General features: G+C 32.6%; 1 protein-coding gene across 1 annotated transcript; it reads left to right on the top strand.

The window, feature by feature from the left end:
* Positions 1 to 50,863: 50,863 nt before the first annotated feature.
* ADAMTS5 (ADAM metallopeptidase with thrombospondin type 1 motif 5) lies at positions 50,864 to 131,977 on the top strand. Its single transcript, XM_051984843.1, has 8 exons — positions 50,864 to 53,016; positions 63,856 to 63,988; positions 87,049 to 87,216; positions 113,245 to 113,528; positions 116,323 to 116,506; positions 117,003 to 117,178; positions 120,096 to 120,271; positions 128,099 to 131,977. The coding sequence occupies exons 1-8, from the start codon at positions 51,880 to 51,882 to the stop codon at positions 128,664 to 128,666; spliced, it is 2,826 nt and encodes a 941-aa protein (XP_051840803.1). The 5' UTR covers positions 50,864 to 51,879; the 3' UTR covers positions 128,667 to 131,977.
* The last annotated feature ends 862 nt before the right edge of the window (positions 131,978 to 132,839 follow it).

Here is a 132,839-nt window from a genome sequence, read left to right as displayed (position 1 = left end):
TATTAGGAGTACCTCAAACTTCCAAACTCCCCAGACTAGCATAGAAAACAGTAGTGTGTAAAAGCTTGGAGTGGGACATGGGGAATCTTGGGAAGATAGCAGAGGAGCTCAGAAAATCCCAAGTGCTCTATATTTCCCTCACAAACAAAACAAAATTGAGTCTCAGGGTGAATGTAGATGCATGAAAAACAAACAGGACAGGGAAGAACATGGGTTCTCTTGGGATGACCTAAGAAGATCCCAAGAAAGACCCCAGGATGGAGGTTTAATTTGTGTGAAATGTGACCCCCTGAAGACTAGCTCTGCTGAAATAGCCAGTGGGAAGCTCTGGAGCTCTACAAAAAGATGGAGTTTTTGGTTTGGCACCAGACAGGAGAACTGATGTGAAGCTATAGGCACCATCCCTTTCTTCCCTTTTTGAAAACTCCCAAATCAGAGAAAATTTTTACAAGAAACAAACAAAAAAAATTGAAATGTGCTGGAGCTACAATTAGAATTATATTTATCAGCAGCTATAACTAAAGACTACAGGTCCAAGAATATTATATATCATTAATCAAAAGAATTAGCATTTCAGCAATATTATATTGAATATTATATTCAACAAAATTAAATATAATATTGAACAAAAAAATGGACATTCAATGAACTCTCAGATTTTCAAGATTGTGTATCAGACCTGAACTCAATGATTTAACATATAGAAGCCAACACCAAAGACTAGTTTCAAGGGACTCAATAAGTACAAATTGCTTTATTATGTAGAAATGTAAACCATATGTCTAAGATTGATATCAGCAATTAGATAGTCCAAAAGAAAAATTAGGGCAGAGCTGAGTATGATTTGATTCTAACAAGCAAAACCATGTAGGAAAAGGTAAGAATAGTAATTATGTTATACAAATAAGATGCAGAAGAAGAATCAACATAGAGGAATTAGGGGAGGAGGGTGATAGTTCTGAAAACCTACTCACATCAGGAATGGTTTAAATAGAGAACAATATATACATACAGACACACACACACACACACACACTAAGAAGAATATAACATAAAGTCTGTAAAGAAATGAGGAAGAAGAGAATAGGATAAGGTGAGGGCTTGGTAGAGTGTGTAGATCTATATCATTGGGACAAGGTACAAAAAGAGGTACAAAAGCTCACTGGAGAAAATAATTTCTTAAAATTAGAATGAGGCAACTGGAAACTAATAACATTATGAGACATTAAGGAACAATAAAACAAAGTAAAAAGGATGAAAAAATAGAAAAAATATCCCATGAAGAAAAACACCTGACCTGGAAAAGAGACTGAGGAGAGGTAATTTAAGAATTAAATTCAGGCAGTTAGGTGGCATACTAGGCAGAGCTCTGGTCAGACTTGGAGTGAGGAAGACATCTTCCTGAATTCAAATCTAACCTAGAAAACCTGGTCAAGTTACACGATCCTGTTTGCCTCAGTTTTCATCTATAAAATGATTTGGAAAAGGAAATGGCAAATTGATCTAGTATCTTTGCCAAGAAAATAACAAAGGAGGCTATTTACAGATGTGACTGAAAAAAAATGACTGAATATAATGAAGTGTCTTGCACCTAGTAGGCATTACATATGTGCTTATTCACTTCTTTTAATTCTGCAGCACAGTTTATGCTAATATTTATTTTTTTAAAAAGCTTGTTATTTTCAAAACATATGCATGGATAATTTAACAACATTGACCCTTGCATAGTTTGTGTTTCAGATTTTCTCCTCTTTCCCCCCAACTCCTTCTCCTGGATGGCAAGAAATCAAACATATGTTAAACATGTTAAAATATATGTTAAATACAATATGTATAAACATTATACAATTCTCTTGCTGCACAAGAAAAATCAGATCAAAAAAAGAAAGTAAATGAGTAAGAAAATAAAATGCAAGTGAACAACAACAAAAAGAATGAGAATGTTATGTTGTGATCCACATTCAGTTCCCACAGTCCTCTCTCTGGATGTAGATGGCTCTCTTCATCACAAGATCATTGGAACTGGCATCAATCATCTCATTGTTGGAATGAGTGATATTCATCAGAATTGTGTTTGTGTCAAAGACACAAAACTGGTCCCTTACATCAATAATGTTGATGACAGCATCAAGAGGTTCTAAAGAAGAGAACTAGACTTGTCCACATAGTGCAGGACTCTTGTAGATATTCCATTTACCAGAAGTAATATAGATGGATTGAGAGAACCCTAAAACATAAAAGGTTGTTATGTGACAATGATATTGAATAACAATGAGTTTTTTTTCCATTTTGATCTGATTTTATTTGTGCAGTATGATAATTGTGGAAATATGTGTAAAAGAATTGCACATGTTTAACAAATATTGTTTTATTTGCTGTCTAAGGGAGGGAGTGGGAGTTAGGAAGGGAGAACAAATCTAGAACACAAGGTTTTACAATGATGAATGTTGAAAACTATCTATGCATATATTTTGAAAATAAAAAGCTAAAACCAAACAAGTGACAAGGGGCATTAGAGAACGTACAGTCAGTATAGTGAAGTACATCCAGAGATACACTATCTTTTTTGGGTTTCTTTGACTCCAAAATTTGCCCTCTGCCTCTCTCAACACACAGGAGGAATATGAATAAAAGAGATCTCATATAAAAAGGAAGTTTAATTTCTTTTCATAAATAGAGATTCTATAGGGAAGGAAAGAGAAAAGAATGATAAGAACCCAAAATGAATAAGGCTGTTAGTTCAAGCTAAGGAAGATAGAGTAGTAAGTAGTAGGGCAAGGGAATTTACATTTGGGTGGTCCATAATTGAAATAACAGGAACATGAAAGGGGTTAGGGATAGTCATGTTTTGGTTTGTGCTCTCTCTCTTTTTTGGAAGCAATGGCCTAAATATATACAGGAGAGAAATATTGATTTCCTTCATGAAATAAGAAAGTTATGACTAGCCTCTCCCTTTCTGACTGAAAGAGAAATCAATTCTTTCCTAAAGAATTCACTCTATGATAACTGAGAATGCATGCCCAAAAAGGGCCTAGCAGGGACTGCTAGAGAAGAAAAAAATTCATATATGCAAGCAAAGTGGATGGCAGAAATGAAAAAAAAATCCATAGAGAACAGAGATTACTTCTGAAAGACTGGTGGGAAAAGTATCTGAGACAAGCCAGAAATGCAAAATAAGTGATAGTAGTAGCAGTGACAGCTTCAAACAGATTAGAACTAAATAAAGACAGCTTGCACTAGAGTAAAAGTAGTATTGACTGCAGGAGAAAAATGGAGAACAGATGACACTGAATTGACCTTTGTTTCTACATTGAGAATATAAGAACTTCTCTAATTGGTTTTGTGAAATTTTTTTGTGAAAATTTTGACCTGGACTGCAAGAGGAGGTAATATGTAGAAAGCTAAGTATAATTTATAACCTTTCACTTCTCTATTTTTTATATATACTGAAATGATCCAATTTATATTGATATCTGATTTAGCCTCTCCTGCTTAAAAGAAGAAAATGTTTTCTTTAGGAAATAATTAAATAAGCCAAATAATGAAGTTCCCAGACATAAACCTTAGCATGTCTAAAATTGAACTTAGGCCAATGAATAACCAGAATATATAAATAGACATAATAAGAATTGGATCTTTAAGCTAGAGGTGGTATAGTACATAGAGAATTGGACTCATTCAGGAGGACTTAGGTTCAAATTTAGCCTCAGATACTTAATAATTATATGCCCTGGTGCAAGTAACAATAGCTGTTGCCTCCACATTTGAGAAAAAGGGATAACAATAGCACCTCTCTGTGAGGATTGGTTGTGAAGATAAAATGAAATATTTCTAAACTGCTTAGGTCTTAAACTGCTATGTAAATAGTAGATAAGAATATTATTCGTACTTGATGTAAATAAAAAGCAAGAATTTAAATGAAAAAAATTAGCCATTACAAAAAAGTGTTCACAACTTTTAATTGTAATTTACGAATTAGGGTTAACTGGCAGATTTACCTATTTTGTGTGTGTGGTACCCGTGATTTCACTAGAGTAAAAAAATCTCTTGGTATAAAAACTTCCTCAATTGATTCAGGAAAGTTCATCTATAACTTAAAATCTTAGTATGTTATCTAGACTGAGAGGTTAAGTGACTTGCTCGTGGTAATATATCTAGTTTGGTCAAAGGCACTATTGGAACACGAAATCAAAGCAATTAAATCATTGTTCCTCTCTCATTATTATCATTAGTTTACCACTTACCAAATATTAAGAGAGTTCCTATCTCTACTCAACTTGCTTCTTCATAAAGAGTTAACCTCTGCTTTTGAGAAAAAGAATTTAAACTACAATAAACCTATTTCAGATAAGAATAAATAATCAGAAGTGGTGAAGCAATGGAGCTAGCTTTGTGGGCGTGTCATTAATCATGTGAATTGAAACAACTGATTCAAACTGAAAGGGAGATCCAAAGAGCCAAAGTATGCTCTGCCAAGTTTTCCCCAAACACTTACAGCAGCCAAGTCATATTTATCCAATTCTAAGTACTAGACATACTGTGGCTGTAAAAACTTTGTTAGGACATGGAGTTAAATGCAGAATTACTACCCTCCCTAGCCTCAGCCTTATTCTATTTCATGAAGTACCAACCCAATCTTTGATGAATTACTAGAAATCATAATTAAAATAACAAATCCTGTATACTGACTGTAGTACTATAGTTTATCATTATTTGTGGTGGTTGTTTTGTTGGGAAATGTTCTGTTATTCTTATAACTGTATGTTTAGGCATTTCTTTAGTGACATATCAGGATTCTAAAAACAACTCCCTTGGACAAGAGCCATTACTCAGAAATCTAATGCAAGGAGATGGTTACAGCCAAAAATCAGGCCAAGAGAAAGTATTAAATGTTTATTGTCTCTGGGTGTGTCTGTTAGATCAGCTTTGTCAATGAACTTGAAGAAGTCCACTCAAGGGCATAGGGTACAAAAAAGAAAGGCATTTCAATCTGAAAGTGTAGCCTAAACTAGAATCATCATGGGGAATTAAGGCTTGGAGTAAGATGAATATTCAAGACTTATCTTCTGGACTCAGGCTACATGGCTTCCAGAGAGGTTAATATAGGATGATGGATAAGGTAATTTTGTTTCAGATGGCAAAATCAGCCATCACTATTAAACTTAACTTTGGGGAAAGGAGCTAAGATAGAAAGTTTGGAGAGGATTGAAAGAGAAGTAAATTTTTAAAAAATTCTATTCCTTTGGTCAGAGGAGGATATTTGAGCTTTTGGAGGGTTCAATTTGGTCGGATACGCTAAATGATTTCTATCAAGAAACTTAACAGCAGTCTTTTTCTCCCTAGACTAAGCCAGCTACTTCCAACTTGCTGGATAAGAAATAACCTTCTTCATCTATTTGTTCAAACAGCGCATCATTACAATTTGGCACTTATTTCTCTTAACTTCCTAGACATTTTGAGCCTCTGACTTTCAGAAGATTTTCCCAGGCTGTACCTTATATTTGGAGCATAAAAAAATAGAAGCATGGCAGAAGGGGGAATGGTTCATTAACCAAGAAAACTTGAGTCATTGAAGTGAATTGACTAAGGCGAGGAAAGTCTGGTAGTCTGGACAGATTTACTCAATGACTTCAAAGCTATTTTAAACTTTACCACTTTTAAGTTGTGGTAGATGGAGGGAAAGGGGATTTTTTTTAGTGTCATAAAGATTCTTCCCACCCCCTTTCCACCTAACTATTCTTGAATTTCATGTTGCCTTTAGAGTCCAATTCTCCAGGGTAATAACTTCTTATTTTTTGATTAAGAAGGGTTAATTATTCCCAGAGAAAATGAAGTGAAAGATAACTGGTTAGAAACTGGAGTGCTAAGTTTCTAAAGAGAATAACTATATCAGATTTTGAAATTATTGTATCTGAACCTGATGGGAGATTAGAAAGTTGGTTCCTCATCTCAGGGATTAACTACTGGAAGCATGGAGAATTTTGTAAACTTGAGCTCAAATGATGATCTGTTTTTCTGGAAGTTACTAGCATAGTAACCCAGGGAGAACTGTGTCCCCTGGCAAAATTGGGAAATTCTGGAGCATTCCTCTTTGCAATACTGGCATAGAGCCCCCAGGAGTGAAAGGATCTCACTGACAAAGGGCTAGCAACACCTAATGAGCTACATAAATACCAGAGCAACCACAATTGAGTGGTAGGACCAGCAACACAGGATAAGTTATGATGGGGAAGTAGTATTGATGCCATCTACTGGGAGCTGCCCAAACCACAGAAGAAACCATCGTGGAGGAATTAGGAGACTATGCTGGCTGTGGATTCCTATGTAGTATTTGAATGTCACTTTACTGAGCCTATATGTTTCTCATTGGCAGATGATGTTATTTGCCCATGGGCACTGTTTAAGTTTAATTTGTTTTCATTGACCTGTAAATAAAACTTTGCTTCCTTAAGTTTTGTGAATACTTGAAAGGAAGTTGGTGAAAGTTTATACTAGATGATGCCATATAACAAATTTGCCAGACTTTCTGTGAAGGGGCAGTAACAATATGATGCAGTGTACCAGGGTCCTTCATGTAATGTGACAGCTGATGACACAAAGGTTACACCGTATAAAAGCATCCAAACTGAAGTTGAGACTTTTGGAGAAGATAGATATACAATTGTAAAAGTTTTTATATTTAAGAAAAACAACCAGATACCTTTAAGCCCAAAGTTCCTTTTGTGTGTGATGGGGAGGGCAGTGTTTATGTATTAATGTAGATATATCTAGCATACAAAAGGAAGTCAATCATATTTGTGTTTGTGCACTTTAGGATATTTCACATAAATGAGAATGCTGAGAATGCATTATAAAAGGCAAACCAACACAGCTGTAAGTAATAAGTGGATTCCATGGAATTTAGGACTTTGGCCAGAATTGCCTGTCTAGCACATTTTTTAAAGTACAACTCAACATTTTTAGTCAGCTGCTTTACTTCATGTTACTCAGGGATCTTTGCAGGAAAAACAAAAACAGACCAAGCCCTTGATATCCACTGAGATGGGGTCATAGTAAAATATTTGACTATTTTGTAATCACAATATTGTATAAATTAATAAACTATTGGAGTTCTGAAATATGGTCATAGTAGAATGAATAAGAAAAAAATAAAGTTCCTCATCCCTTTTTCCCTCCTCTTTAATAGTCTAAATTCTATTTTTAAGATTCAGTTCAAAATTCATCTTGTCTTTAAAGCCTTTTCCGTTCAAACCACATGGCACTCTTTCTTTGTTCTAATTTTGGCATATTGTATTACTTAATGACATGAATTTGTTAGATTTATGAATATGTTTTTTTTCCCTTCCTTTGAGGCTGTAGGCTGCTTGGGACAGGGACAATTTTTAAGGATGTTTTACTTTTAAAATTCCATGATTAATGACCTGTGTTTTGCATTTCCCAAAAAATTGGGCAAGAAGTGGGCAGGAAACAGATTAGCATCATGGAAAGAGCCTTATTTGGATTCAGATCCTTGGTTTGATATTTACTAGCTATGTAGCCACATGGAAGTCAAAACTTAACCTTAGTTTCTCTAAAGTTTCTCTAAAATCAGCATTGCTTACTTTACAGAATTATTCTGAGGACAATACTATAAACTCTAACATTCTATGAATATATGCACTGTTTATTATTATATTATTATTTATTATTCCATTTTCATATCCCCAGCATATTACTTGGAAAATTTCTTGCTGAGACTTAAATGGAAAGTTTAAATGGTAAATCCTATAAAAGAGATAAAATATAGAAAAAGTTTCTTCAATTGCTTTTCTGTCTCATTCCTCCTCTGTTGTCTGGTACCGGAGTGTTGCTGTATTGATTATATGTGTCTCTTTTTATTAAATGATAATTTATACTCTGAAAAAACCATATAGCATAATGGATTAGGAATTGATCTGAGAGTCAACAAGACCTTGAATTTAAATCCTATGCATGACATGCATGGGTTGTACGACTTTGGACAACTAACTTCTCAATGCCCCAAGCAATTTTCTAAGATTATATGTTCCTGAGCAGTTTGTGGTCTTCAGTTTAAGAAAGTTTCCTAATCAAGGCTCTTTTATATTCGGTATACTCTAATTTGTATATGCATATTTGATTAACTTTGATTTATTCAGAGCTCTCTTTCTGTAATCTTTTTCTCTCTTAGTAATATTCTTGGCATCTATCTCAGGTGCTTTTTTTCATTGTTATCTAGTGGAAAGAATAGCATCTGGTTAACAAGACGAGTTGAGACTGAGGAATTAGAGGAAGCATTTTTGCCTAGTTTGCCTAGCCCACTTCTTCCACAACAATCTAGAATATGCCAATCTGAATTCTGATTGAGAATGCCAAGAAAATGTTACAGTGAGTCATTTTCAAGCCCAAGTAAGCTTAAGGAGAAAAAGAGATGTACTGACCCTGAGGCAAAGATTGGGCAGGAGTGTGTGGTGGTGACAGGGAACATTCCAACAATCAGGGACGGAAAGAGGGCCAAGAAAGAGCACTAGGGCAAAAAGCAGTGGGCAGAAGGATTGCAGGAGTTCAATGAGCAAGCCCTGGGTACAGGAGTGGGTGCAGTCTGGCAACTCTTATTATCCATTGCCTAATTTTGAATCATAGATCCAAAAGGAAGTGGAGGATGGGTCCTGAGTACTGAGTACAAAACAAGCACCAGAAATATCAAAATGACTCTGAGCACAGTGGTTAAGCATAAAGGACTCAGTTCTAATCTTTAGCCTTGCACATAATCCTGCAGTAGAACAACCAGGTAAGGAGTTTTAGACTAAAGGAGAAAGAACTATAAAGAACAGAGAAATGATGTCCAGTTGCTCTGAACTTGTAGAACCTCCCAGGGGCTAACAATGACTAAATCCAGCAACAATCTACAGAAATTCAATCACACAAAATTCAACAGATACAAATCTGGAGCAGGGCCTTGCAAAGCTCTAATGAGGAGGGCAAAGAACAGATCTCTTCTTGAATAAAACCACTTTGGGAGCAATGAAAGCATGCAGAAGTACAAAGGGCCGCTTGGTAACACAGCAGGTAGTGTATCAGGCCTGAAATCAAGATGACTAATGTTCCTAAATTTAAATCTGGCCAGAGATATTTACTAGTTCTATGATCCCCAGGCAAGTCACTTAATTCTGTTTGCCTCAGTTCCTCAGCTATAAAATAGGTTGGAGAAGGAAATGGCAAACCTCTCTAGTATCTTTTCCAAGAAAACTCCAAATGGGGAGAATATTGAGAAGTTGGCAGAGTGTCCCAAAAAATTCCAAGCTTTCCAGCAGTCCCAAACAAGACAAAATTGCATCTTAGGGTGAACTTAGACTGATGAAAAATAAATAAGTCTTCGGGCAGAACAAGAGTTCTCCTGAGACCATTTGAGAAGATAGGATGTAATCACCAAAGAAACAGCAAGCAGGAGTTCTGGCCTAGCCAAGATTGGAGGCAGCTCCAGTCAAAATATGAACTTTCACTTCTTGGATAGTAGGAGAATTAGGGGTGGGGTGGGGTCTGAGTCTGAGAAACTGAGGGAGCCACAGCTGATAAAGAACATCAGGCCCAGCTGTGCTGCTGAGACAGGGTTCTTGGGTGAGAAGAAACCAGCACACCCTGTGAGTTCAGAAACAGTGGGACAAGGATGTTGCTCGCTGTGGGCACTTACAGGAGAGTAGAGCTTTTGGTTTAGGTTTCTAGGTTAAAGGAGGGAGCTAATATGAAACAAGGCACTATCACCACTCTCCTTGTCCCCAATAAAAGGTGCTTACACTGATAATTGTCATTTTTTAAAAAGGTGAACAGATGAAGAAAAAACTCAACCATAGAAACTTACTATGGGAATAAGGAAGACCAGAGTTCATCTTTAGAGAAGGATAATGAAGTTAAAAAAGTCTATTTTATCCCAAAGAGTAATGTATAATGGTTATCTGCACAGAAAGAATGTACAGAAGAATTTTAAAAAGACTTTAAACATAAAATGAGAGAGATTGGGGGAAAAAAACAAAAACAAAGATCATCTAAGAAAACCAAAAACATTATGAAAAAAAATTAACCAAGTAGAAAAGGAGATACTTTCATTTTTCTTAAAGTTATAAGTTTATTGAATAATTAAATAATATAATTATATTTCTTTTACTTACATAAACTGCATACTTCTTTTTTTTTAGATCTTGAAAGAATTTTTATTTTTTTTATTTTTATTTTTTATTGAAGTTTTTATTTTAAAAACATATGCAAGGATAATTTTTTTCAACATTGGCCCTTGTAAAAACCTTGTGTTCCAATTTTTCCCCTCCTCCTAGATGGTATGTAATACAATATATGTTAAAAATAGTACAATCAATATAGGCATACATATTTATACAATTATCTTACTGTACAAGAAAAATAAGATCAAAAAGTTAAAAAAATTAGAAAAATAAAATTCAAGCAAATCACACCAAAAAGAGTGAAAATGCTATGTTGTAATCCACCGTCAGTTCTCACAGTCTTCTCTTTGGTGTTGGTGGCTCTCATCATCACAAGATCATTGGAACAGGCCTGAATCAAGGAAGAAGATTCTTTTAAAGAAGAAAATAAATCTTTCAAGTTTAGAATTGGTCTGGGGAAGCCAATGAACCTATAAGAGACTAGAAAATAATAAAATATAAAGAATGAAAAAATAGAGGAGAAGGAAATATCTTATAAGAAAAAAAAACTCCAACAGATTTAGAGAATAGATCAAGAAAAAAAAAACATAAGAATAATTGGACTACCTGATAGCTATGATCAAAAAAAGAACCTTAATACAATAGTACAAAAAATAATTCAAGAAAATTGTCCTAGAGTGATAGAATAAGAATGGAAAATAGAAATTAAAAAATCCCAATCACCATCTCAAAGAAATTCTCCAAGGAAAACACATAAGAATATTATTGCTAAATTTTGAAACTCTCAGTTCAAAAATAAAATTCTACAAGAAACAAACAAACAAAACAAAACAAATATGCTGGAGCAACAAATAAAATTATAAAGGGTCTATTAGCAGCTACATTAAAAGACCACAGATCTTGGAATAATACATAAAGACAATCTAAAGAACTAGGTCTATGACCAAAAATATCACATCCAGAAAAATTAACCATAATATTGAATGAAAAAAGAAAATCCCAAATGGGGTCACAAAAGCCTAATATGACTGAAAACACCTCAACAACAACATCAACAAAAGAGGTCCAAAATCACACCGATATGTATAATTTATTTAAATATAAATCTATATTATATGCAATATGTTACATAAATAGCTTATTTAAAATTAGAATTGGCCAAATGAATTAATGACTCCCTGAAACATCATGGAATCATAAAGTCAAAGCTTGACAAAAAGAAGAAAATGTGAAATATGTCATAGGAAAAACATTTGATGTAGAAAATAGATTGAGGAGACATAATTCAAGGACAAAAAAAGCTTAGATTAAATATTTTAGAAATCAGAAAATAAATTGCCAAGATATCTTAAAATCAGAAAGCAAAATAGAAATAGAAAAAATCCACCAATTACCTTCTAATAAAGATCCCATAATTAAAAATTCCAGTGATATTATAGACAAATTCCAGAGCTCCTAGGTCAAGGAGAAAATATTGAAAGCAGCCAAAAAGAAACAATTTAAATACCATAATGCTATAATCAGGCTCTCACAAGTTTTAACTGTAAATCATGAGCAGAGGGCTTAGAATATGCAAAGGAGCTAAGAGTATGACCAGGAAAAACCCATCAAGGAAACAATATATTCCTTTAAAAGAAAAAATGGATATTTTGATATTGAAACACAGGGCTCAAGAGAAGCATAAAAAGATAAGCATGATTGAACAATTGTAAGACACTACTAAAGGCTAAATTGTTTACATTCTTTTATGAAGAAATCATGTATATACCCCTCAGGAGTCTTGGAGAGAACCTGATTAGTTAGAAGGTTTAGATGTGCTCCTGTTATGTTTAGATGAACTCAAAAGAAGACTAATTGTGTAAAAGAAAATGATAATGATGAAACAATAAACCAAAATGTCTAGGATGCAATTGATGCAGTCCTTTTGGGGTGGAGGCAGGGAATTATATCCTTAAAATCATACATTAACAAAATTGAAACATCAATTTGAAACAATCAAATCATCTATGTTGGAATGAATGAATAAGCTATTTTTAAAAATTAAAAGGACATTTGCAAAGAGATATTAAATAATCTAAACTCATGAAAATTTAATAGATGGAACTATAAAAGGAAAAAAAGTTCTTGTAACAGATGGATTCACATATGAATTATATAAAACTTTTAAAGGACCACTTACACCCATACTTAACAAATTGAAAAAGATGGAGAAAAGACAGAGTTTTGCCTGAGATTTTCTAAATTCACCCCCAAACAATTCTAGACAACACCTCAAAATAAATTCTGGAGCAGCAAAGCCAACAAAAAATGAGGTGAAAGTTGGCCTAAGACAACCTGAGGGCAACTGAATTAGCAGCAGAGGCTTCCAGAGCTCTCAGCCCTCAGAAAGGAAGGGAATCTGAAAACTGATCAGAGGTTACAGGAATCTCTTTGTTGACACAGGGTGTAGGATTCTTTTGCATTATTCATTCTTGGATCTGAGTTGCAGTCCCAGGCTGAGAAGGATCACTAGCACTTAAGAGTGATGGCACCAAAGTATCAGGAAATCTAATCACAATTCCAGGGCAGAAAAAATAATTGTGATCATTCATAGGCCAGGAGAATAACAAAGACACCTCTCTTTAGATGTTTATCTTAAAGAAGAACTGAAAATTTATAGACCACAGAACTATCTCTGAAGAAAGCTGCACAAAACACTGGGAGCTTGGAAAAGTGCATCCTTCATCCTAAGAGCAGAGCCCAATTTTAATGTAAAATTAAAAATCAAGAAAAAGACTAGGAAAATGAGGAAATACCAAAAAACAAAAAAACAAAAAACAAAACAAACAAACCTAATTTCCTCCTTAAAAAAAAAACAACCTAAACAAAAAATTTTACTATGGTGACAAGGAAGATCAAATTGCAAACTCAGAAAACAACAAAATCAAAACTGTTATATTCAAAGCTTCAAAAAATAGTAATTGGTCTCAGGCCCAAAAATAATTCCTGGAAGAGACCAAAAAAGCTTTAGAAAATAGAAGGAAGATAGAGGAAAAGTTGGGAAAAAATAAGAGTGATGCAAAAAAAAAAATCAAAGTAGAGTCGAGTTTGGTAAAGGAGGCACAAAAGATACTTAAGGAAATAATACTTTAAAAAACAGAATAGGCCAAATGGTAAAAGAGTCTTGAAAATCCCTTGAAGAGAATTCTTTAAAAAGCAGAATTGATTAAATAGAAAAAAGATGTACAAAAATCCACTGAAGAAAGGAGTTCAAAAATAGAATTAGACAAATGGAAACATGAGTAATAAAAGCTCACTGAAGAAAATAATTCCTTAAAAACTAGAAGTTCAAAGCGGAAGCTAATGATTCCATGTGACAAGAAGAAACAATAAAGTAAAATCAAAAGAATTAAAAAAATAAGAAAAAGATGAGAATTATTTCACTGGAAAAACAAAAATGAATTGAGGAGAGATAATTTAAGAATTATTGGACTACCTGAAAGCCATGATTTAAAAAAATCTTAGACATACTATTTCAAGAAATCACAAAGGAATACTCCCCTTATATATTAGATCTAGAGGGCAAAATAAAAATTGAAATGATTCATTCATCATCTCCTAATAGAGATGCAAAAAAATATTAAGTATTGTGGAGCCACAGTCAGCATAACACAAGATTTTGCTACACTAAAAGATTGGTGGGCTTGACATATGATATTCTGCAGGAAAATAGGAACTAGGGTTACAATTAAGAATCACTTTCCTAGCAAAACTGAGTATGGGGAGGGGGGCTGCAGTGTGAGAAAATGGACATTCAAAAAATAAAGGAGCATTCCTGATGAAAAGAACAAAACTGAATAGAAATTTGTCTTTCAAATATAACGCTCACGAGAAGCATCCAGGCAAAAAAGAGAAAAGATAAAGAACTCAATAAACTGTTTACATTCCAGTGTGATATCTGCAACTTTTAAGAACTTTATAATTATTTGGGCACTTAGGAGTATACATAGACATAGGGCATGGGGAGGGAGAGATTGAGTTGAAGATGATGGGATGATAATAGCTAAAAAAAAAAATACAGGGTGAGAAACAGTAATGCACTGGGAGAAGGGGAAAGTGAGAAGTAGAATGGGACAAATTATATCATACAAAAGACATGAAAGAGATTTTACAGTGAAGGAGAAAATGGGAGAAGTGAAAAGGAGGAGTGCTTGAACTTTACTCTTGTCAGAATTGCCTCAAAAAATGAATAACATATATACTCAGCTAGATGTAGAAATCTATCTTAGCCTACAGAGAATTAGGAGGGGAAGACAATAATAGAAACAAAGAGGTTGATAAAAGAGAAAGTGGATTGGGAAAAGCAAAATATTTTAGAGAATAAATAGGGTATATTTAGAGTATAAAGGGTAAAAGGAAAGAGAGTAGAATAAATGGGTGAAATGGGATGAAGAGAAGTACACAATCATAATTGTAAAAAAAAATTGTAGCAAGTTTCTCTAATAAAGGCCTCATTTCTAAAATATAAAGAGGATTGAATTGAATTTATAAAAATAAGAACCATTGCCCAATTGTTAAATGGTGAAAAAAGATGATCAGGTAGTTTTCAGATGAAGTAATCAAAACTATCTATAGTCATATAAAAAGAGTTCTAAATCACTATTGATTAGAGAAATGCAAATTAAAACAGGTCTGAGATACTCCCCCCCCACACACCCATCATATTGACTAATATGGAATAAAAGGAAAATGAAAATAATGGAGTGGATGTGGGAAAATTGAAATACTAAGTACCGTTGGTGGAGTTGTAAACTGATTCAATCATTTTGGAGAGTAATTTGGAACTATAGTCTAAAAGGTTAAAAAGCCATGTATTCTCTTTGACTCGGTAATACCACTATGAAGTCTGTATTTCAACTAGATGTGATATATATTGTAATAGAATACTATTGTAGCATAAGAAATGATGAATAGGAATCTTTTAGAAAAACCTGGAAAGACTTAAATTAATGCAAAATGAAATCCATAGAATCAGGAGAAATTGTACATTTAAAATAACAATATCATTTTTGCAAGTAATTGAGAAAAATAAATTATTAAATAAATATAAAAAATAACAGATACTTTCATCACATACTTTTAATTGGATGGTTGAGAATATGAAGTGTTTTAAAGTATTGCCAGAGAGCTAAGATATATTAACTTGGAATAAATTATCAATCTCATTTTTTTAAATTAGGAAAAAATAGTATTTTATCAGAATTCTTCTTTGAAACTCCTAATACCTTAATCAAAAAAAGATGTAACATAGAAAAAAAATTATAGGCCAATATTATTGAGGAACACTGACTCAAGAATTTTGGACAAAAATGTATCAGACTATGATATTTATCCAAGAAATCATTCACTATGATCAAATAGGATTGTATTAGAAATGTAAGCATGGTTTGACATTAGGAAAACAATATAATTAATCTTATTAAAAACCAAGTAATTCTAAACGTCATAATCATCTCAATAGAAGAAAATACCTTTGACAAAGTACATCAGTCTTTTATTCTAAAAACCCTAAAAATATAGGCATAGAGAAACATTTTAATATCATAAAAACATCTGTTTATAACCAAAGCAAGCATCATATACAATAAAGATACAATAGAACCGTTTCCAATAAATAAAGAAGTCAAGCAAGGATGCCCACTATTATTTAATATAGTTCTGGAAATGCTAGCCAAGGCAATAAGACAAAAGAAAAGAAAGAAAAAGAGCAGAGAAAGCTATCCTTATCTGTTGATGAATTCATGGTTTACTTGGAAAATCCCAGATAATTAGTCAAGATATTAATGAGGCAATTGATAGCTTCAGCCAACTTTTAGATTATGAAATTAACTTTAAAAATCAATCGCATTTCTCTATAATAATAACAAAACACAAGATTATAAAAATAGAAAGGAAAATCCCATTCCAAATTACTACAAAATGCATAAAAATATCTGGGAATCAACCTTTCATATAACCACACAAAATAATTGTTTACATTCAGTTTCAAAGCAATAGTCTATAAAAAGAAAACCTAAAAGCACTGAAAGACTATTCAGTGCTTGTGGTGAGGCCATGCAAACAGAATAAAATGACAATGCTACAAAAATTATTTTGCATTTTTATTGCTATACCAATCAAATTACTAGGAGGATATTTTACAACATTTGATCAAAAAAATTAGCAAATTTCAGATCTAGAGTATCAAGGGGAATGATAAAAAAATAAGAAGAATGGAGGATTATAGTCCTTTCAGATCTTAAACTACATTTTAAACCAGCAGTCATCAAATCTTTTGGTATTGGTTAAAGAATCCAGAATTAGATCAGTCTAGGCAAAGGAGATTCAGGATTAATAGAATTCAGCTCATTTTTTGATAAAGTAGAAAACAAATGTGTTGGAATCCTTACTAACTGCTAACTAATTAGAGTTGATCTAATCTTACAAGAAGATGTTTTGGGCAGAACCTGAAACAAGGTACTAAGTAGAACTAAGTTCAATGAGTTCACACCTCCCTTGAAGCTCGTTGGGCCAGAGAGCACTATGGGAGAAAACCCATAATCCCTCTCTCTCGTATCCCACAATTCCTCCCTCTTGGATAAAAGAAATGGACAGAAGCTCTCGGTCAGATTTCAGTAGAGTTACGCCAGAAGCCCTCTCTCCGAGGCAAGGCAGAATATTTTCCACTTGGCTGGCTGGTGGCAGAAGTGTTCTTCAGAGAGGAAGACGCTACAAGTCGAGATTTCACTGGAATGACATGAAGACTGGAGCTGGCTGGAGGCTGAAGAAAGCAGAGGCAGAGGCTAAAGGACCAGACCTTTGGATTTAAAGACATTTGGAGAGAGCTCTTGGAACCAAGCAGAGAGATAGGCCTCTAAGCTAACCGGGCTATATTGGAAATAATAAAAGATCTGAACTTTTATCACCTGGCTGCGTTTTGAGAAGAAAAAGCTCAATACATTTTGGCGCCCGAACAGGGACAAACAGACTCCTCAGTGGATTTCAGTGGAAAAGCTCCGATCCTGATTCAAGTGGAAAAGCCTCTGATCCTGATCCAGTGGAAAAAACTTCAACCCAGAAATTAGGGTGAGTGCAACAAAGAAATTTTGTTAGAAGAGTTAAAGTAGAATTTCAGCTAAGATGGGACAGATATTTAGAAAACAGTCTGTTTCTGTTCAAGGAAAATGTTTAGAGAGCATTGTCAAAATTATGGAAAGCCAAGGTTTAATTATAAGTTTACAGCAAATCACTGAACTTTTACAAACTGTAAAGGACATATGTCCTTGTTTCTCTCTTGATAAGGAATTAGATCTAAATGAATGGAAATTGGTTGGAAAGGATCTTTGTCAATTCTATGATAAAAATGGGCCTAACTCAATAATTAATACATATAATGTAATACAATTGGCTATAAGAAGTTATTTAAGTGATAGAATGATGAAAAGGAAAGTACAGGAGGAAGAAATGCCAACTTTACTAGGTGAAAAGGAGGACGAATCAGATGAGAATGGAGTTAATTACAATTCTGAGTATGATACTTCACAGCAGGAGGAATTAGGTGATTCTACATCTCATGACCCTCCCCCCGCAATTAACCCTTCATGGGTGGAACAAGGGGGAGGGAGAGAGACAGAAACACAGTCAGCTTCTCCTGTAAAGCAGAATTTGACGAGATTAGAAAAAGCATTAATTAAAGCAAAAAATGAAGGAGAAGATATATCTGATTTTATAAATGCATATCCTGTGATTGAAGAGCTCAACTCCTCAGGTCAAAAAGAGAGAAAATACACTCCTTTTAATTTGGGAAAAATTAAAGATTTGAAAAAGGGTTGCACTCTTTATGGGGCTACATCATCTTATGTGAAGATGTTACTGGATAATTTGTCTAATGAAATCCTAACCCCGAATGACTGGAAATCCATAACGAAAACTTGTCTAGAACCGGGACAAAATTTATTGTGGCTTTCGGAGTTTCAAGAATTATGTAGGATTCAAGCCCAACGCAATAGGCAAAAAGGAGCTGTTGTACAAATCACTTTTGACCAACTAGCTGGTGAAGGTCAGTATGCAGAGAGTTCAGAACAGATTTATTATCCCATAACAGTCTATGAGCAAATTTCTAAGGCTGCAATAAAAGCTTGGAATTCTCTCCCTGGACAGAAAGATGGAAATAATGCTTTCACAAAAATAGAGCAAGGTCCCAATGAACCTTTTGCAGATTTTGTGGGACTTTTACAAACAGCTGTAATAAGAACCATTGGAGACAATGCAGCAACAGAAATAATGACTAAACATTTGGCTAAGGAAAATGCCAATGAGGTTTGCAAAAGAATTATATGGGGGCTAGACAAAGATGCTCCTTTAGAAGAAATCATAAGACGCTGTGCCACAGTGGGCACAAATGCTTATTATGCCCAGACTATGATGAACATGGAAAGACAAGGTCCTTCTTGGCAGAGGAATTCTAGAGAAACTCGTCGATGTTTTCATTGTGGAAAAGTTGGACATTTGAGAGCTCAATGTAGATATGGAGATAGAGTGAGAAGACAGGGTGAGAGAAAACCCAAAACCCCATGTCCAAAATGTAACCGAGGCTTTCACTGGGCCTCTAAATGTATATTGACCCAGAGGAATGAGAGGCAGGGCCCAGCTCTAAAGTATCAATCAAAGGACAGGTGGGGCATGATAGCAGCTGAGGTTACACCCAGAGAGACTTTAGAAATTCAGAACTCTGATGTCATCAACCAACAGAAAAGCAATCAGGATTACAGTTGGGAAGAATACAGGCCTTTTAAGACAACAAGACAATATCCAATGCAAACAGCTCCAATGTAATTACCAGATGATGAGGAGAAATCCCAAAAGTGGTAAATAGAAGAGAATTAGATAGGTTAACTGCTTGGGGAAGAGGATCTGCTTATATTTCCACAGATGAAGAAAGAATCAGATGGCTGACAATGAGACTGTCAAAAGAACTTTAAAATCTTCAGCTTTCAGTTCCTGAAAAACCAGCAAGAATCACTGGATTCCCTGAGATGAAAAATTGTTGATGAGACTTTTTACAGTACTTCAGAGCTTACAGGAATTATTAGATTCCTGGCGCATGAACTAATGGACAATGGATTCCTTATGGACTATTTCTAGGACTTATGGACATTTGTAAATTTTCAGGTCGATTTATGTTGTTACATTACTACTAGCCTGTGTTATATTACTATGTGCTTATGTATTTTAAGCAATTGCAAGAATCATTGGATTTCTTGAGATGAAAGATTGTTGATGAGACTTTTGCAGTAGTTAAATTTTCAGATTGATTCATGTTATTTGTTACATTACTACTAGCCTGTGTTATATTGCTATGTGCTTATGTAAATTATGTATAATGCCTCCCATATTGATGGATTTATGTATACCATGTATATCTGTTACAAAGTTCTGGCCCATATTGATGGATTTATGTGTACCCCTTCAGAAACCCCCTATGTTTTAAAACAAAAGAAAGGGGGAGATGTTGGAATCCTTACTAACTGCTAACTAATTAGAGTTGATCTAATCTTACAAGAAGATGTTTTGGGCAGAACCTGAAACAAGGTACTAAGTAGAACTAAGTTCAATGAGTTCACACCTCCCTTGAAGCTCGTTGGGCCAGAGAGCACTATGGGAGAAAACCCATAATCCCTCTCTCTCGTATCCCACAATTCCTCCCTCTTGGATAAAAGAAATGGACAGAAGCTCTCGGTCAGATTTCAGTAGAGTTACGCCAGAAGCCCTCTCTCCGAGGCAAGGCAGAATATTTTCCACTTGGCTGGCTGGTGGCAGAAGTGTTCTTCAGAGAGGAAGACGCTACAAGTCGAGATTTCACTGGAATGACATGAAGACTGGAGCTGGCTGGAGGCTGAAGAAAGCAGAGGCAGAGGCTAAAGGACCAGACCTTTGGATTTAAAGACATTTGGAGAGAGCTCTTGGAACCAAGCAGAGAGATAGGCCTCTAAGCTAACCGGGCTAGAAGAAAAAGCTCACCACACAAATGAATGATCAAGGGAAAAACACCTTATTTGATTAAAAAAAAACCTTTTGGGAAAACTGGAAAGTTGTTTGGGAGATATTAGGCTTAAACTAACATTTTACGTCACATTCCACAGTATATTCTAAATTTATAGGGAACTTTAATATCCAAGATCACACTATAAAATATTAGAAGAGAAAAAATTATATACTTTTCTCATTTATGGACAGGAGATATACCCTTTACCAAACAAAAAATAGCAGCAATTATAAAAGATAAAATAGATAACATTGAGTACTTGAAACTAAAAATACTTCTGCACAAGCAACATTAGTATAAGGGAAGTAGTGAAATGAAAAAATTTTCTTGTCAAATTTCTCTGTTAAGTGTTTGATAGCCAAGATATATAAATAATTTATACATATGTATGTAAGTGTGGTATAAATGTGTGTATGTATATGTGCATATATAACACACACATACTATATGTGCATACTAGCTAATAGAGTGGTCAGAAGGATCTGTGTTCAAATATGACTTCAAGCATTCAAACACTGGCTTTGTAACCCTGGACAATTCCCTTACCCTATATGATTTGGTTTCCTTATCTGTAAAAAGAACTGGAGAAGGAAATGGAAAACAATTCCAATATCTTTGCCAAGAAAATCCCAAATGGGGGTCATGAAGAGTCAGACATGACTGAAACAACTGAACAACAACATGCACATAATACATACATGCACATTACATATTTATGTATATGCATATATGACTAATAGCTATTGCTCAATACATAGTCAAAGGAAATGAACAGTTTTCAAAGGAATTACTACAAAGTTTTCAAAACCACATGAAAAATGTACCAAATCCCTAGTAATAAGGAATTACAAATCAAAATAACCCTGACATTTCATTTCATGTCTTGCAAATGCGCAAAAATGACCAAGAATAGCAAAAGGCAAGATTGGAGGAGTTGTGGAAAGATAGGTATACTAATACATCATTCATGGAGCTATAATGATAAAACCATTTTGGAAAGTAATTTAAAATTATGTCAATAAAAGGACTAAAATATCCAAAACTTTTGAATCAGAGAGTCCATTATTGGACTAATACCCCAAGGGAGTTACCAATAAGAAGAAAGTCTTACATATTCCAAAATGTTTTATTAATATTTATTTTGATAACTAAGAATTGGAAATTAAGCAGATACTCATAAATTAGGGAATGGCTGAACAAATTGTGGGACATGAATTCAATGGAATATTATTGTGCTATAAGAAATAATGTGTGATGAATATAATGAATCATGTAAAAATCTATATGAACTGATGTAGATTGACATAAACTGAACTAAGAAAACAATATACATAATAACTATGATGTAAGCTTAAATAACAATGACACATCAAAAAAAAGTAAGTGTAACAAAACTATAAAGATTAGGTAGTTTGAATGAAGATATATGAAAAGACATCCTCAACCTATTCCTTTGTAGAAGTAGAAAGTGTACAGGGGTTATACATTGCCTGTTATATTGATCAGTTGTGCTGATTTATTTTTTCCTCTAAACATATTTACCATATGTGATGCATATCTCTAGAAGAAGGAGAAAAGAGATGTGTAGGATACTATGATGGTATAAGAAACAGAAATATTCATAAAATTTTATCAAAATAAATAGTGATTTTGAGATTTTTTTATATGGCTGACAATAAATAACCTGGTGTTTTCCCTTAAAAATAGAATGGTTGTTTAATATCCTCAGATAATTTATCAATTAAAGAAAGGATCTTTTTCTTATATATTTGAGTTAATTATTGTATCTTGGACATGAGAGCTTAAACTTATTCCAAATATTTTCTCCAGTTAATTATTTCCCTCTTAATCTTAGCTTTTTGGATTTTTTTGGGGGGAGGTAATAAAATCTTTGAAAATTTCATGTAAACATTATAATCTATTTTATCTTCTATGACCTTATCTTACATTCTAGTTGTGAATTCTTCTCCTATCCAAAGATTTGTAAGTATTTTTTTCTCTAATTTATTTAGGATGTGACCTTTTCTGTTTAGGGCACTTATATTTATATAAGATATGAGGTATTGTTACAAAACTCATTTTTTTTCATACTGCTGTCCAATTTTCCCAGTAGATTTTGTGAGAGAGTGAGCTCTTAATCCATTAGCTGGGACCTTTGCATTTATTGAATGCAAGGGTATTAGATATATTTGTTTCATATGCTGCATACTTAGTCTGTTCTACAAATTGATCTATTTCTTACTCAGTATGAAATTATTTAAAGAATAGCTGCTATGTAATAGACTTTGATAGCTAGAACTGGTAGTTCTTTGTTCACATTTCTTTTTAATTTCTCTAGATTCTTGACAATGCTTTTCTCCATATGAAGTTCAATATTATTTTTTCTAATTCTAAAAAGTAATTCTTTAGTAGTCCAATTGTCATGGCACTGAATAAGTAAATTAATTAAATAAATGTCATTTTAATTATATTGACTCATCTTATCCATAAACAATCCTTTTTCAATTATTTAAGTCTGTCTTTGGGTCTTACTTTAAACAGTTGTTAGTAATTGTACTTATATTATTCTTGTGTGTGTATTGAAAAGTAGATGCCCAAATATTTCCATTTTGTGTGGTAATTTTAAATGGATTTCTCTTTCTGTTATATCTTGCTGGTATTTGTATTATATAAAAATGCCAATGTTTTGTTTAGTTACATTTCATATCCTGCAAATTTATTAAAGTCATTGATTGTTATATTAATTTTAGTATTCATTTGGGTTCTTTTAAATTCACTATTACATCATATGCGAGTGTTAAATTTGTTTCCTCTTTATGCTTATTCCCATAATTTCTTTTACTTATCTCATCATGACAATGGACATTCTTGTTTCAGCCATCATTGTTTTGGAAAAGATTCTAATTTATTTATATTATATGTAATAATAGTTCTTATACTGTTTATCAATATAAATGTGTTTTATATATACAAATGTAATAATAAGTATGCTATCTATCATCTTAAAGAAATATCTATTATTTCCTTGTTGTGTTTTCTTTATAAAAATGTTATTTCTGCATCTATTGATATAGCAATATTATTTTTTCTTATCAATATGTTTAAGTCTATAATTTTCTTAATATTAAGCCAAACTTGCATTTGTGGTATAAATCCAATCTTGTCATAGTGTATAATCTTTGTGATATTTTGTTTCAGCCTCTTTGTTAACATTGCACTCAAAATTTACTCAAATTTATTGGGAATATTGGTCTATAGTTTTCTTTTTCTGTTTTTATTCTCCTTGGTTTATATATCAAGACCATATTTATATTATGGAAAGAATTTTATATGATATTTTCTATCATTTTTATAATTTATGTCACATTGGAATTAATTGTTTTTTGAATGTTTCCATCTGGTCCTAGACTTTTTTTTTCCTTTAAAAGCTAATTTTCAATTAATTTTCAATTTCCTTGTGGTATTTGGGAGTTTTACAAAAGTTAAACATGTTTTAGAACCTATAAAGCTCACAATGGCAAAAAATATTTTATTCATAATGTAATAATGTTAATTATTATATATGTTAATTTTAATAGTAATGTTCATAGTAAGATTATGAATAAAAAGAATTAAAAGTCAATTGGAGATTAAATAATTTAATCCTTTTTTTCCCCCTGAGGCAATTGGGTCAAGTGAGTTGCTCAGGATCACACAACAAGTATTAAGTGTCTAAGACCAGAATTGAACTCAGGTCCTCCTGATTTCAGGGCAGGTGCTCTATCCACTGCACCACCTAGCTGCCCCTAAATAACTTAATCCTAAAGAATCATTAGATCAGAGAACATATCCTAGAAACAGTTATTAAAGATAATGACAAAAAGAAGACAATACTCCAAAATTTTGAGATGGCAATTAAAGCAAGTCTCTGAGGGAAATTTTATTAGCTCTAAAGACAATTATTTAACAACAACAAAAGAAACATGACAATCAATGAATTGAGAATGTAACTACATAATAGAAAAATCATGCAATTAAAAGTTCTAAATGAAATATCAAAATAGAAATCGTGAAAACTATAGACACAATTAATTAAATTAAAAAGGGGAGAAGCAGTTGAATTGGTAAGCAAAACTAAAAGTTAAGTTTTTAAAATAAAGAATTAGTTAATTTGATTGAAAGGAAAAGAGAAGAAAATTGCTAGTAATAAAAATTTTAAAAGAGAATTCATAACACAAGAGAAAATACATAGCATTAATCAAAACTATTTTGCCTCTCAAATTGCCTTGTATTTGTAACTTTTATACATTATTAGTCTTCCCCATTATAATGTAAGCTCCTTGTAAGAAAGTAATTCTTTCATTTTTTGTATTTGTATCTTTAGAACCTAGCAGAGTTTCTGACACATACAAGGCATATAATAAATACTTGTTAATTAATTTCATCACACTACCCCATTTTTACTTTTATTATTTGTCAATGATCTTACAGAATTTTCATCTTTTTCCTGCTTCTTGAGAGTATATGCTTCCATGTGCTATCCTTTGTCATTTTTCTCTAGATTCACTCAATGACTTGATCAGCTTATATTGATTTAATTTTCATCACTATGCTAGTTTTCCTTAAAAAATGTCATAAGAGAAAAAAAACATGCTGAATGAAAAACACTAAACAAAAAATAAAATATAGAGATATATCGATATGCTTGCCAAAGGTATTTGATACTGTAATGGGGAGAAGACTCAGTGTAAAGGTTCAAATGGAAGACAGAAGACCTATTGATAGTGAAGTCTTCCAGATTCTCAAGATTGTGATTGAAATGATGATTGCATCAGCCCCCCAGGATATAATAGAATCCCCTAAAAGAAATGCTTTATTAATTAAAGGAGTTTGATTTATCCATCCTCATTGAAAATAGTGAATAGATGAAGAATGTATATTGCCCAGATTTCAATATCAATGTTGTTGAACACACATAGAACTTTTCCAACAATATGGATAATTAGGACAGACAGCACAGATAGACAATAATTGAGTCCCCCGATTTGTAAAAGAGAAGTGGACTGCATTGATTTTGAGAAATAGAAAAATTATTTTGCTAAATTCAAGTTCCTTATGAAAGCAAAGGTTTATTTTTATAATGTTAGTATTTTACTAACTTCTTTTATATAGCAGAAAGAAGTAAAACATTATTGCTTCTGAAAAACTAGATATAAGTGTCACTAAAAAAACCAACAGAAGGCAACAGAAAGTTTGTGGGTGTGAACAGGCTACAACATATAACACATACTCTAAAGATGTATAAGTAAAAAATGTAAAGAAATATTCTGAAGAAGAATAAGAGTAAAAGATATCATCATATAATTAGCTAACAGGAAGATGAGAGATACTAATAATTTGTCAAGAGCAAGAGATAACAAGTGGACATCCAGAGTGCCCCACTTGTATTTTCCTGATATTGGGGATAAGTAAGGAATTCTTATAGTGTGTTGGGTGGGCTCCTTATGGTGAACTATCATTGTGAGCATATGTGTAAGAATTGTACAGAAAAGATAGACATGAATGTGTTACAATCTTATCACTGTAGAAAAATACTGAATTGTTGAGATCATAGATTCATTTGAATATTAGTTTTAGATCTATTTATCATCTCAAATCTCTGTTGAATTCCAGTACTACCTTCTAAACCACCTATTAAAACTTTGAATTGCATATCTCACAGACTGTAGTGTCCTACCTCAATAAGATAGTATGAGTAAATGTCAATTTAATATAATTGTAAACATAATGAGAATAAAATCTTAGTAAGATTATTTGCCAATTTAGCATAACAATATATTTTTTTTAAACCTCCATTTTGTGTTCCAGGTCTTAGCACAATACCTGGCATATTAAGCACTTACTAATGTTTATTGACTGAGTTATCTTGAATAAGTTATTTTTTCAAAAATAAGAAAAACATCGTGTGGTATGCTGTTATAATAATGTGTATTATTAAAAACAACTGATAAAAATGTGTATACCTCAAGATAAAACAGATCGCCTAGGAGAAAAAAATTATAGATAGCTTTATCAGAAATTTTGAAGTAAATTAGTCAAATTATGTGCTAAACATTTTAGTTAAAAGCATAACAACCCACCTGAGATCCTAGATATAAGCCTGTTCCTAGCTAGGCCTGGCTTTAATGTTCCCCACACTTGATATTCCAGCAAATCCATGTGGCTTGAGGGCAGTGCTGATTGGTTGATGGAAATTTGCAGATTTTATAGAAGACCATCTCTGAAGACTACTCAGCTTTTCACTGGAGCAGAGAGGGAAATATTTAGTTCAGTAGAAATAAAAACTGTAGAAACCTCTAAAAGATCATGGTGGTTTGTTTTAATAATGCTTTGATTAATAAAGTTTATCAGATGCATTGAATAGTGTAAAACTAATCAGTGTTTCCATTGTACTAATTAGTATATATAACAGTAAATCACATAGAAATATATCATATGTTACACAAGCATTTCAAATTTAACATGTCCAGAACAGAACTCATTATTTTTATTCCAAAACCTTCCTATTTCCTAATTTTGATGAGGGCATCAAAATTTTTATGTCTGATATATGATCAATCTTTGTGAATCTTTATGTTTTAATTGCTTACTTTTAAACAGAATATTTTGCTTTTTAATACATTCTAGTATCCTCTTCTGTCCTGATATGACTGGATTATATAATAAACATATTACTGAAAGCATGGACTGATTAAGGTACTTCTAGGGAGATTATTAAAGGCTTGATTGAAGATAGTCATATAGAGCATCATGTGTTTTTGAGGAGTATAAAACCCTAATTGCTATTCTTTAGCTCCTCAGACTTGAGAGTCTCCTGCCTCCAAGTGTTTAATTATGATAGATTTGATTTATACTTGCAACAATAACTTTTCTCACTCTTCTTCAAGTACACCATCTCTTTTAACAAAGAATAAAAAAGAAATAGAACAAAATAACTGAAATAATGAAGGACTGTCAAGAGTTTTCCTAAGCCAGATTCTACCTGCTTATGAGAATTAATTATTAAAATGTTAATGTGTATTTATAGCTTAGAAATCATCAAACACTACAAATTACTTCTAAATTTATTGTTTTATTGATTGTATAGATTCAAGAAACTGATGGAAAATATTGCTATTTCATGTTAAATTTTTAATGTGTCATGAATATTTGTCTCTCCTCCTGCTGCCCCTGAAACTGGTTGGTAAAAAAAAAAATCCTGACTAGACACTATCTCTGATCTTCACAATCTCTCAAAACTCTAAAATAAGAACTATGTGCAAAAGATAAAGCATTTTCCACTATCTTCATAGTTTGACACCTAGAACTCTAATGAAGCAACAAATCAGGGAAATAATAGCAGAGAAAGTTAATCTCTAATCTGTAACTTAATCTCTCAGCAACTTTTCAACCCTTTTCAAACCCTTCATAGCTCTTCTAATTCTTTACTCTTTCAGCTGAGAATCTTGCCTCTTACTTCACTGAAAAAAATGAAGCTATTCACCAAGACCACCTCTTCTATCCTCATCTCACACCAGTCAGATCCTTCTGGAACAATTTCCTGCTTACTTCTCTCTCACATGCAGAAAGGACTTTTCTCCTTACCAAGGAAAACTCCTGTTCGTGCACATGTGATCTCATTACCTCTTGTTTTCTTCAACAGATTTCCTCCTCTATCAACTCCTCTCACTTATCTGCAATCTCTCACTGATGGCTGGCTGCTTCATTACTGTCTACAAACATGCCTATGTCTCTCCCTCCCCTCCTCCCCCCCCAGTCCTCAAAGAATTCTCATGATTCATCCATTCTGAATGGCTATGACTTTATATATCTCCTTCTTTTACCCAAACTTCTTTAGAAGGTGATCTACACTCAATATTTCTAATTCTTTTCTTCACTTTTTAACTCTATAATCTTGCTTCCAACTTTATTATTTAATTGAAATTATTCTCTTTAAAGTTATCAATGATCTCTTCATCATCAGATTGAATGTCCTTTTTTTAATCTTCCATCCTCCTTGACTTCTCAGTAGCTTTTCACATGGTAGATACCCCAATCTATTTGACATTCTTTCCAGTTTTTTTTGAAACATCTTTGATTTTCCTCCTTCAATCATCTCCAAGATCAAATAAAAATCATGGTTGGCATTCAAAGCCCTTAATAACCTGCCCCCTTCTTCCAGTCTTCTTTTGTACCTCCTTATGTACTCTGTTATCTGGTGACATTGGCTTCCACACCATTCCTTAAACAAGATATTTTATTACCCCACTTCAGGTATTTTAATTGGCTGTGCCCTATCCTTAGAATTCTCTTCTTCCTCATTTCTACCTTTTGGCTTCCCTGGATTTCTTTGACTCATAACTAAAATTTCATATTTTATTGAAAGTTTTTCCCAATCCTTTTAATTCTAATGCTTTATTTCTGTTGATTACTTCCAATTTATCCTAGAAAAGGCTTATTTGTAGATGGTTGTTTGCATTTTCTTTTCCTTATTACACTGTTTTCTTCAACAGATTGTCTTCTCTATCAACTCCTCTTACTTATCTGCAATATTTCCCTATTTATTGTTAGAGACAATATATACAGTCAATAACATACAAATTGTGTGCAATACAAAACTTTTAAGATAGCATAGTAGCAGGAAGAAGTATAGTCAATTTCACATCACATTTATACTCTACAAAGATCTAAAACTGGACAAAATTAAAATGTTAATGGCCAAATTTTAACTCAGGAAAAATGAATATTTCTGACTTCAGGCTTGGCACCCTAACAATTGTATCATGTAGCTGTCCACAAAATTAGAATTGGCCAAATAGAAAGTAACTATTCCATAAGAAATCATGAAATACTAAGACACACTTAAAAGTCTGAAAAATGGAAGATGTAAGGTATTTCATAGCAAAATTGACTGACTTGAAAACATAAATGAAAGATAAGTTAAGAATCATTGGGCTCCCTAAAATCCATAAACATAAAAGAGCCTGCACATCATATTTCAAAAAATCACTAAAATAACTTCCCAGATTTCTTAGAATGAAGAGGCAAAGTTGGAATTGATGAAAACTACCAGTCATCTCCTGAAAGAAAGCAACAACAAAAAAGAAACTCCCAAATGAAAATTCCCAGGGATTTTCTGGGAAAGCTCTGGAAAAAGTGATGTAAGCAGCCAGAAAAAAATAATTCAGGTAGCAAGAAGTTATTATCAGAAACATATGAAATATAGCAACCTCTGCTATAAAAAAGTGGAGATCTTTATTAGTGATTCCCAAATCAGTGTATGGAGTTCAGTATTCCAACATGATCAATCAGCTAAGAAGCAACCTGATGTGGGAAAGGGACTGCAATTAAGGAGATTAGAGCTGTATGCCACTAAGACTACTGAGATATCCCCTGGAGAGGTGAAATCTGTCCCTGTCTGGTCTATAGGTCCCTTGCCTCTAGGTATAGTAAGCTTGACCATTTCACCTCCTGAAATGTACTTACAAAACAGTGTCTGTCCATACACTGATTTGGGAAACTAGGGAATGTGTAGCTAATATTTCAGTCACTAATACAGGTAGACAATGTGTGATCTATCACCCAGGAGAAGTAGTAGCATTAGGCTTACTGATACACACTCCTGATAGGCAATTTGGTGATATTTCCCCAGATTTTGAATCCCAGCAACAGAATCCAGGAATATTCTGGACTGCAGCTGTTACAGCTGACCATCCTATGCTAACTATCTATGTAAATGGCATATCATTAGAAGAGTTTGTAGACAAGGATACAGATCGAACAGTCATTAGAGGTGCCAGTTCGCCCAGTCATTGGCCAAAGATTATAGCAGACACCCATATGTCTGGCATAGGAAGATCAATAACAGCTGAAATTAGTGCTACCCACTTGAGATGCAAATTTGAAGATAAAACAGGAGTTTTTAATCCTTTTATAATTAAAAAAATCCCCATAAATCTGTGGGGAAGACACATCTTACAATAGTTAGGCTTACAATTGAATACTTTGGCTTTTTAGGTAAGGCTGCTATTGAAGATCTGCCAGCATTCTCACCTGTTCCCATTCAATGGAAAACTAATATACCAGTGTGGGTGGAAGAGTGGCTCTTGACAAGTGAAAAAATTCAGGCCTTATTAGATATTGTACAGGAGCAACTTGATCAAGGACACTTACAACCTTCTCTAAGTCCTTGGAATTCCCCTATATTTGTTATAAAAAAAAGAAATCTGAAAGATGGAGGATGTTGATTGATTTGAGAAAAGTAAATGAACAGATGGAAACTATGGGAACTCTTCAGTCTGGACTTCCATCTCCTACTCAGTTGCCTAGGGAAATGGCCTCTTTGGATTATAGACATTAAGGATTGTTTCTATTCTACCCCTCCAGATAATGAGGATATGAAAAGATTTGCCTTTTCATGTGATGACTGCTTATTTAAAATCAGCTGGAGTCAGGAATTCAGGTTAAGGGAAAAATCTTCAATCTTTATTCTTTTTGAGGTGAAGGGGGATTGTGATAGCAATATGGGCAGCTGCAACAGGAAGCCAACCAGCAGAGGTGAAGGGGGATTGCAGGTGAAAGGGGGATCAGAGGTGAAGGGGGGGTCACAATAGCAATGTGAGCAGCTGTGTCAAGACGCCAGCCAGAAGTCTCTCTTTTCCGCTTCCTTTTCCACTCCCCTGCCTCCACCCACCAAAATCGTCATTTCCTATACAACACATTAGGACTTGCACAAAGAATGGGCATGGGCCATTCTTTCTCCAAGCATATATACTAATAGAGTATGGTCCAATTACTATTTAGCCTCATGTGCTTGGGATCTCAGTGCATCAACTCAAGCCTCAGCCCATTACATTTTCAGTGCCCAGTGTTAATTTAGCTGAGCCTTATAAAAGATTTTAATGGACAGTTTTGCCACAGGGAATGAAAAATAGCCCTACTATGTGTCAAATGTATGTGGCTTCTGCTCTTACTCCTGTAAGAAAAGCATTTCCAAAAATTATGTTATTACATTACATGGATAATATCTTGGGGGGGTGCACATGAGGAGCAAATGTTAGAAGCATATCTACAAAAGACCGTAGAAACACTAAGGAAATACCAATTGTATATATCCCCACAAAGGCATGTTCCTTTTCAATATTTATTGAATATTATCAATGTTTTCAATATTCAATATTATCCTAAGGTGCTTAAAGTGCAAAAACTTTCTTTAAGAACAGAGAAATTGAACACCTTAAATAACTTTTAAAAATTGATAGGAAATATCCAATAGGTATGTCCAGTGTTAGGCTTAGCTACCTATCAATTACAAACATTATATGACATTTTAAGGGGAGACAGTGCTTTAAACTTACACGCCAGCTTACAAAAGAAGCTCAAGAGACTTTGAGAGAAGTTGAACTGGCTTTATACAATGTGGTTGAAAGAGTCACTCAAAAACCTTTGGAAATATCCATTTTTGCTACAAAAGAGACATTCACAGCAGTCCTTCATCAAGGAGATAGTGTGATTGAGTGGGTGAACCTCCCGGCACAACCAGAACAAAACTTTATTCCTTACCCAGTGCTTGTGGCTAGAATCTTATTAAATGCCATTAAGTGAGCAGTACAATTATCTGAGATAAGACCTGACAATATATACACCTTTTATACTAATGCACAAATTAATATATGCTGTGAAACCATCCCAGAATTGCAAATTTTATTGGCCATGGCTCCAAATCTTGCACATGGGTCTCCATTAAAGATAACCCAGCTGTCATATAATTGGCAATGGATTCTTGAAGAATAGGTTTCTAAGGTTCCTCTTAAAGGACCAACTATCTTTACAGATGCAACCAAATATAATATTTGTGCTGTATACTCTCGTGACTTAACTATAAAGAAAGTACTCAGAACTCCTTTTCAGTCCACTCAGCAGAACGAATTATATGCGATCATGCTAGCTCTCACTTATTACCCAGGAGACATAAATATAATATCTGATTCAGCCTATTCAGTAGGTGTGGTACAAAGAATTGCCACAGCCCAAATAAAATTTGCAGCTTTTTAAGGAACTTCAGGAGCAAGTGAGAAAGCATCCAGGAAAGATTTATATCTTGTATGTCCACTCACATAGTGGACTTCCAGGTCCTATTTTTGATGGAAATTCAAAGGCAGATAGCCTTTTAACTATGTTAACCAGTACACCTTTACTTCAGGAGGCCCAGGAATCCCATTCTAAATACCATCAGGCTGCTCGAGCTTTGCATTTACAATTTGAGATAACAAAAGAGGAAGCTAGGAGCAGAGTAAAAGCCTGTACAGCTTGCCTTCCTTTCTATATTCCTATGTTCCCTCTAGGGAAGAACCCTCATGATTGGAGAGCCAATGAAATTTGGCAAGTGGATGTTACATTATAAATCTTTTGATCATCTGTCTTTTATCCATGTTGTAGTAGACACCTTTTCAGGATTTACTTTTGCAATACCAGCAGCAAAAGAAACTGCCCAAGTGGTCATTGACTAAAATAAGAATTAAGTCTATCTTTCTATCTCAAACGTATTTCTTGTAAACAACATATTTTAGGAATATGGTTTATAATCCATTCTGTTATTCTCTTTTATTTGTATAGTGAATTAATCCCATTTATACTCACAGTTATGATTTTTGCATGTAGACCCCCATCCTGTTTGTTCTTTATTTTTCTCTCACCTTCTTTAAAAGTTTGTTTTGATTATGATTAATTTCTTTCTTAATCTAATCTCCCTCCTGTTTCTTCCTTTCCTGTAGCCCCCTTTCCTCCTCTAGGCTTAGGGTTAAAATAAGGAGCTTGAACTCTTAATATAGATATCAAAATCTATAATATTTTAGCTGAAGAAAAAAAAAAGCAGTGGCAGTAAATCAGATAAAATAATAGCAAAAATATACCTAGTTAAAAATAATAGGGAAATATTTTAGAAACAGACAAAAAAAATCCTGACCAAAAAATAACAGGGAAACTATATTTAGAATTAATATGAAAACTAAACATATATGTCAAAAAGTGGTATGACATCTAAATTCTTAAAGGGAAAGATAAATGAATCACAGGGACAAAGAGACTAAAACTTCAATGGTGATGAACCTCAGTGAGCAAATAACATTTTCAAACCTAGTTTAATTTAACAGAAAAAAAATAAAGAACCTGAATAGAATTTTAGAAATGTTAAGTATAACTAACATGTGGAAATTATTAAATAGAAACAGAAACGAGTAGACTATTTTTCAGATAGCTAACTTTCATTAAAAAGTTGACCATGAATTAGGGTACTAAAAGTATAAACAAATACAAACAAGCAGAAACATTAAATGCATATTTTACTGACAATGATATAATAATATTAAATTCAATGAAGAACTTTTGAAACAAAGATAAAACAAATAACCATAAATGAGTAACCAGAAAAAAAATCCAGGACCAGATCAATTTATAAGCAAATTCTATCAAACATTTCAAGAATAATGAATTCCAATCTGACACAAACTGACAAAATGGGGGGAAAGATCATATTAAATTGTTTCTACATAAATATGATTTTAATACCAAAATCAGTCAAAGTTAAAACAAAGAAGTTAAAACCAAAATCCCTAACAAATATTGATTCAAAATGTTAAATCGAATCAATCAATCAATAAACGTTTAATAAGCGTCTTCTATATGCCAGGAATTGTACTAAATGTGGGGATATAAAAAGAGATAAAATATAGTCTGTATTCTCAAAGAACTAACACTTCAAAGAGGTGGGGAAGGGAAGATGCCATGGAGAAACAATGTGCAAATAAATATATACAAAATAAGATATATAAAGGATAGGAAATAGTAAAAGGAAAGTGCAGGAATTAACAAGGGTTAGAGAAGGCTTCCTGTAGAAGTTGAAGTCAAATGGAGTAGAATTGAGATTTATTTGGGATTAAAGAAAACTGGGGAAGTCAACAGAGTGAAAGATGGAGTCCATTCTGGGAATGGGATCTGGAGCCAAGATATGGACAGTGTGAATGATGATCTATTAGAGTTCAAAGTCACAAGGATGTGAAGTGTATAGTATAACCATAGGAGACTATGGCAATATATCACAAAGATCATACATTGTGACTAACTTGAATTAATTCAAGGAATGCAGTACTGGCTCAACATTAGGAAAAGTATAAACAATTGACCATATTAATAACCAAAAATCCCTACAAATCATATGCTTATATTAGTAGATGCAAAAAAAATTTTTTTTATAAGATACACCACCCATTACTGTTAAAATCATTAAAACTCATGAATAAATAAAATTCTAATTAATCTGGTAAATAGTACCTGTGTAAACTAAGAACTTCCATTAGATGTAATAGGAATAAGCTATGGGTCTTTCCAATAAAATCAGAGATAAAGGAAGGATAGCCACTATCACTATTACTTTTCAATATATTACTAGAAATTCTAAATATAGCAATAACACAATAAAAAAACTAAAAAAGTATGCTTAGGCAAAGAAGAAATAAAATGATTACTCCCCTCCTCTCCCAAGATGGTATGATTGTTTACTTAATCCTAGAGAATTAAGCTAAAAACCTAATTAAAACAATTTACAACCTCAGGAAAATTTCAGGGTTTAAAAGAAGTTCATCCAAAGCATTGTCATTTATGTATATTGTCTTCCTTATATCTTTTAATTAGGTCTATTTTTTTTTTTTTGCTTTATCTGAGATCAGAATCTCTACTCCTACTTTTTTAGCTTCAGCTGAAGTATAATAAATTCTGCACTAGCCTTTTACCCTTACTCTGTATGTATCTCTCTGTGTCAAATGTGTTTCTTGTAAACAACATATTGTAGGATTCCATTCTGCTATTCACTTCCATTTTATAGGAGAATTCATCCCATTTACATTCACAGTTATGATTGATTACTAGTTGTTTATTTCCCTCCATCCTATTTTCTCCTCTGTATACTTTTGTTTTCTCTTTCCATTCTGTCACTCCTTAATTGTGTTTTATTTCTAACTCACCCTGCCCTCAACCTGCCCAACCTTCTATCACTTCCTCCTCCCTTCTCTTACCCTTTCTCCTCCTTCAATCTAGCCCTTCTCTTTTCTTTCCCCCTTCTCCTACTTTTTTTATAGGGTAAGATAAATTTCTATACCCAACCACCTGAAAATGTTATTCCCTCTTTTAGCTAAAATTAATGAGAGTAAGTTTCAGACAATGCTCTTCTCCTTCCTTTCTTTCCTTCTATTGTAATAGGTCTTTTGTGCCTCTTAATGTGATCTAATTTGTCCCATTTTACTTTCCCTTTTCTCTTCTCCAAATACAATCTTTTTTCTACCTTTGAATGTCTTTTTCTTTCATATCATCACATTCATATTCACACCCTCCATCTATATATGTCCCCTATAATTGCCCCTCAGTTCTTAAGAGCTACAAATATCATTTTTCCATCTAGGGATGTAAACCGTTTAAGCTTTAAATGATATATATATTTCCCCCTGCTTATCTTTTTATGCTTCTTTTGAGTACTGTGTTTAGAGATCAAATTTTCTGTTCAGTTCTGTTTTTTTCAATAGAAATTGTTGAAAGTCTCTTACTTCATTGAAGATTCATCTCCTCACCTGAAAGATGATGCTTAGTCTCATTGGGTAGTTAATTCTTGGTTGTAACCCTAGGTCCTTTGCCCTCCGGAATATAGTATTCCAGGTCTTCCTATCTTTTATTATAGAAACTGCAGATCCTGGAGAATTCTGACTGTTAGTTCTTTATACTTGAATTGTTTTTGTCTAGCAACTTGAAGTATTATTTCCTTGAAATTATGGTTCTGGAGTTTTGCAGCAATGTTCCTTGAGTCTTTCATTGGAGGTGGTTAATGGATTCTTTCAATGACTATTTTGCCCTCCGGATTAACCATATCAGAGCAGTTTTCCTTGATGATCTCTTGAAGAATGTTATCTAGGCTCCTTTTTTGGGTCATGGTTTTCAAGTAGACCAAAAAATTTTAAATTGTCTCTCCTGGTTTTATGTTCCAAATTGGCTGTTTTTCCAATGAAGTGTTTTATATTTTTTCCATTTTTAAAAATTCTTTTTAGTTTGTTTCATTGATTCTTGATGTCTCAGTAGGTTCCATTTACTGGGTTCTAATTTTTTTTGTGTGGTTTTCTTCAGTTAGTTTTTGCATCTCTTTTTCATTTGATTAATTTAACTTTTCAAGGTATTGTTTTCTTCAGTGGATTTTTTTTTTTTTTTTGCATTTGGTCAATTATATTTTTTAAGAAATTGTTTTCTTCAGTAATTTTTTGTCCTTCCTTTTCCAAGCTATTGACTCCCTCTTGCATACTTCTCTTCTCTTTTCCCACTTTTTTCTCTCTCTTATTTAAAAAAAAATCTTTTATGAGTGCTTCCAAGAAATCTCTTTGGGCTTGAGACCAATTCATATTACTCTTTGAGAGTTTCACTGTGGGCATTTTATCCTTGGTTGTTTTGGTCTCCTCTATCACCATGGTAGCTTCCTATGGTTAAAGTTCTTTTCAGTTTCTTGCCCATTTTCTTCCCCCCCCCCCCCCATTTTGTGACTTAAAGACCGATCTCTGCTCCTGGGTCACAGAGGGTGCTGTCCCAAGCTTCTTGTGTAGATCTGAGCCTTGACTTTGAGTAAGGGGTTTCTTATAATCTGTGTATTGCTCCCAGCAGGGGATAGCCCTACTTGCTCTCTGTAGGAAACAACTTGTTTTCAGAGGCTGGCAGTCTGCTGCCCTTCTGGTCTTCTCTACTATTGGGCCAGGATTGAAGGTCTCACTTGCTGATTTGCTGTGATTACAGACACCATCTGAGCAGGGCTGAAAATCCCTTTCACCCCAGAGAAAGTGACCTTTCTTGAAGTCCTTCCAATCTATCTTGAATTGGAGAGTGGTTTCATTCCATCAGATTCTGTTCAGAAACTCAGTTTCATGTGGCTATTTGATGGAAACTGGGAAAGGTGGAGCAGCTTCCTGGCTTCACTCCACCATTTTGGCTCCCCTTCATTTCTATATATTATCAACAAAATGAAAGCAAGGAAATAGAAATTCTATTTAAAATAACTACAAATATCATAAAATACTTGGATGTCTATTTGCCAAGATAGCCACAAGAATTATAAGAACTCTCATAAAACACTCTACACAAAGATGAATCTAAATAATGGAACAAATATTAATTATTATTGTGTAGGCCAAGCACATATAAGATTAAAAATAACAATGTAAGACACCCACCAATGTCTTTCTTTTAATTTATGGAAATACATCAGATAAATAAATAAAAGTGAAGCTACATAATTAAACAAATTACTGAAAAAACTAGGCTAAAAACTTATTTTTAAATTGATATCCTAAAGAATATGTAAACTTCACAATACCACACGGACCTTAAAAAATTAAGGTATAAGATATAATGCATAATGAAATTGATTTTGTGTCTGACATCTCAGATGCATCTTTCATAGACCATAACACAATAAAATGATAATCAGTTCAGGGAACATAAAAAACTTCCAAACAGAGACAATAATGAAATCCCAAATAAATGAACTAAAAATTTTGGGGGGGTGAGAAAATAAAAATAATTAATAATTATGTGAAAGAAAATGATTCTAGTAAAGGAATATACTAAAGTTTCTTGGAAGCAGTGAAAGTAGTTCTCATGGGAATAGCATTACCCCCCCCCCCAAATAGTCATTAGCAAAATTGCAAAAAAAAATTAATGAACTAAATAAAAATTTTCAAGAATTTGAAAACTAACAAAGAAATTTAAAATGTACAAAAGAAGAGACATTAAAATTAGAGGAGAAATTAACTTAAAAAAAATTCCTCACACTAATGATAAATAAAATTCAAAGGTGGTTTCAACCACTAAAATTTATAACCATTTAGTTAGTCTGATTGAAAAAAAAATTCACATTTAAAATTTAAAAAATCCAAGATGAAATAACAATACATCTAGATGAAGTAAAAACAAAAATTTAGAATCTATCATGAATATAGAGAGGAATACATTTAAAATATTCAAACTACCCACCAAAAAAGAAAAAATAACTAATCTAGTTTCAGAAAACAAAATCTAGCGTTGAAATGGGAATACCAAAGGGTGTGAAATTAGGAAACTTCTGCTCTTAATTGATTCATAGATAATTTCTAGCAAGCTTTTAAAATTAGTGTTAGGCATCACACAATTTTTATGAGACATGGTTCTAAAATCTAAATCATGAAAAGATGATCCATTAAGAAAGAGCAATAATCTAATCTCTTTCGTGAAGATCTATTTAAACATTTAAATAAAATAAAATCATGTCACATATACTATAACAATTCATTATTTATATTAGGGATGCAATTCAACAATCAGGAAATAATCAACATTATTAATCACACAAAACCCAAAAATATCTGAAATCACTTGATTATTTCAATAGATGCAGAAGAAGCCTTGGACAAGATACTTTGATTGATGCTAAAAAAAAAAAAAAAAAAAAACAACAAAGAAAGTATAAACATAGAGGTACATTTTTATACAAATATACAAAAAATATCTATCTAAAACAAAATGAAAATATATCCTATGAAGTTATGCTAGAATATTCTCCTGTAAATCCAGTAGTGGAATAAGAATGCCCACCCTCTTTGTTGCCTTTATTTAAGAAAAAATTACATAGCATTTTCTTTTCCCCTAGTTATGTATAAAAATAATTCTTAGCATTTGTTTTTTTAAAACTTTGAGTTCCAAATTCTTTCCGTTCTTCCTTCTCCACTCCCTTCAGGCTGGCAATTTGATATAGATTATACATGTGTCGTCTTGCAAAATATTTCATATTAGTCATGTTGTAAAAGAAAAATTTTTCTAAAGAAAAATAAAGTAAAAAAAGTATGCTTCAATCTCTATTTAGACAATATTAGTTCTTTCTCTGAGGATGGATAGCATTTCCCTTTCTTTTTTTAGTTTTTTTTTTTAAATAAAGCTTTTTATTTTCAAAAAATGTGCATAGATAATTCACCCTTGCAAAAAACTTTGTGTTTCAAAAGTTTTCCCTCCCTTCCTCCCTTCCCCTTCTCTAGATGTCAAGTAATCCAATATGTTAAACATGTGCCAGTTCTTCTATACATATTTTCACAATTATCATGCTGGACAAGAAAAATCAGATAAAAAAGGGAAAAAAATGAGAAAGAAAATAAAACGCAAGCTAACAACAACAAAAAGAGTGAAAATACCATATTGTGATGGATAGCATTTTTTATCATAAGCCCTTCAGATCTGTCTTGGACCACTGTTTTGCTGAAAATAGCTAAGTCATTCACAACTGATTAGTTTACAATATTGTTGTTACATTGTACACAATACATTTCCCAAAACATACACTCACTTTGTAAGTTTCTTTAAGTCTTTCTAGGTTTTTCTGAGAACATCCTGATCATTATTTCTTAGAGCACAATAGTTTTCCACCCCCTCCCCCCCAATTGATAGGTAAGAGATGCTCACTCATCACTATTATTTCATATAATTCTGGAAATTTCACTAATATGAACAAGACAAAAGAAAGAAATTAAGGGAACAAAGATAAGTAAAGAGGAGATAACACTATCCCAATTGGTGATGGCATTATGGTTTACATAGAAAATTCTAGGGAATGAGCAAACCCATTTAATGAGATATCAATTTGGTAAAGTTTTAGGCTACAAAATAAACACTCAAAAATCTACAGCAATCCTATATAATCACAAAGTCTAAAAAGCAATACAACAAAAGCAAAATTCAAAGTGGCTACAAAGTGGTATATATTTGGGGACTATTTTGTCAAAGCACTCAAAATGCTTACATCTGAATGCAACTAACAAAGTGTTCTTTAATGAAATAAAGAACAATATAAATGCTAGAGGAATAATCAGCCCTCACTGTCTAGACTGTATCACTATATAAAAATGACACTATTATCAAAGTTAATTTATATTTTTAATACTATGGGAATCAAATTCTTAAATTCATGTTTACTAGTAGCAGATAAAATAATAATACAATTCATTTTAAAAAATGAAAGGTCTGGAATGTCAAAAGAAATAATGGGGGAAGAGGTAGAAAGAAGATAACAATTCCAGACATCAGATCTTGTTATCTAGCAGCAGTCATCAAAATCATCTGGTATTGATATTTTTTAAAAATAATCACAAAGATAGGTCAACGGTGCAGATTAGACAAGGGACAATCAGAAACAAAAGAACTCAGAAATAAGTTGTAAAACATAAATTACTTAGGAAAGAACTTTTTGATAAAAACTGCTGGGAAAACGGAAAAGTAGTCTGACAGAAACTAGGCTTTGAAAAGCACTTTATGCTATATTCTACATTATTCTGAATTGATATATGACATTAATGTTAAAGATAATGCCATAAAAATTAGAAGGAAAATATCATATGCATTTCCCAACTGTGGACTTTAGACTTTATTTTTTTAATAATATTTTTCTTTTTCTAATGACATATAAAAATAATTTTAACATTCATTTAAAAAGATTTTGAGCTCTCATGAGCTTCCCTAAGCTCCTTAATGAATTCCCTAAGAAAAAAGTCTCGCAGGCCAGATGGATTTATCATTGAATTCTACCAAATATTTAAAGAGCAATTAATTCCAATATATAAACTATTAGGGAACATAGGCAAAGAAGAAGTCCCATGAAATTCCTTTTATGTCACAGATATGGTGTTCATATCTAAAACAGGAAGAGTAAAAAGAGAGAAAAAATTTTTAGACCAAGTTCCCTAATGAATATTGATGCAAAAATCTTTTTTTTAATTACAGCCTTTTATTTTCAAAATATATAGATGGATAATTTTCAACATTCATCCTTGCAAAACTTTGTATTCAAAATTTTTTCCCTTCCTTCTCCCCACCCCGTTTCCTAGACTATTTGTAATCCAACTCAGTTCTAGTTCTCTCTGGTTGAAGATGGCTCTCCTCATCACAAGACCATTGGAACTGGTCTGAATCATTTCATTGTTGAAGAGTCACCATGTCCATCAGAATTTATCGTTGTATAATCTTGTTGTTGCCATGTACAATGATATCCTGCTTTTGCTCACTTCACTTAGATGCAAATCTTAAATAAAATATCAACAAAGAAATTACAGCAACTTATCACAGGATAATAACTATGACCAAGGTGGGATTTATATAAGTAATGCAGGTTTGGTTCAATGTAAGGAAAAGCATCAGCATAATTGGCCATATCAATAACAAAACTAACAGAAATCATATGATTATCTCAATTGATTTTAAAAAAGTATTTGACAAAATAAAACACTCATTCCTAATAAAAACACTAGAGAGTATAGGAATAAATGGAGTTTTCCTTAAAATGATAAGTAACATCTATGCAAAACCATCAGTCAGCATTACATATAATGGGGATAAGCTAAAAGCATTCCCAGTAAGATCAGGGGTGAAACAAGATTGCCCATTATTTAATAATATATTAAATGTTAACCTTAGCAATAAGAGAAGAAAAAGAAATTGAAGGAATTAGAGTAAGCAATGAAGAAACAAAACTAACACTTTTTGCAGATGATATGATGATATGTTTAGAGAATCCTAGAAAATCAACTAGAAAACTACTAGAAAAGATTAACAGCTTTAACAAAGTTGCAGGATAATAAATAAATTTATGTAAATCTTTGGTATTTCAGTATATTTCCAACAAAGTCCAGCAGCAAGAATTTGAAAGAAAAATCCTATTTAAAATAACTATAGATAATATAAAATATCTGGAAGTCTACCTGCCAAGACAAAGTCAGGAACTGCATGAACACAATTACAAAACACTTTCTACAGAAATAAAGTTAGATCTAAAGAATGGGAAAAATATTAAGTGCTCATGGGTAAACTAAGCTAATACAATAAAAATGACAATTCTACCTAAATTAATTTATGTATTCAATGCCATACCAATCAAACTGCCAAAAAAAGATTTTTACAGAGCTAGAAAAAAATAACAAAATTCATCTCAAATTAACAAAAGGTCAAGAATATTAGTGGGAATTAATGGAGAAAAAAAGCAAAAGAAGGTGACCCAGCCATAACACACCTAAAACTATATTGTAAAGCAGCAGTCCTCAAAATCATTTGATAATGGCTAAAAAATAGTGATGGATCAGGGAATAAGTTAGGTACATAAGGCACAATAGTCAATGACTATAGTAATCTATTGTTTGATGAACCCAAAGATTTTAGTTTCTGGAATAAGAATTCACTATTTGACAAAAATTGTTGTGAAAATTGGAAAAATAATATGGCAGAACCTAAGTATAATCCAACATCTCACATCTATATCAAGATAAGATGGGTTCATAATTTTGACATAAAAGGTGATACTATAAGCAAATGAATAGGACAAAAGATAGTCTACCTGTCAAATCTATGGAGAAGGGATCAAAGAAGAACCAGAGGACATTATGAAATGCAAAATGGATCATTTTGATTATATTAAAATAAAATTTTTTTTCACAAGTAAAACCAATGTTGCCAATATTAGAAAGGAAGCAGAAAACTGGAACACAATTTTTACAGCCAGTGTTTTCAATAACTGCTTCATTTCTTAAATATATAAAGATCTAAGTCAAATTCATAAGAATACAAGTCATTCCCATATTAATAAATGAGCAAAGGATCAAAGGATATGATCAGACAATTTTCAAATGAAGAAATTAAATCCATTTCTAATCAAATGAAAAAATTATCTATATTACTATTGATTAAGAAAAATTCAAATTAAGATAACTCGCAGTTTTATTTCACACCTCTCAGAATGGCTAAGATGAGAGAAAAAGATGACAAATGCGGAGGGGATTTGGAATACTGGGACACTACTAATCAATTCTGGAGACCAATTTATGTCCAGAGTCTATAAAGCTGTGCATATCCTTTGATCTAGCAGTATCATTATTGGATCTATATACTAAAAAGATCATAAAGGAGGAAAAAGGATCCATGTATGCAAAAATTTTTGTGGCAGCTTTTTTTGTAATGGCAAGGAATTGGAAATTGAGTGGATGTCCATCAGTTGGGGAATGACTGGATAAGTTATGCTATATAAGTGTAATGAAATATTGTTGTTTTATAATGATGATGAACAAATTGATTTCAGAAAAGCTTGGAAGACTTACATGAACAGATGCTTCATCAAGTGAGCAGAACCAGGAAAATATTGTACACAAACTACCAAGATTATATGATGATATGATATGATGTGAGGGACTTGACTCTTCTCAGCAATACACTGATTCAAAACAATTTCTATAGACTTAGGATAAAAAATACCTTCCACATCCAGAGAGAGAACTATGGAGACCAAGAGTGAATCAAACAAAGTTTCTTTTTAATTTTGTTTGTTTTTTTTTTCTTCTTTCTTTGCTCATGGTTTTCCCCCTTTGATCTGATTTTTCTTACACAACATGACAAATAGGAAAATAAGTTTAAAGAATTGCAAAGTTTGACCCCCAAATTCTCTCCCTCTCTTTTCTCTTCCTTAACTGAGATGTCAAACAACTTGATATAGGTTATCTTTGTATAATCATGCAAAATATATTTCCACATTGGTCATGTTGTGAAAGAAAATACAGACCAAAAAATCTCCACAAAAAAAAGAAAATGAAACATAATATGCCTCAATCTACATTCAGATTTTATAAGTTCTTTCCTTGGAAGTGGATATTATTTTTTATGAGTTCTTTGGAATTGCCTTGGATGAAAATCATATTGCTGAGAATAGCTAAGTCATTCACAGTTGACTATAATAGAATGTTGTTTTACTGTGTGCAGTGTTCTTCTGGTTCTATTCATATCACTTTACCCTGCATTGATTCATGTATGTATTTCTAGGTTTTTCTGAAAACATCCTGCTCATCATTTTTTATAGTACAATGCAATTCCATTACAAGTTACAACTTGCTTTGCCATTCCCTAATTTATGGACATATCCTCAATTTAAAAAAAAACAGCTGTTATAAATATTTTTGTATTCATGGGTTCTTTTCATTATCTAAAAATCCCTTTGGGATACAAACTTAATAGTAGTATTCTTGGGTCAAAAAGTATGCACAATTTTATCATTCTTTGAGTAAAGTGGTATTATTAAGCAGACAAAGAATAGAGGCAATTATAAATGATAATTTTGATTACATGAAATGGAAAACTGGAATTCCATACAAATTAATAAATCTTAGATAAGGAAGAAGGGTTGCCTTTGATGAGGCTTGGTATACAAATATATATACATATATATATATATATATATATATATATATATATATATGTATATATATGTATATACACATATATATATATATATTATATATATAATTAACATATGTATAACAAATAACATATTTATATGTGATGTATATCCAAAAACATTTTCTAATAAAGCAGTCTCTACAATCTCAGAAAAAAACTTGCAAACTATTAACAATTATATGAAAGAATACTCAAGAATAACTAAAAATAATAAAACAAGTATAAATAAAACTAACCCTGAGGTTTTCACTTATATCCTATAAATTGGCAAAGATAACAAGATAAGAATGGTCAGTGATGGAGGGATTGTGGAAAGATAAGCACTCTACTACATGTTTTTTGGTGGCGTTTTGAATCATTATATGAATTTTGGAAAGCAACTTACAGTTATTCAAATAAAGTGACTAAACATCCACACCACATGAAGATTATAATTGAATATTACTAGCTTTATACCCCAAAGAAGACATTGATAAGACCATACACTAAAATAGTTATAGCAGCACTATTTGTGACAATACAGAACTGGAAACAGAGAAAATTGTCACTGATTGAGAATGGCTAAGCAAATCAGTATATATTAACAATATTTCTGTGATGTAATAAATTATAAATGTAATGAATACAGAGATAATGGAAGTATTTACATTTATTGATTCAGTGTGAAGTAAGTGATTATACACAGAAGGATTATAATCAAATAATTAGCTAGCATTTATCAATAACCTACCCTCTGTTGGATATTGTGCTAAGAACTACTGGTATAGAGAAAGGCAAATATATATTTCCTTTTCTCAAGGAACTCATAGTCTGATGGAGTAGACAACATATAAACAATTATGTACAGAGAAGACATACACAGGATAAACCGAGTGTCATCTCAGAATGAAGATACTAAGATAACAAAGAATTGAGAACAGTCTTCTTACACTTTTTAAAAACTTTTATATTTTTGAAGGAATTTTATTAATCAATCACTTTTCTTCTTATCCTAAACTACTTAATTGCGAATCAGTACAGCCTTTTTAGAAAGCAATTGGCATTAGGCAAATAAAGTGACTAAAATGTTCATAACTTCTTAATCCAGTGATTCATTTCACTATTAGGTTTACATTCCAAAGAAGACATTGTTTAAAAGGCTGTACATCAAAATATTTATAGCAGGACTTTTTTTGTGACAGCAAAGAGTTGGAAACAAAGCAGATTGTAAGACTTTAGCTGAGACTAAAAAGAAGGAATCTATGGAACCAAATAGGCAGGCATTAGGAGGGAAACCATTCTGAATATGAGGGCAACCAATTAAAAATGTTCAGTCAAGAAATGGAATGCAGAGTATGAGGAAAAACAAAGGATGCCAATATTATTATATTCACAGAAAAGGGCTAGGTTATGAAAGGGTTTAAAGGCCAGGGAAATTTATATTTGATCCTAGAATTGACAGGGAGTCACTGGAGTTTATTGAACAGGAAGGAGAGCGATATACTCAAATTTATGTTTTAAGGAGATCACTTTGGTAGCTGAGTGGAGGATGGTTTGGAATGGGAAGGGATAAGGCAGACACCAAACAAAAATCTCTTGGACCACTGCAGCTATGAAGTGATGAGAACTACGAGTGTTTGCAATTTAAGAGGAGGGAAGAGTTTACATGTGGAAATGATGAAAAGGTACAATTAGCAAAACTTTGTCAATTGATTGGATTTGGACAGAATGAGAAAGAGTAGTAAGGAATTAAGTATGTGAACTACTTGCATATTCTGAAGTGAGATGACTAGAAGGATGAGGGTACTTTCACTGGTAATAGGAATATAATAGGAAAAGATTTTGAGGAAAAGATAATGACCTTAGTTTTGGATGTGCAAAGTAACCATAAAGAACTGCCACCACACACATCCAAAAATCAAAAGTGAAAGTTGAAAAATTACAAAAAATAAGTATGGCTCCAAAAATGAGACATGAAAAAAACACCCCCATCACACTCCTTTGCAGAAATGAGAAGTCCATAAATGTGGTGATATATTACATATATTTTCAGGCTTTTCCTATATCAGTCTTGGTGATTTTTTCTCTTTCTTTTTGTTTTTAAAAATATTATTTGTTGTATAAATTAGCTCTGTAGAAGGGAAAGGTAAAGAAGACAGTAAAATTTTGGTGATATAAAAAAGACATCAATAAAAATTACCCTGAAAAGGAAACATTGTTCAGCAAAGCTAATATATCAACACAGTCTGTAAAAAGTTCCAGCATATAGTCTTCCATCTCTTCAAAGAAGAGAAAGGTTACATTTTCTCATCCCTTGGGGACAATCTTGGTCATCATAATTACACGTCATTCAGTTTGAGTTTTGTTATTCTTTCCATGTATGTTGGAAATAGTCATTGTGTGTAATTTTTCATAATTCTATTTCATTCCTTATTAGTTTATTTTTTTCCATATTTCTTGAAGTTATTTTTTAATTTCTCATAATACTGTATAATATTATCTTATATTTATATATCATGCTTTGTTTAGCCATTTCTTGATTAAAGGGTACGTATATTGTATCTAGTTTTTTGCTACCATAAAAGAAATGTTATGAGTATTTTGTTGCTTGGGATTATTTTGGTCTTTGATCACTGGGGTATACTGCTAGTATTGAAGGAGGGGTGATTCTCTGAGTCAAAAAGTATAAACATTTTAGTAACTTTTAAAAAGCATTATTTCTAATTTTCAACCTATCCTACAAGGCAGATTGCACATTGCTATCCCTTGGACAAACCAATTAACTTGACTCGTTCTCACATTGAATCTTACCATCCTGAGCTCCAGAGAAATCCCAGGGCATTTAAAAATATTTCCCCATTAATCAGTATAGTATCCACAGATCTCTCAAACTAAATTTGGAGCCTTCTTCAGTTCATAAAATAGTATTTATTTAATAAAGTGGAGAAATTTATTTTCTGAATTAGTAGTCCCACCTATATTGAGAGGGTCACAGTTAGCTTAATCTTAGCCAGTTTACTTTCCCCCTTCCACCAATAGTACACAAAAGACAATCATAGATATCAAAGAAAACATTACAAAGGAAACAAATTATGAAAGATAAAAACACAGATATATATGTGCAAATATATGTGTATATATACATATAAAATATATGTTTAGTGATAGAAAATAAAAACTGTGATTGACTCTGAATTGAGATGAAATCTAAACTCAACCAAAGAGAGAACAGTTTCATCCAAGATGTTTGCTTTTTGTAGTCTCTGGGAAAATTGGAAATAATTGGAAATCAAAAAGCATGTTTTCCTTCACATTTGTGAGCTCCTATTCATGCTGCCCTTTTCAAATGCAGTACACAGCATGAATGATAGCACTCTTCTTCAAGGGAATATCAAAAATATCTGGGGTGGGAATGGGGCTTCATTCCTCTTAACCTAGTAAGAGTAGTAGCAAATGTGGTAAGCCCATAGTAGTTACTCATCTCTATATATTCAGTCCTTTAATTCTCAAGGACTATAAAATTTAAAGTTGCTGAATATACAATTTATTAATAATGAAATCAATAAATAAAAATTGCATAATTAGTTACATTATTTTAGTTTTGATCGCAGTTAGAGCAACCTCAACCCTTTACTATAACTGCAGATAACTTCCTCCCCCCTCTTCCCCCATTTCTTCAAATAAATAAAGTATTCTGGTAATCTTCTTCTTTGCAATGTAAAAGTCAATAGTTTCATAAAGTAAGATGATATCTTCAACTTCTTTCTCTTTTTCTTCTCTAATTTATCTCCCAACATTACAGGAAAACAGTATTCAGAGTATCTAAAGTCATGACTATTAATAGTATTTTTCTAGATACTCCTTGTAAAATTTTTTCTTCATAAAGTAGGAGCTGACATTTAAGATAAAATAAACTTCTCCTTATCTCCTTTTTCTCTCTTTTCTCCCCAAATCTCTCATACATCAAATAGTTCAGAGTTAAGAAAACATATTCTTCTTGATTCTATATAGAGAAATATCTCATAAAAGATAGTTAAAACTCTAAGTTCTCTCTCTTAAAGAGGCAGTAACTTGTTTTTGTTTTATAAACAAAGATTAGATATTTATTCTGTCTTTACTTATTATGAACATTAGAATATAAATTCTTTGAGGACATAGCTTTGACTTTGGTGGGAAGCCATACATCACAAGGGAAAGAACAATACCTTTGAAACTAAAGGAGCTACATGTTCAAATATCACTTGTGGAGCTTAGTACACGAGTAACCTCAGTTTTCTCATCTGTGAAATGAGGAATTTGAACTAGATGACTCTGAGATTCTTTCCAGATTTAAATTTATAAACTTGTATCCTCAATATTTAGCACAATGCTGGTTGATTGATTGAAAAAGCATCAGTAAAACATTTTTTAAAAGAAGATTATTTCTCTGGGCCTTGGTTTCCTCATCTGTAAAATTAAAACATTGGAACAGATGTCTTGAAATGCCTCTCTGCTTCTAAATGTATGATTATTGCTCATAGAAAGAAGGAAAACTAGAGAATATTTAGGGATGTTTATTTCTATGAAGACCCATCTCCCATACTTTCTGCTATTCCATCATCATTAGGACTGCCCTCCCCATGTCATTGATATGAGAAGTAGTAGAGAATTGGGTGAAAGGAGAGTCATCTAGGAGGATGCTATGAAACGAAAGTGTCAGGTTTCATCTATGCCTTTTCTTACAGCATGAATAATATTAACCCAACTATTAAAGTAAATAGTAGTATTCTATAAAACCTGATAGCAGCAATGCCCCTTAAAAAACTCAAGTGAGTCTTTTCTTGGCATAGTCTGGTCTTAATAATAATGACCTCATGAAGACGAAAAGGTACTGATATTCTTGAAAATTATTTTTTAGGTCAGTCAGAAAGATTCAGATGAAAGCAGTATTTTTTAAAGCAAGTAGATAGTATAATAAGAAGACCTGATTTCAAAAGTCTGCTACAGATCTTTATTAGCTTTGGGATCCTGAGCAAGTCACTAGTTTCTCTCAGCCTCAATTTGCTTCTCTGTAAATTGGGAATAATAATAGCATCTATATAAAATACTTTTCAAACCTTAAAAACTATAGCAATAGTTTTCAATCAATATCATTTCCTGTCTTCTAAATGGTTTAATTCTCCTGAGAGGATTCAGAAACTCATGGTCTTTCCCCTTCCAGTTTGGGATCCATTTTTCTTGGAGTTCACTAAATTTCTATCAAAGCAAAGTGAAGTTTTTCTTTGAAGTTTTATTTCTCTGTTTTACTCTCATTCAATTCTCTGATTTTCAGAATCATCTTGGAATTTCATTCCTTTGGTACCTCTTCTCTATTATCTAAGAAATATATGCTTCACTGTTCATGAGTTGACAATTGGAAGCTAGGGAGTAAAGGCAGAAGGGGGAGGAACCATTTGCCATGCATCATGTGGAAAAACTGCCAAGATAGAAAAGATAATTCCTTTCCCTTTAAAAATAAAAGAATAATTTTGCTCTTTTGCGCTCCCCTTCCCCCAGCCGTAGTAGGAAAAGGAAGAAAGTATGAAAACAAAGAGTATTTCGAAATTACGAAAAACAAGTATATTTAAAGAGTTAAGTCTTCACCACCCTGCCCTCTGAAAAGAAAGGAAATTGCAGACACCGTGAACTAAATGACAGATTGTACGGAATAATGAAAGGCTTATTTGAGAAAAGGAGGAACCTAAGTTCCCACACAAAGGGACAGAGTTCCCAGACTCTTCAGCTGCCTGGCAAATGTGGCATGTACTGCCTTGAGCCGGTGGGAAGGGAGCTGCGGTCAGAGGTGGAATATATTCTGTACAGCCAATTAATGTGCCAGGAAACCCCTTGTAAAAATCCCAAACAAGGAATTTGACTGAGAGTGTGGCTTGAGGGGAAAGAGAAGGAAAGGGAAGTGGGGAATGGAGAAAGTAAAAAGGAGGGGAGGGAGAAAGGAATTTTACGTGTTAAGTAGGAAAAAAAAACCCTCCAATCCTTTGTGCGGATTTTACAATTCTACTCAAGCAGGAGATCAGAAGGGTTACTGGACGCACAGAGAAAAAGTTCTGCAGCAGCAATCGCCTACAAAAGGGTGGAGGGAGGGAAAGAAGGAAGAAGGAGGAGGGAGGAAAAGCTCAACTTAAAAACATACTAATAACTATCTCAAGCATTCACCAAAACATCCCTGCAGGAGATGAGGTAAGCAAAGACCAAGCCATCCCGATTGGTTGCGAAATATAAAATAATCCTGGGAACACTATGATTGAAAGGAAATTTAGTTTTTCTTACCAAAATATTTTCATTTGCTCCCTCCCTTCTCTATCTCTCCACCCCTCGTCTTTCCTCTTTCTTTCCTCTCCTTTTCTCTCCCCTAGCTCATTCTCCAATCGTCACTCTTCACCCCACCCATCCTGTTCTCTTTTTCCCCTCCTCTCTATCTGATTAAATGAGATGGGAGTGTGGGAGTGGTGGTTTTGAAGCTCTCCCTTTAAGAGGCAGCCTGCAGTGACGAATTCTTGAAATTGCCCTTGCAGGATGGCATTCCACTATAAATTCATTGTTCGACCTCCTCTCATCTTCACATTTCTCTCTTCTCTCCTTGCTTGTATCGACCAACTGGGGATAACAACAAAAATGAAAATACAGAGCCACGGGGGATAAAGTGAGGACATCTTGCCATCTCACCAAAAGCGATCTGAGTTTTCCTCAGTCACCTCAGGTTCTCAAGAGATCAAATGGATCCAACAAATTAAAAAGAAAGAACTGCTGGAGCTTAGTTCAGAAAGTGATCATTCTTGTCATCGATGATCCAGATCGGAAAAGAGATAGGGGAAGAGAGAAAAGGCTGAAAAGTTGTCTTTAATCTGAATCTTATTTCTTGCTGTGCAGCTGTTTGCTGTGTATGGCTTTGGGATTTTATGCTTTCTCTACTTTTTTTACTTATGCTGATTCTCCTCTTCCAGCTTTTCCTTAGCCAGAATACAAACTTTTTTTTTTTTTTTTAAGAAACTGGCAAAGAAAAGTTACACATTAGGACCTCAGCTTTGGCCATCCTTACGCTTTGTTGACAGCATTTTCTGATTCCCTCCTTACACTTCATTCAACATTGCAGACAACACATACGCACACATACATATGTATATGTTAAATATACATGTATGTATGTATAGAAAGATGTAGATATAATATATGTGTATAGATGTTTATTTTAATCCATGGTAATTTGCATTACTGCTTATTTTAAAAACCAAAAATCTTCCTCTCCTTCCAATTGTTTTTCTCCCTTCTTCATCAATTCCGACTCACTGAGAGAGCAATATGGTCTTGAAGTTGGTTTCTTTGCTCCTGTTGGCTTTCGAATTGCACTTTGCTTCTGCTGGAGTCCGAGCTCCGCCAGCAACCAAACACAGTCAAATCCATCAACTTTTACCAATTGCAGTAGAGACAGCAGAAGCTCATCTTCACTACCAACAGCAGGAGTTGCCGCAGGAGCAAGAACAGCAAAAGTCCCCTCAGCAGCCCCCCTACATTCCCCCTATTAACCGCAAGACTAGAGGTCTAGTGCAAAACATTGACCAACTTTACTCTGGAGGAGGTAAAGTGGGATACCTCTTATATGTAGAGGGCAAAAAATTTCTCTTAGATTTGGAGCAAGATGGACCAGTGGGCTTCCCGGAGTTTTTGCATCCTGATTCTGACCAAAGCAGTCATCAGGGAACATTGCCTCCATCTCAGCGCTACCAGGATCATTGCTTCTACCGAGGCACTGTGGACGGGAGTTCTAGCTCCCTGGCCCTCTTTAACCTCTGTGGGGGGATGAAGGGCTTCTTCGCTGTTAAACATACTCGTTATACCATAAAGCCGTTGTTCTTGGGGAAGAGAGAGGCTGAAGAGGGGAGGCTGTTTGGGGACCGCTCTCTTCGCTTGCTGCACGTTTTCGTCAGAGAACGCTTCAGTTTCAAAACACTGAAGGTTCGCAGCAATTGCGAGACCCCTAGCTCTCCCAGGACAGGACACAGACAACCAGAACCACTCCATACACGGTATAATTTAACATCCCAGATCATGCCTTCTCCGCAGCCCTTTGCAGCATCAGCTTCCGAACCACAGAAGGGTTGGAGACGTCAGCGGCGCTCCATCTCCAGGGCTAGGCAGGTGGAGCTGCTGCTTGTGGCGGATGTATCTATGGCCAAGAAGTATGGCCGGGACTTGCACCATTACCTGTTGACTTTGGCTTCCATCGCTTCCCGGCTTTACAGTCACCCAAGCATTGAGAACCACATCCGCCTAGTGGTGGTGAAGGTAGTGGTGCTGGATGACAAGGAGAAAGGGTTGGAGATAAACAAGAACGCGGCTACTACTCTCAAGAACTTTTGCAAGTGGCAACACCAACACAACCAATTGGGAGATGATCATGAGGAGCATTATGATGCAGCTATTCTCTTCACCCGGGAGGTAAGTTTGAAGTCAAAACAGGTCACCACCAAAGAGATGATTATCTTCTGAGCATCTCTATAGTAATCTATCTGTGGTGTGATTTGCACAATATGCACTTGGGAAAGTTTGGGAAGCTCTAGGGAGGATTAACAGAATCTGTGGTAGCTTACTGACTCCCTCCCTCCCTCCCCATAAAAAAAAAGCCAACTTGTTTTGAGACTTCATGGAATTTAATCTTATTTCATTAATGCATCAGATTTACAGCTGGAAACAAATACTGACCTTGGATTAGGTACTAGATCTAGAAAATTTTGACTTTAAATAGCTCAGAAGGTGGGATTTACACTGGTAAAGATAATTTCCACATGCAAGAGTTCCCGGTACCAATGAGATCGCTCATCTAATTAGTCTGCTGCAATCATTAACTTGTGATCTCTTTCACACACTTTCTGGCCTGGGACCATCTGAAGAAATCTCAGGTATTCTAACATTTAGGGATAGATAGAGCTAATTGCTAATATAAATAATAGCTAGATCTATTAGAGGCTGTATGCTATGTATATGTAAATAGTTTGAATGGAAAGATAAAAATATTTTAATCTTAAAATCTTTCTGCCAAGAAACCGAGGGCAACTACTTGCTCATGTGATTGCATTAGCTCCATAATTTACATTTCTTAAGCTCTTTCATTTCTCTCCACTCTTTTGCTTAACATCTGTCTATCAATTAACATCTTATTATTTACTTATGTAAATAAGTATCAAGAAAGGAAGCTGACCTCAAGAAGCTCCCATTCTCATGAAGGAGAGTACCAGAAAATGACAAAGTGCTTACAGATATAAGCACAATAGATAGATATAATAAGCACATTCCATAGAGGAAAAGGATCTAGTAGTTAGGAGGAGGAAGGACTCAAAAAGGAAATCTAAGAGACAGAGAAGTGAGAATGGAGAGCATTCCCAGATCAAGGAATACCTTTTGCTTTTTTGGAGAGGGAGCAGATTATAATTTGTAGAACTCTGTCTTCAGGTTTTAAAGACCTAGATTTCAAGGCCTAACTGAACAAATATTTGGCTATGACTCTGGGAAAGTTATTTAATCTTTCTGTATCCTAGGCAGTTCCCTATAAATTGCATGAATTACTGCTCCAAATTAGTAAAAGTATCCTTACTCTGAGTTCCCTACACTGAGGAAATATAACAAGTCTGGACTCAAAATAAAACAAAACAAACAAAACTGTTTTCTTCCCTGCTATCCTTTTTATACCTAATGGTGAAGAAGTTTCAGTCCAGTGCTGGCAGTCCAGAGACTTGGTTTTTGATTCAGATCATGAATCTAATGAGCATACATCTAACAACTTTGGACCTTGCTTTTCTTATGTGTGGAATGATGGAATTGGTCTAGAGGAACTAAATTCCTATTCAAATATTACCTTATATGATTCTATAGTGACATGTGTCCAGTTCTATATAAATAGTTATGTATTTATATAAATACTCTTAAACATACTGGAGAATCCAACATATGGTACCATTTATGCAGCTGTTGTCTCAGCTAAATATTTCCCGATAATAAGCCCTTCTCTTATTCAGTTAATATTTGTTTAATAAGAAAGACAAATAAATATGGGAGAATTGAGATGATTAAAGAGTCATTTAATAGATATTAAAAATCAGTGAAGAAATAAATATTCTGGATATTCTAGTATTGTTTAAAAAACAATTTAATCATATATTTATGTAATTTATGTTTGACCTCCTTTTAAAAAATACAGCTTATTTATATGGTTTTGGATGTAGTAAGAGAGTGCTTTAGAAATTCCAATGCTGAATGGAATTAAACTATATATCCCATTTCGTTTCAGAGTATCTTCTGTATTGAAGAATTATTTAACAAAAGTGTGTGAAGAAATGTTCTTGATAAGAGAACTTTCTAGTGTCAATGTGGTGTAGTAATTGGAACGCTGGACTTGGAGTTAGAAAAACTTGTATTCAAATCCTCCTTCAGATGCTTCTTCGTTCAGTGACTAAGCAAGCCTTAATTTCCAGAAATTTTTCTCATTTCTAAAATGATGAAGGTGGTCTTAGAATTTGGATTCTTTCTTTCTTCACTAGCTGTTTTACTTTAATTATGCTACTTCATATCTCTGAGCCTAGATTTCCTCATCTTTGAATAAGATATTTGGACTAATTCTTTAAAACCATCTTGTTTTCATAGTCCTTTGATTCTACAGTAAGAAAATGGGCTTTGGTTTTATTGGGTTAGAGTGAAAACAGCATATAAACATATAAATGATATCAGAACTCTTCACTGGGAGAAAAACAATACAAAACTTTTTAATTAATTCACAATTTGCTAGAGATTCAGGTTTTACACATATAAATTGATATTATTGATATTTGACCTCAGATGCGAAATGAGAATTGACTTAGAAACCCATTCCCTAAATGTCTGAGGAAAATGTCTGAAATGAGTTTTTGTTTGTTATTATTTAAAAAATAAAAAATAACATGTAAGGCACAGAAAAGAGAAAACTGAGTCATTTAGGAGGAAACTAAATGAAGTATTTCAGGACATTCAGAAGCAGATAACTATTGCTCCCACATTCTCACTCTTCTTGTCTTTATTTCTCTTGTCTTTTCCATTCTTTCTCCTTATTCAGAAGACATTTCTGGTTTGAAAAGAAAGGGCTGATAAATTTGGAGTGAGGGATCACTGGTTATTCAAGGGCTAAGCATAAATTCAAATTAAATGTAAACAAAGAGACAGGTGTTAAAGACAGCAATTTAGATGAGGATGGAAAACATATTTCTTTGTACATAATGAAAAATCTTTCCTTTAGTGAGACAATGCTCTGGAATTTCATCTTGAAGGATATTAGTTTATGTAACCCTGCCATAGTAGTTCTATGGCTATCTTTTTGAAATAAAATACTTTGTCTTTTTCTAACATGGGTTTCAAGTTTAGGGAGGATTTTTTCACTCTTCTGGCATTTTTAAAAACAGTTTATGACTTCTCATGACTTCTTTCTTTGCTATGTTTTAAGAAGCTGCACTAACGCTATCTAAGTCAGTTCTGTTGCTAAACGACTAAAGGCAATTGATTTTTATTTTGGGTTTCCTTTTGATTCTCAAATTCAAATGTAACTTCCTTATTAATATTTTTAAGAAAAAATTATTTAGGCTTTGAAATTTTTGTTTGTTCTTTTAAAAACTATCATTATGCTAACTGAAAATGAGTAGACTGATACACATTTTTGACTCCTTTTGACTTTAATTGACTTTATATGCTGTTTTATTTTATTTTTTGAAACAGTGAACGAACATTTTAAAAGATGAAAGCATGAAAATATAATAATTTTTTAGGATTCTTGACATTTTCAATTTGACTTTAATAATCATTGAAACAATATACTGTATTTATCCACAAGAGAAAATTTATATCAGTCCTTACTAAGCAAAAGCATACTTTTAGGAGGAAATTGGTTTTCTGGAATTTATTTACTATGTAATATGGCAAAAAAATTCAAAAACCACATGTACTTATTTGAAAACCACATTCAAACTACTGATGAGTTCAGTTTGTATATGGTTTAATTTTAGTTAAGAATTGAGAAAAATACCCACAGCATTACTAAAGCTTCATTTAGTTGGGGGAGGGGTGAGAGAGTGTAAAGTGTAAGAAGATTGGCAAGCTGTGTGTGCGGGGAGCAAGTTATAAGCGACTTTTAATGTCAAAGGATTTTGTACTCTGGAAATGATAGGAAGTCACTGTGGTTTATGGGGAGGGTTAACATGGTAAGACTTACTTCAGGAAAGTCACTTTGTCAGCTCAATGGAGGATGGGCTGTTGTGTGGAGAGACTTGTGATAGACTATTGTGACCAGCAAACTATTGTAGCTGTCCAAGTGTAAGTTGCTGAAAGCTTACACCCGGATGGTGATTGTATCAGAAGGGGAAAAGAGGGTGCATTAGAGAGATGTTGCAAAGGGAAAATCAATAGATCTTTGTGACAAATTAGATGGGAGCTGTCAGAGGAATCCAGGATGACATCTAGATTGAGAGCCTGGATACTGGAAGGATGGTGGTTAGCAGTTAGGGGAAAGTTTGGAAGTGGGGAGGGTTTGGAAGAAGGAAAATGAGTTCAGTTTTGGAAATAGTGAGCTGAAGGTGTTTACTTGACATCTAGATGGAAATGTATAGTAGATAGTTGAAGCTGCAAGTTTGACAAAGAAGTTCAGACTGTATGATCAGATTTTAAAATCATCAGAGTGAAGATATTATTTGAATCTTTAGGAACTAATGAAATCACCAGGAAGAGAAGTCTAGGACAGAGCTCTAAGGGACATGCATTGGTTAGCAGGCATGACATGGATGAAGATTCAGCAAAAAGTCTTGAGAAGGAGTAATATTAGTAAGAAGAACCAAGAGAGAGTAATGTACCAAAAATCTAGAAAGAAGAGAGTATCAAGAAGAAGAAATTGATTGAGAATGCTAAAGGCTGCAGAGAAATCAAGGAGGATTAGGACTGAGAAAAGGCCACTGGATTTGGAAATCAGATCATTAGAGAGAGTGATTTCCATTAAATGACAAGATTGGAATTATAGAGATGAGGAAAATGAGAGGAAAATAAATGAAAGTATGTTCTATAGTTGATCTTCTCAAAGAATTAAGTCACAAAATGAAGAAGAAATATGGAATGATAGCAGAAATAGAATGATCATATGAGGGACCTGGTTTTTTGTTGTTTATTTTTTGAAGATGGGAAAGACATGGATATATTTATAGTTAGTTAGGAAGCAGTCAGCAGAGACTGATTATAAGTGAGAGAATGGGGATACTAGAGTGGATGATCTGTGGGAAGGGACGGGATGGGATGGTATCATTTATGGATGTAGAAGGTTTGCCTTTTCAAGGAGAAGGACCATTTCTTCATATGAGATAGAGGGGAAGGAGAAAATAGTAGTAGAAAGTCCTGAGCAATATGAAATGAGGAGGGGAGAAAAGAGAGCCCTCAATGAATGAAATCAAAATTTTAAAAAGTAGGATATAAGGTAAATGTCTTATTTAAAGGGGGAAGGGGAGAGAGCAATGGGATGTTTGAAAAAGGTTGTTTAGCAATTAAATACATAGTTTGATGGGTTGTAAATACTGCTTGAATTTTATAATTTCAGATTTCTTCTAAATGATTGTTTTTCCAGCATGAAACAAAATTTGATATTATATTTTCTATTGCTTGTTTATTTGCTGGAATGACTATGGATTTTCTGTCATTATGTTAAATAAGAATGAAGATTAGCAATTAATCTATTAAACTAGCACATTTTACTACTCTGAATGTATTAGTACTTCTGTTAAAGTACTAAGTATTTACATTAAAATACATACCATTTTCTGAAATAAAAATATTTTCTTTCTCAAATAGTATGTTTTGCCAAAATACATACCACTTTTGCCCTAAAATAACAGAAACATGATTTCTTTAAAATCAAATTTTGCCTTGTAGAATCATTTCTTTGTTCTTGGTTTCCACTCCCATAGTATGTCATCCATTGTTCTTTAGAAGCAAAATATCTATCTATTCTATTTACAAAACAAAAAATTATTTGTCTTTTCTCACCCTACAAATTCTAATGGATACTTTTATCAAAAGCTATTTGTATACTATAGATATTGTAAACCAAGCCTCTTAAGTAAGAGGTTAAGTAGGATAAAAAATTAGTTCACATTCATTAATTATCATTCACTAAGTTTTTGTGTTCAAAGCTCACCTGGGTCTAAAGTGAACCTTATCATGTGGTTACAGCCTCCATTTTGATCCCAAATTCAAAAAAACACACGCAAAAAATTTGTAAACATATTAACTAATCTTAATTGAGAGTTTAAGACTGAACTGTTAACATTTTATGAAACAATATAATTCCCCAAAGAAAAGAATTTTTAATATACATTTTTGTTTCATTCCACTATTAAATTTTCCTAACAGTTACATTTTTTCTTCATCCAATTTTCTTCTCCATAGTATTTTATAATTTCAATGTGGTTTTCTTTATCCATATTTTTAAGATAACTATTAATTTTACCTAAATTTTTTCTGATGAATTCTTTTGTTGTACTACTGGTCTAAAAATTCAGATGGTAGCTCCAGTATTATTATTAGCAAATAGAATAAATATTGTGATCTTTTTATGATATTTAACACTATGCTATATAATTTTAATTGGATTAAACTACATCCATTAGAATCAGAATTTGAGGACTAATTTTTTTAAAAGTATTTAAGCTTTATTCAGGAGTCCAGATCTGTTATTTCATTAATATTCCAAAAGTTTCCACATGGAACCCTTCCATTGATGCAGATTGTTTGCTTGTTTGTAAACCTAGAACTTTAAAGAGCTATTTGAAGCACTGAGAGGTTAAGTAATGTGCCTATAATCACACAAATGGTATATTAAAAATCAAGATTTGAATACAGGTCTCCTGACTCTATCCACTATCCTCTTATGTAAATCTTATAATAAACAATACACCACACTAAAAAGTCAGTCTTACAACAAAAATCCCGGTCAAGTAGGAAGTTTATGGAGAATGTTGTATAAGGATTAGAAAAATCCATCTCTATCCCTAATAATGCTATGAAGATGAACCAGAGAAAAATTGGTTTGTGAGCACAAATCATAGCAGGTCTCCAACTCAGTTTGTAGATAGGATATGTGTCAGGAATAAAATGTCAGCACATCTTCTGTATTAGTGGTTATTGTCAGTAATAGTCACTTAAGACTTGCCTAGGGTCACACAGCTAGGAAGTATTAAGTGTCTGAGGTCAGATTTGAACTCAGCTCCTCCGGACTTCAGGGCTAGAGCTCTATTCACTGTCAGTGATATTATTAATGAAATATAACATGACAGAAAGGATAACAAACTGGACAGGGAATTTAAAAATTCCAATACTTGGTTTTGGACCTGTGGGAAAAAATCATTTAAACTCTCAGAGTTTCCAGGAAACTCTTTAACACAAGCCTACAATTCTATATATTTCTAAATTGTTTTTGAATAGCTAACATTTTATTTTTATGAAACTTTGCAAGTTATACTTTAAAAAAGATAAAAGTAAGAAGGAAAATAGAATAACCATATGATTTTTAATTTTGTCAATTTGACTTTAACACTGAACTATATATTCATCTGCATGTAGAAATATTTTATACTATAAGTTTATCCTTTGACTATAAATTGAAAAACAATTGTGCATCTTCATTGATGGAGGGAGTCTTGTCATCTGCATTTCCCTATACTGATGAAACCTCAGATACATGAGTAATGATAACAATAATTATATAATACATTTATTTGGCACATTAAAGCTTATAAAACATTTCTTTAAATATCGTTATTAGATAGGTAGATCTGATGATATCTTTGTCATTTCTAAAGGGGTTGTACTATATAATTCTGGTCTAAATGAACTTTATATTGAATAGGGCCTTCATAAAATTGGAATTCTTCCTACACACATGGTTTGGTTTCAACATGTTATAAAACAAGGATGATCACCAGTTAAAACACTGGTAATTTGTAATGTTGTGACTAATTGCTTATAAGTTGTTTAAATTATTAAGAATATTTTGGTAACTTTAAAATTGATTTATTTTTATTGTTATAACTTTAATACAAGAATTGCTGACCTTAACTAGTTATCCTTCATCACCAACATGTAAGATTAAATTATTTTGTAGGGTAATGTCAAACATTCTAAAATAATGAGCTGTTATTAAATTTTAGGAAGTGCTGCAGAACAATTATATCTTCATGATTGATTGCTTAGTGATTTTAGTGTAAGGAAATGATCCTTCATTTATTTGGGCCAAGTACTTAACATTCCAGAGAAACAATTGCTAAGTTGTCTAACTTTGAGTATTGATATGGCAATTTACATGTGATGAGCTGTAGAACTTTGAAGTGAATGGAACATGCAGTTTTCATAAATGATTTGTGTATGAAATATTAGAGAACTTTTAGATTAATAACTGGGGAAATATGGACATAAATATTTCTATGATTATGGGACAAATGTATTTTATCTGATTAAAAACAGACTCTAAGAATTTAGTTATTAAGCTAAAGTGAAGTTGCAGAGAAGATCCAGCTGCAGATTGCTGGAAGTAAAAGGACAGATTTAAGAACTTTGTGGTAAATGAGAATGTAACTTTTTCTCTGGCCTGTCATTTGTTGGGCAGTTTGGTCAGTGAGAGGCTAGAGGGTTTCCTACTTCAACGTGAAGAAAGAATAGAGAAAAATGTTCTTTGCTCTCTATTTGACTTGTTGCTGAGAAGACAAAGATGGAGAAGAGAACAAGAACAACTCACAAGGGACCCAGAGAGAGTAATAGCTACATGGCTACCCCTACTGGAAATCCCTTTGACATCTTTCTGTATTGGGTGTAAGTCAGGTGAGTGAATAACCCACAAGAGAGAAGCCAAGAAGAGAGTGAATCTGGAAATATTTGGAGGGAAAGTCTATACTATGTCCAATATATAAATATGTATAAATATACATGTATATTTATACATACCTATATATATATATATACATATATATATATATACATATATATATATATATATATATATATATATATATATATATATATGTATATATATATATATGTCAAAACCACAAAAAAGTTAAAACTGTAGGGAATCTTAGGCATAATGTAATCTAGTATTCTTATTTTATATATGAAAAAAGTAAAATTAAGAAAGGTAAAATGTCTTGTTTAAGGTCACACACCCAATTAGTGGCAGAATCGACCAGAACATAGGCTTTCTGATTTCCAAACTAGTGCATTCTATGTCCACTATACAAAATTGCCTCATTATTATTTCAGAATACCATATTAATCCAATTCAGTTCAACCAACATTTATTAAGCAACTACTGTGGATAAAGCACTGGACTCAGTATTGAGAGAATACAAAGGTAAGAAAGCAGAATTCCTGCCTTCAAATAGCTTATAATTTTGTCAAGGAGAAAGAGAATATAACTTTGAATTCCAAAAACATGTCTGAGGACTTCAAAAAGTTTGCAGATTTGAAGTTGTTCTGGGCTAGATTTGACTCAGACCAGACTCCTAGTCTTTTACGTTATTATTAAGTGCCTATTATGTTTCAGGTATAGTATTATGAGTTCTCCATAAATGGCAATTGTTTGCTTTTATTTTAAAATTTCCCAGGTTTTAAATTTTTAGAAGGAGGCTCCCTCTTAGTGTGAATAGTTTCCATTATTTACAATATTTTCCATATTGACATCAGTTTAATAAAAGCATATGGTAATATTTAACCAACGTTACATTTATAATGTAATTCCTGAATATTCTACAAATCACTAAAATACTACTGTATAATTTAGTATCTTAGTTTTTAGTACTGGAAAGGATCTTAAATGCCACCTAATTCAATTCCCATTTTTATCCCTTTAAGAAACTGAGAAAAAGGAGTTAATCACTTGACCAAAGGCAACCCTGTATGAGAATCAAGTAATCTTCTGATTTCAAAGCCAATTCTGTTTCTACTACCACTTTAAAATGGTAGAACTATTAAAAAGAGATTCTCCTCAAAATAAAATATGGCAATTAAAATAGATTATTTAAAAATCATCACATTAATATGATTGTGATTTAGAACTTTATATATGTACAAACTGAGTTTTGGATGCTACTGCTAATTTCTAACATTTCCTTTCCTTTAAGATTCATATTTTGGTAGTTTTACTTCTGTTTTCCCTCCCTCCATTTGGAGACAAGATTTTTCTAACTGATGTTTTGACTGAATGAAAGAGCATATTGTTTATTTACAAACATCACCCAATTAATGGTTCTTTATGAAATTGCAACTTCATTTAGACCAGAATGTATTATATAATGGTCATTCATTGAACTGTTTATTGGTGCACATATAGAATAAATAAGGTAGGATTTTTTCCTAACCTCCTAGAATATTTACATTCTAAGATATATTGTAGTTTGTACCTGTAGTGATAAATTAAAATAAAATTGATTAGATTGAATACAAAGTTGAATGTAGGGGCCATTCCAAAATGATATCTATTTTGGATTTTAATGAAAGCATGCACTATGTCTTTACTGATGTTATTATTGTAAAATAGAAAGTACAACTTAAGGTATTTCCTTATTTATTTATTTTGATTAATTAATTTTATTTTTTCCAGTTACATGTGAAAACACTTTTTTGGTTATACATGTACATTCATTTTTTTTCCTTTTTCATATGAATCATGTTGAGAGAAAAAAATAAGAACAGGGAAAACTATGAGAAAAAAATGAAAATAATGGCATTTTCCATCCAAAGTTTATTGGGTTGTCTTGAATCACTGACCCATGGAGAAGAACCAAGTCTATCATAGTTGATAATCACACAATTCTACTTTTGGTGTGTACAATGTTTTCTTGGTTCTGCTTGTTTCACTAAGTATCAGTTCATATAAATCTTTCCAGAGCTTTCTAAACTCATCCTGTTCATCATTTTACTAGAACAATAATATTCCATTATTTTCATATATCATAACTCATTTAGCTTTTAATGGGCATTTACTCATTTTCCAATTCTTAATATAATTTTTTAAATATAATTGAGGCTCATTATATAACTTCTGTGCTTCAGTAGCCCAGAATAGTTTTGAAATCATGATAGTCCTAGACTATCCTTGGAAAACTGCCATGAAGGAACAGGTGACATTTACATTTTTCCATTTATGCTGTTTGGGAGACCAAGTAACTATACATAGTGGCTTTTTCTGCATGTAAATTGATTTTAATGATTACTTTTTTTTCTTCCCTTCAGGATTTATGTGGACATCATTCATGTGATACTCTTGGAATGGCAGATGTTGGAACCATATGCTCTCCTGAACGCAGCTGTGCAGTGATTGAGGATGATGGCCTCCATGCAGCTTTTACAGTTGCTCATGAAATTGGTATGCATTGCCTTTTAAGATCATTTGCCAAATCAAACACTTGCAACAGCTGCATTAGAAACCAAAAACACTTTATAATTAATTCCAGATTTTCCCTGGTTCAGTTATCCACTTGCAGATTATAGCTATGTGTATGTGTTATCTTTCTGATAAGGGAGCAGAAGAGAGGGGAAGGCAGACAGTAGATGTTTATTTTTTTTAAAATATCATTTTAATTAAGTAGTCAAAGGGAGAAGTCAATTGTTCTAATTTTTATAGCATCAAAATGTACTACTTCAGATGAAATTTAGAAGTTTACTATAATATATTCCCATGTATATATTTTGTTAATGATTTCATCAAAACTCATATTGAACCACTCCTTCATATAATTAGAAATGGCAGCAAAACCTTTGTCATAGATAATGACCAATAATCATATTGCTGAAGTTAAAAACTTGTCATGCCTTGTTTCTTTATAAGTGAGTGAAATTAAATAATTTAAACAAAATTTTGATTTCAAATATTGCTCACTTGATTATTTGCTATTATGTAGAAATAACTTTCAAAAAATCTATGACAAGAATATTTTTTTTACTGAAGGTACAATGCATAAGTCAATAAAATAAACCTCCATTCATTAATACTACAACCAATAAATTGGTTTTCATAAGCTACTAATGATAATGAATATTTGAGTTTAGCTGATGACTGGAATACTGAAGCTTCAGACACTTTGTCTTTTTCTATGTCATGAGGGGAAAATTATTAATGTTGTTTGTGTTTTCCTTTTTTTTTCTTTTTTTCACTGTATATATCAAAATTTTAAAATGAAAAGTTAATCATAAAATCCCAGACTTAGAAATGAAATTAGTGACTGGTTATAAATTCTTTTCTTATTTATAGTCTCAAAAATATAATATTCTGGGTTCCCCTTATTAATGATGAATTTTTTTCTGTTTAGATTGTTTATACAATTATAACATGTCATGGTGTGTGGTTTAAGGACTGCAAAAACCCATTCTTTGTCAATTTGCTATCCTGTTTTTCCAACAGCTTTTATTGAAAAGTTACTTCCCAAAGATTTTTTGTTCTTGAGTTTATAAAATGTTAGACATACATCATTTACACTTTTCCTAATAGATCTTGTTTATCTAATCTCTTCCATTGACTAACTTTTCTATTTCTTTTTTAAAAAATTAAATTAATTTAGTATTCCCAGTTATATTTTAAATAATTTTTAACATTCATTTTCAAAATTTTGAGTTCTAAATTCTCTCCTTTCCTTCTTCCCCACCAAATATTTTCATAATGGTAATGTGAAAGAAAACATAGAGAAAAAAATTATCAAAAAAAATTCTTTTGAAGGATGTTTTAATCCATATTCAGATACCATCAGTTTTTTCTTTGGGAATGGATAGCATTGTTCATGCTAAGTCCTTTAGATTGTTTCAGATCATTGTATTGATGAGAATAGCTAAGTCATGTACAGTTGATCATTTTACAATATTGCTGTAACTTTGTACACAGTATATTTCACTTTACTTCAGCTCATGTTAAGTCTTTTCCAGGTTTTTCTGAGAGTATATTGCACATCATTTTTTATCTCATAACAATATTCCATCATAATCACATACCATAATTTATCCAGCTCTTCTGCAGTTGATGAGTATCTCCTCGATTTCTAATTCTTTGCTCCCAGAAAAAAGATGCCGTAAATCTTTTTGTACACATAGGTCCTTTTTCTGTTTTAAAATGTCTTTTGTGATACAGACTTAGTAATAGTATTACTACCACCAAAAACATATGCATGGTTTTGTAGTACTTTGGGCATAGTTCTAAATTGCTCTAAAATTGCATCAATTGTATCAATTCACAACTCCACCAATAGTGCATTAATGTTTCATTTTCCCCATATCCCCTCCATCATTTGTTACTTTTCTGTCCTATCAGCTAATCTAATAAGTATAAAGTAGTATCTCAGAATTGTTTTAATTTTCATTTCTTCAATTAACAGTGATTTAAGGCATTTTTAAAAATATGGCTATAGATAGCTTTAATTACTTCATCTGAAAACTTCATATCTTTTGATCATTTATCAAGTGGAGAATGACTCATTTTTGTAAATCTAACTCAGTTCTCTATATACATGGGAAATGAGGTATTTACCAAAAAAACCAGCAGTAAATGAGATCTTTATCAGAGAAACTCAATTTTTTCCCACAGTTACTATATTTCCCTCTATCATATTCCTTTTCCACCTCATTGATTATAGTCTTTCTCTCCTTTTACACTGTCCCTCTTCAAAAGTATTTTGCTTCTGAGCATCTCCTCCCCAATTCTGTCTTCTCTTCTATCACCTCCCCTTCTCTTTTCCCTTTATCCTCTTATTTTCCTATAGAACAAGACAGATTTCTATACCCAGTTAACTGTGTAAGTTATTCTATCTTTGGACCAATTCCTTTGAGAGTAAGTTTTACTAACTCACCCTTACCTTCCTCTTTTCCCCTCCTCTGTAAAAGCCTTTTCATAATTCATACCATTCTACTTCTTCCTTTCCATTTCTGCAAGTTTATTTCTCTCTCACCCCTTACTTTTTATTATTTTAGATATTTCCCCTTCATAATCAACTCATACCTATGCGCTCTGCCTATATGTACTTCTAATTATCCTAATAATGAGAAAATTCTTAATGAGTTACAAGAATCATCCTCCTATATAGGAATGCAAAAGTTTAACCTTATTAAATCTCTTTAGTTCCCTTTTCCTGTTTACTTTTTTATGCTTCTCTTGAGTCTTATATTTGAAAGTCATTTTTTTTTAAATTCAGCTTTGGTCTTTTCATCAAGAATGCTTAAAAGTCCTTTGTTTCATTGAATTTCCACTTTTTTTCTTTGAAGGATTGTATTCATTTTTCCTGAGTAAGTTATTTTTGGTTGTAATCCTTGCTCCTTGGTACTCCAGAATATTATATTCCAAGTCTTTTTATCTTGTAATGTAGAAGCTGTTAACTCTTGTTTTATTCTGACTGTTGCTCCATGATACTTGAATGATTTCTTTTTGACTGCTTGCAATATTTTCTCCTTGAACTGGAAGTTCTGAAATTTGACTATAATATTCCTAGGAGTTTTTATTTGGGATTTATTTCAGCAGCTGATGGGTGGATTCTTTCAATTTCTATTTTACCTGCTGGTTCTAGAATATAAGGCAGTTTTCCTTGATAATTTCTTGAAAGATGATGTCTAAATTATTTTTTTTTAATCATGGCTTTCAGGTAGTCCAATAATTTTAAAATTAGCTTTCCTAGATCTATTTTCCCAGGTCAGTTATTTTTTCTTTCTTTTTTTTTCAGTTGTTTTTTCAATGAAATATTTCATGTTGTTTTCTTTTTTTGTTTGTTTTATTGTTTCTTGATTTCTCATAAAGTCATTAGCTTTCCTTTGCTCAATTCTAATTTTTAAGAAATTATTTTCTTCAGTGTGCTTTTTGTATCTCCTTTTCCATTTGGCCAATTCTATTTTTTAAAGTGTTTTTTTTTTCTTCAGTGAATTTTAGGGCCTCTTTTTAAATTTGATCACTTCTGCTTTTTAAGGTATTCTTCTCCTCATTGGCTTTTTATACCTCCTTTATCATTTGGCTTAGTCAGTGTATTAAGTTGTTATTTTCTTCAGTATTTTTAATTTTTCTATTTCTTAGCTGGTACCAGGAAATGACAAATAATCTTGCAATTAGCAAACCATCACCTGTTAAAAGATGAAATTTATTGTATTTTGTAAGTATAAAGAAGTGTAATGACATTAGTGGAATCATTGCAGTTCAGAGTAAATGTGTCAAATTTCACCCATTCTTCCACTAGTACTTAGCAAAGCTATAGAATAAATTTGTCTGATGATGGTGAAAGGAGCATAGGCATGATACAAAGAGAAACAAAATTATTCATTCTAACCCAAATATGACTTGAGTATAGAGGAGTTTCCACTCAGTTTGTTTTTTAAGAAAAGATAGATGTTGGAACAGCTAGATGGCACCGTGGATAGAGCACCAACCCTCAAGTCAGGAGAATCTGAGTTCAAATATTTCCTAGTTGTGTGACCCTGGGCAAGTCACTTAATCCCAATTACCTCAGCAAAAAAAAAAAAAAAAAAAGATAAAAGAAAAGATAGATGTTACTTTTTGCTGTGTTTATTAGGTATATATGGTTGTGATTCTAATTCACAAAATAATAGCAGCTTTTGTGTGTGTGTGTATATATATATATACACAGTGTATATGTGTGTATGTGTATGTGTATATATATATATATACACATATAACATAAATGTATGTATACCATTAAATATGTATATGCCATTAAATTATTTATGTATATGTATATATAAATATAAAATGCTCATTTGACCCACAAAATTCTGTAATATAAGTACTATTTAGTACCCCCATTTTACAGAAGAAGAAACTGAGACTGAGAAAGGTTAAGTGACTTGCTTAGGGCCATATGCTATAGCAGTATTCAAATTCAAGTCTTCCTGACCTCAAGTCTGGGGTTTTATTCACTGTACCATGTAGCTGCCTGATAAGACCTAAAATAGCCTGAGGTATGGATTGGCTTCAAATAATGGAAACATCATTTTGCCCTGCTTGTCAGGGAAAAGCAGCCTAGTCTTAGTGGCTTAGTGACTTCCAGTTAGGATGTGACTGAGAGCATGAATTGTCTGGAAAGGATAGTGCTCTTTCCCATTTAGGATGTATACCCCTGTATATAATGGATATTGTGAGGCAGGAAAAATGTTACTTGATATTTGTTTGGTTCTTCTACTTATGTAATTAAATTTTGCTTTAAATTCATGAATAATCTGATTTTATCTGTTGAAACAGAACGTTATATGAATTTGAATAGGTTCTAACCTAAAGAGTATTGGAATCATAGTGCAGTGTTTTGTTTTGTTTTGTTTTATTTGTGGAGAAAGAGATCATATTGTGAGGCAATAATATTACACATAATAATCTAATCTGAATCACAATACCCATTACCTCTACTAGCAAAGATAGCTAGATCCTGGGACTCCACTTTTATTGGTATAACTTTTTCTTTTCTTTTCTCTCACAGTCAGGAATGTTGTGGGAATCACCTTCTTTAATATTCTTTTAGAATAAATTATTTTAATCCATCTTACCTTCTCATCGTAATTTCACATGATCTTTTTTTGTCTGTTCTCTTTCTGAGATTCTTCTTTAAATTCCTTCTGTGTTTTAAATGACTAAAAACAGGTATGCAATTATATCTACGGTAGGTATGATATTAAGGCTATAGTAGATTTGTCATTTTCTTGCAACATGAAAATATTAAATAATTTTTAAAATTTCTATTGCATTCAAGTCTAAATCTATGTATTTTATATATAATATTCACAACATGCATGCCAAAGGCCCACTATGAGTCAGGAGAGATTAGTTAACTCCCCAACAACCAAGATGGTATATTTTCTTTAAAGGGCTCTGAGTACTTTATTATCTTAATTGGCACATTGCTAAGTCTTTAAACTATTTAATATGAGATGGATATACTGAATTATCAATTGGCTAATGCTGCTCCATGACTCTGACTGTCATGTCTAGCTTGGCATTGGTCAAAATGGAGGTCAAGAGATAATTGCTTCTCAATACCTTAATTTAGCTTCATATACATAGTCTTTGAACTTTATTGATAGCCCAATTCAAAGCCAAGGACTATAGTTTTATACTGAGTTTTGTTAATAAATCCTTGATTAGAAAATTCATTAGATTTCTGATTACATTCATGCTTCAAATACAAGATTGTTACCAAGTATTTTAGTTATGAGTATATAGAACAAAGGGTTTACTCAGTTCCATAGGGGTCAACATTGCTTTGTGAACAAAGAAATTAACAAATTCTTTGGAAGTCTGTTCATACTCCTAACTCCAGTGAACTCCAAATGGTACTAAAAGGATCAGACCAATTTAACCTTTTTTGTCTTTGTGCCATTGGTTCTTCCCAATTACATGTTGATAAACAAGATGGAGTGTCATAGCAAAGATCACAAAATTCTTCATATTTTTTGTAGCAACTATACCCTCAAAAATATAGTTCATTGAGGTTCTTTGGATATAAACAAATAGTCTTTCTCTGGATCAATACTCACTATCTATTAAGAACTGATGCAAATATACCAGAAAGAAACTTTGCCAAACCAGCATATGCTAATTGACATTTCAGACCAGCTTCTTCTAGCCAACCAAACACTTTGATTAGTTTTTCCTCATATTCTTCCAAGGTCTTTCAATAGACAATGGGAACTTCTGGCTGATATGGTTGCCTGAATGAAGACAGATGACATGACTCTCACATACCAACTCCAAGAAAAGCCTGAAATTCACGCCAGATCGATTAATGAGTAAGATATATATTGAAAAACTAGAGTATATGACTTTTTCCAATTCAAAACTGTACAAAAAGTCAATCAGGAGCCATTGGGCAAAAGAAAACGGTGTCAGCACAGGCAGACAAGACTAGCCTACCATTATACCCAATGCTGTCCCAAAGACTCTGCAAGGTTTTATGACTAGAGGGAGCAAGAGCAGAGGAACCCCTGAGAAAGTCCCAAAGAGTGGATCTTGAAAGCTCATACAACAAACAAAGACATCTCAGGTTCCTAGTATATTTGAAGCCCCTGGCCATTTGTACTAAGATGTTTTAGAAGATCCTGAAGATCCAATGCTCTGAACCTCAAAGATCTAAAAGGGGTTAATTTTGGGAGTGAAAATTAATACAAAACCCAGGGGAACCCAGGGTGAGACCAATAGGACAAATAAGCCCACCCAAAGTTCAGTAAGGGGTAAATCCCCATCTTGATAAAAAGCCTCAATTTAGAAGCTAAAGCAAGAAATGAGTAAATCTAAGAAAACACAAAACGGTATGAACAAATTGTTGTTGATGTTGAGGCCCTTAAATAAAAATGGGGGGAGGGGAATCAACAACTTCATGAAACAGTAAAAAATACTAGCACAAACTCAAAAGATTATAAAGAAAAAAAATTAAGATAACTAATTTTTAAAAATTGGTTCAGAAAATAATTTGTCAAGAAGAAATAATTTTGAAAGTACTGGATTTCTGAAAACAATAATTTTTTTAAAAGCTATATATTTTATTTCAAGAAATAATGAATGAAAACTGTTCAGATCTATTAAAAACAAAAAACAAAGTGAATATAGAGAGAATTTGTTGATTATTTTCACTTTTAAGAAATAAAAGGAAAAGAGAAGAACTGGCAATAGAGAAGCCAAAGTCCAGAGGCTTCATATCAAAAAAAAAAAAATTGCTACAGTCCCAGAATGAAGCAGTTTGAGTACCAAGAAATCACAGTAAGTATCACATTACTTTTGACAGGACTGGTAGAATTTACAGTGAATGAGAGATCTTGGAATACAATAGTCAGAAAGCCAAAAGATGTATGCTCACAATCATAAATACTAACCTGTAAAGCTAATTGTGTGTATGTGTGTGTATGTGCACACATATGTGTATGTACAAAAAATAGACCTTTAATAGAGAAAAAGACATTCAAACATTTCTGACAAGAAAAGACCAGAGCTGAATAAGACATTGAAATACAAACTCAGGAGTCAAGAGAATCCATCAAGGTATATTTATTTGAGAAATTGGGAAGAGTTGTATGATGACATAATGTTAACATTCAGATAAGCAGAGAAGGAAAAAATGTCCCTTGAAAAGATATCAAGAAAGGTAAACACTGAAAGCAGAATACTTGGGATGGATCTATTTATAAACTCTGATCAATGTAATAACCAACTACATTTCCAGAGGCCCTTTGACAGAGAAGCAAAAGACTCAAGGTGTAGAAAGAAAAATATATTTTTGACTATAGCTCCTTTATGTATTTGTTATAAGTTCTTTTCTTTCTTTCAGCTTTTATTTGTAGGGAAGGAATTTAAGGATATGAAAAGATTAGACTTAATGATGCCAGCAAAAAAAGAACAATTAAAGTATTTTTAAAATCCACAAAAGGAAAAGAAGGAATTCAAAGGGAAATACAAACAGGACAGGTCTGAAAGTAATGTATGGAATCCTTAAATACCTTTTTAAAAAAAAGCAATTATTAGGAAAGGAAGATGCACAGTCTCATATACAATTTTTTGTGTGTGTTCATCTATGTGTATAGAAATGCTTCATAATGAAAGCAAAGTAAAAAATTTAAGCTTTTAGTAAATGTGTCAGATACTATACTAAGCACTGAAGACACAAAGAAAGGCCAGAATAAAAATCCCTTCCTTTAAGAAGCTTGTCTTATAGAAGAGGGAAACAATATGTAAACAACTGTGTACAACAAAGATATGTACAGAATAAATTGTAGATGATCTTATTAAGGAGGATGAGCAAAAACTTCTTGCAGAAAATGAGGTTTTAATTAGGACTTTAGGGAATCTAGGAAAAGAAATGAGGAGAAAAAATATTAAGGCATAGAGGAGAGTCAATACAATTACAACCAATAGATGGACTCTGTTCTGAGAAAAAACAAATAGACCAGTGTTTAAATTACAGAATATGTAGGTGAGAGATCATATGAAATGAGAGAAGGGGGTAAGGATTGGAATGCCAATCATAGGATTTTATATTTGGTCCTAGAAGCAGTGGGTTGTTTATTGAATAGACTTGAATCTATTCAATTGAAAGACTTGAATAAAGGAAGCCAACCAAAAGTCTATTTTAATAGCCAAAGTATAATATGATAAGAATCTGTATCATAAATGAATATGTGAATGAAGAGAAAAGGCACATATTAACCTGCTTCAAAGGTAGACATGGTAGTATTTGGCAACAGATTGGATTGAGAAGTGAGTAGAACTAAACCATAGAGGATGAAAGTATCACATCATAACCTTGGGAGGCTGGTAGTACTGTGAATAATAACTGGAAGTAGGGGGGAAAGGAGGATTGGGGAGGGGAAAGTTATTCTGTTTTGAACATGTCATGTTTAAGATGTCTGTGGGACATTCAGTTTGAGATATCAAATAAGCAGTTGGTGGTGCAGGCTGGAACTTGGGTTGGATAAATAGATTTGAGAATAATCCGCATAGAAATACTAATTGAATCTATAGAAACTAATGAGCTCACCAAGCAAAACAGTATAAAGGGGTAAGAGAAAAGGGTCTGAGAGCCTTGGATTGTGTTTTGTTTTAAATGTTTACTACTGTGAATAGCTTTCTGGAGAGGGGTTAGAGAAGAGACATATTTGGAATGATAAGGAAACAATCAATAAAAAACAAGATTTTTTAAAAAAGGAAATATTAGTTGGCAAGCTGACAAATACTCGATTTTTATCATTACAATTTTAACCACTAGAAAACCTGTTATCTAGAGCCTGCTATATATCTTTGGCTGCATATGACTAGGGGAAGATGCAGCCAAGGGAACTTAAGAGACTCTCACAATCCTGCTTTCCCTCCTCTGGATAACATTCAATGCTCTTCCTAATATCTGATGTCCAAAATTCAATATCCTTCCTAATATCTGATAATTAGAACTAAACAAAATATATAATTACTGGTAGTCTAATGTTGCATTAACTATTTTGGCTCCCATAAACCTTCACAATTCACCTGCAATTTATCTTTTTATGCTTATTAAACATTAATCTCCTTCATACACTCTATTTCTTGGTAACCTGGACCACTTGTTTTCCACCAGCCATAACATTTCATTTCTGTTCTTGAGTTTTTATATAGATTCTTACTCATACTTACAGCAAGGGATAATAGTACTGAAAAAGTAGATAAAGGTCAGATCATGAAAGGCTTTAAAAAGTCAAAAACAGAATTTTATAGTGTTCCTAGAATAATAAGGAACCCCTAGAGTTTATTGACTGGAGGGGAAAGGTGACATAATATCTGCATTTTAAGAAGATAAATATTATAGCTGAATGGAAAGAGAATTAAATCAGGGAAGCTAATTAGGTTACTGAAATAGTCTAGGAGTAAGGTGACAAGTTCTTGCAGCAGCAGGGTGGTTGACAGTGTCAGAGGAAGCAGGGAATATATGTAAGAAACTGAAAAAAACATTTTGTAATATAATGAGGTCATTTAAATACACCAGCACTTCTAATATGGTGGCATGTTTGCCACCACTTTCTCCATAAATAATTGAAATGTCTTTGGTACCTTTGAGATTCCTTGAGGCATATTTTTAAAATGAGAAACCACATTAGCCAGATAAAGTTATCTTTGTTTTCTGCCCTTAAGATATTGTAGGACTTCGTAAATGCAGTACTGGAAACTATTGTCTGCGAAGTACCTGATCCAAACAGATCCTGAATCGTGGCACATTGTACTGGTACATTCTAGTTGCTCAGGCTTCACTAAACTTCTTTAGTAAAACCATTGAGGTAGGACACGTGGACTTTTCAACTCTGATGCTGCCATTTATTAATTGTTTCAAAGGATTTCTGAGGTCTTTTGTATCCGAGTTTTTCTATCTCCTGAAATAGACTTACTCTTCAATTGGCTGGGAATTGTTGACCAGGCACCCATTACAGCCTACTCATATAATGGCAATATATTGTTCTTCAAATTGTTTGTTCCTCACATATAGTGAATAAGACATTGGATTTGAAGTGGGAAAGATATAGATTGAAATCCTGCCTCAGCCTCTAGCTATATGGTTTTGGCAAATTGCATAACCATTGTGTGCCTTATCTATAAAATGTGTTTCGTTATCTATAAAATGAGAAAACTCAATAGGTTCTAAGGTCCTTTTTCCAAAATCTATAAATATGATTCCCTTCCTTAGCCATGAGAGACTGGACAATTATGGATCCACTGCTCAGATGGAAAAGTCAGTGTTTCCAGTGTTCTCTGTCATTATTAGTTTCTGTCTTCCTTCAGGCTTTCACATAGAATACATGTATTACCATAACAGTGTCCAATTGGATTCAAGTCTGTGTCATTCCATATTTTGCTAATACTTTGAAAATATTAGAGTTGGTTCCAATAAATGTTTAGATGCCAGAGATATTTTCTGGCTCTGCATACATTGGAGCCACAATATCTCCTCTCTGATTTCTATAGCTTTCTAGAAAGGCTTCTATAGGGAATTTGAAGTTCATACTAGTGTAGTCCAAATATGGCTAGTACTTCTCATATAACTTGTATAATCATGGCCTTTGCATAGACTGAAAGATGACCTTTGTGAAGAATTTTTATAGAGGTAGTGAAATGCCATCATCACTTGTGATCCACTCTAACATAGCAGAACACTGTTTTCAATTCCCAAAACAGCACTTAACAAGATCCCACAAGCCAGGTAGAATAGGTAGGATATGACTTGACTTTGACAAGGCCTAAGATTGCCCTTATCCTCAACCACTCAGATCTTCTCTTGTTCTTTCAGTGGTCTTCAAGTTCAGATATACTAACTCCAGATTCTCCACTAGAGTACATTCAGCATATTTAATCCATCAATCAGTATTTATTTAATGCCTACTATTTGTCAGGCATTGAATTAAACACTGGTATATGAAAGGAGGTAAAAGACAATCCTTGCCCTTTTAAAATTGAATGGGGGAAACAACAGCAAACAAATATATACAAAGCAAGTTATATATAGGATAAATAGAAAGTAACTAACAGAAGGAAGGCACTGGAATTAAGAAGGATTGAAGAAGGCTTCTAGTAAAAGAAGAAAATTTAGGTCCTTAAAAGAAATAAGGGAGGTCAGTAGTCAGAGTTGAGGAAAGAGAGCATTTCAGGCATAGGTGACAGAGGAAGGAAGGAAGGAAGGAAGGAAGAAAAGAAGCAAGGAAGGAAGGAAGGAAAGAAAGAAGGAAGGAAGGAAGGAAGGAAGGAAGGAAGGAAGGAAGAAACGGAAGGAGAGAAGGAAGAAAGGAGGGAAGGAGAGAAGAAAGAAAGAAAGAAAGAAAGAAAGAAAGAAAGAAAGAAAAAAAGAAAGAAAGAAGGAAGGAAGGAAGAAGGAAGGAAGAAGGAAGGAAGGAAAGAAAGAAGGAATAAAGAAAGAGAACAAAAGAAAGAAAGAGAAAAGAAATAAAGAAAGAAAAAAAGAAAGAAAGCCTAGAGTCAAGAAATGGAGTGTCCTGTTTGTTGATCTACTAGGATGCCATCATTACTTTCAAAGAGTATGTGTCTGGGCATAAAGTATAAGAAAACTGAGAAGATAGAAGGAAGTTAGACTATGAAGGGCTTTATGAACCAGAGTATTTTGTATTTAAAACTGAAAGCAATAGGGAGAATATGACTTGACTTTATTAAGTAGTGTATGGTGATGTGGTCAGGTCTGCTCTATAGGAAAATCATTTAGTGGTCAAATGGAGGATGGATTGAAGTAGGGGAAGATATGAGGCAGCCAGATTCATTACAATAGTTCATGCAGGAGATGATGGGGACTTGCACTAGAGAGTGGCCATGTCAGAGGAGAAAAGGAGATATACTTAAGAGATGTTGCAAAGGTGAAATCAATAAGTCTTGTCATAAATTTTATATGGAAAATGAAAGATAGTGAAGCGTCAAGATGATTCCCATGTTGGAAGCCTGAGGGTCCAGGAGAATATTATGATCTCTTCTACAGTGATAGGAAAGTTAGGAGGAGAAAAGGATTTGTGGGAAAGATAATAAGTTCCATTTTAAACATATTAAATTTAAATTCTCTGCTGGATTTCCAGTTCAAGATGTCAGAAAGGCAGTTGGAGATGCAAAATATGGCAGCCATATTATAAAGGTTAAGAAGATAGTAAAAAGTGGTGATACATATTACAGACAACATTTTTAAGTAGTTTAGCTACAAAAGCCAGAAGAGATGTAAGACAATAGTTAAAGGGGATAGAAATATACAGTGAGGACAAGGAAGACACGGGCATATTTGTAGGCAAGAGGGAATGAATAATTAGACAGGAAAAGGTTGAAAATAAGTGAGATTGTGGAAGGGACAATCTGTTGGAAGAGACAGGATGTAATTGTTTCACTTGAACAAGTAGAGGGGTTAACCTTGATGAGGAATAAGGCCACTTCATCATATGAGAAAGAGTGAAAGTGGATGAATTGGCAAAAATCATCTAAGTGATAGGAGATGAGAGAGCTCATGTTGAATGTTGAAAATCATGTTTTTTTCTGTAAAGTATTAGGCAAAAAATGAAAAGGTTTGGAATAACCACTATGGAGAGTTAGAATGATGAGTTGATAAAGGAACTATAGTAGGATTGCCTAGTCAAGGATGTGTAACATGTTGTGATTATTCAAGTCACCTATGTAGCCAACTAAAGGTAATTCTTTTATGGGCTCTGAAATAGTTCTTTTGAATTGAGGCTGCTTTGACATCAACTTCCAAACTTATTTCCCATTTTTGGAAAGAAAGATTTGCCCACAAGTTCATTTCACAGAAGATCTGAATAAAACTCCTGAAGTAGAGTCTTGGTGGTCAGGGTATCCTTTCAATTGACTTCAGAGGCTCATACTTAGGAAGACTAGGCTTATAGTTAGTTCCATACTCTTGGAATCCTAGGAGATTATTTTATTTTACTTCAGAATGATCCTCTTGTTGCTAGTAATCTCTCTGCCAAATCAGTTGTATTAATTCCTTCATCTGGCAAAGCTATAGCTGCATTGGTAACAAGACATTGTGGAGTGAAAGTATTCAGTATTTTGAAGCTAGAAATTCATTAGAGACAAATTTATAATATTTTGAGCATCTCTACTTAGAAAAAAGAGATTCAAGAGATCAAAAATCTGTTCTGTTTTTGAAACTTTCTTTGACCCTTGCAAGCCATTGCCCAGTAATAATTTATGTGACTCCATATGAATTATGGATACAATTGCACAATTAAAATTTAAAGGAGTTACAAAGTTAGATATCAGTTTAGATTCATCAAACAGAAAAATTCAAACATTCAGTTCACTCTGAAGAATTATTTTCCTAAAACTATTCAATCTGGTTAAAGGTGGAGAAACTCAATCAATAAACATTTATAAAGTGACTGCAATGTGCCAGGCATTGTGTAAAATGCTAGGGATATGAAGAGGCAAAAGACAATTCTTGTCCTCTAGGATCTCACAAATATTATGGGGGAAATTAGGAAATATTATAATATATAATAACAAGATATATATAAATATAATATAATAAGAAATATAATAGCAAGCAAAAATATGTACAAACAAGTTACATGGAGCATAAAAATTAAATAATTGAAATAGGTGGAGCCACTAGAATTAAGAGATAGGAAAAAACTTCCTGTAGAAGATGAGATTTTAGTTGAGACTTAAAGGAATCCAGGAAAGCCAGTAGGCAGAGATGAGGAGGGAGAGCATTCTAAGCATGGGGACAGACAGAGAGAATATTCAAAGGTAAGAGTTGGGGTGCCTTGTTCATGGGAAAATAAGAAGGCCCTTGTCATTGCATGGAAGAGTATGTTGCAAAGAAAGAACAACCACTCTTTATTGGATTAACTAAGAGCAGTTGTTAGGATGGCTTCTTGGACTGATCAAACCTTTTTTGGAAAAGCTTTCATTAAGAATGAAGCAAAAAGACTTCAGTGTAGGGCAGTGTTTCTTCAGAATTTTAAAGTAAAGATGGTTTTTCTTCATATCACATCAAGGACTGAAAAAATATGATTTCTCAGATCTTATGAAAAGTCAGGGGGAAAGGAGGGAATGAATTTTACTGTGCTTCTAGTATCATATACCATAATACACAGTCCGCATAAATACTTGAATCATCTTGACATGGCACATGCCTTCCACATGCACTGCATTTTCCTTTGTAGTAGCTTCTCCAATCTTAACACAAAATTAAAGATCATCATACCCTCTTGCTTAGGGAGAGCAATTTCACATAAATACTTTCTATACTGCCAAACTGGCAATCCAGCACTTTCAAAAGTTTTTTAAAAATTGTTATATTTATCCAACCTCTAAGGACTTCAATAATCACTTACAATTCTCATTCCTGATGTTTTGTTATATCTGTAACTCATCAGTTGCAGGAAATCATTAGTCAAGAAACAAAAGGTTTCTCAATTTAAAAAAAAGTTGCTTTTGTGTTTATGTTAGATTGTATCACTGTTTTGGGAAGCATAGGTAATATCATTATTCTTCCTCTTTCCTTGGCTGATATATTACATAGCTCAACATGTTTTCAGCATGGTGCAAAGCTTATTCAAAAACATCTTCAATCTACTCACTTTCTCATTCATAAAATGGAAGATGATAGTAAAATGAATGGGAAACCAGAATTCAATAAAATTATTTACAAGAAGCGCACTTAAAACAGAAAGAGCCATATAGAAATAAAATAAAAGGGCTCAAACAAAAAAAAATTATACTTTTCACGTTTTTACTAAAGTTTTTTTACAAAAAGACTAGGATAGCAATTTGACTTCACATAAAGAAAGAATAAAAATAGACCTAATTAAAATATAAATGGGTACTATATTTTTCAGAATAGTACCATTGATAATAAATTAATAGCCACACTAAACATATGATGTTGGCTCTACCAATCCAAAATTTGATTTGAGCTGTTATTTTAAAGGATTTTTTTTAGGGAAAACTTGGGAGAGTTTAGCTGAGTTTCTGCCTTTATTTCACCATCTTGACTTTGACCTAAACCATAATATATTTAAAGAAAAAAGAGAAGAGAACAAGAATAGCATTTTAGGTCAATATAACAGAAAAGTCTGAAAATATATGCAATGTACCAGCCTTGTGGACCTTTCACCTATACAAAGGGATGTTAATCAGAATGCCTTCTCATTTTTCTTTTTTGGACCCATGAATGTTCTTTGTAATTTTGCAATATCCACTTTTTATTTGTTTGTGTGTTTCTTTCTATTTGGATTGTTCTTAAGTCATTGTGTGTGTGTGCGTGTGCATGCGCGTGTGTGCGTGTGTGTATTTGGCTCTGCTTTCTTAACTCTGCATCAATTCATGTAAATATTTTTATGCTTCTCCATATTCATCACATTCATAATTTCTTACAACATAGTGATATTCTAAAGGAATAAATGGAATCCATGTAATTTTTAATTAGGCAATTCTGTATTTTTTATCCTTTTTTTTCAAATAGTTTGCATAGTATTGGAATTAATTGTTCAATAATTGAGAATTCACATGTAAATCCATCTGGCTCTGGAGATTTTTTCTTAGGGAGTTGATTGATAGCTTTTTCAATTTCTTTTTTCTAAAATGAGACTGTTTAAGAGATTCATTTCCTCTTCTGATAATCTGGGCAATCTATATTTTTGTAAGTATTCCTCTATTTCACTTAGATTTTCAGCTTTATTTATATACAGATGGGCAAAATAACTCCTAATTATTGCTCTAATTTCCTCTTCCTTAATGGCAAGTTCTCTCTCTTCATTTTCAGTTTGATTTTCTTTTTTCCTTTTTCTAATCAAATTAACTAAAGGTTTATCTATTTTGTTGTTTTTTCATAAAACCAACTCTTAATTTTATTTATTAATTCAATAGTTTTCTTACATTCAATTTTATTAATCTCCCCTTTTATTTTCAGAATTTCAAATTTAATATTTAAGTGGGGGGCTTAATTTGCTCTTTTTCTAACTTTTTTAGGTGTATGCCCAATTCATTGATCTTCTTTTTCTCTATTTATGCAAGTACAAAACTTCTCCTAAGAACTGCTTTCACTGCATCCCATAAATTTTAGTATATTGTCTCATTATTATCATTCTCTTGGATGAATGTCTATGATTTGTTGTTTCACCCACGCATTCTTTAGGATTTGATTGTTTAGTTTCCAATTAATTTTTGGTCTATTTTCTCTGGCCTTTTATTACATGTAATTTTTATTTCATCATGATCTGAAAAAAATGCATTTACTATTTCCTCCTTTCTACATTTGATTTTGAGGGTTTTATGCCTTAATATGTTGTCAATTTTTGTATAGGTTCCATGTACTTCTGAGAAAAAGTATATTCCTTTCTGAATCCATTCAATTTTCTCCAAAGATCTATCATACCTAACTTTTCTAGAATTCTATCTACCTCCTTAATTTCTTTCTGATTTATTTTGTGGTTTGATTTACCTAGTTCTGAGAAAGCAAGGTTGAGATCCCCTACTAATATAGTTATGCTGTCTAATTCCTCTTGCAGCTCTCTTAACTTCTCTAGGAATTTGGATGCTATACCACTTGGTACCTCTATGTTTAACATTGATAATACTTCATTATCTATGGTACCTTTTAGCAATATGTAATTTCCTTCCTTATCTCTTTTAATTAGATGATTTTTGCTTTTGCTTGATCTGAGATCAGGATCACTACCCCTGCTTTTTTTCCCCCCTTACTTCAGCTGAAGCATCATAGATTCTGCTCCAGACTTTACTCTGAATGTATTACTCTGCTTTAAATGTGTTTCTTATAAACAACATATTGTAAGATTTGGGCTTTTAATCCAGTCTGTTATCTGCTTCCATTTTATGGAAGAGTCATCCCATTCACATTCATAGTTAAAGTTACTAATTCTAGTTTTCCCACCATCTTGTTTTCCCCAAGTTATACTTTTCTCTTTCCTTTCCTCCTTTCTTTTTTCCCTATATTTTGATTCTGACAGCCACCTCCCTCAAACAGCTGTCCCCTTTTACAGCCCTTCCTCCTTTATTATATATTTCCTCTTGTACTTCTATTCTCCCTTCTATTAGCTTTCCCCTTTCCTTTCCCCTTTCTCCTTTACCCTCTTACTTCACTATAGGGTGAGGCATTTGTTTTTGGCTTTTTTGCCTCTTCATGAGATGTAATTTATCCCATTTTAACTCCATTTACCTCTTCCTCCAGTATATTCACCTTTCATCCTCTAGTTTCTTTTGTATATCATCACAATGAGACCAAATTATACCTGTACCCTCTAAGTATACCCATAACAGAGATACAGATCTCAAGATTTAAACATATCACCTTCTCATATAGGGATGTGAGCTTTTTAAGTTTTAAAAGAAAGTTCTTTTTTTCTTTCCTTTTTACCTGTGCTTTTCTTGAGTTTTATATTTGAAGATAAAATTTTTTGTTCACTTCTGGTCTTTTCATCAGAAATAAATGAAATTCACCTGTTTCATTGTATGTCCATCTTTTTCCATTAAAGATAATGCTTAATTTTGCTGGATAGTTGATTCTTGACTATAAGCCAGGTTTCTTTGCCTTTTGGAATATCAGATTCCAGGCCCTTTGATCCTTTAAAGTGGAAGTTGTTAGGTCCTATGTATTCCTGATTGTGGGTCCTTGATATTTGAATTGTTTCTTTCTGGCTGCTTGGATTTTCTTTTTGATCTGATAATTCTGAAATTTAGCTCCAATGTTCCTTGGAGTTTCCATTTTGGGGTCTCTTTCAGCAGGTGATGAGTGAATTTTTTCAATGGCTATTATGCCCTCTAGTTCTAAGACAATGACAGTTTTCCTTGATGATTTCCTGGAAGATGATGTCTAGGGTCTTTTTTTCATCATGGTTTTCAAGTAGCCAATAATTCTTAGATTTTCTCTCTTGCATCTATTTTCCAGGTCAATTGTATTTCCAATGAAGCATTTTATATTTTCTTCTATTTTTTTCTTTTCTTTTCTTTTCTTTTCTTTTTTTTTTTTTTTTGGTTTTGACTGATTCTTGAAGTCTCATTGAGTCATCCACTTCCATTTTTTAGTGAATTGTTTTCTTCAGTTAGGTTTTTTTTTAAACCTCCTTTTGCATTTGGCCAATTGCATTTTTAAATGAGGTGTTTTGTTCATTGGATTTTTTCCATTTTACAAATTCTGTTTTACAATGAATTGGTTTCTTTTTCAAATCTATTTTGTAAAAAAGTTATATGATTTTTTCATTTCATTAAATCTATTTTTAAGGGCCTTTCTTCACTTTCCTTTTCCAAACTCTCTTGCAAAATTCTCATTTCCTTTCCCCATTTTTCTTCTAGCTCGCTTTCAATATTCTTTTTGAATTCTTGTAAGAGAACCTTGTGAAATGGGAACCAATTCATTTCATCTGTTGGAGCTTCATCATCTCCAGATGTTTTGAGGTTTTGTTCTCTGTTTGGGGTTTGAGGTCTGTTCTCTGTCTCCATAAAAGTTATCTAAGGTCAGAATTATTTTTGCTTTTTTGCTTACTTTTTTAAAGGTTGAAGTCTGCAACCTTAGGGCAAAGGAGAGATTGTCCAGTAGAGGACCATAGTTAGGGGGGAACTCTGGGAAAGGTATACTTGAAGCAAAGATACTTACAGCAGGGTGTTTACACAGTGTGATTGATGAAATAATGGTTTTCTAGCAAACATATACTTAGTTGGCTACTCTACTCAACTACTCTCGTTGGCATATAGTCAGTATGGTATATTGATGTAATGGTTCTACAGTTGGCACATGCTCAGTGTGCTGTAGTGATATAACCATACTAAGGTATTTAAGGGCTGAGAGGACTGGAGATCAGTGTGTGCTTAAGTTCGATCTCAGACTCTCAGACTCCAGACTCCATCCTTGACCAGCCTCATGGTGGCTCTCCTGCCTTCATCACTTCTCCACTTAAGACCAAGGCTTATCCAGAGATCCTCCAGAAAGCTAGTTCCAGATATTGCATTGTCCCAAGCTTCCTGTACAGGTGATAGTGGCTTTACACTGCCCTGGACCTGTGATGCTGACTTCCTTCCAGCCCTGAGTGGGTGTGGCCTAGTCCTATGTTATTCTGGGGTTCAGAGATTCACTATTTGCTTTTTGTATTTGTGTTGGTTGTCTCACAGCTAATTTACTGATCCACTGGCTTCTAACCAGGACAGCTTAGCCAATAGCCCTTGTATATTAGCTAAGCTCCTTCTGGTAGATTCCCTAGTGCGGGGAAAAACACACTGACCTGGGTTCCTTCACTGCTCCTGTATTCGGCCACTTCTTCCTACCCCCTTCGGTTCTTCCAAATATCTTCTGCTGGAAATTTGTTACACTCCAAATATTTGTGGGTTCTTTTCATCCAAAACCAGTTCAGAAGTTTGTTCTGGTATTGATCTGAGAGAAATCAGGAAGAACATAGATAAAGACCTGTCTACTTTCAGCCATTGGCTTCACCCTCCTCTGAATTCATGTAATTTTTTAACCATTTCTCAATCAATAGGTATTTATTTTGTTTCCAATTCTTTGCTATAAGGCAAAGTAATGCTATAAATATTTTAGTGCATATGGAAATATAAGCTGTTAGTAGATATTCTTGGTTAAAGGGTATAAACATTTTGATCACTTTTTTGAAAGAATTCCAAATTACTTTCCAAAATGATCATATAAATTTATAATTTCACCAACAGTGCACTAATGTACATATTTTCCTACACCCACTTCAGCATAGTTTCCTCTGCCTTCATTATATCTTCCTGATTTCATCAATTGATCCTACCAGTCCCATTGCCCCTGTATCTCTTCTCCATTTCTAAGTTACACTCCATGACTAAGATTTTATGAATTGCCTATGACGTGTTAAACATTGAAGATAAAAAGAAAGGCAAAGATAGTTCATGTTCGCAAGCATTTTACAATCTAATAGTGGTTGTAGAAAAACAAAAAGCAGTCAAACTAGATTCCTTTATTTCCTCTCCACTTTTTTTTCTAACACCAGCGATTCTTAAACTGGAGTCCATGAACTTGGTTTTCTTTTTAACATTTTGATCACTATCTAAATATAATGAATTTCTCTTTTAATCCTACATATTTTATTTTATATATTTCAAAGCATTATTTTATGAAGGCATTCATATGCTTCATAGCTAAAGAAATCTATGGCACCAAAAATTTTATGGCCCACCCTCTCATTGTAAATCATCAGTTGTCTGACTTCTAACCTCATTATTCAACTGAAACTCATCTTTCCAAAATTACCAATGATCTCATTTACTGAATTGAATGACATTTTATTAATCCTGAGTCTTGACCTATATATGTGTGTGTGTGTGTGTGTGTGTGTGTGTATGTGTATGTGTGTGTGTGTAAACAAATAGACATGTACCCATACATATATATGGAACTAAATTACTGAATCATCAATTGCTCATCAGACATTTTAAAATAAATGTCCCATAACATTTTCTCAAACTTAATATATCTCTAAAAGAATTCATGATATAGATATATATATATATAATGTGTATACACACACACACACACACACACACACACACACACTCACTCAATTTTCCCCTCTCCTAAACATTATATTACTGTTTAGAGCATCACTACCTTTCTGTTCACCCAGAATGTTAACTTGGTGCCATTTTCCATTTTGTACTGTCACCCCATATGTCCAATCTATTGACAAATCTTGTTATTTTTATTTTTACATCATCTCATATATATATATATATACATATATATATATATACACACACATATATATATCTATATCTATATACACACATATATCTATACATAGCTATACATACATGCATATATACATGTATATACACTTGAAGTAGGGTGGTAGTTATAGTAGTGTGTGTGTGCTTCAAGTTTTTATCACCTCTCTCTCAACTATTGCAATGGCTTACCAATTGATCTATATGCCACAAGTTTTTCCTTACTTCAAAAAATCCTCCAATCTACTGCCCTGGTGACATTCTGAAAGCATAAGTTTGATGACTTCCTTTCTGTGGTATGACATCAGTTTCCTGAAGCAGCTCCTTTTACCCTAACATAGCTTTCTTATCACACACAAACCCCACACATTTTCTTCCTTAATAACCTTTTGGATAAAGCTTCCTTCCTCACAAAATCTGATCAGTTCCAGCTTCTCTGATTTAGCTTCGTCACTTAGAGCCAATAAAAATTTAAATCATGTGCTATTTGGGTCTCTCAGATGTGACCCAAGATCATGCAAATCACAATACTTGTTGACTGACCAGATAGGTTTCCAGATATAGATGAGGAGTATTGTGTCCAAAGAAGTTATTTACCACTGAATGTCCTTGCTTTGTTAGGGATCATTGTTAAATGTTCAGTGACTCATGACTGATTAATTTCTTCACAACATCAAACCCAGACTAACAGCCATGTTTATCATTCTCAAGAAACTCTAGCATCTCCCTCTTGCCTCTAGGATCAAATGCAAAGTCCCTGGTTTAACATTTAAAATTCTTAATGATCTAGTGCCCTCCTATCTTTTCTATTTTCTTATTTTTCTCTCCACACATTCTAAAATCCAGGTCTAGTGGCTTATTTGTTCCTCTCAGCACAATACTCCATTGTTTATCTGTATATCAATCAATCAATATATACAGCTAAACAATGGAGTATTGTATATATATATATATATCTTTTGCCTTCCAGTCAATACTCAGAAAGCTTTCTCTCTTTCTCTTTGCCTATGCCTTTTAGTTTTCCTACTTCTCTCAAGTCTTAGTTCAAATCTCAAGTGCTATATTAGGACTTTTCCAGTTTTTTTTCAACTACTGATGACTTCCCCTATGTCACATTGACTGTATACATATACCTAGTTATTTACAAATAGGTCCCCCACTGGTTTGTAAACTCCTCGAGGGACTAATTTTTATCTCTCTTTGTATCTCTAGTGTTTAGCATAGTGTCTAGAACAAAGTAATTAACAATTTTTTTTTAGTTGAGTTGTAACCTAATTTTGCATCCAGCTATTTTAAAAATTACACCATTTATGATTTGTGATTGAATAAATGGAAAAGCATTTATTAAGCCCTTGCTATGCAGAATCAACACTTTAAAATTTTGGTGTCCTTTGCACAGACAGCAAAGAGATCGTCAGTCAATACTTAAAGAATTAAATTAAAGAATTAAAAAAAGTAATTCAAGCTATTAATTAAAAGATCAAATACTGAAGCTGAACCTTAAACACTTTAGATACATAAGGAGATGATGAGACTCTTTGAAAAAGACCCTATTAGGAAATTTTGAAGAGAAAAAAAAACAGCAGAGAATGAGATAGTATTTTTGAAACAATGAACATATTTTGAAAATAAAAAACTTCATAAAAATGAATTAACTATTACATATATTTCCTATACTTTCAGCATCTATAAATTGAATTTATTATTATTTTTTATTCTCATAGGCCATCTACTTGGACTATCTCATGATGATTCTAAATTCTGTGAAGACAATTATGGTTCCATGGAAGATAAACGCTTAATGTCTTCTATTCTAACTAGTATTGATGCTTCCAAACCCTGGTCCAAATGTACTTCAGCAACCATTACAGAATTCTTGGATGATGGTCATGGTATGTATTGTTTCAATTAAACCCATTTAGTTCCAATTAACATTTATTATTTTACGTCCATGTAATTTAAATTTTTCAGTACATTCAATTTGAGTTAATCATTGCAATAGAGGATAATGGAGGAAAAATAAAATACTAACGTCATTGGTTATATAATGATGATAATTTTACTTTTGGGTTGAAAAATTTGAAGGTAATCAGCAAATACCTCAATATTACTTTAAAAGATTGGATTTTATTCTCATCTTCACCACTGTCTTCCTTTGAGACTTTTTGCAGATATCAGAGAATCACATTAACTAAAAGTTGCTAGGGACTTTCAAAACTACGTAACTCTACCTATTTCTAAGTAATGATCTATTTTATAGCATGACAGATATGTGGACATTTAGTTTTTGTTTGAAGAGTTCCAATGAGGCACTTAATATATATTCATTCAATTGAACTGAAGTAAAAATTAACCCATCAGTAACTATGGTTTAGGTATGGTCTCTCAACAGTTCTGAATCTACTTAAGTATACTTGTCACTGAAACCACATCTACCCATTATTAAATATGCTTTGAAGCTGCTATCTCAAATAATGAATGCAGTCTCAAAACTCAAGGGATACTTTTGAAAGGTTATAGGATATGTTTTCTAATGCTATACAATTCAAGTTCTCATCTGTGTACTTATGTCTATACTCAGCATTCAATCTCAATTTAATTTAATTAGCTTTTTAGAAAGAGGTATTTACTAAGCTGATATAGCAAGAGTATTACTTTTAAAAAATTCCCCTACTCTTCTCCCAAAGTCTGTAACATATTCTCTCACAAATACATACTGTGTCTAGGAGAAAGTAGAATTGAGCTTGGAGTATACATCAAGCAAAAGGGTAACACAGTTCCTAGAAGTCCTTTTGCTGGAGTCCTCAAAATAGATTTTCTGTATCAGCTCTTTGCAGAGGCTTGAATCTACATCCACTATGTCCTTGACTGCTAGATGCAGACATTACTATCTGCTGATATGGTGCAGTGACTCTGATAGGACATCAATAAGAAAGTGAGATATCCTCCAGACTCCCAGAGTTTAAAAAATCCTATTCTAGTCAAGGAAGCAGCGGGAAGAAAAGAGGAAGAGCCTGGGCCTCTGAGAAGAATCACTTTTTCCTCAGGTTTAATTAGAAATACTTCTTCATTTGTTTGAATCTCTGAGGTTTTGAATTTTACTAAATTAGAACAGACTTCCTGTCTTACCTGTTTTTTATTTATTCAAAGAGGTGGGAAGGGGGGAAGGGATTATTCAAGATTAGTGAACAAAAAAAATAGATTCTCATCCAATAAATATATCAAGATACATATTTTCTCACTTACTTTAAATGAGATTGATTAATTAAGATCAGCTTAGTAAAGCTCTGTCTTTTACACCATCTAGTCCATACGGATAGCATTAGAAGCTTTGGCAAATACTTTGGAAAAATCTAAACATACTATCTACAAATTAAGCAAACACTATTACTGCTATGACAAAGCTATTTGTTGCCTACATTATAGTAACAAATAGGAAACAATTTTGCTTCTCTGGCCATCTATCATTTGTATCAGTATCTCTATCAGTAACTCTATGTTTTCTTCTCAAAAGTTTGTGGGCTTTAAAGAATAGAAATGGAAAAAACAACTCATAGATAGAATGATTGTAAATACTTCAAGTTTTCTAAATAAATTGTGTTTGTCTTGTTGAGTACAAAGGCAGAAACCATTTTATTAATATGTTACAAATTGATGAATAACTATTACAGTATATTAAGAAAATAACATTTAAAATTTAAGTGTTATTGAAAACCAACCATTTTTAAAAATACTTGCAAGGATACGTGATGTTGATGGTCACTTCAACAATGCAGTTTGCTTACCCATTCTCTGGTACTTTTGTCTACATCCTCTCATGAACTCAGCTTGAGGTCCTTTGTCCTAGGCCCAATGTTCTTTTTAAAAATCATACTTCTCTAATTATATTATTTATTCTTATTATTTTTAAGTTATTTATTCATTATTATATGCATACATGCTTGTGTGTATATATGTAAATACATATATGTATTTGTGAATATATTGTTACTTCTTTTTAAATTTTTTAATGTTACTTTTAAAATCTAACTCATATATTGTCTGTAGATATGTGACTGTTATCTTTCATTTCTAGGGGGAATATTGTGTATCAGTTATTCCTAATATCATAGTTCCCAAGTCTCCATCTATGTGCTAATTACAATCATCTCAAAGAGCCCCAATAAAGGCAGGTTCTAAGAAGAATCATAACAATTTTTAAAAAGATTTTCCTCATAAATCTTGAGTTCCTTCTCCTATAAATACATAAAACTATGGGGAAAGTGTATTCAAACTTAGAGCAATAGGGAAGGACACATATGGCAAAGGATAATCAGAACTCCTTGTTTGACAGGGCATAGAAGTTCTTTCTTTCATAAAGTCTTTATATCAGGTATTCAAGATCTGTTTCTCTTGTCACTTAATTATTGGTATTTTAAATGTAAGATCCTTGTATAGTGGAGTAATTAAATCATACCAATTTTAGTATTCTCTCTATAACTGAATCCAGAAGACAAAAGAAAGTTACAGCTAAAAGGAAGCAAAGTCTCGAGGAGGCAAATAAAGGATTTGGCAGAATTGTGTGATTTTTATTTTATCATATTACAAAAAGAAAAAAATCATTTTAGTGGATACTTGATTATTTTGTATTACACTACCATAATACACATTTTCAAGAAGACTATCATGAAAATAATTACAGTTTATATACCAATATTTTTTACATATTATATAAGGAAGGAGACAAAATCTGTAAACAACTCAATAAGATCAAATATGTAGTGGAAGATAGTGGAACCAAGATCAAGAACAGCAGGAAATACTATAGTCCAGGTTGCCAACACAACCATAAAGATAATAGCCAACAAACCTATCTGATTGGGAAATTTTTAAAAAGTCACAGTGAATCGTATTTCCAACCTAGATAAACAAAGAAAGAAAAAGAGATTTGCAGATATTAGAGATGTAGATTTACAAAGGAATACACCATTAATAGCTTTTCATTGAAGCAGTTGAAAGAGGACCAAGACTATGTACCAAGAAAAATAGATGGTCCCAGAACCACAGTGGAACCCAACTCAGAGCACAGGAACAAATGTCAGTTACAGACTCTATGGCTCTCTATCCAATTCCATTTCATATATCCAGGGTGGATTCAGGAAAAAAAAATCCATACTTTGAAGTTTCAGGTGAGAATTTGCAGGACCCAGGATGAATATTAAACAAAGAAAGTGTAACAGGTCAAGAATGCAAAATCTTGGTACTAGCCCCCAGTCTATCTGAAACCTAACCTGAACCTGAAATCTAATCAGATTAAGTATTCCACACCAGGTTGTAGCTATGTGATTTTGAATCAGATCTTTCAAGTTGGCTAATTATGGGTGAGATCAGCAGCAATGTATTGAAAATACAACCAAGGCCAAGCCCACAAGTTTGTTCTTCATTTCCTAAACCCGGATCAGGAATATGCAAAACTCAGATCAGTAAGTCAGTGATCAGATTTTTCCTTGAATCAAACCACTTTGGAAACATTGAAAATTAACAGGTCCATATCCTAAGCTATTTTTGAGATCTGAAATTTAAAGAAAAACACTCAATACTCCACAAATGCTACAAAAGGAACGAATCAAACACAAGCTCAGCAAAAACATTGCTTCCTGAAATGGTTAAAATTTAGCACTAACATAAAGTCTAAAGTCAGGAAGTAAATAAAAAGGGAATCTTAATATGAAGTACTATTAAATGGCAGAAATAGTCCAAATAATGCTAGAAGAAGAGAAAGACTCCAAAACATCTACAAGATAGACATAAAGAAAAACATGGATTGTTCTCAAATTCAATTAGAATTGCTGAAAGAGATGTAGAAAAAAATTTTAAAGCTAAAAATGATTTATAAATCAAAGGAAAACAATAGATTTGAAAAGAGAAAGGGGAGCAATGGACAAAAGATATGTAAAGATAATTAAAAACTTGGCACAAGAAGTTCAAAACCTAGGCTAACAACAAAAATATGAGAGGATGACAGAAAGATCTCATTAACAATAATTATTATGAATACCAATGGAATGACTGCATCTCTGAAACAGAAGAAGATATCAGGATGGATTAGAAATCAGAATCCAAAAATGTTATTTAAAGAAATATATTTGAACATAAAAATTTACATGGACTTAAAATAAAGGCCTGTAACAAAATCTATTATGCTTCAGAATAATTTTTTTAAATTTTTAAAATTTTTAAAATTTTTTTTAAAAAGCAGGAAAGCAATCATTCTCAAATAAAGCAATACAAAAATAGACTTAACAAAAATGATAAACTGGGAAATATATTTTCCTGAAAGGTACTATAGACAAAAAGTGAAGATTAACACTGGGCATTTGTAAACTAAATAATATAGCATCTCAATTCTTAAAGGAAAAGTTAAATAACTTTTAGGGAAACTATAGTAGTGGAGGTCCTCATCATATCTCTTTTGGAGCAAGATAGATCTAACAAAAAAAATGAACAAGAGAAAAGAAAGAACTGAATAGAGTTTAATATAAAAGTTAATCATGATAAGTCTGTAAAAATAGAATGGTAATAAAAATCATATAATCATATACCTTTTTGTCTGTTATACATGGTGCCTTCCCAAAGACTGACCATATGTAGACATAAACATCTTATGACAATGCTGAAGAGCAGAAAATTTAAACACATTTTATAGATCATAATTTAATAAAATTATTTTCAATGAAGGACTACTAAAGCAAATATTTACAATCAACTGGAAAATAAATTTAATTCTAAAGAAAGGGGTAGAAAGGGAATCACAGAAATAATAATTTCATTAAAGATTATTACAATACTGAGAGAACATACTAAATTGGGGAGAATATAGGCAAAGCAACCTTTAGGGAAAAATGTACACGAGTAAACTTTTTCATCAATGAAAGAAAGAACAGCTTAGCACACTGCATGCAACTAAGAAAAGTCAACAAATTAAAAACCCAAATAGAAATACTGAAAATCAAAGAAGATATAAACAAAATTGAAAGAAAAAAAATCCATATTGAATTAACAAAACTATTTTTTTATTTTTTAAAGCTCAATAAAGTAGATAACTATCAACTAACTGGACTTTCTTGAAAAGAAAGGAAGAAAATAAAATTTCCAGAATCAAAAATGAAAAAGATGAATTAGAAATTTGAAGAAAAGATAAAAAAAAATTAGAAACAATTTTGATCAATTACATGCTAAATAAAATGATAATCTATATGAAAAGGATGAATATTTATGAAAATGTAAAATGTCCAAATAAGCTAAACAAAAAATAGAGAACAACTCAATCGCAGAAAAAAAATTGAATAAACCATAAGTAAAGCTCTATTTTTTTTCTTTCCCCTTCCAAAAAAAAAAAATTGTTACCAGATGAATTGAGAAGTGGTCTATCAAAAATTCAAATAACATTTAATCCCAATATTATGTAAGTTGTTTTGAAAAGAGGAACAGATAAGGCAGGTAGGTGGTGCAATAGATTGAGTACCAGCCTCAATCAAGAAGATCTGAGCTCAAATGTGGTCTCAGACACTTAGCACTTCCTAGCTGTGGGACCCTGGGCAAGTCGCTTAATCCCAATTGCCTCAGCAAAAAAAAAGAAAAAAAAACAAAAGAGGAATAGATATCATGCTAAATTCCTTCTATAATATAGACACTTAATACTTAAAATATGGAGAATCAAAATAGAGAAAGGAAACTACAGATCAACATAGCTAATGAATATTGGTACAAAAATTTTACATAAATTATTGGTACATATTACAGAAACATAGCAAAATTATACATTATGACTAGAAGAGAATTATATAGAAATACAAAATTCATTCAATATTTAAATATAATTGACAATCTTAGCAACAAAAATAATAAATATGATTGTATCAACAGAGGTCAAAATATATTTTTGAGAAGACATTGCACCCATTCCTGTTTTTTATAAATGACAAGACAGAAGAATAAATAGATTTATTATGGGTAAAATTGCTGTAGAATGCGCAGCTGCTATACCCCAATAAAACTATCTTGGCAAATGGACTAAACCAGATTGAGAGTAATCAATAGATCTCAAAGTCCTCAGTAAGTTAGGGAATGGTTTATCTCAAGTATGAGAACATTTTTGTTCCAATGATCATGAAGGCAGTTAAAGCTGGCCCTGTGGAGTATTTACAGCTTAGTCTAACATTGAAGATGCCAAGGTTAATCACTTCATTGTGGGCCTTCACAAGTCAACTTGATTTTTGTCTAGCTGGAACAGAGAGTGAGGCTCATGATTTTGTGCAACTGAGTCCCTTTACTGCACTTCATGCTCAAATCAAGACATAATGTTATTGGTCCTCTTTGAAAACTTATCTAAAATTAAGAACATGCATTAGTAATGCTGGATCTTGAAACAAGACAGGAGAAAGAATATGTGACACAAAATGATTTTTTTTTGGGTGCTTATTATAGGATAGTTTATTTTCAGAGCCATGGAAAGTCAACTATAAAAAACTTCAACAAAGTTGCAAAATTTAAAATAAATACACACAAATCATTATTCCTGTAGATGCATTTAATGAGTACTTGTTAGTTGACTGTGTATTACCAACAAAATCCAGCAAGAAGAAATAGAATTTAAGTTTCATTTAAAACAATTATAGGAAGAATGAAATACTTGAGTGTTTACCAGCCAAGACACCAGGAACTACCGGAATACAATTATAACTACAGACTGATTTCAAAAATTAAATCATTTCAAAAATACAGACTGATGAACTAATTGGAAAAATATGAATTGCTTATGCAAAGACTGAGCCAGTTTAATAAAAATGCCAATATTATCTAAATTAGCTTATTCAATACCATAGTAATGAAAATACCACATTATGACTTTATAGTGCTAAAAAAAATAAAGTTCACCTATATGAAGACAAGGTCAAGAATCTCAAGGGAAATATCTATTTATCTATCTGTCTTTAAAGTGGTAAGGAAAGGAAGCTAGTTGGATAGAGCACTGGTCCTGGAATCAGGAGGACCTGAGTTCAAATTCAGCCTCAGACACTTAACACTTCCTAACTATGTGACCCTGGGCAAGTCACTTAATCCAATTGCCTTACCAAAAAATTACTACTAAAAAATAATAATTATCAAAACAATCAGTGGAATATATTAGGCACAAAATTTATAGCAGCAAATGACCCCAAGAAGCCTTGTGTTGAATAAATTCAAAGATCCCAACTATTGATATAAGAATTCACCATTTAATAACTTATTAAGAAAACTGGATAGCAGTCTGGCAGAAATTAGGTACAAAACAGCTTCTCACACTGTATACTGTATATATAAGTTCCAAATGGGTAGTTGACTTACACGAAGGAGAATATTACAATCAAATTAGAGGAGCAACAAAGAAATTACCTGTCAGAAGTATGGATAAAAGAAAAGTCCATGACCAAACAAATGATGAAGTTTACAAAAATTGCAATGAATAACTTTTATTAGTTAAAATTAGTTTTTGCTTAAACTATATCAATGAAATTAAAATTAAAAGAGAAGTGGTTAAATATGGGGAAAAACTTTGCCACAAGTTTCTCAGAAAATGGTCTTACTTCTAAAATATATAGGGAACTAATTCAATTTATAAAAATAAGAGCACTTTCCAATTGATGTAGTCAGAGAACATGAATAAGGAATTATCAGAAGAAATGCAAACTATCAACGACAGCCTTATGCAAAAAGTTCAAAATTATGAATATATAAAGAAATGCATATTAAAATGATTTTGATGCTCTACCTCATAGTCTTCAATTAGCATAGATGATAAAAATAGTAAATAACAAATGCTGGAGAAAAGCAAGTATAGTAATATATCATTGTTAGAGTTATGAGCTGATCCTGACATTCTAGAATCATTCTGAGAAGCTGGAACTATGGGCAAATGATATTAAACTGTGAACATCGTTTGATTCCATGATACTACAACTAAATCTATATCCCAGAGAAATAAAAGAAAGAGGAAAAGAATCCATATGGGCAAAAAAATAGTTAAAATACTCCTTTTTCTTTCTAATAGCAAAGAATTAGAATTAGAAAAATGATGCCCATCATTGGGCATTGGGAAATGGAAGAACAAGGTGTTATATATGAATATGAAGGAATATGATGACATAGAATAAAAATGATGACAGGAAAGTGAGCGGAACCATGAGACAAACAGCTGTGATGTCTTAGGAACTCTAGTTAATACAATTACCAACCTGAATTCTAGAGGACTTATGATGAAATGTGCTAATTGCCTCTGGATAGATAGATTATTGATTTATGCAAATAAGACATTTTTTGTACAGAAGTGTTGGAATCCTTACTAACTGCTAACTAATTAGAGTTGATCTAATCTTACAAGAAGATTTTGGCCAGAACCTGAAACAAGGTACTAAGTAGAACTAATTAATACAAGGCTTGTGTTCACACCTTTACTCATTGGAGTTCACAAGTATGCTAGCTTCACAAAGTAAACTTTCTAACTTCAAGGGAGTTCACACCTCCCTTAAAGCTCTTTGGGCCAGAGAGCACTATGGGAGAAAACCCATAATCCCATTCTCTCAGAAGATTCACATATAAGGAGAGAGAGCTATTCGAGAATACATTTTCCCTCTTGGCTGGCTGGTCGCAGAAGAGAGTTCAGCTGGACTCGAGAGGAGCGACTCTGGTGCAGAGAGCACTTTGATGGATTTCAGCGGAATTAACCCAGAAGCCCTCTTTCCGAGGCAAGACAGAATATATTCCACTTGGCTGGCTGGTGGCAGATGAAGAGTTTTCAGAGGATAAAGCTACCAGTGGAGAGTTCAGTGGACAACCAGATTCATCTTCATCTCACACCACTGTAGCTGGTGGCTGGGCTCCTGCACTCCCCCCACTGAGACCAAGCTGGTCTGAAAGACTTACCAGAAAGCTAGCCGAGCCCCACGAGAAGGAGACAAGAGATTCATTCCATCTCTGTGTTGGTCGGAGGCTGAAGAAAGCAGAGGCAGAGGCTGAAGAACAGAACCTTTGGCATCTGGAGGGCTCTAAGCTAAACCGGCTGTGTTTTGAGAAGAACAAGAACTCCAACATTTGAACTCTAACACAGAAGTAATACAAGAATTTTTTAAAACTACATTTAAACTACATGAGTTTATAACAGAAATTTTGTTTTTTCTGATTCAATGGGGCTGTGTGAGAAGGAAGATGAGCTTTCATAATTAAAAAATGAAATAATATTTAATTTGAAAATATTTAAAAATAAAACAAAGGGAGGAAAAGTGAAATGAAATATCAGGAACAAATGATCAAATGGAGGAAGGAGCACCTCTTATAGTGAAGATCTCTAAATTTTATTTTCAGATGACATTGTGATGATTCACTGCAGACTTTCCTGAGTTCTATTTTTTTTTAAGCATCTTTCAGTTGACATATTCAAGGAGGTAACATTTTATTCTTTGACATGAGAAAATCTCATGAGTCCAAATATCTATTTTATTAATCTTAATAAATCTGTGATATTTAAATGGTCAGGTATCAAATTAACTATATAGACTTAATCGAAGACTATATTGTAATTTGAAGACTAATTTGTATACCTTAATTTGAAGACTAGCTATATTTAGTGAGATGAATTCAGAATGAATTCTAAGAGTAGGGATTTTGAAATGCAACAGAGTCTATTTTAAGTTATATATCCACAATACAGAGATCTTATATTTTAAAGTAATGGACATATTTCTGATGCCATTACTCACAATTCTCTTCAATTAATTTGCAAAATGAAACAAAAATACTTTATAGATCAATTTATGTATAAAAACAATTATGTCCTGAGATATATTAAAACTTTATTTTTATGACAAATGAACCTCTTCTAGGATTTTAACAGGTGTCATGACATCCATGCACTAAGATTCATTTGCTTTATTCAAACAAAACTCTTTAGGCTTTCACTCATAGCTTATTTATTTTTTTTTTATCACAAATTAACTTGAAGAAACAATAGACAGTATCTGAGCAATGGAAAAACCAATAATTTGATATTGGAGAAAACATAATGAAATATAACTCTCTACTTTTAAAACAGAAGTAGGAACTTTATGGGTCAGAATTTTGTTTACATTGTCAAGTTGGGCCATTGTATGGAATATACTTTTACTTAATTTTTTAAAGTAGTTACAAACTCAATTTAGAAGAAGAAAAAGATCTCTGAAAGTTCTATGATTAATAAATGTTATTATAATGAAACATTAGTAGCTAAATATGAAATTCTTGAGGCAAATTTTTGCAAAGTCATACCATGTCACAGCATTGAAATCTAGTAAACTATTCAATTTTGCATTTACTGGTTCTACTCAGTTTTAGCGCCAAGGAACAAATGATCCCTCCCAGAATAAACTCATCAATTCTAATCTCATCATCATGCAGTTAACTCAAGTTTTGCTTGACACCACCTTCTTCAGCCTCCTCTCCCTGCTGATTAGAGAACTAAAGAGTGCCAAACTCCTACCAATGCCTTCCTTTATTGAGGGCAGATACTGGATTCTGAGCCTAGTTTTATGACTGTGACAAATTATTAAAAAATCTTGCTCTAGTATTGCCATTTGTTCTCCAGAGATTAGGGAAATGAATTTCATTATAAAGCCTCCTAAACTGTTATTAGTTTTTTAGTTTCTTGGAGTTTGACTTCCTTTTAAATGATCTAAGCTTTTTTTTTTTTTTTTTTCCTGAGGCAATTGGGGGTTAAGTGATTTGCCCAGGGTCACAGTGCTAGGAAGTGTTAAGTGTCTGAGACCACATTTGAACTCGGGTCCTCCTGACTTCAGCATAGGTATTCAATCCACTGTGCCACCTAGCTTCCCCTAATGATCTGATCTTTTAATTTACATAGTTGTTGTTTTGTATGTTGTTCTGTTTTCACTTATTTCAACCAGGTTAGTTCCTACAAATCTTCTCATATTTATTTAAATTATTCAGGGATAATATATTCCTATCCAATAATATTTCTTCACATTCCTATATCACAGCTTCCTCACAATCATTCCTAGTGGGTGGGAAACCAACTTGTTTCAGATCTTTGCTGCCATAAAAGGTGCTACTATGAATATTTTGGTGTATGTTGAGCTTTTTGTTTCTGTCTTTGACTTCTTTTAGATATAGGTGCACTAATGGAATCATTGGTGCAAAGGGCATGAATAGTCATTTTTATTGCATAATTCCAAATTGATTATGAGAAGACTAGCTATTCTCATTTTTTGGTCATCTTTACCAACTTATGGAATAAAAATTAAATCTCAAAAAAGTTATTATTTTTTTCTTTCACTATTAATGATTTCAGAAAGTCAGTCAATGAACATTTATTAAGTCCCTTTGATGTGCCATGCCAAGTGCTACAGAGACATAACATATATGCTCTTAAGGACTTCATAGTCTAATGTAAGAGACAACAAGCAAATAATTACACAGAAACAAGATTAAAAACCAGATAAATTAGAAATAATGGACAAAAGGAAGATACTGGAATTAATGGGAATCAGGTATAAGCTTCCTGTAAAAAATAGGATTTTAGCTGTGATGTGAAGGAAGCCAGGAAGCCAGGAGATGGACATGAGGAAGGATAACTCCCCAGACATAGGGAAGAGCCAGGAGAAATCCCCAGAGTTGGAAAGTAAGAGTATCCTGTGTGAGGGAAGAGCAAGGAAGCAAAGAATGATTGGATTTATGACTAAAAAGTCAGATTATGTGAAAGGTATAAAATGCCAAATAAAGGATTTAATTTTTTATCCTGGAAGTGATAAGGAGCCATTGAAGTTTATTGAACAAGAGGGATGACATGATCAAACTTGTGCTTTAGGATCAAGATCACTTTGCCAGGTAGATCAGACCAATCAGCATACTATTGCAATAGTCCAAGCAAGAGATGATGAGGATTTATATTTCTTCCTTTCTCATCTGGTTACACTCCCTGGGACTTGAACTTCTTTATTTTCCTCCTTCCGCTACTATCCTCTGCCATTAGATTTTAAGAGTCTTAAACATAGGTACTGCCTTTCTTTTTCCTATTTGCACCTTCAGCACTTAGCACAGTCCCTGACACATATTAGGTACTTAATAAATCTTTGCTAACTGATTGATTATGCTAGGGTAGCAGCAGTGTCAGAGGAATGGTACCTTGAGGAAGGTTAAGGTTTCCATGAAATAGAGATAAGGAGGCAAAGGAGGTTTCTAGACAAGGGGCACTAGTCTGTACAAAGGTATAGTGATAGGACATCGAATATTTTATACTAGGAGCAAAAAGTAGGACTATTTGACTAGAAGGTGTAGGTATAAGGAGAATTAAAGGCAAATCTGAACAGAAGGGCTAGTGCAAAATTGCAGAGGGCTTTAAAAAGCCAAACTAAGAGTTTGCATTATCTTAGGTGGAAGAGAAAGCCATTGGAGTTTGAGTAGGAAAATGACATGGCGGCTATATGGAGAGTAGATTGGAGAGGAAGAGAAAATGGATATAGGGAGAAGAATGGCCTCAAAAAAAAAAAAGTGATTACTATGTTAGTAGAAAGAAGAGGACAATTAAGAGGGTTGACTTACAAGATTTGGCAGTTGATTACATGTGATTAAAGAGTGTTTTCAAACTTTGATGCTCGAAAGAATGTTAATAGCCTCAACAGAAATAGAGAAATCAGGGAGAATATCCAAGAGAGAATTGTTAATATTTTACTAGAGTGCAAATGAGATACTTGGATTGGATATAATGATCTGCAAGCCAGTTGTATGAAGATTATAGTTGAATTCATGGAAGCTGATGTTATCCAGAGAGAAGTTATCAAAAGAGAAAATCCAGGACCCTGGATAATTATCTATCAAAGGAAACTGAAGAATGGCCAGACAGATAAAAGGACAGTTAAGAAAAAGTAATATCATGAAAAGCCAGGAAAAAGAAAGGGCCTAATTGGAGAGGGAGTTCTACAGTATCAAATGCAGCAAAGATCAGATGCAGAGTGAGAAACTTTTTAAGTGTTGATAGAATTTAACTGCAAATCCATCTAGCTCAGGATTTCTTCCCATCTTTGCTTGACTGATTTTTTTTTTTTTGACACAGCTCAAGACCTCTGTTTATTGGTTGACTCTGATATTCTGCATTTTATTGATATGTGTCACCTTCTTTTGAATTCCAAGTATCATTGGCACATATTTGCATTTTGTTTTGATCAGTCAATAATCATTTAAGTGCTTAAAATGGGCAGGGCATTATGCCTAAAAATTCTTCGTGTTTTCTATCTATTTGATATAAATTAATCTTGTTCATCTTTAATTATGATAATTTTTAATATTCTTTTTTCATCAGATTACTTACTTATTGATTTTGTTTTTCTTTGAAAATTTTAGTTTTGTTTGTCAGTTCTGTCATATTTTGATTTTATAATTTCAAATATTTCTTTTATAATTGTTTGGTAATTTTAATGTCTGTTACCTAATCTTTATGATTGAATGTTAAATTCATTGATCTCTTTTTCTACTTTATTAATTTTTTTCAGAGATAAATTTTCATCCAATTACTTTAGTTGCAACTTTGATGTGCTGTTTCACTGTTATTTGTTATTCTCTTAACATAATTATTTATTGTCTCAATTTATACATTATTATAGTTCCCTTAAACCATAATATCTATTCATTAAAAAAAAATAAATCTACCATTGAATCCTGGGATATAAGTGTCTTCTTTAAAAATCCAATTTAGAAGTCACCACAAACGCATCCAAATCTAATCTGTTTAACAGTTTGCAACAGAATATTGTCCTTTTTAGTTTAGCTTGTTGTTGGATTTATGGAGTTCTAAGAGAGGAACATTTATGTCTTTTAATGTTGGTTATAATCAATTCTTTTGCAACTAATATTTTTCTCTCTTTGTTACTTTCTTTTTCATCCACTTTTTATTTATAATATTTCTACATTAACTTCATTTCAAAGTATATGCTTTTCCCTTCTTCTACCTATTGAGTCATTCACTATGACAGAGGTGGAGTGGGGAATAAAGTAGGAAAAAAGCGATTCAGCAAAACCAATCAACACTTCAACTATCTGATTACAGAGTAGTAAGCACTGCCTAAATGTTTATTGATTGATTCATTAACATAGGGATTATTCCACACCCAAAATTGTCCACTTTTGTGGCATAAAAAAAGAAAATAATGTGCATTTTAGAATGTTTTCTCCAGGTGCACCCTTGGTCATTGTAATTACACAGTCAATAAACAGTTAATAAGAATGTACTATGTGCTATGTACACTGTGATCTGTGCTAGGGATTTGTCTTTGCCTTCAAGGAGCTCACAGCCTAATGAGGGAAGACAACATATAAAATTAAGCTAAACAGAGAAGAGGAAAAAGAGTACTTAATTGGGGAAGTAGGAACAGTCATGGAACAATAAAAACCTGTAGCTGGGTGACAAAGGTGAGGAGGCTATAGTGGGTTACTTCCTTAAATTGAGGATCTGGGATGTCCACCCTCCAGTCTTCTCCAATCAAAGAGAGGGATCCTAAAGCCAGGGGGTACAGAGGAGGTCTGAGTTTCAGAATTGATTCAATCTTCTAGGAAAGTGAGTTATCAGAGAAAAAATAATAAAATCAGATATCAGCCTAGTAATGATTTCTTGGTTTCATTTTTTTCTATTTATCCTGTTATAATTATTTTTTATGTTGTTTTTGTATTTTGTATATTGTTTTCTTCGTTCTTCTTATTTCATTCTATCTAAGTTTGTGTGAACCTTCTCTAACTGTGATGCTAGCAACTCTCTTATTGGAGGGGCAAAAAGACATTCTAACAAAGCAAGGATAATGCTCCTAGAATTACAGTGGCATTTAACTTCTTTGAACTTTCCTCCTGTCCTTCTAATCTTTCACCTATCACTACACTGAAACAAATCTATTCATCATATTAGACTATGATAAAAGACATGATAATTTAGTCTTCAAAAATGGCTGGGATTTTTTTCATGCCTTTCAGTGACCATGAAGCTAAGTTGGAAAACCAGAAACAATCAGACCTCTGGACAGCTTTTTCTTATTTTAAAGAGTGATAATCTTTAAAGATTATGGAATGAGGAAGGGCCTTAGCCTCTGCATATTGTCATGGGAGAAAAGAAGTTGAATCAAGGAAATGTTAGTAAATGTTAGCTCTACACACATATTCCTCTGAGTTCATCATATTCATCTTTTCTCATGACATAGTAAAATTTTGTTATGTTAATATATTGTACTTTCTTCAGCTATTCCATTTTGTGAACTTCTATTTTGTTTTTTGTTCTTAGATACCACATAGAATGGTGCTATGAACCTTTTGGTGAATATTCTTTTTTTTTTTCATTAAGTTTTTAAGTGCATATACCTGGCATTAGGATTGCTGGGTCAAAAAGTATATATTTTCTCCAATTTCATTTTCTTTTCTTTTTTTAAACACTTTATCAACTTGCTTTCCAGAAAAGCTAAGTTAAAAAAAAAAAAAAACTTCAGCTTTGTGATATTTCATGTTATTAGTACTTAAGAGCTTCAGATTTGGGTGCATCTTGAGAAGAAAAACTTGCATCTATATAAAGGATCAGCAAGTAAGAAGAGGCATGAATCCAGAGGACTTATTAACATATAGCACCATACCACATCTTTTTTTATTAAATTAAAATTTATTTTCAGTTATGAATACCTTCTTTCTTTTTTTTAATTATGGCTTTTTATTTTCAAAATATATATATTGATAATTTTCAGTATTCCCCCTAGACAAAACCCTGTGTTCTAATTTTTTTTCTCCCTTAACCTCACTCCCTCCCCCAGTCGGCAAGTAATCTAATATATGTTAAACATGTGCAATTTCTCTATTCATATTTCCACAAATATCATGCTGCACAAGAAAAATAATATCAAAAAGGAAAAAAAATGGGAAAGAAAACAAAATGTAAGCAAACAACAACAAAAAGAGTGAAAATACTCTGTTGTGGTCCACCTTCAGTTCCCACTCTACTGTCTATGGGTGCAAATGGCTTTCTTCATCACAGGATCATTGGAACTGGTCTGAATCATCTTATAGAGCCATGTCTATCAGAATTGATCATCATATAATCTAGCTGTTGCTGTATATAATGATCTCCTGGTTCAGCTCATTTCACTTAGCATCAGTTCATGATGTCTCTCCAAGCCTCTTTATATTCATTCTGCTGGTCATTTCTTACAGACCAATAATATTCCATAACATTCATATACCACAATTTATTCAGCCATTATCCTATTATTGGGCATCCATTCAGTTTCCAATTTCTTGCCGCTACAAAAGAGGCTGCCACAAACATTTTTGCACCCTCCTTTATGATATCTTAGGATACAAACTCAGTAGAAACACTGCTAGATCAAAGGATATGCACAGTTTGATAGCCCTTTGGGCATAGTTCCAAATTGCCCTCCAGAATAGTTGAATTCAGTTCACAATTCCACCAATAATATATTAGTATCCCAGTTTTCCCACATCCCCTCCAAAATTTGTCATTATCTTTTCCTGTCATTTTAGCCAATCTGCGAGGTCATCACACCACATCTTACCTCTTGAGGGGATTAAGTCATTCAAAAAGAGTGATAAATTTGTTTCTTCTTTGCCTATGTTTATTTCCTGAAATTTTTTTTGTCTTATTGATTGCTTTGCCCTAATCTTATTGGAAAGGCCTCTTCCCATGCTTCTCTAAATAAAAATATTCATCATTTTTATATCATAATAGTATTCTCTTAGATTCATGCATCACAATTTGTGCAGTCATTCCCTTTATTTCTGTAATTTTTTTTCCTATCATAAAAGTGCTAATATAAGTATTTGGCATATATGGGGCTTTTCTTTTCTTTTCTTTTTTTGTTCTTTTTTTTTTTTTTTTTTTTTTTTTTTGGTCATTGAATTCCTTAGAGTCAATCTCTGGGTCAAAAGACATGGACATTTTGGTCACTTTACTTAATTTCAAATTATTTTATAGAATAATACTACCAATTCACAACTCTAACAGCAATGGAGATCAGATTGTCTTTCCAGCACCCCTTCAACATTAACTACTTCCATCTTTTGTCATACTTGCAGATTTACCAAATATGATGTGAAATCTCAGGGTTATTTTGATGTATATTTCTCTTATTATTTATGATTTAGGCTTAGCATATTCTTTCATATGGCTGTTAATTTGCAAATTATCTTTTGATGACTTCATAGAGGAAAGCTTTTTGGTCATATATATATTTTCTGTTCATTGTCAGTATATAGATTGTATATAGAGGAAAGTTATCACAAATTCTTGAAATAAATCTTTTCCCTTCTTATTTTCTTTTTATTTGATTTTTCTTTTCTTGTTATATTAATTTTGTTCAGAACATTTTTTTTTCAATTTCATGTTCTCAAAATTATCTTTTTAAATGTTTGGATAAGAATTCATTCCTTATCTAATGCTGTGAAAAGATATGTGATCTGCTGCTCTTCTAATTTTTTTTTATTATAGTTTCTTATTTACAAGATATATGCATGGGTAATTTTTCAGCATTGACAGTTGCAAAACCTTTTGTTCCAGTTTTCCCCCTCGTCCTCCAGATGGCAGGTAGACCAATACATGTTAAATATATTAAAGTATGTGTTTTATATATATATATATCCATGCAGTTATTTTGCTGCAAAAGAAAAATTGGACTTTGAAATAATGTACAATTAACCTATGTACTCTTCTAATTTTTTATGATATTCTCTTTAATGTTTTGGTCACATAATTATTTTGAATTTTTTATGGCATATAGTATAAGATATTGACATAAGCCTAATTTCTGGCAGCTGCTTTCCATTTTCCTTATACATTCTTGTCAAATAAATAGTACTGTCCTAGGCAGTTTTTGGGTTTTGTTTTAAATTTATTAAACATAAAATTATTGAGGTCAAGTATTATCTGATTCTTTCTTGTATGTTGGCCTAATTTTCTATTTTTTTTAAATGAGTACTAAAAGGTTTTGTTAATTTCTACTTTATAATATAGGTTGAGGTCTGGAAGTATTCCCCTTTCCTATTTTTCATTATATTTCTCAATAAATTCCATTATAATTTTGTATAATTCTGTAAATTATCCATTAGGTGTTCACAATAGTACAAAGTAAAGTACCTTTAGTATTATTGTTATCTTTATTACATTGATATGGTCCAGCTATGTGAGGTACTGAATTTTCTTCCCACTATTTAAGTTGTCCTTTCTTTCTTTAAAGAATATTTTGCAATTGAATCTAGATAAATACTGACTCCCAAACATTTTATTTTGAATTAGGTATCCTTTCTATTATTGCTTCCTGAATTTTGTTATTAATATGATATTGGTATGATATGGTATTGATTTTTCTGTTTTTATTTTGTAGCCTACAACTTTATTGAAAATATTAATTGAATTAACTATTTTTTTGCTTATTTCCAGAAATTTTCTAAGTAAAACATTTTAACAGAAAATGTTATTTAATTTTGACTTCTTTGCCTGTTAATTGTATTTTTAATTTCTTTTTCTTTTCTTGCTATTGCTAGCATTTCAAGAGGTATATCAAACATTACTTCATGTCTGTATTTATTGAGAAGCTTCTAGTGTTTCCTAATGCTCACAAAGGCAGCTTTTTGTTTTAGTGAGCTACTTTTTATCACATTAGAAAAAGTGCCTATATGCTGCAGCATTTTTAGCATAAAGGAGTGTTGTATTTCTTCAATGGCCTTTTCTTCATCTACTAATGTGAACATGACATTTTGAATCATTTAGTTCTTTAGTATGCTTATGCCAATTATTTTCTTAATATGGAATCATTCTTGCATTTCTGGTACAAATCCAATTCGATCGTATTACTTTTTAAAAAATAAATTGCTATAGTCTGGCATGATTTTATTTAAGTTTGTTTCATCATTTATGGAAGATTTTGGTCTATATATTTTTCTTTAGTCTATAAATAAACATTTATTCAGTACTTGCTATGTGATAGGCAGAATGTTAAATACTGATAATACAAATGCAAGTAGAAAAAAAAGATGAATCTTTCTTCTCTTAAAGAGTTTATATTCCAATGGGGGATAAACACACACACAAAAAAAGCTGAAAAGTAGGAGTGGGAGAGGAAAAAAAATTCGAGGTGTCTGAGTGAAGCCTAAAGGATAATGATTACATTACTGGTCTGGGTACTTTCCTTAAAAGGGAAATTATGGGAAGAACTGACTATTTAGAGGAAAGGGCCACGGTGGATGAGTTTACTTCACTGTGAGAAACCCAGAGCTGAGAAAGCCTCAGGGGCAGAATGAATTTCCTGAATATACTACTGTATTTTCTTTCTCAATTTTCAAGAATTAAAAAATATATATGTATCATATGGCTATTGACTGTGTAAATGTTTGATAAAATTCTTCTGGAAATCTCTCTGAATTCCATATTTTTTCTTTGATAGTTCCTTTACAATTAATTCAATTTTGTCTTCAGATATTGGATTATTTAAAATCTTTATTTGCTATTTTGTTAATTTGAGTTGTTAATGGTTTCATTTGTGATCCATGTTTACCCACTGTCCTCCCAGTGATCATTCTTTATATCTTTGGCCAAGGCATCTATTTTATCTCTGAATTCAAGTCCCCTCCCACCACTTTGGATATCAGCTGCATCTAGGACAGGATATTCATGAAGACACAATACCTCTCCTAACCCCATTAAAAAAATCTTCATCTCCCATTACATGCATTCACATTTTCCCCAAAACTGCCATGGGGGCAAGTGGGACAACCTCTCCCCAAAATTCTTCTAATTCCACCAGTTGCTGTCCTTCCCTTGTGCCTATTCTCCTATAGATCTCTTTCTTGTGGAGAGACTATCGAAGTTGCCTTGTTTTCACTATTCACCATTTTTCTTTCACCTTCATCTTATTTATGTACCCTTTCCATTCTATAAATCCATCTCATTGGCTGTATTGATTCACCTAAAGTGGGATTGTGAAATTTAGTCCCTCTTGCTTCCATTTTACTTCTATACTTTCACTTTGCCATTTCTTTAAATTTCATCTATAACTTTATTGCCTTGCATACTTTTTTATCTGATTTTTATCTACTTTTAGTTGGCACAGTGGTTAGAAGACCAGCCCTAAAGTCAGGAGAACCTGAGTTCAAATCAGACCCCAGACACTTAACATTTCCTAGCTTTGTGACACAGTTCAAGTCACTTAACCCCAGTTGCCTCAGGAAAAAAAATCTTACCCTATAAATCATTCTTTTTCTTTCTCTTAAAAAATGCTATAAAATTGGGGTAATTTATTCCATTGATGATTTTTTTTAGTCATTATGTATCTAAATTCAACTCATTTGCTAATTGAATATTCTGTTCAAATATGTTGCTGGTTGTTGTTCAATGTCTATCTTATTTCTTTGTTAGTCTCAGATTTACAGAGCATGTCATTTAAAAAATTATCTATTTTATTTTTAATTTGTGAAATAAAGCAAGCATTTCCATGGTATCATAGAATAAAAAAAGTGATTGCACATGAAACTGAGCATCTATTGTGTGTAATTTGCTATTCCTTTTAAATATATAACAAAATTATCAAGCAACTTTCTTTTTTCCTGTTTTCCTTCCTGCCCTCTCCCTCCCTCAAGATGGCTACTGGAGGCAAATGTGTGTGTGTATGTATAAAATCATTTTAATATATCCTTCTACTCATTACTTTTTTTTCTCTTACGATAGTGAAAATGACTTAGCTGATCAAAATTCTTTTTTTTCTTTTTGCTAAGGCAATTGGGGTTAAGTGACTTGTCCAGGATCACAAAGTTAAAAAGTGTTAAGTTTCTGAGGTCAGATTTGAACTCAGATCTTCTTGACTTTAGGGCTAGTGTGACAAAATTGTTCTTAAAGCAATAATGCTGTTACAATATACAATATTCTCTTCATTGTGTTCATTTTTGATTTCTTATTGAACACCTTTATTTACTGAAAATGTTATTTCACTCCTGTTTTTTTGTTTTGTTTTGTTTTAGTTTTTTAGTGTTGTTTTATTCAAATTTTATTTTCTTTCTTTTCTATATTGAGATCTTTCTCCTTGGTACTTGTAGAATTTATTTTTTTATTGGAATTGTTAAATTTAATTACTGCATCTTGTAATTGGATGAATGAGGTTTTTTTAAAAAGCAATAAATGGATTCAAGAATCAATTGGTGCTTTGTTTTCTATATGCAGAAGTTCTGGGAAGTCTTTTATTATACATTATAATGTTCAGATTTTTTTATTTATAATTTTTTTCTGGAATAATTATGATTCTTAAGTTGTCTCTGTATATCCTGTCTTTGTGTTAAAAATCATTGTTTCCTTAATATTGTGGCCTTTTGTTTCTCTTTTGTGAAATTTTCCTCCACTTTGCTATTTTTATATTACAAGTGTGTCATTAATTACCCTTTTGCTTCAATGAATCTCCATAGTAGATTCATTTGTTTTTCTAAGCTGCTAATTGAGTCTTTTATTTCTGTTTTGAGGCTTATAAATTCTTTAATAGTTGCACATTCCTAAATTCTTCTCCTACAGATTCTATTTCTTTTAGACAATTCTGGAATTTCTTTTTGTTGGTTGTAAGTTCTCTTAAAATCATTCAAGTTTTTGAATTTCATGAGGTATGGATTCATTTTTCTTTTATTTGTTAAGTGAGCTTCATAGTCTACTTGAGGTCTTAGTACTCATCTTTCCTTCCAGTTTTAGTTTTAGCACACTTTCTGTTAATTTAATTACCTATGCTCTATGTTATTGTTGAATATTCTTTCTTTTGAATTTTTGGCATCTCTATATTTTTCTTTATATTTCCACATATTTTACTTTCTGGTGGATATACCTTCACCAAATAGTTCACAATGAAAAACTTCCTCAAATTCCTCCCCTGTTAGGGGATTTATGGTTCATTGACTAGTAACCTTGCCCTAAATATCCTGAAAAGAGGAGCTACAGAGTAGCTATCCCAAACTATGCTTCAGTCTGCTTCCTTTCAGACATGATCTATCTATTCATGCTGTTTACCTGCCCCAGTCTTTTTCTAGAAGTCTCTTCTTTTTCTGGTCAGAGTGAATCATCAGCTGTTTTGTTTTGAAAGATTAAGGAAACATAATAAGGATAATCTTGAAAGAAAATCTATAACCTTGGGAATCTGTATCCTAAGGGCTATTGCAGGCATAAGGCAATATATTTATTCTCTCCTCTCCTGACATAGTTGGGAAGAATCATGGTCTATCTTTTGAGTGATAAGTAGGTGCCAGTGATATATTCAAGCAAAATCTTTACACCATGTGGAGACACTACATGGCCCATAAGCAAAAGCTCATGAATTTGTGTGTACCTTTTGAGAATATGGAGTCTGGTGGGGAACTGGTGTTGAGTCAACTCATCAGGCTTCTAGATAACACGTTTCTCTCTTTCATGTCCTATGAATTAAACTATAATTGCTCTGTTATCTGATAATAATTTATTTTTGAGTCCTTTTGAGAGTTAATGGGAACTGGAGGAAAGTCCCATTCTTCATTTTGTTTTACATATCAATTTTTAATACTTTTCCTGGTATCCCTTAAGAACCTGGCTCAGAACATAAGAATAACTGTTCTCTCTTTGTACATTTTTTATATACTGCTACGATTACAGTTTAATAAATACATGGATATATGATTTGAAGAAATTTAAATAAAGTGAAAACATTTCAAGTCAAGTCAAATAAAAAATATAATTAAGTATTTTTTAGTATGTATTACTATGTGTGATGAACTATGCCTAGTTTTTGAGGAAAAAGAAAGGCCCAAAATAAATAAATAAATAAACCCCAAAATACAATACAATACAAAAAAAAAAGTCAGGGCAGCTAGGGGGTGCAGTGGGTAGAAGACCAACCCTAAAGTCAGGAGGAGCTGAGTTCAAATTTGGTCTCAGACACTTAACATTTCCTAGCTGTGTGACCCTGGGCAAGTCACTTAATCCCAACTGCCTCAGTAAAAAAATAAAAATAAATTAAAATTAAAATTTTTAAAAAGTCTGCACTCAAAGAGCTCACAGTATAATGGAAGACAATATAAAAACAATGTTGCACAAACAAGGATGGATATACCTAATCAACAAAAAGAAGACATTAGCATGAAAAGGGATTTGTAAAGGCTTCTTGTAGATGGTGGAAATTTGGCTGAGGCCTGAAGGAAGTCAGGAAAGATAGATGGAGGGGAAATGAAGAGGGAGATAATTCCATGATGGGGAGCATTCAGTAAAAATGTAGAATTAAGAGCTTAGAGTGAATAATGGAAAGATAGGAATGAGTAAGAAGAAAGGAAGTTCCAGGGATCAATTATCTTCTTTGGGTTTTTAGCCAGAAAAGTCTTTCTTTCATACTATCAGAGGATTTAGAAAATTCAAGAAAGATGAAAATTAAGAAAAGATCATTATATTTGGCAATTAAGAAATCACTGGTAACCTTGGAGAGAATTGTTTCAATTGACTAACAAAATTGGAAGCCAGACTGCAGAGTTGGAAAGTGGTGAGAAAAAAGAGACTGCAGGCATTTACTGTAGAGGTTTCATCACTATAATCACTACCCTTATGGAATAATACCAAACGGATTAATAATGATTGGATTAAAACAGGAATAATTTAGGAACCCCACAAAAATCATCCATCTCAAGAGGAGTCAATCTGATGGAGAAGATGGGATGGAATGGGATTACTGTGGATGTCAAGGAGTTAGTTTTACATGGGAGAAGCTTCATCTCTTCCTGAAAGAAAAGAATGAAGAAGCAGATAATAGTCAAAGGAATCTGAGTGAAATGGGGAGAAGAGGAGAAAAGGGAGTTCTTAATGAATAACTTCATTTTTTTCCAGCCACATATGAAATGAAGTTTTTACCTGAATGAGTAAACAAAGTGAGCCATGAGAGCTTTGAAGAGGTGTAAAAACATTTGAAAACCTCTATGATGAGGAAGGGGTAAAAGGATTGCTACAGTGAGGTTGATAATATGTAACAAAGTTGTTGTGGACCCAGTCTACATAGTTTTTATATGTTTTAATTATTCTCTTATTCAACAGCATGTGAATAGAAATTTAAGCAGTAAATGGTGAGAACAATCTCAGGTTCAGGCTTGGCTGGGAAAGATCAGTGACAGAATCAGGGTCAGTATAGAAAAGGGAGGAAAATATAGCCAGCATAGGAGTGAAAGTCTGGCAAAGAACTTAAGTCTTGAAAGTTACAATGAAGACAAAAAATAGAATTAGATGTTGCAAGGCAGAAGAAGAAATGGAACGACAACCGATTATTTTCAGATAAAGGAATTTCTGGGTTCATAAACCTGGTGGTAAGATACTTTTTAGATGATGGTATGATGATTTCTGTGAGTAGCAGAGAGGGGTTAGTGGTAGATCATGAAAAATGAGTAAATTGAGAAACTGGGAAGTTAGGGCATTTGAGAGAATATCAGGATTTAAGTTCTTTATTACATGTATGGAGAAGAGAAAAAGAGCCAGGCACTAGACTCATTAAAGAAGAAGGCAATTTCTTGGAAGTCTGTAGATAACAGCTACCAGACTACTAGAGAGGATTTAATGGTGTGGGAGTATGTTAATTATTGAGGAATAAGTTCAGGTTTATTATCTATCTATCTAAGGATTTGGCCTTGCTAGCTGGAAAGTAGAGGTCAGGGAGCTAAACTTCCTGGAACAAAGCAAACAGTGTGAAGGCTGTTGGAAAAGATGCAAGGAATTCAATAGATGGACTGGAAGCTGGATGTTCACTTCCTTCCCTAGAAACACATGAACAATTCCTGATTTTTCCTGTATTTAAACATGAAAATGATGGTTTTTAAACCTATTTTTGGCTTGCCATATATGTGAACATCACTAGTGTAGTGAGTTCCTTATCAAAGGACAAATCCAAGATGAGATTGGATAAGTAATTGTCAAGGATCCTGTAAAAGAGATTCATTTGTTGATTAGGGAGTTGGACTAGCAAACTCTCAGATCCTTTGCAGTCTTAAAACTGTGTCATTTTTAACTGAATATTAGTAATTTATTACTAATTTATTAGTACTAAACACTAACTTTGCCAATTTTGTTAATAATTGTTTACTAACACATTTTAATGGGTTACTTGTAATCTACCATATGAATAATAATTTTATCTTCTCCCTGAATATTTAACATTTATTTTATCCTCAAAATATTTCAGGAATGTAAGAATAGTCATTATTATAGAAGTGGAGAAATTAAAGCACTCAGTGATTGAGAGTTAGCTACGATGACTCAGCTGATCCTATATTCAAGATTATAATTCAGCCCTTGCTATTTTTGCAATAATGTGTAATAAGTATAAATTCCTGTAAAAGTTGAACCCAAAGAATATTGAAAGAAGAGAAAGAGTAGAAAAGGTCAAGCTAATGAGTAAGCAATACCCCTTCAGCTCAATGCCTCCAAATCAGTGCCTATCTTTGTCCCCAATTACTAATTCTTCTCTCATTCCTATGAATCTTGAAGTTTTTTTGTATAAATTTCCTATTAAAATTCAAATCCTCTTAAATATATAGCTATAGAAGCTTAGACCTAGAGAGGGACTTTAGATATCTTTTCCCATTCCTTTATTTTGCAAGTAAGGAAACCGAGGCCCAAAAAAACTAGATGACTTTTTAATGCACTTGAAGATACAAGAGCATATCCAGAAGAACCAACCCTTTAGTCACTTTCTCTAGACTGCTCCTCCTGCAAGTCGCAAAATATAATTATTGGTGCAAAATCATACTTCAGTTCACCTGTTGCCTGTGTATTTATTTTTGAGGTCATGATTTAACTTAACATAAAGCCTAGAAACAATGTAATAACAAAACCTGGATTATCCCTTCAGGTAACTGTTTGCTGGACTTACCAAGAAAGCAGATCCTGGGCCCTGAAGAGCTCCCAGGACAGACATATGATGCTATCCATCAATGCAAGCTGGCATTTGGGCCTGAGTACACAGTATGTCCTGGCATGGATGTCTGTGTTCGCCTGTGGTGTGCAGTTGTTCGACAGGGCCAAATGGTGTGTCTGACCAAGAAGCTTCCAGCTGTGGAGGGGACGCCATGTGGGAAAGGAAGGATTTGCCTTCAGGGCAAGTGCGTCGACAAAACCAAGAAAAAATATTATTTGGTACATCATTTCTATATTGTACAACATCCAGAAGTTCAAATATGATTTTGATTTATTTGGCATGTGCTAGGATTGCTGTGAGAAATCCTCAAAAATATTCAATGAAGAAAGTGTTTTCAATTTGGAAATTTGCTTTTTATCTTCTATTGCTCATTTTAAACCATAATGATAATTTATTTATTTATATAATGTCTAGCATAGTGTCTTGCACATAATAGGTGCTTAGCAAATGCTTGTTGAATGAAATAAACTACTGGGGAATTGGGATTGACAATTAGTATTACATGGAAACCTGTTTTGTGTATACGTCAACATTCTAATATTAGCATTTCAAAGCATTTTAGAATTGGAAGAAACTATAAATATCCTGAAGACGAACTCCCTAATTTTTAAAATGAAATAATTTATTGAGCTTTTAAGAAGTTAAATGGCTTGCCTTGGGTCACACAGTTAGAGGCAGACTAAAAGCCAGATCCAGGACAGAACTAAATTCTTTTGAGGATAGTATAAGAGTTGCCATTAAGAGACCAGAATCACAGAATGTTAAAAAAAAAAAAATTAAAGCTATTCTGACCCACTCCCCCACTTTATGAATCAAGAATCTAAAAGCTCATATTAGAGAAGTCCAGAGTCACACAAATGATGTAATCTGACAAGACCAGGACTCAAATCTAATCCTTTTCTTTCTAAAAATTTTACTCTCTACAAATCGTGGTAGCACCAGTGTGGGTGCTCTTGTTTATTATTTTTTTTTCCAAGTAGTGATTTGTCCTAACCACAGAGTCTAGGACAGAAGTTCTTATTTAACCTGTGGCTCATGAACTCCTTACGAGGCCCATAAATAGATTTCAAGAACTGTTTGAACTTACATGGGAAAAAATGTGTCTAACTAACCTGTAACTAAAAACATTTCTTTGCAATATGAGTAAAAGCCACAAAAGATACTTAGAAGGGATGCATAAACTTAGTCAGACTTCCAGAAGAATCTGTGACAACAAAACAATTAAGGATTCCCAGTCTAGAGTTATCTGTACTCCTCCTGAATTCAGGTCAACGCTTGTTACTCTTGGTTGCCGGAATGAAGCAAAATATTCTATTTCTCATTTCTACTCCTAGGATCCTTCAGCACAACAGGGTAGAAACAGCACATTTTGTATTTCATTTTTGTTTTGTTTTATGAGGCAATGAGACATGCAACCTATCTATATGTCCATTTAGAAACACTCTGGATTATTTCTATAGTTGTTGCAAACCTTCTACAAAAATCACTAACCAAAGGAATTTGGACTATTTCCAAACTTCATTACAGGACAAAAAAAAAAACCCTTAACTGTTCCATGGGGTCTCTTTCTTTTCTGAAAGTCTTTACTTTTGTCTGCATTTTTGACTCTCTACGAAAGTCCTGCTCTTATGTTACATCTTGTATATAGTTTTTGAGAGTAGAGCTCATCTCACTGAGTTAAAATGCTATAAGAATAGCCTATCAATATTTGCCATCTAGCAGTCATTCAAAGAATAGCCTGGCTAAGTGTAGAGAGGCTTATCACTAGCAGATTGACTACCAAGGCAAATGCTAAAGATGAAGCGGCTTTAATCTGTTGCAATGGTGGTGATATTCATACTGATGAAATTATTAATTTTTAGTGTATCACTAGACAGGTAGATATTGCATTTTTTCCAGGAAGGATTCAGTTTCTTCATTATCCTACTCAGTTCTAATATTATGTAATTATGAATGAATGTAGGAGTCACAAAGGAAAACAGCATAGTATAGTAGAAAGAAAGAATTTAGCATCAGGAGAGCCATGGACTCAATCCCATTACTAGCAGTTACTCTAGTTGTGTGACTTGCATCTTTGAGATAGTTATCTCATCTCTGAAATGAGGGAAATAATTACATACATACATATATATATATGTATACAGACAGACACACACATACACACAGAGAGAACATATATACATATATCTATCTATATATATATATGTATTTTAATATATAAAACTTAGAAGGATATGTGACTCAAATGAATTTAAAATGTTTTGCATCTTAAAGTTATTATTATGAATCAATTTTTGCACTTGATGATCAGATTATTTAGATTTTCCTGCTATAAAGTAAATCTATTGTTAATAACAGAGCTTTACCTAAATGCTATAAAATAGAAAATTTGGTGAGAGAAAAAAATCGCTAGTTGTCAAAGATTAAGGGACAAATCAGGATAGTAGTATGAAATAAAATGACTCTGAGCCTGTTCTATTTTTTTTTTAAAAAAAGCCCACTATGTTAAAATTCATAGGCAGAAGGATATTCTGTAGTTCCCATGAGGTGATGCCTTCCTTTTAATGGGCACTTAGATAACATGAACCACTTGCATCCTGCTGTGCTAGGAAAGGATCAACTGACAATTTAGTTAACTCTTTGTGGATAATCATTGCACCCATTCTGGACTCTGCAGTCTCTGCAACATCTCATAGTTTGACATGGTGAAGTGATATAGTAGAAAGCAAATAAAATTTGAAGTCCAAGAACCCATTTGATTCCTGGCCTGGTTGCTCACTATCTGTGTGACCTTGAATATATGTCTGGCCCTCTGTTGACCTCAATTACCCAATCAGTAGAATAAAGTAGAGTTTACTAGATGACACCTTAAGTTCCCACCCAGCCATAAATCCTATAAATACTTTGGAAACTGAAATTAAAACAGGAATTACCAAATGATGCCCCCAAAGATATTACAAATTGTAGCAAGATTTTTATCTCCATTGAAACATCTTCTATTTTCTATTTCAGACATCAAACCATGGCAATTGGGGTTCTTGGGGTTCCTGGGGACAATGTTCCCGTTCATGTGGGGGAGGAGTTCAGTTTGCCTTTCGCCATTGTAATAACCCAGCACCTAGAAACAATGGCCGATATTGCACTGGAAAAAGAGCCATTTACCGTTCCTGCAGTGTCACAGCCTGTCCAACATATGGTATGTTCCTTAATATTTGTCTCATATTTTTCTTATTTTAATAGTTGTAAATAGCAGACAGGGATTAATCTAATAGGATACCATGATCTGTATGGGAGAGATTACTTAGGTTGATGACATCACATTAGAAAAGTGGTAGAAATGGAAGTGTAGTTTTAGAATGTCATTCTAGGATTACCTGATTCTTGCAGTATTCAAATAATTGAACAGTGTGGAAAAATAATTTAATTATAATAAAAATTAAATAACATGGCATTAATAATAATGATGATAGCCAAAGTTCTGGGAGAAAAGTATCACATCCTTAGCTCTAAGTAAAGAATCTGATTATTTAGGGAGGAGAAAAAGAAAAAAAAATCAAAGCTGATGTTTTCATCTTGTTCTTAAAATATAATCTCCAAATGTTCTAAGACTTAAACAACAGGAAATTTCCAATATGTTGACACTTACATAAAACACAGAGATAGAAATGAATGCTAAGATGCTTATTTTCTAGCTAAAGCCTTTCGTCAGGAACAATGTGAAGCAAAAAATGGATTTCAGTCAGATATAAAAGGGATCAAGACATTCGTGGAGTGGGTTCCCAAATATGCAGGAGTTCTGCCTGCAGATGTGTGCAAGCTGACATGTCGAGCCAAAGGAACTGGTTACTATGTGGTATTTTCCCCAAAGGTAATTACATTTATTTATTCTTTGTGTTTAAATTGCTTGGGATTATTATTTTTAAAAAGTAATTGGCTGCTTTTAGTTTCATAGCAGCAAATATTTCAAAAATCACACAGAATACCTTCGTTAGTATTATTAGATAACAAAACATTTACTAAGGAATATGTAAAGAAAATAAACATGCCTATTTTCCAAGGATTTTAATAAAAATGTAAAACAGCTTTTCTCCTTTATATATGAGTAAATGCTACCATTTATTGTATATTTTTCCAAATATTTTCTTAATGAGTTTTACTTTTTTGTCTCTATTTTTAACTTCATACTTTTGACCAAATATATCTTATAATATGGAGTACACGATAATGTTTAAACATAAATATATAAAATGTACATAAAATATTTTGGAAAAGAGTTACACGTGCAACAAGAAAATTAAGGACTTTAGATCTTTTAAGAAGATTTCATGTTTTATAAAACTAAAGCCTTGCTTTGATCACTCAACAAAATATCAACAACAATTCAGTTCATTGTTTTTATGAACTATATGCTTTGACAACATAGTTTACAGGTACCCTTCCAAGAAAACTAAAATTACATAGAAATTACAGGTATAACAAATAAATCGAAGTGATATTCATTCTTGAAATTTTAAATTAATATATTCAATATAACTAGATGAAGGTCGAAGTTAAATGTAGATCATACATTAATTCAATCTATATTCAAGAGAAGTTTGAGACTTTATTGATTAAGACTTTTAAGTCTAATTTTCTTTCTCTTATCTATTTCTCCTTTAAAAGAAGCTTTTTATAGTTGTTGAGCACTTAATATATAGTCATGAAGAACTGGATTCTAACCATGAGTATAAGTCAATTTCTATGAACCATAGGCAATTCCAAATTTATCTACTAAATTATAGACAAATTATAATTTGTGTTTGGTGGAGGTATTCCTGCACTATGGATCTTTGCTGTATTGATATGATCATTTTAAATGCACATATATATGGCAACTCAACTACTCCAAAAGCTTCTAAATCTTTTATAACTATGAGTTTGACAGTAAACATGTACCTCTTTTTATTACTAGGAAAATTTGTTAAACTTCATAGCAATCTAATTTTTTACTTGTTTAGATTTTTTAACAGATCAAAAATTACAATTTTCAAAATTGTAAATTAGTTAAAACTAGCTGTATCTATGGATAGTGAGCAAGTCACTTAATTTCTCATTCCACAGGCTACTCTCTTTAAAATTTTAAGTTGTCTTTTATCTTTATACATTTCTAAAGAAAAAATATCCTTTGAGCTAAGTAGAAATATTCCATGAAGTGATAACATGCCAAATAATCCTCAACTTCTTTGTCCTGAGGAAAGAGGTAAATTTCATCAATTTGCTCTTAGGCAATTCTCTCAAACTCTAAGGTTCAGATGAGTTTCTGATCTTGAAAGGAGGAATCTCTACTCTAAGAGTACAAACGTGTCTTTTCAGGGCCAAATCAAAATTATAACCATATAAATAATAACTACATGGGAATTTATATGAAAATCTGTTTCAAAGATTTTTTTGTGTGTGTTTTTTTTAAAATACCATTTAGAAGACCAAAAAAAAAAAAAAAACTGTAAGAGAACTTAAATAATTCATCTCTATCAAATTTTCTTCAGTTTTAAATGGTATTTAAAAATTCTGTATCTTTGTGTGTGTAACTCTCTTCTTACCCATATATTTTATACACACACACACACACACATATATATATGGATATGTAGCAATTTTTTTCAAAGCTCATGAACCAAAACAAAGATGTATTAAGTAGCATTATAACATGAAAATTGTTAATGAATCTTGCCAATGTGCCCTAAAGCAAATCCTCCTGAGTATTTTGATCATATCATAAATAGTCTATGTTTTAGGTTACTTCCTCAGACTGACCATCCATCTATTCATTTCCACTGAGATTTGGAACTATTCAATAGGGAATGGGTAAATCTTTCTAAACTGAGATAGTACTTTTAACTTCGAGATGATTATTTTTAAATTAATGATAATGTTACACTAACATCTCAGATATCTTAGTGGCACCAGAGATTTGCTGGATCCAATTCAAACATGCTGCAGTCAATTATTAAACATATACTAGCACATTCCCAACTAATCCTCCCTTCCTACAATATGTATCTGCTAAATGATACTCCCTATCACTAGATAAAGCAGTTTTCACAGTGACCACAAAGAAAGCATTTCAGAAAGTGTAGAGAGCCAGAACTCTGGAGAAGTATGCTTCAAACAAGGTGTTAATTCAGAGGAATTGATGAGACAATGATTATCTAGTTTACATATATACTTAGTATTTAGCATGGTGATGTAATGGTTCTCTAGGTTCACACATAATTACTGTGCTGTAATGATGTAATTACAATAAGGTATATAAGATCCAGCAAAGACTGGAAGAGAGACATTCCATCTCCCACCATCCTGGTGGCTCTCCTGCCTCCTGCATTTCTCCACTAAGACCAAGGCCTATTTAAAGGTCCCCCAGAAAGCTAGCCCTGCCCCAGGTGAAGGAGACAGATTGTGAAGGCGATAATAAAGACTTTGGACTTTATTCCTGACTATTCTTGTGGTGATTATTCTGCTGAAACCAAGACTCATTTGGAGGACATTCAGAAAGCTAGCTGGAACATTACAAAATGAATTGAGAGCTTTGGATTCTTTTATAAATAAGGTTTCTAGATTTATAAAACTCAAGGTTTTACATGGAATTGCCCAACAAAATACAAATAGCTATATAGTTCATTGTTTTTAGGAAATTATATGTTTTGATTGCACACTACCCTTCTAAGCAAACTTTAACAAATTACAATGTAGAAATTACAGGTATAACAAATTAACAATTCTAAGTTAATTTTTTCTTAATTACCTAGGTGAAGGATGGAACTGAATGTAGACCATACAGTAATTCAATATGTGTCCAAGGGAAATGTGTGAGAACTGGTTGTGACAACATTATTGGTTCAAAGCTCCAATATGATAAGTGTGGTATATGTGGAGGAGATAATTCCAGCTGTACGAAGGTCATGGGAACATTTAACAAAAAAAGGTAATATGATGATACAAGTATCCTTTATTATAAATAAGCTTGATATTCAAAAATTTTAGTTTCCTAAGAGATACGAGTAACAAATTTTATATACACTTATGATTAAAGAAGAATAATTAATAGAGATTAGGTGGCAATATAACATTGTTCTAATAGCAAATTGAAAATATGAAGGCAAAAAAAGAAAGGACGCAAAGCTCTGAGAGCTGTAAATGTGGAACACATACCACAGAGGATGTTCTCTGGCATTGAGGGCACAATTGTAAGAGTCATCAAGAGCTGACAGATCTTTGTTATTTTTTTTTAATTTATTTTTGTGAGGCAATTGGGCTTAAGTGTCTTGCTCAGAATCAGGCAACTAGTAAGTGTTAAGTATCTGAGGGTGCATTTGAACTCAGATCCTCCTGACTCAAGAGCCAGTACTCTATCCACTGTGACATGTAGCTACTTTCACTGACATAACTTCTTAGGAAAGTCCTTTGATCTTCAGTAGTAATAATAGCTCATAGCTTGTATAAATTATATGAGATCTAAGGTTCTCATATCTTAAAATGAGCATGTTGCACTGAATAATCTCTAAAAGACCCCTTCCAGTTCTGTGTTTCAATATGATTCTATGATTCAACATTATTCTACATTATAGTGGAATAGCGCAAGGCACTTTCTTGATAAAATTTCTCAACTCAATATTTTTAGAGGTGTGTTTTATTTTATATTTTGAGCAAAATATTAATTGATTTATAATGAAACTTAACAGCAAAATTGATATTTTAATGAGCCTGTAATGTTATTAATGTGGGCATTTTCTCAATGCTGCTAAATCATAACCTATTACCTTCATATTTCATGCAACTTTTATCAATCCAAAACTCAATATGCTAAAGTATAGGTGGCAGTACAGAGCTCCTTTTGCATATTTGTATATTTTCTCAATGACATCTTTTAGATTTAAGATTGCTTTTATTAGTCATCTTACATTATAGGTAGCATTAAGCATGACCTTGAAATTATATAAAGTTTCTCTGCCTTCACTTGTATGAGGGGAAGTATTATATCTACAGCTCTTTTCCATATAATATATTTCAAATGTCCCCTAAATAATCAATTTGAGATTTTGAAAATTCAATCCCCAGTTTATGCAATTTGCCACAATCATATGCTGAAAGTGACTTAGTGGAGTCAATTAGTTGGTGTAGTCGATAGAGCACCAGCCCTGAAGTCAGAGGACCGGGCTCAAATATGGCCTCAGACACTTAACATTTCCTTGTTCTGTGACCCTGGCAAATCACTTAACTCCAATTGCTTCAGCAAAAAAAAAAAAAAAAAAGAAAGAAAGAAAGAAAAAAGAAAAAAAGAAAAAAAAAGTGACTTCTTGTATAAAATAATGGTACATTTTTGATACTTTGTTTTAGAATGTATCTGTATAAAGCAATGTCATCCATGTATTAGCTCTTTAAAGTCATGATTATATAAAAATTGCCAGTATTTGTTACTCTGTTGCTCATTTTTATGTATATGAAACTAAATTACCTATAAAATATTGTTAATGGGATTCATTCACTAAATCTCTCTGCATATGGTTCAGGCTAGAACTCTCTTATCAAATCAAATTCCTAAAATGTTTTTTTTAAACAAATCTCCATATAAAGTTTTACATAAAATATGTTTTTCTTAATACTGATTAAGGTTCATTCCACTTAGACCAAGTTAGCATGCCAAATTAATGTTTTCCACAGATACCAAAATAATCTTCAAAAGATAAAGTTACTTTTCTGCTCAAAAAACCTTCCAACTTCATATAGGATAAAATATAATCCTTAGTCTGGCATTTAAAACCTTCCATAATTTGGCTACAACATGATTTTCAGTTTATGTTATGATAGTTTCCATAAAATTTACAATCCAACCAAAATGTGCTATAAGCCTTTCCCCATACTCCATAATAAGCTATAACAAACATATGTTAAATTAAATTTTAAAATGTATTAAAAAGTATAGAACCTACTTGTATCCATTATATACCTCAACAGTCTTTTTAGTTCAGATTGTCTGCCTGGATATCCAGGTTATATTGGAGATATTATAATAGCATTAGCCACCTACACTGGCTCCTATATTATTTTCTGCAAGTCCATGAAAAAGTAGTCAATCATTGTTAATTAATGACCAAAAGAGTATAATATACAAGGTAATGCCTTTGCCTTATTAGTATGGTGTATCTAAATTGGCTTCCCCAAAGATACTTCCATTATCAGCCAGAAAGCACCAGCCTGCAATCTCTTCGTCTCTTTCCCGCTTCCATCATTCCAAACTCACACTGCCCTTTTTAAGGAATGAGTGCTGAACTCCAGTTTTATGGATTTAGCAATATGGAAATGAAATGTCTCTCCAAATATAAAAATAGAACAATTTGTAACTCTAGAGCCCCTGGTCTGATATGTGGGAAAGCTGTTGCTTTTCCAATCAACCTCCTTTATTAGTCTCGGGTGAATCATTTTTCTGTGGTCATATGGATATTAGAACACATTCTTAGTAAGGCAAAATTGTGAAATAGAAAACTATCCCTTTTAATGGACAGAGGACTCTTAAACTTTCATGATGAAAAGACCAGACTTGAGCAGACCCAGAAATGTTTACATGAGAGACAAGAAAAACCCAGTAAGACAAATCGGTATGGAAATGACTAAATAATGAAGTGCTATGAAATCTAATGAGGAAAAAGAGGCATGTATCTCATCTGACTCCAGCTGTCTTCAAGAGTCACAGTGGGAGTTAAGGAACTCAAGAGCTAGGCGAAGTTTTGTTACTTTCTTAGTTTCAAGAGAATAAAGAAGGCGGGGGGGGGGGTGGAGAAATGGGCATAGATAGAAAAGAAATATCACGTTTGCATTTGATACAGTGGTTTATTTGTAAAACCTTAGATATACTCAAAAGATTAATTAAAACAATAACTTCAGCAAAGTTACAGGATATAAAATAAATCCCCATATATTATTAGCCTTTATATGGTAACAAACTCAGCAAGAAGAATTAGAAAAGGGAATGTCATTCAAAATAATAACTGAATGTGTAAAATATTTGACTCTACCTATGAAGAGGTAAACAAGAAATATTTGTTTCTTGTTTCTTTATGTTTATTTACTATAAACTACTCTTTTCAAAAACAAAGACAATTAAATAATTGGAGAGATATTCGTTGCTTATATTGACTATGCCAATATGATAAAAATGACAAAGAAATTTCTTTGTTGTAATGGTTGATACATATTGGTTGAATTTTCATTTCTCATTTTTAAGTATTTGAGTAGGTCAGATTGAAACTGCTTCAGTTCTCATTATTTTCTCATCTTTATTCTTAGCTCTAATTTGATGTTGATTTTGACTAGTAGAGAGTTTGCCTCTTCAGAGACAGCTGATTTTGATTTTAAAAATCTCTTCCATTAAAAATTAGTTGTTTCTTTTCCATTAAGATATAAACAATGTCATGTATTTTTTTCTGTCCTATTGTTGTTGCCCACCATTTCCAGGATCTGCCAATTAAATTCATGAAGATATTTTTCTTGATTTATATATGGGAAGATTTTGAGTAGCATTCATGCTTTTGGTCCTTTTCATTCCTCAAACTTAGCTGCCTTTTGTAACATATTTTTAAAACATAGTTTTTTGTTTTTCCAAATACATGAAAAGATAGTCTTCAATATTCACCTTTGCAAAACCTTGTATGTCAAATTTTTCTCCCTGCTTCCCTCCCCTAGACAGCAAAAAATTCACTGCAAGTTAAACATGTGCAATTCCATTCACCATATTTTCATATTCATCATGAAGCATAAGAAAAATCAAATCAAAAGGGAAAAAAGCATGAAAAAGAAAAAAAAAGCAAACAAATAACAGCAATAACAAAAAAAGGTGAAAATACTATCCTTTGATCCACAGTTCTTTCTCTGGATGCAGATAGCTTTTTACATCACAAGCCTATTGGAATTGCCTTCAATCACCTCATTGCTGAAAACAGCCAAGTTTATCACAGTTGATCATCACATAATCTTAGGCAACATGCTTTTAACTTTCTTTCTATATGACTGCTTTTATATTAAAATCACCAAGTATCATTTATTGAGTCACATGGGGAGGTGGGTCTCATAACATTCTTCAACCTCTGCAATAGACTTGGGTACATAAAGTATCATTCTTTTTACAATTTATTTTTTCTTCTGTTTGTCATGATCTTTGAGATAAGAGGATAGAATATCCCACAAAATGAGGTTGATTATTGTCTTTGGGTTCAGATGAAGCCAACTTTTTTAAAAAGAGAGATTTTTAAATGTATTTTTATACATAAGATTTGTTCTTGTTAGCCATTCATTCTTGCTTATTAATATTTTCAATTAAATTATGACATCCTATTAAAGTTATTTATTTTTGAATTTTAAAGTATATAGATCATTACTATGTATCTCCTATAATTCTATTTATATTGGATACCTTGTACTCGATGTGAAATTTGGTGACTAAGTTCAATTCATTCTGGTTAGAACAACCACTTCTTTTCAGGGACTTTGATTCAGGTGTTGGAAGACCTAAACATACATCTCCACTTATTCCTTTCAGTCTTTGCTTTGATGTTGGCCACTTTTAGCATTGGAAGAATGTCTTCCTTTTTTTTTTTTTTTTTTTTTCAGTTTTAAGTGAAATGCTAATCATGGAAAAGGTAGCAAGGCATGTCATTGCTCTAGTGGATGTGTCCTTGGCTTTCCTAGGAGAACCTGTGAGTCTTCCCTCCATTGAATATAATTTCTTTTTGTTTATTTTTTCTCTTTATCACAATAATATCAGTATTGATGTAGGTAGATTCTTCTAGTGGTCACTTTGCAGTAAATATAGATAATTCAGATATTTGTGATTCTAATTACTCCTCATCTTGTTCTCCATCTCTAAACCACCATTATTTTGGAAGTGGGAAAAAAATGCCTCACAAGAGTAAAGAAATTTGCCCTATTTATTTGTTTTTAGTTTCTTGAATTGCCATGGATAAATTATCACTTACATGATGAGCCTTTCCATTCTTAGTTAACACTGGTCATCAAATAGTTGAATCTATCTTTTTCTAGGACCATATTTGAAGTTTGTCCAGCATAGTAGACTTAGACCTGAATCTTGGGTATTTTTGTAAATCCAGAATCGTCTCTGTATTAGTGAAGCAGAAGGAAGACAACTGACTGGAAACAAAATTAATTTTTATCCAAGTATGCTGTAATTTAGTAAAGTTAACAATGGAAGATGAGGTGCAGAACCCATTTCATGTCCTTAGTCTGAAATTTACTAGATGTGTGACTTCAGAGAAATAACCATCTCTCTCTGGGGCATAGTTTATTTATCTATAATGTGTAAATGATACTTATATTAACTATCACATAGGGATTTTGTCATTTTTAATGACATAAATTATTTTGTAAACTATAAAGTAAGCTAAAATTATTATTCTGTTATTAAGCTAAAAATACCAATACAGAATAAAGTTTGAATTCCCTATTATTTCTTAGGACCAGGATTGGAGTTTTTTTGGTTTTTTTTGTTGTTGTTCTGTAAAATGGAAAGTTGTACTCAATGATCCTTCAATTCTAACAGTCAATGATTTTTATTATCCAATGATTCTCTAACTCACTCTCTCAGTATCTTTGATTATATGTTTGCTTTAATTACAAAAATGTAAAAATGTGTTTTCTAAAATTTTAAAATATTTAAAACAGAATATTATACAGTGAGTTTCATTCACTAGACTAAAAAACAAGCTGGGTCTATGGAAATTAAAGTATACTTAATCATAGCCCTAAATCTATTATGCTTTGTGATATTAGCAAAATTAATATGATCTGAGTATGTATGGCACTATTTATAACATGAAACTAATATGTCTAACAAAACTTACTAGAAGATTAAATAGCTAAAATTACAAAGTACCAACAATGGAAGAGAAAAATGACAAGTAGACTCTCTGATGTCAGCAAAAATTTCATAGTAGGAAAAAAAACCAAAGACTAACATCAAAATATCCATTTCTGAGGTTATGATAAAGTGGATTCTAATCACAATCTGTGTTATGACACAGGAGTTGATATAAGAAGTCTGTCTTGACTATTGTCTACATCCATTTCATTTTAATAAATAATTATGAAATGTTTTATGTGCTAGGCACTCAGAATAAGAATGCTTAAAATGAGACAATTCCTTCTTTCAAAGAGGTTTTACTGTGGGAGTATTAGGATTTGCACAAATACCTTTTTGTGAAAAAGTCTCCTTACATTTTTATAGAACATTAATATTCATAACATATACCTTTCCCACAAAACTAGCAAAGTACTTAGTATGGGTTTTACTATTCCTACTATATAGGAACATAGTAATAAAATTACTTGGCCATAGTCACAATAACATAGTAACAATACTTGATATTGTTAAAGGATTAAAACTTAGACTTTTTAAGCCTAAATTTATTTTTCTTTCTACTATAGTTCCATCACTATTCCAACACAATGGATCTTAAGAAAGGAATTGTAGCTAAGAAAATATAGTAAAGTAAAATTGAGGCACAATTTTGCTATTTTTGACACCTCATAGCAAAATGATGAGTAAATTATTGCATTTACCATTGTCAACACAGTTAGAATGACAGTATTGTCTATTGACAAAATAAGGGACTAGAAGTTGAGGTAGGTTCTGTTTACATTTTTTTTATAGTTGTGATTTGGAGAAAGACATTTCATCCACTTGTGTTTTTATTCATTTAGCTATAAAAAAGTGCATTCATCTCTATTTACCTTATAGAAATAGCACATGAAATTGTAAGGATGAATCCATTTACGTTCTTTAGGTTTTATAAGGAAAGGTGGGAACTAAATATTTGGTATTATTTCATATTGTCATATCATTTGATACTTTAGAGTATTTGTGAAACAGATGGTTTCATGAAATGCTGTAGGGGAAAAAAAATCATAATTTCCTTTCTAGTATGAAACAGTGTTAGCTAGACTTATTCTGAGATAATCTTTCTCAGTCTGTTACAAGATTGTATTCAAAGGCATTCCAGGTTTGTAGGACCTGATAGTATTTTTATATTGACATGGGTCACATAGATACCCCATATTGAATAAAATTGAATAGTTTTTAATGAACAAAAGTTAATATGATAATGAAGCATGCTCTAATTAATATTATATTCAAATGATGAATTTTTAAAAGAAATATAGTTTCTGACTTTATAGAAAAACATCATGATTTAGGGGACAGAATTGTCTTAGAAATCAGATATGGGTTTGAGTTCCACATGACACATGACTGTGTGATCTTACATAAGTTAACTTTCTAAGTCCAAGATTATATATTCAAGAAAGTTGCCAACCTGCATTGTTAAAGCACATTTTTTCATAGAGAGATCTCTAAACCAAAGAAGTACCAGTCCCTTTTGGTTTTATACCAATTTGTTTTAAAGAAAGCTAAGTTAGTGTGATTGAAAGAGTGCTGTGCTGGAATTCACAATATCTGAATTCAAATCCTAATGTTTGGTAATCTTAGATGAATTTTTGAGCCTGTGAGATCTTTGAGTTTAATTTTCTTTTCTATAAAATGATAAAGTTAGACTAAATGACCTCTCCTATAAATCATGACAAAATGAACATGTAATACTAAGTCAAAATGAAACTTTTAAAGAATATTCATTTGTTTCATCAAGTACTTTGTGTCTCTTTCTTTTTATCTCTCCCTCTCTACCTCTATTTTGCTCTCTCCTTTTCTGTTTGTCTCTTTCTGCCTCTGTCTATCTTTGCCTTTTAGTAAGGGTTACACAGATGTAGTGAGGATACCTGAAGGCGCCACCCATATCAAAGTCCGACAATTTAAGGCAAAAGACCAGAACAGATTCACAGCTTATTTAGCCCTGAAAAAGAAAAATGGTGAGTATTTGATCAATGGAAAGTATATGATATCTACATCAGAGACTATCATTGACATCAACGGGACTGTCATGAACTACAGTGGTTGGAGCCACAAGGATGACTTCTTGCATGGGATGGGATATTCAGCTACAAAAGAGATACTCATAGTTCAGATTCTGGCAACAGACCCAAGCAAAACAGTAGATGTCCGCTATAGCTTCTTCGTTCCCAAAAAGTCAACATTCAAATCAAACTCAGTCAGTCAAAATGGAAGCAGTAAAATGGGATCACAGACCTCACAGCTACAGTGGGTTACAGGGCCATGGCTTTCCTGTTCTAGAACATGTGACACAGGCTGGCACACCAGGACTGTGCAATGCCAGGATGGACACAAGAAATTAGCAAAAGGATGTCTACTGTCACAGAGGCCCTCAGCATTCAAGCAATGTTTGCTAAAAAAATGCTAGAGTGTGTTTATCATTTTGTTTAGAAAAATAATTGGGCAATGCAGCACTGGCATACCTTGGATGGAAAATATAAACTTTATTGTAATTGCTTTCATGATTCAAATTATGGGCAGAATCTGCTTTTCAAACATTGGACTAAAAAACAGTCTTGAAAATTGTTATAAGTCCTTTAAGCCTAAAATGTTTAGAAAAATGAATGAATGTAAGCTCATAAGGTATTTGAAGAGTACAAAACTATTTCCCCTTTTATTACCTACCTCTTAAAGAATGCCTTTGAAGACATAATAATTTTCAATCATGATTTATTTTTGCTGTTTGTAAATACATAATTTTTATATATCTTGATTCTATTAAAAATAATTCATTCTATATGTAAAGTGATTGACCAAAGTAGGTCTACAGCTGTTTTCAGTTTCACCAAATTTCCAGAAAGAGCTGTGGATATTTTACTGGAAAAATAAGCTTATTGTTGCTAATAGACAATATATTTAAAAAAAAAACTAACACTATGACACAATGTAATTTTAAAAAATTCTTGAGCAGAGATTATCAGAATATCCTTATCAACATATATAAAGGGTTTCTTATTTGATATGTTAGTACCTGTATTTTTTAGGTTGCCAACCAACTGATTAGAACATATTTTGTATGTATGTATACTTATAGAATTTGGATTTTTTAAAAACCTTCAATGGGGGAGAGGTTAGGCTGAAATTTATCATTTAGAAAAAAATCAAATATTTTATAATATTGCCAACTCTATATTCTTGACTGTTTTCTTGCGGTGGTTTGCAAGGGAAACCTAAAGTTTGATGTGCCTAAAAGTAGCTATTAGAGAAGCTATATTTTCCTTAATAAGGAAAGACACCAACAAATAGTATTATCTCTCTATGTTAACACCTTTTATCCTAAACTCTCTCTTATCAGAAAATATGCAATGTGCTTTTTGTCTATTTCATTTTGTTAAAAAAAACAAAACTATGTTATATAAGGAATTAATGTAAGGAATTACCTTACATATTTTGTTTTACTAAAACTATTAGTTACTCAGAAATTAACCACATCTAGATATGGTTGCCATTAATGTTAGTAAGACTTTTTCTACATAGAAATTAATAATTTATTTTTCTAAAGAGAGAAATAATTAGTATTTCAAACACACTTCAAACACAAATCAACATAAATGAAAAGCATATTGTTGTAATACTGTTATGTTAGGGAAAAAACTGTGATATTAACCATAAAAAGCAGATTTCTCTTCTCCCTAACCAAATTTTGGTTACATGAACTTAAAGTCTGAAAATATGTAGACTTTTATTACTAATGCCAATTAGACCTTGTTATAATTTTTTTTAAAGAACTATAGATACCTAAATTTGGAGAAATTTCACAGTATCCTTTTATCTTGATTTTATAATAGTTACATATATCTGATGTTATAGTACTGATAGATATGACATATTTTATGGAAGTATAACTTGGATTTTTATGCATTGTGTTTGCATAAAGTAAAGAATTCTTATAATCCATTGATTTAAATGGATGTTCAGAAGTATTTAACTTTGGAAATACTTAAAATTTGGCATAAGGGAAACAAAACTTTTTATTTGATTTAGTTCATTCAACAGCTATCAATCTAATGACAAGTTTGCTTTCCTGACACAGACTGTGACTGCTGTGTTTAAATTCCTTTTCAATTTATGTCTTTTCACTGAACAGTCTTTCTGTTTGTCCCAGTTGCTTAGAGTGTGTTGCTTCATTTGCATTGTATTTTAGCATAATACCTGTTTTATTATTCTGGCATCTCAGAGACCAACCAATATAATGTCCAATGCATTTATTCAAACCACATTTCTTGATTCCCTCTCATGTGATATAATCTCTTCACATGATTAAAACACATTGTACATGGTTGAGAAAAAATTACTAATTGAACTTGTTCACTTATATAACCCAAACTCACATTTTAGCTAATTGTTTTGATACTTTGTAGATATATCTGTAATTCATAATTTTGCATCATTTGATTTTGATCCTGTTGAAGATAGCTATTGAGTTCATCATTGCATGCATATGGTAGAATCAAAAGAGGGTAACCTCTTTCAATTCTCAGTCTGTGATCCTATAAACATGCCTTATTTTCATTATGCTTGAGCTTCATTAGGCCTGAAAAATTCTAGAGTTTTTGAAGCTCAGGGCTGCCTCCTCCTAACAGACCTGAGTTGAGTCAAAATCATTGCATGCATTCCTATTTCTCTGTGATGGAGCCATAAAATATTGTAGATATAAAAAAAAAATAAGTGGTGCTTTTTATTTTCTTTCCGAAGAAGATATTCCTCTTAAATATTAATATACAGTGTTAGTATTTATTACTTTAATGAAATAGAGAGTTAAAAACAAACCACTAAATCTAACTGCTATATTTAAAGAACCTTGTTTCTTTGGTCTAAGCAGTATCCGTTTTTATTATTGATGGATAGGGGTAAAATGACTCTAAAAATGTATGCACAAGGATGAAATGACTAAGATTGAACAATGCAATTCAGAGAAATGGACATTTTCATATCTCTAAAGAATAACATGTATATTAGGGAAAAAGAAAGCAATTTAATCTTCTGAAGTCCTTTCCAGCCCTAGATCTATAGTCTTATAGATTTTGGATTATTTTTTGCTTAGAATTAGGAGGCAGCATGATACATTGGAAAAAGTACTGAGGCAGAAAACCTGGCTTCAAATTCCTTATTTGATAGTTACAATTTTAAAAAATAATTCTATGTTTTATTTTTATATTTTGTAAAAATAGGAGGGTTTACTAGGGATGACCTTTAAGGCATCTTCCAATTCTGATTCTACTATAAACATGCTTTAGTTTCATTATGCCTCAAAAATTCTAGGGTCCTTAAAGCTCAGGGCTGCTTCCTCCTAATAAATTTGAGGTAAGTTGAAATGCTCAGGTTTGATGATAATGAAATTTCATTCATGAAAATTTGTAATGGCTAGAATTTCTTTCCTTATGAAGAAAAAAGGATGAGAGAAAACAGTAATAATGGTTAAATTTAATTTTGCCTCCATGTTTAAAAGTACTTGGTAGGACAGTTTTAGGGATTTGGCAAATTCAAGTCCCTTTACTCTTCTAGCAAAATAATTTTATTCCACTTAAAAATAATGATTCAATAACAAAAAATAAAAAAGAAATATTGCACTGAGAAAGAATTTACTGTTTTGCACCTGGTATGTGAACTTGTATGATGAAATTATTTATTTTTATTTAATTAAAAAATATCAATTTTGAAAATTCTTATATATAATATAAATTTATATGTATATTATATGTATATATTATATATACATACATATGTATATATAACATTATATATATAATGTTTTGCTAGATGCCCTTTTTAAAAAGTTATGCTTCCTATATGTGTTGTAAAAGTACATTTTTGTGAGTTTGCATTGATTGCTTTTGTATTTTTAATAGAAAAGCTTAATTTGTTTTATTACGCACCTATACATATATGTATTTGCATATATATATTAAAACAGACAAGAAAGGCAATGTGATATAATTGAAACCTGATCTTGAAGTCAGTAAGACCTTATAGACACTAGGTAAATTTCTGATATGTGCTTTTAGAAGGAATTTCTACATCAAATCTTCTTTGATGAAATTAAAAGTCTGAACAACAAAAATTATACATGCATATATATGCATTCACATACATATGTATATCCATATTCTGATATTGCATCTTTCCTTTTTAAAAGAAGTTTTCAATTTGACCTTCTACTATTGATAGTATTCATCTCTTCTTTCTACCATGATGGTCATTTCAATACAGGACTTAAAACTTTTCTCTTAAATAAACTTCAGCTTAGGATGCATTGACTATTCATCAAATGTTGTCCTTACATTGATGTGATGCAAAAAATTAATTTCACTTCAACAGGCATTAAATACCTATTATGTTCAGAACACTGTTCCATATTATTGAGAAGATAAAAAAGAATGTTTTAGAGCCTTTCCATGTAGATTTCATGAGTGAATGCATTCACAGTGTCTAAGAATGTTGGAGGCCTAATATGAGGGGACAAGGTCCTGGGGGAGAATTCTTTCACAGGCTCCAGAGGTGAGCATCAGGGACAGTGGAATATATATACTTCCTGGATATG

The sequence above is a fragment of the Antechinus flavipes genome, chromosome 3 (genome assembly GCF_016432865.1).
Source record: "Antechinus flavipes isolate AdamAnt ecotype Samford, QLD, Australia chromosome 3, AdamAnt_v2, whole genome shotgun sequence".
NCBI lineage: Eukaryota > Metazoa > Chordata > Mammalia > Dasyuromorphia > Dasyuridae > Antechinus > Antechinus flavipes.
This window is presented reverse-complemented; position numbering and strand designations above follow the sequence as displayed.

Coding starts and splice junctions, on each gene's coding strand:
- ADAMTS5 (XM_051984843.1), top strand. CDS start 51,880: ATGGTCTTGAAGTTGGTTTCTTTGCTCCTGTTGGCTTTCGAATTGCAC. Junction 116,507..117,002: donor CACAGCCTGTCCAACATATG/GTATGTTCCTTA, acceptor CTTATTTTCTAG/CTAAAGCCTTTCGTCAGGAA. Junction 120,272..128,098: donor GGAACATTTAACAAAAAAAG/GTAATATGATGA, acceptor TTTGCCTTTTAG/TAAGGGTTACACAGATGTAG.